This window comes from Typopeltis vanoorti, chromosome 24, assembly GCF_054136105.1.
Source record: "Typopeltis vanoorti isolate ZY-2024b chromosome 24, IOZ_Tvanoo_1.0, whole genome shotgun sequence".
Classification (NCBI taxonomy): domain Eukaryota; kingdom Metazoa; phylum Arthropoda; class Arachnida; order Uropygi; family Thelyphonidae; genus Typopeltis; species Typopeltis vanoorti.
Window position 1 is genome coordinate 87,227,604 of NC_143572.1, and position 135,991 is coordinate 87,363,594.

At 36.4% G+C, this 135,991-nt stretch overlaps 1 protein-coding gene across 1 annotated transcript; it reads left to right on the forward strand.

Annotated features, from left to right (window-relative positions):
• Nucleotides 1-3,217: 3,217 nt before the first annotated feature.
• Nucleotides 3,218-77,216, forward strand: LOC150093524 (translationally-controlled tumor protein homolog). The gene is made up of 6 exons (XM_090413288.1): nt 3,218-3,363; nt 3,454-3,524; nt 36,635-36,816; nt 47,369-47,490; nt 70,267-70,385; nt 76,930-77,216. Exons 1-6 carry the CDS (start codon nt 3,336-3,338, stop codon nt 76,930-76,932), a joined length of 525 nt encoding a protein of 174 aa, XP_090269414.1. The 5' UTR covers nt 3,218-3,335; the 3' UTR covers nt 76,933-77,216.
• Nucleotides 77,217-135,991: the final 58,775 nt, after the last annotated feature.

The window sequence follows — 135,991 nt, forward strand, 5'->3', positions numbered from 1 at the left end:
ATCTACCCTATTCATTTTCTTAAAAAAAAAAAATCAGCTAACGCCTTTTTTTAATCCCGTATGCGGGAGTAGGCGAGGCCATTTAGCCCTATCTAAATTTTGGAGACTGAGTGGGCAGTTCAATCTCCACTGGTACCAATCAGAGATAGATGGTCTAAGGCTATCACTAATTAAGCGGTACAGAGTGAAGAGAGACGGCTCAAATGTGCCGCCATCTCGTGGTCCCTAACCCTTACATAATATATTTAATGTCTGAAATAATGTGGGTTCTACGGTCGATTTTCTTGAGTTTACGGGACAAAAAAACCGAGTTTCCGGGAGGAAAAACCGGGTTGCCCGTGCCAGAGATCGACTAACTCAGGAACCGGTCGAAAAAAGGCTTAGAAAAATTTCCTCTAGTCGCCGACTAGACTCGAAACGAAGTCTTCCTTCGTGCGGCCAAGCGCCGTGGTGTGGAAACGCCACATCCATTGAGCTACACAGGCTCAGTTTTTTCATTTTCTTAACGCTTGAATGTTTTATTACACAACCGTGATTGAGTAGCCAATGCACCAATATTGCTATTTTTAAACTTCTCGTTTCGTGTTCTAGCTCTGGGCTGTATCCTGGATTTTTCTTAGTCAACGTCCAACTGAAAGTCCATCGTCCAAACCGAAAGCCAACTGAATAATGTATATAGATTAAGAATGGAAGGAAACCATCTTAAAAGACACAAGTTCTAGATGTAGCCTTTTCTCCCAGCTCACTTTTGCGAACTGGAAGGAGATTTACAATATACCCAAGATCCTAAAATCTGACATGGCCTTAGTTACATACTGCTTAAATCAGTTGTAAATGAATCTGCAAAGACCGAAAGAGGATTCACTTAAAGTAATTGTTCTTCAAGTAATCGGGGGGAAATATTTAATTTTCCTATACATCCATCTTCTTATTCCAGTCGATATTTAGAAAAATCCCCGAATGGCATTTATTCCCTTAAAGGAGTGGGCAAAGCCATTTAATCCCTAGCTATCTTTTGGAGACTGAGTGTGCTGTTCAATCTCCACCAGTACCTAATCAGAGATAGCTGGCCTAATATATTATAAATTTTAGGTGGCATCCATGAAGAGATGATAAGCAAGTACCAACATGTCATGGTACTTAATCATAACAAATTATGTTATTGTCTAATATTTAATTTCTTGAATTTACTGAACAAAAAAAACTTAGTTTCAGGAAATAGAAATCCACTTGCACCTGCCAGAGGTCGACTAACTCGTGAACCGATTTCGTTCCTCTAGTTGACGACTGGCCTGGATAACCGAGTGGTTAGCGTGTCCGCTTCCAACCAAGAGGCTATGGGTTCGAATTCCGTCATTGGCATGGATGTTTGTGATTTTCCTACAAACTCTGTGTGGAAAGTGAATCTGCAACCCTTCCACTTATTCCAGCAGAGGACATACGGCGGCTACGGACGTTAAGTGCGAAAAAAAAAAGTTGACGACTGGAATTGAACTTAAGTCTTTTTTCGAGTGGCCTGCTGCTCTGGATGCAAACAACACTCATAATAATGTTCGCCTATTTCATGCTGGGACAATATATCCATAGAGATCCCTTTTACCAAAACATATACCAACATGCTATTAAATATTCGAACGTTTCGACTTCCATACTAATGCCAGGCTGCCTCAGAACCAATATCAATATTTTTCCCGCATGGTTCTTCAACCTGTTCGGGCATAATCCCTGTGCTATCGAGACCATCCTTCCTTTCATATTCATCTATTTAGATTCTTTTTTTTTATGTGGGAGGAAGGAAAATTAAATAATGAAATGCATATGATTTCTTTCATCCTTAATCCATGTAATTTATTCGGTCGAAAGCTAACCGAATAATATATATCAATTACCGTATTTACTCGAATATAACTCGCACTCCTGATTTTGCTTTACGAAAAAATAAATTAAAAAGTTTCGCATATACCTCGCAGACGAAAAAAGTTTAACGGGGCGATGGTAACTAGCTCGCCGCAGTACACAACACACTCTTCCCAACAGCCACTGTTCTGCAGATGGAAGAAAATCAAGTAGTTTTATTGTATCGCTGAATAAAGTACAAAGACATTTGCAGTCTGTGTATTATATTTCTCAAGAAATAGTGCAATTAGAGACACTTGGGATAAAAACGGCACTAATTAATGAATCACATGTCCCTTCCCACAGAAACTATGCTGTATAGACTCAAGTAAAACCGTATGTTGTACCGCGAAGCACAGTATCTAACTAAAAATTGTTGTTCAAATTTCCAATTACATGAAATAAGTGTTTGTTCGATTACATTTGAAATTTTCCATTTCATTAAGACAGATGACAAAGGCTAACTTCAAATAAAATTATACTAGCGAATTGAAACTATCATGCCGTATAATGTTCATATCGGTCTGCCAGACACGGAAGCGGCATGCAAACAAGCAGGATTAAAATTCAACCGAAGGAATTTCGGATATTTTGGAGTTCGGTTGAAGAGAATCAGCATATCAACTCAATATTTATCGGCTTGCCTTTGTGGTTGAATCGCATGATATTTTGTTAATACTGCACCAATTGGATTTTAAGAGTTAACTTGGGTGACAATTTCGCAAGAAATAATATCTAAGAAGTTTTTTTAATTAAAAAAACTAGCATCTTTTATAGCCTGGATTGGAGAGATGACTGATACACACAAGGAAACCGCTCTCGAAGCCGGAAGTAGCGACGATAGCAAATATGAAATTCTTGGTATGTCATACCCATTTTCAGTTTTTTCCTGATAACTTTAATTTCCGAAAATCCCCACATATATCTCGCACCACGATTTTTTAACTTTAATTTTGAGGGAGAAAGTATGAGTTAGATTCGAGTAAATACGGTAAGTATGGAACAAATCATCTAAAAAGACATTGCTAGCTTGCTGTACTAAGTGCCAAGAGCTATCATAACAGGGATATGAGGCTCATGCTCATTTCATTATTTACACTAATTATTAAACTAATGGCTTTAGCGGATTTTATTTTATTTTTTTTTTCTGTCAGCGTAATAGCTTCTAAACTGCAGCCAATTATGACCTTTAAATCGCTTGTTTTCTTTTTAGCTATTGCTTTCAAAAATCCATATTTATCTGTTATTGTCTATTGTTGTAACAAAAGAGACAGACGTCGAAATTGAATGTTTATCCAATTTGAATTAGCGTTACGTATGTCTATTATGCAGGAGCGCCCTCGCGCTTTCCAGGTACCTCCTCTCTTTTTTTCGTCAGCGATTGACGAACGTAGTCGGTCTTTTCCTGTTGATTATAATCTGATTTAATCTTTGCAAAAATGATTATTTTCAAGGATCTTTTGACTGGTGAGTATTTTCCATAAAAATCTCATTTTGTTACATTTTTTATTTTGCTTCGTTCCTTCGAAGTTGATAATGATATGATTAATTTTTCAGGCGATGAAATGTTTACCGACTCATCGAAGATCAAATTAGTCGACGACTGTCTGTTTGAAGTTGAATGTAATGTAAGTTTATTAGTTGCACGTTTTAATTTCAAATGAGGACATTATCAGTATAATTAAAATTGCTATAATCTGTTACCTTTATTTTTGAAAGTAAATACAGAGTAAGCTTGAACATATTAGTAGTAATAACCTTTGAACTTAGTAGACATTTTGAATTGGTCGCCGTAAGGTTTTGTAGCATTGCAGACCCAGAATAATTTTTTGAACTGAAATACTTTGTGTTCGGAGATTATTTAAATATGCGTAAAGTGCACTCCGAAAATAAATATCGTTCTTTATATAAATACTTAGTAATTCATTTTTGCCTTTACATATTTTGCCTAAATGAATGCTTGCGTTTTCATTTTAGTACATCCAGACATGTACTAAAAAAAGATTGAGCCTTACCGTCACAACGTAGTGACTCATTTATTACTGCATTCGTAGCCTAATTGACAAAGGCAGTTACAACTAGAAGCCTAAAGTGCAAAAGTTTTTCAGTTTAGTAAATTGAGCCGGTTTGTTGAATTTTGATTTGTCATTTTCATAGTATTTTACTTTATCTGATAATAAAGTTTTCGAAACTTTATGCTGTATTGATCAAGGATCTCAAACTGTTCCATTTCCACTTATTAGCTTTATTTTTGAAATTAGAAATAAGAAAAACGAATATTCTTGGCAGTGCGACTGAGCTCTTCATTTTTTCTTTGTTTTATTTTTTAAAATCATTTTTTTAAATTGCGCATGTATTTGTCGAATTGTTTGTTAACAATTACTAAAACTTCTCTATGGGTAGGGATTTCTAACTGCAGTTTACTCCTCCCCAGTTGGAGGTAGTCAGAAAGGATTTTGAACTCTGAAAAGAGGAAGGGGGGGGGATATATCATTGCAACACATTGATTAAATTTTAAGAATTATCTTGAAGTATTTTGGATGGATGGATTACTTTTTTTCTGTTTATATGAATTTTATATATATATTGCATTTTTAAGACCAAACATGGAATTTTCAAGCCACTTTAGGCCTCCATTAAGCAGAATAATGGTCTTGCACCAGGCAAGGAAATTCATCTCCCACTGAAGTAGAAGTATGTACAGAAAATTGGAAAATACAGATGAATGCCATGAAAAACAAAATTATCAAGCTAATTTAGCAACTCCTGAGGATTCCTTTTTTTTTTTTTAAATGAGCCCAGGGTGCTATTTGTTTTTCAATTTCATCTAATTCCTGCCATGTATCCTCAAGGGGTGTACAGGATATGATAGTACTACATGAAAAATTGATATCATTACTAACTTTCTATCTACAATTTTCCTCCAAATCAGTCTGTTAATTGTCAAGACTCCAACATTAAGGCAGTGTTTCTCAACCTGTGGTCTGGGGACGACAGTTGGTCTGCGACGATGGGACAGGTGGTCTGCAGGCAGACTTAAATTAATTGAATAAATATATATTCTTTAATTATCCAAACAAAACAAATTAAATTCCTTGCCTCTTCTCCATGTGAATTTGTGCACATTTTTATGTTGGAACATGGTGTTAGTAATAACCAGTCCATGTCCTGAGCAGAAATGCAACAGATATTTGCTATTATTATTAGCTTTGCTCTTTTATCCAAATTTTCCCAAAATATTTTTGTATGTCTCACAATCATTTCCTACTCTGCTATTTAGATCCCCAACAAGGACCAACTTTTCCTTTTTCATTGCTTTTTCTAAAGATCAAAAAAATTCCTCCACTTCTACCTTAATAGAACCTTCTGTGGGACCATAGGCACAAATAAGTCTCATTGTCCAGTTCCCCATTCTCATATTTGCTCACATTACTCTACTTGAGACTGACTGCCATTCAAGAAGATTAGCCTCGTATTTTGTGTTGAATACTATTGCTACTCCTTCTTTTCCTTGATTGTCATTGCCTGAATATAACATTTTGTATTTATTGCTCAGAAAGATCTCACCAGTTTTTGTCTTTTTTGTTTCAGTCACCCCTATTATGTCGATCTGGTACTCATCTAATTCCTCAGCTAGCTCCATTTCTTTGCCATTCATGGATACTATCAACATAAGGCTTCTTATGTTGATAGTACCGATCTTTTACTCTGGTGATGTTGAGTTGGGGTTTGTTTTCAGATTTGTTCCAGCTGACTTTTTGCTGTTCACCCTGGTTCCCTTGTGAAAACAGTGGGGGCCTTGTTTAACTGGGTGATGCCCCAGCTGACATGAAATTTTGTCATGTCGTACCATCATTTTTTATTTTGGTTTAACCAATAAGAATAAAATTTGGTCGGCTAAATCCCAAATTGCCAGCCCATCCTTGTTCGTTCAGTATCCAAGTAGATACCCAACAGGGTGCACCACGAGAAGGTGAGGATTGGACATTAGGTCAGAAGCCTTGGTCAGGTCTCTGCATTCCTTTAAAGCCTATGTGGAGGTCTCCTCTCAGTTATACAGCTTTGACACTTAAACAAAGACACTTTGGCCTCGTTATTACTTTCATGTGCTGCTTGAGAAAGGATCTTGCAACAGCTCAATAAATTCTCCTCTATTCTGATCATGACTTCTTTAATCAGTGTTCAGATAATTTAAGTCATACATAATTGTGTAATTTGGCAATGCATTTCTTCCTTTCCAGCAACTTGAACTGCCAGGTCCGTCACAACATCCCATCGTATATTTCATCTTCTTAGCCTCCATTTCACACCATATAGCTCTAAACTTATTGCTACATGTGACATTATTACATATTGGCTAACTCACTTTCAATTGGAAAAAACTCATATAAAGATTCTTATTTTCACGACAAGAATCAAACTTAGGCCTTTTCCAATCAAGGGGCACAAATTGTTTTTGCATACTTAGATATATAGTCTGCTTAACTCATTTAGGCAGCTCTTTCTTTTCCATTCCCAGACACTCAAAATGCTCAAACCCAAAGCAGTTCATCCCTTCAGCAGATTGATTACCATGCTCATTGTCATTTGTATCAATATTAAATATGCCTACCCTAGCTGAACTTACAATCACATTCTCGTTATTCCTCCCAAGATAATCCAGTTTCCTTAACAAGTTGCCAACTCCTTTTAATCATATATCATCATATTCCTGACACTCATCCTTAAGGGGGTGTATTGGATGTTATGATAGTACTATATGAAAGTTACATCATTACGGACTTCTGATCAACAAAATTTTCCTCCAAATTAATCATTTATCTATCAAGACTAATATTATGAGATCTCGCATTTCTCTCCTCTAAGGCCTAGACTATTAATCCACCTAGATCTTAGTCTTCCTCTCATCATTTTCTTACCATCCTGACAAAGAACACTTGGTTTATTATTATTATTATTATTGTTCCGGGAAACTCCAAGGAGTCGGCAGACTCATCGAGGGAGGCCCTAACATCATGTCTGGAACAACTATTCAACATTCACACAGTATCTATCATATCTTGCCTTGAACTCATTCACGGTCGTAGCACCCACAACAGACTCTGGAAGCTTATTCCACTCATTCACCACTCTCCAAGTAAAAAACCTAGCTCTAACACCCTTGTCAACCATGCTCTTGCCCAGCTTCCATGCATGGCCCCTAGTCCTCCCACCACCAGTCATATTTTCAAAAATATCTTCTGGATCAATCTTATAAAAACCCTTCAGTAATTTGAATGTCTCAATCATATCACCCCTCCTTCGCCTATCATCCAATTTCTGCAACCCACAAATCTTCAACCTATTCTCATAAGGTTCATTTCACAGACCTGTTATCATCTTGGTCACTCGTCTCTGGACCCTCTCCACTTCCTCCCCATCACGAAGAAACCCTGGCACCCATAACTGGGCACAGGAGTCCAGATGGGGTCTTATCAAGGCTCGATACAGAGGAACAACAACTTGTTTGTCTCTGCATGTTAAAGTATTTTTCATAAGCCAAGTGATTTGGTGAGCTGTTTTAGTTACTTTTGCAGTGTGCCCCCTAAACTTCAACTCCCTATTCACCAGCACTCCCAAATCCCTGGCCTCATCAATCTCCTTGTGTATGGTTCCACCAATGCGATATACTGCTGCTATTCTTTTCACCCCAAAGTGCATAACCTTACACTTTGCCACATTAAACTGACATCCATTTTTCCTAGCCCAGTCCTCCAAACTATCCAAATCATCCTGTAAAATTTTGACATCCTGTGCACTCACAATTGCTCTACCCAACTTTGCATCATCAGCAAACAAGTGAACACTTCCTCTCAAATCCTTTCCAATATCATTGATGAACAAATTGAAAAGCAGTGGTCCAAGAACAGAGCCCTGCGGCACTACACTAGTCACAAGACGTCTTTTTGACTCCACTCCTGAATAAACCACTCTTTGATATCTCTCCTTCAACCACCCTCCTATCCATCTTACCAACCCTATATCTATCCCCATCTGCTCCAGTTTACTGATTAGGGTTCCATGTGGTATCCTGTCAAAGGCCTTGGCAAGATCCAGTAGTATCACTGTAAACCCATTACCCCTATCCAGTTCAGCCATCACTGTGTTATAAAACATGAGCAAGTTACTGAGGCATGATCTGTCCTCCACAAAACCATGTTGTCCATACAATATCCCATTTTCATCTATCCAATCCTGTATTCTTTTCTTGACTAATTTCTCTAAGACCTTGACAATGATTCCTGATATGCTAATCGGTCGGTAATTTACAACAGCAGTCTTGGAACCACCTTTATGCAGTGGAACTATTTTCCCCTCCTTCCACCCGCTTGGGACTAACCCAGACCCGAGACTCAAATTAAACAAAATGGTCAAGGGTACTGACAATTCTTTAGCTGCTTCTCGTACTACACGAGCTGGTATACCATCCAACCCCCACAGATGTATTGACATTGAGGTTATGCAATAGACTACTCACCTCCACTTCATTCACCACAATTCCCGTATAATCTACTGGTTTATTCGTTTCTGCAATGTCACCACCTGGATGCTATATTCTTGCAAAGTGCTCACTCAGTAACTCAGCTATCTCAACTGATTCAGTTACCTCCCTATCATCGGCATTCTTTAAAATCATTCTGCCATGTACATTTTTCCTTTTACTTGCTACATATCTAAAAAACTGTTTAGGAATCTCTTTAGCCTGCATGGCCAATGTTCTTTCGTAATCCTTTTTTGCTTTTCTTACCACACTCGTCACCCTTCTGGCCTGCGCTTTATACCGTTCATGTGCCTGCCGGTCACCTTTCTCCTTAAATTCCCTCCATAGTTGTTTCTTTTTTTGCAGCTCAAGCTTAATGGTGTTATTCATCCATTTAACACCTAGTTGATTTATTATTCGGACTCTAGGTATACAGTCAACCATTGCTTCGTGCAAGCACTTCTTAACTACCTCCCATGCATTATCAACTTCTGTCCTTGCAGTTGTACATGCCATGGCACTGAGCCAATCAAACTCCTAAGCTTGTCATACTTTCCAGCCCGATAATTCCACATGTACCCTGTCTTAATTGAAAATTCTACACCTTTAGCCGCCTCCCAAGTCAAGACCCTATGATCACTCTCACCGATTGGTGGCAATGTGGTCATATTTGTTACAGCCAAATCCTCAGATGTAATTCTAGGTCAAGCACTCTCTGACCCCTAGTATTTTCCATTACATGCTGTCGCAGATAGTTATCCCTTAATAACCGCATAAAATCCAATTCCTTCCTCCCGTGTGTCCTCTCCTCATTCCAATCAATGCGACCATAGTTGAAATCTCCCATAATAATCACCCTCCTTCCACTCATTTCTTCTATTTGCTTATGCATATTGTCACCACCATCTTTTCCATCACCTGGTCTATAGCAGCACCCAATTGTATATTTAGTTCTGCTAGCCACAATCTCACACCAAATGGCCTCAGATGTGCTCTTTTCTCTATCCTGCAATTCAACTTCTATTCTCCTTGGCTGTAGCTCATCAGCTATCATCAACAATACTCCTCCCCCCCATTTTATTCTCTCTGTCATTCCTGAACACACTATACCCATCACATTCAATCCCACTAGCTATATCATCTACAGTCAGCCATGTTTCACTAATACCAATAACCTGTGGTCTGGAAGTGCCAACCATGGCCAAAAACTCTTCCTTCTTGTTCCTAATACTCCTAGTATTAGTGTACATGAATTTAAGACCCCCATTAGCCCCAACCCTACCTTGATGCCTTATATTAACTATCCCACTCAGATTTGTTGTCCTTATTTGCTCTGGCATATTATATTCATTCTTACATTCAACTGCCTCCATAAGGACTGTATCTCTACTCCCCCCCCCCCTTAACAAATCTAGTTTCCCTGAATTTGCACATCCACTACATTCAGCAACACTTTCTCAAGTCTTTTTACACCATAACCATTCAAATGCAAGCCATCCATCTTATATAGATACTTTCGCCCATCAAACTCACTCCACACGTCCACAAATTCCACACCACTCGTCATACATAACCCACGCATAAAGTCATTCGCAATTCACTGTCATACTGTGGCAAAAGACTAATCATTCTAACTCTCTCACTCTTTTCTTTTGCTACCTCAAACAATTCATTCAGGTCTTCTATCATTTCCATTTTATCTCCTTTCAAATCATTCGTACCTGCCACAACAATCATTTCTTTCACCCTTTCCTTTTGCTCTCTAATAGACTCAGTTACATCCTTTATGGTCGCACCAGGTTGGTACGATTTTGTCAAATCCTCTACTAACAGACCTCATACTAACGAGTCTCCGTACAGCACTCTATCCTTCATTTTGTTCATGTTCACATTCATACGCCTATTTTTCCTGTCATACCTTTTATTATTGGTTCGTTCATTCAGTTGACTTTTGTTCATGCACTCTAGCTGCTGTTTTGCCCTTTCTATCGCACCATTCAACAACGCGATCTCACTCAATGCATCTGTCTCATCTTTTTTATTCTTTGAGAAACCATTAATACTATCATTCACACTTTCATAATTCTCATGTACAACCTTGCCGTTTCTTGTCATATCGCTATTTTCTTCATTCTGAAGTTTGACAGAAATATCACATTCACGATCCGAAATACACTTGAATTCCTCATTCTCCCTACATTTTCTACACACATTCAATCCTTTATTATCATCTATCCACACTCCGACCGCACTCCGCAAAGCGTACATTTCACAGCTAGTACACTGACTCATTTCTTTTATACTACTGTTCTTTGATGACGATGGCGAACCATCATTACTAGCCGCCATTTTCCTTCGTACAGGTGCCATAATTATTGCAACGTGTTTTATCAAATAATAAGTTATACACACCAAAAACAGATGCACTAAAATACGCAAGGCAAACAAAACTACGCAATATTAAGTAATTTTATCAACGATAACTGAAAATAATACTTATCTTATCAGGAGCTTGCACGAACACTACACACTCAACTAAACACTACACTTGGTTTGCACACTTTTCCTCTCCCATTCTGTTTAAGCAACCATATCACCTGAGTTTAGCTCTGCTAACACATTCCTGAATGCTGACAAAGAAAAGATCTTTCCCAATATCCTCATTTTTGACATCTGTAGTTTCCAGATATTAGAGTTCTGAGAAAGATTTCTTTTATCCAGTTTTTATTCAAGAATTTTATTTCTAACCTAGCTCTCAGATCCATAAGTTAAAATTGATTGAACACAGTCTTGTATACATCTAGTCTGGTGTTTTGAATAATTTCTCTAATTCCATATAAATTTATGCATTATTAGCCTACCTTACCAGTGATAATTCTGTTTTTTTCCATATTTAATTTCTCTTCATTAAACATTTTACCTAAATAACAAATGTTTTACTTACTTATTCTAGGTGCTCCATTCAGAATGCAGTTGGTTTCTTGAGTATTTCTCTCTTTTTTATTTCTGATTTTCACACCAAATTTATCACAGCATTATTTAGAAGTATAACATCTACATAAAGCAAAAAGCTGAGATTAACATCAGTTTTGATGTCAGGTTTAACATCACTTTCCTTTACAATGTGATCCATATAGATGATGAATAACATTGCAGATAATGTACACCTTGTCTTGCATCTGATTGAACATTAGACTATCTTCCTTGTACCTCATTCAATTTTAACTGCTGACTTACAACTCAGATATGGACTGTTGCTGATATGTCCCATTTACACTATATAAATAGTGTTTTGAAGCGGACCCTTTATATTCCCATGATTTCTCTACTAGTTGTCTTAAAGTGAAAAATTGATTCTGACAATCTATTTGGTCTGAATTCAGCTTATTCTTCAAGCTTTTTTGCATAATTTTTCAGTCATTTCTCTAGTATACTTGCACAAATTTTATCAGGAACAGCAGGGAAATTACTCTAATTCTTGCATTTGGTTTCATTTTCTTTTTTATATATAATACTATGAGAGCTCTACTTGAATCGTAGAATTCGATATTCTGACCAGGCTTGTTGAATTATGCATTGCAGCCACTGTAAAACTTATACTTCCACATTTGAGCATTTCTGGTCAGATCATTTCCAACTGCTTTTCTACATTTCAGGTTTTTGATGGCATTTTGTACTTTACATATATATATATATATATATATATATAATGTGTGTTTATGTATTCCTGATGCTAGAAAACACTCAACATGCTGTCACTGCTTGTTTCATTTAGCAGTTTTTCAAAATAATTCCTCTAGACATCTAGAATGTCTTCAGTTTTCATATATACCATTATCATCTTTGATTCCTTTTACAATTCTCTTTCCTCCATTTCTTAAACTTTTCCAGTGACCTCCAGATTTTTGCTACTTTCCTGATATTTCTTGCCAAATTTCCCATTACTTGTTCAGCTACTACATTTTCCTTTGTATTCTCTAAGATCACACACTGACTTACCTGGAACTTTTGATATACTTCCTTCTTTTCCTTGATTGCCTCTTTAACTTCCTGAGGGAGTTCTGATTTTTCTATTCTTGCAAACAACCTCACTGTATGCCTCTAGCTGAATCAGCCAATATTTTCTTCTGGATTACAACCATCTATAAAGCTTGGTTCTTGTTTTCAATCTTTCACTTTTTTCTTGAATAATGTGTGTGTATATGAGTCTACAATTCCCCTCTGAAATCTGCTCAACTTTGAATCATTTTAAAATGCTTCTACACTCTTTAACAGTAAATGTTGAACACTTCCAGTTTCACAGCACCATTTCGCCAACACGGCAGATATCGCTAATTCAACTGCTCACGAGTGTATATATACACACCTTGAACTCAGAGGGGAGAGAGTTCGTCTGTGCAAAGTGGTGCAAAGGTTGTATTAAAGATATTTTTTCTGATATGCCTTGAAATAGATGGTGATAGCATTACTGAAATCTTTCTGAAGAGAAAGTCGTGGATTGGTGGAATGATTGATTATTATTATTATTTTGATATTGTGGGAACGTAGCCATTAGAAAGGTATTATGTATATGATTGAGTTCTGTTGCAAGAGAGGTCTCATTGGAATGAAGATTATATAAATACTGTGGGTTAGCATTTTTATGACACAATTTTATTTAGGAGGGGATGATAGGAAAGTTTGTGAATATATCTTCCTGTTTGAGTTCTTCCGAATAGGGTTCAACATTTCCTTCCAACCGCCATGACTCAGTATCTTCAGCTTGGGCACCTCAGGATTGCCAGTTCCTGTGCACACGTTTTTGCACCCCTGGGAGAAAAAACAGCTGTATATCACCAGTTAAACCTGTCCCAATATCATTAATATGTAGATAAAATAACCATGGTCCCAAAACTGACCCCTGCAGCAATTATTTCTTTGTGCTATTATTATTCCATTAAGTTGTATTATGAGTGTAAATCAGCACCTAAGTCTAAATACTAAATAAAGTGAATCTTTTGAACATTACTTACCTTTAACAAACACATGCTGACAATCAGGGCTGGCGGAAACGGGCATACGGGCGCTGCTACGAAGGGGGCACCACCGCCGGGACATGGTTCATAAGTTCATTTTTAAGAAACAAAATTTTTATCATAAAAACAAAAAATTCTTAGAATGATCAGTATTAAAATAAATAAGGCCGGATACACCAAATAAAAAAAAAAAAAAATTTATATTGCTGCCTCTTTGATCAGCCAGTTGTTTATAATTTTGCAGCGAGAGCAGGCTAAATGCTTGCTTGCAGAATGTTGTGTCTACTGCAGTCTATCTAAAGAGCAATGGTGAATGTTTTTTATGCGCAGAAACGAATTTTCGTACAAAACATTTGTTGCTAGTTAACCAGTCATAGGGTACACATCTCAGTAGGCTACTGACAGTAGTGCAGTGCAGACCATTATTTCGTCTCTGTGTCATGTTGTGTCATATAGTACTCATCTCAGTAGGCTACTGACAGTAGCGCAGTGCGGACTATTATTTCGTCTCTGTGTCGTGTAATAATTTCTTGTGGGTATGAAATAGAAATGGAATCAAAAATTAAAAAAAAAGTTATCTGGTGTAGCATCATGCTACGAAAGAAGCAGCTATTAAGAAACAAACTGGGGATCTTAATAAATTTGTTAAAATATTCTGATGCAGATTGTAACCAACTCGATACATCAGAAATCAGAGTTGAAGAACCATGCACATCATCCAGTTTGCATGAAACTACTATTGCAACTATTGAACAAGATAACAAGATGCATGATTTAAGTGAAAAACAGTTAGAAGATTTAATTGTAGTTGACCACGAAACTAACACATTGTTAGTTTCGTGGTGAACTTCTACTAACAACGTAGTAGAAGATCCAGGTGAATGGGGAAATATTGATGAAAAATTATGAGTTGTTTTAATTGAAATGGGGCCTGTTCAAAAGAAAAATATATATCCCTTTTGCTGTTTTTTGCTTTTGTTGCAAACGTTTTGCACCTACTGAATCAAGTAGTCGTGTAGAAGGTTATAACGATTGGAGAAATGTAAGTACAACTTTGCATAGACAGACTAGTTTAACTCACATGAAGAATTTCTTAAAATGGAAGGAACTTGATAATTTAAAAAACAAAACTACTATTGATTGCCATACTCAAAGCGTATATGAAATGCAAAAGAAACATTGGACAAGTGTTTTAAAATGCTTGATTGAAATTATAAAATTCCTTGGTAGCCAAAATTTAGCTTTTCGCGAATTATCTGATAAATTATATGAAAGGAATAATGGCAATTTTTTAAAATTAGTCGAATTGTTTGCAAAGTTTGATCTTGTTATGGAAAATCATGTTGAAAGAGCCCTACAAAAACAATAGAGTACACTATTTGAGTAAAGACAGTCAAAATGAAATATTGGAAACTTTAAGTAACGCAATCAGGGATACAATTTTATTATCAATTCGAAAATCTAAATATTCCATAATTTTAGACTGCACACTTGATGCAAGTAAAACAGAACAAATGACCATTATTATTCGTTTTGTTTCCTGTGACAATGGAATTGTCAAGAACAGGGAAAACGTTTTAGGTTTTGCAGATATATCAGATTCCACAGGACGTGGTTTATGTGCAACAATAATGGAACAACTGGAAAAATGCAACATTCCCATTGAAGACACGCAAGATCAAGGGTATGATAATGGGGCAAATATGAAAGGGGAAAAAAAATATGGGCTCCAAAATTTGCTTTTGAAAAACTCCTCGAGCTTTTTACGTGCCATGTGCTGCTCATACTCTAAATTTAATCATTAACAATGCAGCCAAAGTGAATGTAGATACAATTAGTTTCATTGCAATTATTCAAGAAATATACAATTTCTTTTCATTCAAGTGAATGTAGATACAATTAGTTTCATTGCAATTATTCAAGAAATATACAATTTCTTTTCATTCTCTTACAAATGTTGGGCAATCCTTTAAAAGTTCGTAAAAAAATTAACATTGAAACAGCCATCAGAAACGCGATGGTAAAGTAAAATTAATCCAATCCGCCCTCTATGATATCAATTAGCAGAAATTTATGATACACTTTTAGAAATTTTAAATAATGAAAATTTTAATAAAGAAACTCAGCATGAAGCACAAACATTATGCTAAAATAAAGGACTACATATTTATTTGCTCTCTTATAACTTGGCATGATTTGCTTGACAGAATAAACCTTGTGAGTAAAATGCTTCAAGACAAAAATATGAACATTTCACTTGCTTTACAATCTATCGAAAAGTTAAAGATATTCTTACAAGAATATCGATCAGATACAAATTTTAAATAAGTTCTAAAAACGGTAAAAGAACTGAGTGAAGAGGTGGATGGAGAACAAGAATTTAAAACTGGTACGAAAGCTTGACGATGAAAGAAGACACGACAATTTGACTGCAAGCATCATGACGAACCGCCACAATTGCCAGAAGATAAATTTAGAGTGAATGTATTTTATATACTTCTCGACATTGCAATGTGTTCGTTAATAGAACGTTTTAATAACGAAGATAATAAGTTTTAATAACAAAGATTTATGAAAAAATTGTGACAATTTAAAGATTCTCTTGAAGGACGGTGACAATAAAGACGTAAGTGCAATAGAACTATATGACGAGTTATGTGCTTTCCGGGATATTTTTCGGAAGGATAATTTAAATATTCAAAACCCTTTCGATATTCTTAATTTTATTGTGTCCAATAATTTATCTTTCCCTAACTTTTCAATTGCTTTAAGAATACTATTAACCTTACCTGTTTTTGTAGCGAGCGGTGAACGTTCCTTTTCCAAGTTGAAATCGATTAAAACCTACTTAAGAACAAGTATGCCAAAAAAAATCTTGTTAGTTTGTATTGAAAATGATATATGTGTGGAATTAGATGTTAAGACCATTATTTCTAATTTTGTAAATATGAAATCAAAAACCCTAAAATTTAAATAAAAAAATTTCAAGTATATTTATGTAATTTAATTTTATTATCTGTTATTCTGTAAAGATGTTATTTTTTGAGTACTTATATTAAATGTTCTAATTATTCTGAATTCTTTTCTTATTTTCTCATCTATCTTGAGTTACTTTTATTTTCCTAAAAGATAGTTCCACTTATAAAAATTATTAAAAAATTTTTACAAGTTACTAAGAATTTAGTAACTTGTAAAAATGCAAGAATTTTTTAAACTTTAGTTCAAATAAATTTTAACTTTAAATAAAATTCATTTTTATCGAGTTAAAAGTTTGTTAGCGATTCGGGTTGGTGAGAAGGCTATAATCCCTGTATCATTATATTCAACGATTAAAGTGAAGTGGCTTTATCAAAATTTGCTTTAACTTTTGAGAATCTTTTGAATATTCGGATTTTTAATGATTATCCTGCCTAGTCAACACCCGCGGTTCATTACATTTAGCGAACCAACGTGTGGCTGTTATGTCAAAATTTATTTAAGAAATTTCAAATAATTTAAATTTTTATTATCGTAAAAGAACCACAAACACCCGGATCATTACAGGGGCGCTTAGATAGAAATTGCATGTGGGCAGCAAAGACCCTAGCGCTGGCTCTGCTGACAATCGTATAATACCGTAGTCCCCTCCCACAATCCTGAAGTTTTCTATCTGTGGTTTCAATTATCTGCTGTCAACTCCAGTTCAAAAATATTAAATGGAAAATTCCACAAATAAACAATTTTAATTACATAGGCAAAGCAGATATAAGATCCAACATTATTTCAAAGTACTGGGTCAAGCATTTTTAGAGTTTTTAGGAGTCCCACTCCAAAAGTGAGCAATAGTCGATTGCAGGTGGATTTGTGATTTGTATAAGGTTAACAGTTGGTTTGAGGTGAAGTAACGTTTTGTCTTGAGCGAAAGAGAAAACCTAGTTTTTTTGGAAGCTGAGATGCAATGGTTGCGATGTGTTTATGCCAGAAGAGGCTTAATGTCAGGGTAATTCCAAGAAGAGAAATCTCACCTTGTCTGGGAATTTGAGTGTTATCAAAAATAATACTGGGGTAAAATGGTTCTTTTTTGTGAGAAATAAGACAGAACTGGGTTTTACTGGTATTGAAATTGAGATTATCTGAGCCCTATTGGAGGATGGCTTGGAGGTCAGAATTAAGGGCTGTGGCGGTTGATGCTCTCTGGGTTGAAATGAGTTGTGTAGAGTAGGGTTTGTGAAATGAAAGAGAGGAGTGCAATGTACTGTCATCTGCGAAACTGTATTGGGTTGGAGGTCAACTGAAGTAGGTCATTGATATACAGGAGGAAGAGGATCAGTTGAGAGAACTGAACCTTGTTGGAACCCCAGCATTAGTTGGATAGTGAGAGGATAGAGAACCATCTACCATCACACAGTGTGCAGGAAGCTGCAAGCCACCTATAGAAGTCCTGAGACAGTCCAAATGGGAATTTGCTTAGTAAGCCTTTGTATCGGACTCGGTCAAAGGCTTTAGAGATATCAAGTGCAACTACTTGCGATTCGTGAAGTGAGTAAATGAGATAGGGTGGTAGTTAGATGGCAGTGACTTGTCATCCTTTTTAGGAATGAGTTGAATATAGGCCAGTTTCCAGGCTTTGGGATATATATAACAGTAGAATAAGAGAGTACATCAAGTGCAACTACTTGCGATTCGTGAAGTGAGTAAATGAGATAGGGTGGTAGTTAGATGGCAGTGACTTGTCATCCTTTTTAGGAATGAGTTGAATATAGGCCAGTTTCCAGGCTTTGGGATATATATAACAGTAGAATAAGAGAGTACAGACAGCATAAGATAGGAGTCAGTTAATTTAGACAATAGGTTTATGATCTCTTTTTGGCAAAAGGATACAGGACACAATTGTATGTTGGGTAGTTGGAAAGACTGGAGGGCATTTGCCATTGTCAGTTATGTGTGAATAGGAGGCAAAGTGTGAGGGTTAGCTTTTTCTGTGGATGATGTTGCAATTAAGCCATCTGGCTATGATAGGGGTGGGAATAGTGTAGGGCAAACGTTACGACCAATTGCATTGGCGAGAGACCAAAAGTCATGGCTGCCAATTGGACAGGCTGCAAGCTTCCTGCTTTTTGCCCGAATTCTGTTTTAGCAGCATTGATAATTTTCTTGCATCTGTTTCGGGCTTCAGTATAGGCATTGAAGGAGGATGGGGTTCTTGATTTCAGCCAGTTGTGGCATGCTTGGATTTTCATTTGTACTGCCTTGGGACATTTTTTGGAGAACCAGGGTTTAGATAGGGAACAGCAGTTCAGGGTAGTTCGGGGAATGTATGTTTTCATGCTAGTGAGGATTACTTTGGTGATATGTTCAATGCAAATATTTGGACTGGACGACCAGAAACAGTAATCCAACCATGGGAATGAAGCATGGTAGTCTCGGAGACAGGCCCATTTGGCACTGTTATGATGCCAAACTACTCGTGTGGAAGTGACTGTGTAAGCATTGTTGCATGGAGAAGGACATGAGCACTAGGTTGTGGTCAGAATTACCCAGGGGGCTCGCTACATTCACTGCATATTTGGAGGGATCATTGGTAAGGAAGAGATTTGGGGAGCGGTTTGGGTTATCTGTTATTCTGGTCGGCTTTTGAACAATTTGTGTAAGGTTGTTAATGATGGCAAATGTTTCAGCATCTCTGCCTGCAGGATCTGTACAACTGAAGAGGAAAGCCAGTTGGTGTTATGGACATTAAAATCACCCAGGAGGATAATTTCATTGTTAGGAAAGTGAGACTGGAGAAAATCAACTTTTAAAGAGAGGAAAAGGAAATGAAAGATCTCAATGTGGTTGGTATTAGGAGAGCAATAGAGACAGCAGATGAATTTGACTGAGTGGGAGCGGGATATTTTCAGCCAAAGAAGGTCAAAGTTGGGCGATTGTAGGTTAGGTGCTGTCTGGCAGGATATTATTATTATTACCTCAAGACCTCATGGAGTCAGTCTCATCTGGGAGGTCATTTTATCACACACACACACAGTTCATCATACCATGCCTTGAACACATTCAAACTCCTTGCAGACACCACTATCTCAGGCAAGGCATTCCAATCATTTACAACTCTGCACGAAAAACCTGCCGCTCACTCCCCTACTCACACCCTCTTTATACAGTTTCCAGGGATGACCTGGTTCTCCCCCTATCTCCCACCATTTTATGCAGAACCTCTCCAGCATTAATCCTATGACAACCCCTTACCAACTTGTAGGTCTCTATCATATCTCCCCCCCCCTCTTCCTCCTGTCCACCAGACTCTGCAAATTACATCTTCTCAATCTTTCCTCATACTCAACATTCCAGAGGTCAGAAACTACCTTAGTCAGTCGCCTCTGGACCCTTTCTAACATCTCTTCATCCTTCTGAAAACCAAGTGAGCAAATCTGGGCACAATAGTCCATGTGTGGCCTAATCAAAGCTGTATACAATGGAAGAAGAATCTCCCTACTTCTACACGTCAATGTCCTCTGCATCGTTCCCAGAAGCATTTGTGTTGTCTTCACAATTTTGGCTGTGTCCCCTAAATTTCAGATCCTTATCCACTATCACCCCCAGATCTCTTATTTACTCCACCACCAACAGTATATCCTCACCAAGTATAAATTCTGCATCCCATCTTTGTTTTCCAAATTTTAAACCCTTGCATTTTGCAACACTGAACTCACATCCCCATTTGCTTGCACAATCACTCAATTTATTCAAGTCTTTTTGCAAGGCCACAACATCTTCACTACTCTTCATGGTTCATCCCAACTTTGCATCATCGGCAAACAACTGAATATCTCCATCCAAATCTTCACCTATATCGTTAATATACAAGTTAAACAGTAATGTCCCTAAAACAGACCCCTGAGGCGCTCCACTAGTGACTTTCCTTTTCCTGTATATATCTCCCCCATACACAACTTGTTGATACCTATCAGATAGCCAGTCTCCAATCTAATGTGCTAATCTAATATCCAACCCCATCTGCTCTAGTTTGACTATCAATTTTTCATGAGGTACTCTATCAAAAGCCTTTGCGAAATCTAAGTATATTACTATGTATCCTTCTCCTCTGTCCAAGGAAGCAGTCACTTTATTGTAATAAGTAAGTAGATTACTAAAACATGACCTCCCTTTAGCAAATCCATGCTGTCCATCAAAGATAATACCATTGTTGTCAACCTAACTCTGGATCCTAGTTCTCTAGCTTCTCCAACAACTTAACCACTTGACACGGATAGGCCTATAGTTTGATTCTTGAGTTTGATCACCTCCTTTATGAAGTGGCACAATGTTGTCCTCCTTCACTCCTTAGGGAATTGACTGAGTGCAAGATTCGTATTAAAAAAAATATGTCAAGACAGGTGTCGATTTGCTGGCACATTCCTTCAGAATACGTGGTGATATATTATCAAGTCCCACAGCCTTATTAACATCTAGTTTACTCAACTCCCCATACAGCTCTTGCTCACTTACAGTCAGTCTCTCTTCCCCATCATCTGCTGCTCTCAATCTCTCCATGAAGTCACATTCACAAGATTGAATGACCTTTATGAATTGCTCATTAAGTATTCCACCACACATTCTGCAACAGCTGTCTTTATACCATTTTCTCCTATCAATGTCATCCTTCCATAATCATTCTGTCTTTTGCTGGCTACATATCGAAAGAACTCCTTAGGATTTTTTTTGGCTTCATTAGCTAACTGCTGTTCATACCTCTCTTTAGCTACCCTCACCAACCAAGTCAACCCTCCTTGCCTGGTCTTTGTAGACCTCATGGAATTGGTTATATCCACTTCTCATACTCCACAATGCCCTCTTTCTCTGTATTGCATGTTTAATCTCTTTATTCATCCATCTCACACCTACCTTATTTAACCTCGGTGTGTTTTAGTATACTTTCACGAGACGGAAAGTTCATTTCATCCTTTCTTTTGTTTATGGGTCCGAAATGACGACATTTAACGATATTTCTGGGATCAAAGTTGCATTCTCCTGCTAGTTTGCCGATGTCTTCTTTTAACGAATTACTGTTTTCCGTGGGAAACTTCAGGATAACGGCATGGAGTCTCCTATTTTCGCGAAGTTAGTTAGCTGGGATGAGTGTGCTTGTGATTGTGCACTGGTCGTCGAGTATCTCGAGCTTAGTTTCCAGCATTCGGATTTTGGAGGAGAAGGTATCGATCATAGTATTAAGATGTTCGAAGTTAACTCATTGGCTAGGTTTAGTAGCTGTTTTATGGAAGGGAGGCACATTGTACAGAAGTAAAGCTGGTTGAGATCGGTAAAACGTTTGTGCGCCGATTCATCTATTTTCGCGCAGGAAGTACGTAGCCAGTTGCAGCAGAAATCGCACAATCGCTATGGTGACGGGACTTGAGCTAATCTTTCGTTGTTGGCCTTTGCTGCCTCCATCTTTACTTCACACGGTAGACATAGTGGGTGTTTTTAATTGTTAAAAATAACTGATTTGATGGACTATGGGTATTTACAAGTTGTGTGGAAGTAATCGGCTCCTTAGTACCCTCTGTTAGTTTTCTGTTTACTGCTTATTTTGCACAAAAAAAACATGCAATCATGATAAAATGCGGGAGCACAAGTTTAACATGAGATATGGAGGGAGACCTACATCTGAATGCATTTGTTATCAGGAATCATGATAAACTAATAATAATAATAATAACTAGTATGAGACCTAATTTAAACTAACATTGATTTTTAATTGACCAGTGGTTTTTAACAATTAACAGTGGTATGAGATCTAACAGTCAGGGAACTTAAATTATAATGTGAGAATATGAGTGTATGGGCGACAGTGTTATATAATTGTGCTAACTAGGAGAATGGGCATTATCACAGAAATGATTACAAGGAGAGAGTGATTTTGACTTTGTGTTCATCCATTTTGGACCCATCAAACATGTGCAAAGATGTCTATGTATATAAGGAACTAGAGAAGAAGAGAGACTGCAAGTTGTCCAACTGTCATGCAGACAGTTGTCATGCAGAGTAAACAAAAAGAAAAAAAAAAGAACATGCAGAGATTATTATCTATACAAATGCTAGGAGTATCAGAAACATCCATCCATCAACAGGATAGTTTGTTGTCTTGGTCAATATATTTGGGCTTCAGATTGTAGGCATTAGTGAGACCTGGCTGTCAGTATCAGACGTACTAACTGGTATCGAGTGTAAAGGGTACAGTATTTTTAGGAAGGATAGAGAGGAGGAGGCGTGCTGCTAATATCAGATTTGACATCATCTGGTGTGAGGTGGAATCTAACAAGATCAGTTACATAGTTGGGTGTTGTTATAGACCTTGTGGATCGTATTAGTGATGAAGAAATGCATCACCTAATAAACGATGGGTGCAAAAAGAGTAATCATAATGGCAGACTAATTATCCAAATATTGACTGGGTTAGCAGTAAAATCTCATGAGAAGAAATGAAACTTAATTTATTGAGCTGTTGTGAGGCAACTTCAAGCAGCATGTGATGGAAGGAACATGAGGTCAAAGTGTTAGATTTGATTATAGTGTCAGTGTGTTTCAGTTAAAAATTTGACTTCTGCCTCCAGTTGGTGACAGTGATCATGTGGTACTCACTTGGGAAGTGACTAAGTTTATGAATGTTCCATTCAAAAAAGGTGAACTCCGTATACTCCAGCTGAGGAGTATACGGAGTTCAGTGGAATGGGATCGGTTGATGGTTGGGAAGAATGTCGACAGTGCATCAGAAGTATTTAAACATTCTTAAATGATGCAATGTGTCCTGAGAGTTTGAATAATAAATAGGAGAGGAATGAAATGGATGTAATGTTATTAAGCAAGAGATTTGTAAGAAACGAGTGTGGAAGGAATACAATGTGTATAAGTATCATGTCTGTTATGAATATTATAAACAACAGGTTAGAATAGTCCCAGCTGTTGTACAGAAACCTAAGTTTGAGCATGAAAAGAAACTGACTTGGCCATCTAAACACAACTCACAAGAATCACTATTGGAAGTTTTTTTTCTTATACAAGAAGTTATATACTTAGTTAACCCTTTATCCAAGTGTAAGCAAACAAAGTTTGCATCAGAAGTATTATCAGGACATGGGCAACTCTTGGCAAAGGTGGTATAACTGCTCATCACTTGCCTTAGTATCCCATAATGCAAAAACATTTCATTGTAGACATGTATAATGCTATGCATTATGGGAAGGGTTAGTTACTACACAGACCGGTTTCGACCTTTGAGGTCTCTTCAGTGGGAACTAGACCCAAATGTGATACCAAGGTTGATGTAATGCAGAAGTCATTTACCTATATGAGTTGGCAAAAATGTCACACTTTATTACTAAAATACTCTGGATTAGAAAAGAGTTGAGGAAGTTTTTTTTTTTTTTTTTTTTTTTTTAGCATTATACATGTCCGCAAGGAGATGTGCTTTGCATTATGGGATGCTAAGGCAAGGACCACCTTTGCCACGAGTTGCCTGTGTCCTGATAATTCAGGTGCAACCTTTGTTTGCTTACACTTGGATAAAGGATTAAACCAAATATATAATTTCTTGGTATCTTTAATTTATAGTATAACCAAGTGAAAAACTTTCAACAATTATCCATCTCTAATCCAGAGTATTTTAATAATGAGGTGTGACACCTTTTGGCAACTCATGTTTAACTAATGAGTGTGTTTTGACTAAATGTTATAAACCTGAGTTCATTCAACCATTGAGTTCGCTTACCTTTTCACTAATGAAGAAACTCATGTGCATGTAGAGGAGGTATTAGAGCTATTTCCAAAACTGAATAACAATTCAGCAATAGGGACTGATGGTATATAAGCACAGCTGCTAAAAGTGTTCAGCTGAATTGGCTATTCCTTTGACCCAACTATATAATTTGAGTCTCAGAACATGGAAGATTCCACAGGAATGGAAACAATGTATGGTAATTCCATTTCACAAGGCTGGTGCAGAGACCTGTGCATCCAACTATCAAGGGTGGAGAAAGCACAAGAGAGCAGCACCCTTGGAAGCTGAGAATGAATGCTGCTAAGAAGTGGGTGAGGGCTATATTTTTCTCTTATAGGTGATGTGTGATTGGAATGGATTGCCTTTGAACTTTGTGAATTCAAGAACAAGTATAATAGCTGGTGTGTAGCATGTGCATCCCTTGATGAGTCCTTGACTCCCTGGTGGTCTCCCTTAATAATAATATGGACAATTGTAAAGAAATGGAAGTTAGTAAAAAGCAATAAAGAATTCTTCTTCTTCGCGTTATTCCCGCTTCCTATGCAGGGTCCGCGTGTTACTTAGATGCGACTACTTGTTAGTACTACTCCCAACCGACCCGTCGCCTGGTCTGCCGCTGGGGGGGATATATTTTTGACTGTAGAGGTGTATGTTCACGGGGCCGGTTTGCCTGTTTGCGGGATGAAAAACGCCAGATAAACTGGCGGAAAAAACCCTACTGACCACGCCCAAGACTGGCTAACTTGGCTATGCCTGAGGAAGATCCTCAAATTCCTCACGTCTACAACGGGAATCGAACTTGGGACACTCCTTCCCCAGTCATATGGTTGCAAAGCGCAAAGCCACTAGGCTAACCGTGCGGTCAAAAAGCAATAAAGAATTAGTTTGTAAAAAAAAAAAAAAAAATTATATTTGAACATGAATGCTCACAGTATGTGGAACTGCTTTTTAATCTACTGCAGTCTTTTATCTTTTCTGTTCCAGTTTGCTTCTGTGCTCCCTTTTTGCTTTTAGCAACCCTGTTCCTTTAGATATCTGTACTTGGCTGTTAACATCTGGCATCTTTTTCTTTCCATGGAGAAATAGTTGCCATCTTTTTCCCAGAATGGTGCTTCTGGGAAAAAGGCATCAAAGTGACTTAAGCAAAGTAAAGATTTTGTGTCTACTTTGCTCTGTAGCATACCATTCATAATTCTTACCTGTACCCTGAACTCATCACATATTTCCAGATATGATTTGCCATGAGTTCTCTTTATTTTAATAGTTAAATATGGGTGTTTTTCACCCATAGTGTTAGGCAAATTACCTTAAACTATCAAAAATGAGCTGTCCATGTGATTTTTTTGAACTTTCACCAGAAAATCTTGAGGCTTGTTTGATATCCCAGTCATTCTGATCCTGATAATTAGTCATACTGTATCATCTTTCCTACTTATTGACTATATATACAGGGGTGATTATAATTAAAGTTCACATTTTGATAGGCTGTAACTGGGTAACTACTCAGTGGTACAATTTAATATTTATCATGTGTGCCTCAATGGAATTTTATTTTGCCAAAAACTATTGGTTCTAAAAGTTGCCACTAGGGCAAAACACATTGCACTACAATGTTGTAGTGGGTAATTCAAAATATACAAAACATGTCTAACATTATGTCATTACACAACATGTTAAATATCCTGTCCTCCTTTGTCACGATGTGCTGAAAATCGCGCTCAATCACGGAACTTTGATTCACTCGAAATGTGGTAGATGTTTTTGAGATGCTCCCAAAAAGTCGCAGGGATTCAGATCTGTTGAGAAAATGGAGATGAGATTGCCCTAATTTCACATTCTCAAATAATGGAGATCATCATATCCAACTGTTTGCACTATCAATTAGTGATCAGTATGGATTCTACCATTCTTACTCCATACCATATCTCTGCTATGGAGTAAGAACCTGCAAGGTCTTTCTGTAATGTTACCCATCTTTGAGCACATACCATAGACATTTTGAGAAATTAGTGCAGTTGCTTTATTTGGTACAGAGAGAGAGAGATGTGAACATTAAACATCTCTTGGTTGGTTTTCTTCCCTTTGCTTTTAAGTAGTTAAATTTCCTCTGTTGTGCTGGATGATTTTTTTTTTTTTTTTTTTTTTTCTCTTCAAAGTTTTCCATCAGTGCTGGAGTTTCCAAAGATTGCTTCACCCATGCTTTTTCTCTTAAAGACCTTTCATCAACCTGAAAATACTATTTAATTTTGCAGATAAGTCCTTCCTCATTTTCATTCTACAAACCTGGGTAGTGCTCAAATATTCTGAGCCTAATGATCCTTCCATAAGCAATATCTTAAATTTTAATCTTTGTCATTCTCTTTTAGTTTGAAGACAAAAGCATAGTTAATCTCAAGGAAGCTGAAATGTCACTCCTATCTAATTTATCATTAGAAAGATCTCACTTTTTTTTGATAATATCCATTCTCCAAGTAAATTAATTCTTCTTTGTGCTGGCTTATATCTATACTTTCAAAGTGCAAATCTGGTTTTGGTTATAGGTCTTCTCCATTTGTCTCCCTTTCTCTGTTGAAACCTTTTATAACTATCTGTGCAGTATGTCCTGTTCATTTCCATTTTAATTTATTTAGAAATCTCTTCCCCACACTCAACACCTTTCTTCTTATATCCGCTTGGATAACACATTCATTAATAAGTCCATAGCATGAGTAACCTTTAGGGTTTTTTCACCCAGAAACTCGCGTTTTTCGTCCCCCAGAACAGGCAAACTGGCCAGTAGAACACACATAATTTACAGACAAGAATACTTAGAGGCATAAGGTTACCCCACCTTATCCTCATATTACCATTGAGAAGTCCAAGGATACTTGGAAGGCTATGGATGCTTAAGTGCTTGTTAAAAGCCACTGATTTTACTACACATTTTTTACCAAAAGCTAACCAGCTTAGTTTAAATTTAAATGCTTTCTTCCCCTTAATGTGAAAGTTCTTTCAATATATATATATATATTACTGTACATGTATGTAATTGTCTATTTGTTCTTTTCTTTGGTTTTTTATTTTTTTTAAAAGTGCCTTTAGCAAATATGACTATATAAATACAGTCTTATATTTGCTAAAGGCACTTTCTTTTACACATCCTAACACTTATATCTACCCTAAATCTAAATTTAAATCTGTTAAAACTAGGTAGCATGAGATGCTGTTCATACATTTGGTTAATACATCAGATCTCTCCTAAAATACTTGATATTATCCAGAAGAGAGTGAAGTCCATTTAACATGTGATTAGTTTAGAGAGAACGGAGTTTAGATAGATTTTGAGGAAACTGAATTGACAGTAATTGGACAGTAGTTCATTGGCTGGCCCTCTTTGAAACAGGCTGGATGTTGACTTGTTTTCACATGGTAGGGTTATATGCCTTTTGAGAAGAAAGATTAAACAGACAATATAAAATATTGCATCGTCAGTTAGGTGTTAATTCTGCAGTATAATTATTAGTATAATAGGTGGTATGCCCCTCAGGAGCCTTGTTTGTGGCCAAGTTATTTTATTTATTTTTTTATTTTTTCAAGAAAGCTAGGTAGTATGGAGTGAATGGTTTTTGGTAGTAGTGGTGGGTAGGGGAGCATTACTTTACCATGGTCATGAATTTGGCAGTTGGAAGAGAAGAAGAATGCCTTTGGGTAATATCACAATAGTATATGGAAGTGTGGGTGGGACACAAGGTACACCTGATGGATGGTCTTGTCTAGAAAACCAATGTCAAAAAGTGGTATAGAGGGGATCTGAGTCTGCAAGGTTTAAGGTAACAAACCACAAGGATCAGTGCTTGGTCCACCGCTATTCAATCTGTACATTAATAATATTAGGAGGGATGTCATATTGGGAACAATGTTACCATTGAACTAGACAAGGGGAATGGATGATCTGATTGATGTTTTAAATCTTGCTTTAATTATCCTAGGTGAGATAGGATTGTAGGACAATAGAGAGTTTTGAGCCTTTGGGTTTTAATATAAGTGCTACTCCTTCTTGGTGTTTGTTGTCCTCCCTGCCTGAAGTTACTTTTGGATTTTGCTAAGACTTTTGACAGAATACAGCATGGCAGACTGCTGTATAAATTTAGTTCTTGTCTAGTTCAATGGTATCAATGTTACCTTTTGGATTTTGCTAAGGCTTTTCACAGAATACTGCATGGCAGACTGCTGCATAAATTGGAAAAAATGGGTTTGGGTTATACAATATTAGCATGGATAAGGAGGATGGCTGACTGACAGATATCAAAAAGTGGTATACAGGGGATCTGAGTCTGCAAGGTTTAAGGTAACAAGTGGTGTACCATAAGGATCTGTACTTGGTCCACTGTTATTCAGTCTATACATTAATTATATTGGGAAGGATTTGCTGATGATGCAAAGATAGGTAGGGTAATCAGGAATGCTGCTGATGTGCAGTCTTTACAGAATGATTTGAATAGGCTGGAATTATGGGCATGGGAAAATGAGTGTACTTAAGGGTCAAAGCTGTATAACTGAGAGGAGACCTCCACATAGCCTTTAATGGAATGCGGAGAACCGACCAGGGCTGCTGACCTAATGTCCAATCCTCACCTTCTCGTGGTGCACCCTGTTGGGTATCTACTTTGATACTGAACGAACGAGGATGGGCTGGCAATTTGGGATTTAGCCGACCAAATTGTATTCTTATTGGTTAAACCAAAATAAAAAATGATGGTACAACATGACAAAATTTCATGCCGGCTGGGGCGTCGCCCGGTTAAACAAGGCCCCCGTTGTTTTTGCCAGGGAACCAGGGCGAACAGCGAAAAGTCAGCTACTGGAACAAATCTGAAAACAAACCCCAACTCAACATCACCAGAGTTAAAGATCGGTACTATCAACGTAAGAAGCCTGAATGGCAAAGAAATGGAGCTAGCTGAGGAATTAGATAGGTACCAGATCGACATAATAGGGGTGACTGAAACAAAAAAGACCAAAACCAATTCAGGCAATGACAATCAAGGAAAAGAAGGAGTAGCCATAGTATTCAACACAAAATACGAGGCTAATCTTCTTGAATGGCAGTCAGTCTCAAGTGGAGTAATGTTGGCAAATATGAGAATGGGGAACTGGACAATGAGACTTATTTGTGCCTATGGTCCCACAGAAGGTTCTACTAAGGTAGAAGTGGAGGAATTTTTTGAGGCTTTAGAAAAAGCAACTGACACAATGAAAAAGGAAAAGTTGGTCCTTGTTAGGGATCTAAATAGCAGAGTAGGAAATGATTGTGAGACATACAAAAATATTTTGGGAAAATTTGGAGAAAAGAGCAAAGCTAATAATAATGGCAAATATCTGTTGGATTTCTGCTCAGGACATGGACTGGTTATTACTAACACCATGTTCCAACATAAAAATGTGCACAAATTCACAAGGAGAGAAGAGGCTAGGAATAAGAAAAGTCTCATTGACTATGTTATTGTTGATAGTGATGTTTTCTCCCAGGTGCAGGACACCAGAGTGTACAGAGGATTTGAAATTGGAAGTGATCACTATTTAGTCTTGAGCAGGATAAAATTGAATTTCATATTGAAAAGAATAACATGTAAGAAAGTTTTAAAGCGAATAAAAGTTGAGCAGCTCTCAGATGTGAACTGTAGACTAAAATACAGAAATATTATTGAAATGAAAATGAAAGAGTTTGAGAACAGGAATTAAACCTTGGAGATTCACTGGCAAACTCTGAAGGAAACATTGATTGATTCTGCCAGAGAGGCATGTGGTGAGGTTGTGTGCAAGGATAAAAAAATCAGAACTCCCTGGTGGACACAGGAAGTTAAAGAGGCAGTGAAGGAAAAGAAGAAAGCATATCAAAAGTTCCTGGCAAATAAGTCAGCTTTTACTCTTACAGAATACAGAGACAAATGTAAGAAAGCTAAACAGTGTGTAAAACTAGCTAAACAAAAGTCATGGGAGGACTTTGGCAAGAATATAGAAAATAAATATCAAGAAGGTGGCAAAATATTCTGGAGGTTGTTGAAGAAGCTTAGGAATGGAGGAAAGAGTGCTGTAAAAGGAATTAGAGATGATAAAGGTGAAATGAAAACAGTAGAAAAAGATATCCTTGAAGTATGGAGTAATTACTTTGAAAAACTGCTAAATGAAACAAGCAGTGATGACAGCACAGTGATAAAAAACACTGACCAGGCATGCAGTCAGGAATACATATCCATACTTGAAGTAGAAAAAGCCATCAAAGGCTTGAAATGTGGAAAGGCAGCAGGAGTAGATGATATTCGACCAGAAATGCTGAAGTATGGTGGTATAAGAGTCTTACAGTGGCTGCACTGCATAGTTCAGAAAGCCTGGACAGAGGGACGAATTCCAGATGATTGGAGTAGAGCTCTCATAGTACCCATATATAAAAAGGGAAATAAAACTGAATGTGAGAATTACAGAGGTATTTCTCTACTGAGTGTTCCTGGCAAGATCTATGCAAGTATACTTGAGAAACGGTTGAGAAGAATTGTGGAAGAAAAGTTTGGTGAAGAACAAGCTGGATTCAGGCCAAATAGAGGCTGTCAGGATCAGATCTTCATTTTACGACAAATAGTCGAGAAAGCATGGGAATATAACAAAGATCTGTATTTAAGTTTTGTTGATTTGGAAAAGGCATATGACAAGGTGCCAAGAGAGAAGCTATTCAATACGCTGCAGTTATATGGTGTCAATGGGGCATTATATCAACCAATACTTAGTCTTTATTTGAGTTGTGAGTCAGCAGTTAGAATTGAAGGAAGTACAGGAAGATGGTTTATTGTTAAATCTGGTGTGAGACAAGGATGTACATTATCCCCTCTGTTATTCATTATCTATATGGATCACATTATGAAGGAATGTGGTATTAAACCTGATATCAAAATTGGAGATGTTAATGTCAGCTCTTTGCTTTATGCGGATGATGTTATACTTCTAAATAAATCCGCTACAAGTCTGCAAGATTCTCTGACTAAATTGAATAGCTGTTGTAATAGATATGGTATGAAGGTCAGCAATAAAAAGACAAAGACAATGAAAATAGGCAGAATCATTGAAAATGTCAACTGTGTTGTTAATGGAGAACCTGTGGAACAAGTAAAACATTTCAGCTACTTAGGCACAATTTTTACTGAAGATGGTAAACTAAATATAGAAATAGACAACAGAATCAGGAAAGCTGGTATTGTGGGAAGTCAATTGAATAAATTCATATGGAATAAGAAAGAAATTAGTCGGAACACTAAATTAGCTGTATACAAGACTGTGTTCAAACCAATTTTAACTTATGGATATGAGAGCTGGGTCAGAAGTAAAACACTTGACCAAAGACTAGAGACCGCAGATATGAGAGTCCTGAGAAAGATTAGAGGCATGAACAGATAGCATCAATGGCAATATCATATTAAAAGTGAGGATATTAGGAAAGAACTTGACATTGTCAGCATCCAGGAATGCGTTAGCAGAGCTAATCTCAGGTGGTATGGTCATTTAAATAGAATGGGAGAGGAAAGATTAGCAAAACAAGTGTTCTCTGCCAGGTTGGCAGGAAAACGACCCAGAGGAAGACCAAGATATAGGTGGATTGATACGGTACAAAGTGTCTTAGACAATAGAAATATAAGATCTGATAATGTTGGAGTCTTGACAAGTAACAGACTGATTTGGAGGAAAATTGTAGATAGGAAGTTAGTAATGATGTAATTTTTTCATGTAGTACTGTCATATCCTGTACACCCCTTGAGGGTATATGGCAGGAATTTGATGATGATGAAAATGAGTGTCAGTAAATGTAGTCATTCACTTCGGCATGATTAGATATCCAATGTCGTATTATATTGGTGGGATTAAGCCAGAAGAAACTGATGAGGCTAGGGATCTTGGAGTGTTAATAGATAGGAAGTTGAAGTTTAGGGACCATGTGACAAGGATTGCGAATACAACTCAAAAGATAATTGCAATGCTGAAACAAATGTTCACATGTAAACATAAGGATGTTATTTTGCCTCTTTAGAAGGCCTTGATAAGACCTCACTTGAACTATTGTGCGCAGGTCTGGTTTCTGTTGTGATTCTGATATATTGGAGAGAGTACAAATTAGTGTTAAAAATGATATCAGGATTATGGAATACTGATTATGAAGGCAGATTGAGAATTTGTATACTGCAGACACTAGCAAACAGGAGAAAGAGGGGTGATATGATTGAGACTTACATACTTCTTGCAAGGTCATACAGGATTTCAATTTATGGAGGGTGCGGAAAGGACAAGAGGGCATCCTTGGAAGCTGAGAATGAAGGCCACCAAGAAGGGTGTGAGGGCTAGGTTTTTCTCTCAGAGGGTGGTGCGTGATTGGAATGGATTGCCATTGGATGTTGTGAGTGCAAGCAGTGTGAATGAATTCAAGAATAAGTATGAAAGCTTGTGTGTGGTATGTGGCCTCCCTTGATGTCTCTTAATAATAATAATATCGCAAACTCTGATGTCAGTATAGTATTGGTTTAGTTTGTTTTTTTTTTTATTTGTTTCTTTTTTCAATTATTTCTAGATTGTAACTGAAAATAAATAAACCATCATGTATTATATTTGTATTGTTTTTTTTTTTTTATCGCATTTCAGCACACTAGGTAACTTTTAATATTCCGATACTGAAATTAACCTCCCAACCTGCCAAGATGTATATATACGTCCAGCAAATCCTGGATACAAGTCAGACCACCTGTTGGAAAAACATGGATATCAAGTGCATTTGACTGTCATATCCATTAGAAGGTGCGATAATCCTTCATTCTGACAAGAACACAACCAGATTACCTTGCATACATTACTACGTTCAATTACCTATTGCCAGAAACGCAGTTGCTATTTTTGTCAAACAATTATTTTATAAATTCATAACAATCAGAATCTTAAAATAAAAAAAGCTTCCATCTGTTACAAATTGTTTTCTTTATTTTTTATTCATAATCTTAGTTATAAAATTAGTTCACATATTGCGCGAATGTTTGCTCTTTTACGATATTACCTTATAGATAATTATACATAAATCTTGAATCATATCACATAATGTTAATATTCATAACGTAATCTGTAGTTCCTTGCACTTCAACTTTCTTGGTTTCCTGGAATCGCTCATTACATATTGAAATGAATGGCTATTATGAAGTAAACTGTTATGTACATATTTTCTGCTAATTTTGAAGTATCATTCGAAACATGTATAGGTGCAGGCGTCAAAATGAAATTTTATTTCCAAAATGTTCATAATAGAATAAAAATTATATTTCACCTTTGGCTCCCTCCCCTCCCCCTCCCTTCCAAACTGCACACATAAATACTGCTAAGTAACTTGTATGCACCTTCTTTTTATTTGAATTCGTTATTTTTCCAAAAGTAATTGTACCAGGTAACTTAATATTCCGATACTGAAATTAAATTGTGATTATTACTTGCAAAGTTTGTATATTTTCTCATTTATATTATTTCCTGATAAATATAAATCATTAAATTATGTGATAGTAGGGAAATAATGTTTAAAAAAGTGTCATACAAAAGCAATATCAGAATAAAATTTTTTAAGAAATATTTTAAAAAAAAATTTGTTATACGGGAATTTTTTTTCTTTTCACATATATCAACGATGAATTTTCTCCACGATTAAATTTCCAGCAATGGAAATTTAAACTGTCCAGACACAGAATTCGTCTAATATCTTTTTACTAAGTCATTTGTTTGCATCAAATTTTAATCCCCACTTTCCTGGCCAACCATTCCATTCTTTTATGATCATCTTGTAATGAATATAGGTCATTGAACAGTTGACTGCTCCACTTAGTTTCATGTTATCAGCAAAGAGAAATTTAACCTTATTTGAACAGAAATCACTTATTAAATGTTAAAATTATATTCAACAAGTTAACACCAAATCCTGGGATACAAACCTTCTAGCCGTTTGAAGACTAGACTACAACTAGTTTTCTCTATTCAGTAAGTGATTATCAGTGCTGGTTTAGTGGATTTTTATTAGTGGGTTCTTATGTGAATGCTGTTAAAAGCTTTTGCTAAAATTTAAATAAGTGACAGCCATTGACTTGGTGCAATGAACTTTATACAGTTTTTACAAGCCAGCCTGGTTGGCCGAGTTGTTAGCATATCTGTTCTCAGACAAAAGGCTGTTTGAATCTTGCCGTGGGTATGGATATTTGTGATTGTCTGTGAAAATACTAGTGGTGGTGGGCAGTAGATGGTGTTAGTGTAGTTGCGGTTCACCGTAGTTAATGGATTGAGTGGTGACGATGGAGAGTTGTAGAGTAGGTGCCCTCTCTCAATGAGGCTTTGGATTCCTTAGTGGTGTCATGTAATAATAAAAATTAACCACCCTTATTATCATTTGGAATAACCTTTATAAATTTCCAATCAAAAGGTGCTCACCTGCTTTTACATATTCATTTGTCAAATTATTATTATTACATGATGCTCCATAGAATCCAATGACTTGACGTGGGAGGGCACGTTGCTCCACTCCACTGCATATAGCTACCATCAATACAGTAGTATCTATGTTTGCATGATGCCATCACCACCAACAGCATTTTTTTGTCTGTAAATTGAGTGTGTTCTGAAGGTTAATTTGCCTGTGGGTGGGATGAAAAATCTGAATGTCCAGGAGAAAAAACCCAGCTACCTCTGTATGAGATCGTCTAACTCGCATCTTGTAACAACGAGAATCAAACTTGGGTCTTTTCCAATGAAACGGTGAAATATACCTTCATTTTCCCAAATGCATTACAGAGACAATTCGAAGAATGAAGTTACAAAAGAACGAAAATACTTAGTAAATTATTCTGATCATTAAAAATTGTTCTAGATGCAGATCATTTGCTTTTCTTATCCCTTTGTTGAGGAAATTCTTTTGGATTAATGTTAGCATTCTTTAGCTACCTTTTTATTCAAATGTTGCTTTGTCTTTAACAATGTAATTAATGTTGTTTCTGCTATCATACTTAATATCTGAATTAGTAGATCACTACTCTTTCCCTAACTTTTGCAGTGTAATTGATGGAAAAATTGATTATTCATCCATCTAACTATAGATTCTTTCCCTAACTTTTGCAGTGTAATTCTTTAAAAATTGATTATTCATCCATCTAACTATAGATTTATTGCAAATATTACTTTTAAGATGAACTTGGACATTAAATTATGCAATATTCCTCAGTTTTTCCATTTTTGTAGCATCACTTCCATTGTGTTATTACTTATGTTAATACTTAATTCAAATGTTATTTAAAGGTCTGTTATTTAACAGTCTGAACAAGATTTAAGCATTGGAGATATGGTGGCACACCCCCAAAGAAATTTCTCATTGATTTAACCAAAGGCATGTGAAGTTATATGCTGGATAAAAAATTAAGAACTCTGTGGACTCAAAAAGTTAGAGCCAGTCCTTGAAAAGATGAGCGTATCAGAAGTTCCTTGCAAATAAAACATGAGAGAAATTACAGAGAAAATTAATTGCGTAAAGCGAGGGACATTTATTTGATAAAAGGCTAAGAAATTATTGATGAAAAACTTGGAGAAGAATAAGTAGTTCAGAAAATAGTTTGAATTTATCTCCCAAATACTGATAAAATGTTTTTGTCTACTTTTGAAAACTTATCCTTAAGTGCTAAATCACACTTCATATCTATCACTTCACATTGTACTTTAGCAACAGAAATTTTTTTATTGCAGATCAGTTTACCATCCAATAAAAAAATATATAAATTTGTCCATTTTTTGCACTATTATACATTCAGTATCAATTTTTCTTTGCTTTGGCATAATGGGCTTAGGTAGATATAAAATTTTTACATAAAATAATTTGTATATTTTATAATATGTATACACTTGCACTCTTATACTTTGTTTAACGCAGCTTTGTTAGTGCTTTCGTTCACACATTTCTGCAGTGGGAGGTTAAGCCTTAAAGAGTTTCTTTAACTGTTAAGGGTTAAAGATAAACTAGTTTATAACCTCTATAAGTATATATCAACAGAATAATTTAACATTTAAAAAAAAAAAATAATTTATTTTATAAAATGGAGCTGTGGGTTGGATTGAAGATGACTATGGGCTAGATCCAGCCTTTGGGCCGTATCCTTGACACTCCTGCCCTATGGAGTCAGTTGCCAGAAATTTTCTTTATCATTTCTGAATTTTAAAGATATTAATTTTATTGCCTTACTCTGAGTATGCAGTAAATAGATTGATACCATTGCCACTAAACCATTTCTAATTAACTTCGTAAATAAAGCCACAGATATGTGTGTTACTTGTATATTATGTTCAGTTGTGTGAATAATAAGTTGTTTCAGTTAAAGAAAAATTTTAATTTATCCAAGAAAATAATGGCTTTTTATATTTTCCATATAGCATGTTTCAAGAAGAGTAGGTGATGTTACTTTGGAAGGAGCTAATCCATCTCAGGAAGAGATTGATGAAGGTACAGATGAATCTGTTGTATCTGGACTGGATTTGATTCTGAACCAGCGACTTGTAGAAACAGGATTTTCTAAGGCTGATTATAAGACCTACCTGAAATCTTACACTAAGGCGTAAGTAGGTTAAAAATAGAAATTGTTGATATTCAGAACTATTTGGATGTAATGCAGATATTCTCTTGAATATTTCTGCTTATAGCTAACTATACTTAGTGTTTTTTTAAATGTTGTGAATCGCAGGGTCTCGTTGTTTTGTGAAGCTTTTATTGAAAGCTGGTGAGATCTTATCAGTATTTTGTTTTAGAAAAATGCTAGTATGGGTGTTTAAGGGTCAAAGCCAGTTAACTGGCATGAACGGTATCGTTGCAGTGGCTAGATGGGATTCTGACTTAGAGGCGTTCAGTCATAATCCCATAGATGGTAGCTTTGCACCACTGGTCACTAGACCAAGCATATTTACCAAGTGTCCAAACCTGTGGTTCCTCTCATACTGAGCAGGATTACTATCGCAATGACTAGCTATCAGTAGGGTAAAACTAACGTGTAATATTCCTTCACAGATTGGACTCTCTTGATACATGTTAATGGCACTTGCCACCACCTCTCTTAAGAACCTAAAGATGTTCAATTCATGCATTTACCACAGTATGACCATAAGCCATACTTGCCATTGATATTAAAGCTACAGACCTGTATTATTAAGATTATTGCCAGATTGTTTGTACTAATGCCAGGTTAGTGCCCACCATGGATTTGACCAGTCGAACATACACCTTTCTGCTATTGTTTGCCATGTTAATGATCGATATCCTTTGTCTAGCTTGTATACTAAATTACATTCTAACCTAAAACTAACCTAACCCTAGAAGCTATCACCCACCTACTCCTAATAAAGGATATTATTTTCCTCCTGATATATTATACAGTAATTCATTGGTGGTGAGTTCATGCTACTGAAACCACCAAATTGACCCAACAAGACATCCATCACTAAAGAGTTGTACAAGAAAGTTCCCAACAATTGCTGTGCTGGGGCAAGGTATTGAATTTACCTTCTCGAATTTAACGATGGTCACTAAGATAGCCAATATGATAAGCTCGTGCGCTGGTGGAGTGGCAAGTTCCCACATTAAGTATACCACTTAGGAATCTACCTTCAGGACTTCATCTGAGTCCAGCCGAACCTGGTTGGCATAAGCAGTTCACCAGAAATTTTGAAATGTGCTATTAGCACTCGATATCATCAGGCTTCCCCTGATGGCTTATACAAACAGATTTTGTATAAGCCATCAGGGTTATACAAAATATCTCCTTGAGGTAGATGATTGTCTGGAGCACACAGTGCTCCAGACAATCATCTACCTCAAGGAGAGTCATAGTTACTCCTGAGTTTACCCTTGCTTGATTGAACCTCTTCATTTTGACATATAGAGCACTCAGCAGAAATCACATTGCGTCAACACCTTTCAATGGCCATCGCAATGCTTTGTTTTAATTAGTCGGATTCCCCTGGTTTGTGCCAGTTCTGAGTCCACTGTTACTTGCTGGCCAAAACGGTTGTGCCAGGCGAGCCATCCGGCATGCTTCGCAGTTGAAGCATTTCACAAGAAGGCTCTAGTGCTGGTCTGGACTCAATGGTTACTTCACTGGACAGTTTCGCCCAGTCCTGGTGCAGTGTCATACCCACTTCGGATCCCAACCAGACCAGCCCAGTCCTCAGAGCCAATCCTTGTCCTGAAGTTAAGGCCGACTTCCCTTACCTACATTCCACAGACCTGATGTGGATATGGTCTGGCACAAATCACTCTCCCCCCCTCGAATTTTCAAGGGCCAACAGGAGCTCTCTGGACTGCAGGAGGCATGGTGCTTTACGGGGATAGCATCCTTATCTCTGGATGAACAGATTTCAGGGAGCAAACCCTTACAAAGAAAAGACAACTTTCCCTAGCATTCCCATCGACTTCGCAGAGTTCGGTTGCGTTACTGCACTTGGTCCCAGAGGGGATGATCTCCATGTCTGAGTTCAGGAATATTAACCCAATTCCCTTTCGGTCTACCAACGAGTCCTGCTTTTTTTCTTGCAACATCCACTTCAGAACTGATTTCTCCTATCCCCTAGGACCGACTGACCCATGTTCAACTGCTGTTCACATGGAACCTTTTCCACCATAGTCCTCAAGCTCAAATCAAAAACAGTTTCATGCCTGCTGGAGTGTTTAACTCCCCCCCCCCTCGCTGATGTTAGGTAACCAGGAAAAGTAAAAAAAGACACTGAAACATCAGAAAAATTGAAAATAGGAACCATCAACTTAATGAATATCAGTGAAAAGAAAATCGAATTTGCAGAACTGAAAAAATATCATGTGGATATAATTGGTATTAGCAAGACAAACTATTGAAGTCCTAAAATAAGTATACAATGTTCAGGCAATATTGGTCAAGGATAGAAATAGCAATAGCATTCAACACCAAGCACAAAGATAAATTTCTTGAAAGCAATTTCAAATACTGTGGAACAAACTTTAAAATGGAGAAATAGACAACTTATTTATGCATATGGTCCCACATAAGAATCTCTAAGGAAGAAGTGGAAGTGTTTAATCATTAAAGAAGGTAGTTGATATAAAGAAAACAGAAATGCCAGTCCTTGTAGATCTCAACTGAGAGATCAGAAAATGAATCCCACCAGATATGCCAATGAGTTTCTGGTAAACTGGGAGAAAAGATACCTAATTGACTGCATTATTGTTGATTGCAATATCAATGTGAAAGTAGAGAATACAAGATTATTCAGAAAATTTGATGGAGAGGATCATCACTTAGTTTTAAGTACGATAAAAATTAAGTTTCTTTGAAATGAACAATATGAAAGATAGTTTCACAAAGGATTAAAATTGAGCAGCTTTTACAGGTGAACTATTAAAGGAACGTTGAGTAATGTTCCTTTTCTTTCCGTTTTTGTCTTGAGTAAGAAAAAAACGAAATGGTTCGAAAACAAGATCACAGATGTTAGAATCTCAGAGGTAAACTAAAGAAACCAGTAATTGATTCAGCTAAAGATGCAAAGTCTCTGTAGGGTTAGAAAAATAAGAACATTATGTTGGATACAAAAAGTTGCATTCCTGGGATAACTCTGGTTCCTAGCAAATAAATTAGCAGATACCCTAAAAGAATGCAGAGAAAAAATGTAAGAGAACTAAGCTATATGTCAGATTATCATCAAAAAAAGCTTATGGGATGAGTTTGATAAGAATATAAAAGGTAAATATTCTGGAGGTTGTTAAAAATGTTTAGAAATGAAGGAAAGAATTCTGTGTGAACGTAATCAAATAGTAAACTTCCCTGAGAAATTATTTAATTTGTCAGGGAAATATTGTAAAAGTTGTAGTTTCTTGGAGTGGTATGTTTGTAAGCAGAGAAACCATTTCACTCTTGAAGTTCTTTCATTTTTTTTTTTTAAGTAAAAATTACCTCATATATCAATATAAGAGGTAATTTTGTTAGTGAACTTTCACAAAAGATTTGAGAGATTTTGCCAAATAATAAGTAGGAGAACCTTCTGAACAAATAGCAAGGAATTTTGTGCAAATATGTATACCACCTAACAAGCCCAGAATTTTTCTTTCCTGTCACATATCAAATACAAATTATTACCTCTGTCCTTGCCTAGTGTTAATCAAATACCATGTTCATGTCATATTTGTTACTTTGTATGGACTGGCCATTCTGCTGAGATCAGAATTCAAGAACATCAAGATTTTATATAAGATTTCTGGAATGAGAAGGTTCAGGCCTTGTTCCTCATGCCATTGACACTAGTTACAGTTCACTGGAATCAAAGATGTTTGCACTACAATAGGTTTGAATTTTATTGCCTGTTTCTTGAATCATGGGACACCCTACACCATTAATTGAACAGACTGTATGCCTATCGAGTTTTGGGAAATAATTGCAATTGTTTATATATTTTTTAATTTACATAAGTAAACCCATATCTCCTGTAACTTTAGTGTTTCCTCCTTGTGCTGCAGCTGAGACTTGGAAGTAGGCACATGTTGTATGACTCGTCTTGTGTCCATATTATAAATGGTTGTTATAAATTACAAATGTCTATATTATAACTAATTCTTATGCTTTCTGTCTGAATGGTTTTCATGTTACATTCAGCGAAATATGAGTATTTAATAAATTCTAGTGTCGTTTACATGTGTGAAGTCTTTTATTTAAAAATAGTGTTATGTCTATCATGCACGTTTCTATTAAACAATAGCTAAAAGTAAATATTTCACAATAATATTCTAGCTAAGCTCATTTGGAAGTAGGAAGACTAACCTACATAAATCTTTTTAATTGCTGGCCTGGTTGGCCAAGTGGTTAGCATATCTGCTCTCACCAAAAGACCATGTGTTTGAATCCTGCCATGGGCATGGATGTTTTTGATTGTCTATTTTCTATTAAACAATAGCTAAAAGTAAATATTTCACAATAATATTCTAGCTAAGCTTGTTTGGAAGTAAGAAGACTAACCTACATAAAACTTTTTAATTGCTGGCCTGGTTGGTCAAGTGGTTAGTATATCCGCTCTCACCAAAAGGCTGTGGGTTCAAATCCCACTGTGGGCATGGATGTTTTCGATTGTCTGTGAAAATACTAGTAGATGGTGTTTTGTGTAGATGAAGAGGTTGAGTGGTGGAGGCAGAGAGTTGTAGAGTGGATGCCCTCCTTCGATGAGTCTTTGGACTCCCTTGAGGTGTCAAATAATAATAATAATAAAATAAAATCATAAAAATTTTTTTTCCCACAGTTAAATTTAAACTACCTGATATTTTATTAGCTTGGTGAGATTGTTCTTCTGAATTTTCGCTGCTAAGTTATTCCTAGGTATTTAAGTTTTATTTCTTCCAATATTTTTCCATTTAGTTCCAGTTGACATCTGATTGGTTCTTTCACAATTATCATTGCTTTTTATTTCTTTGCTGCTATTTCCATATAAAACGGTGCATATTTGCCATCAGATTCTTAATAGGTACCCTCAGTGGGTGTACAGGATGTTATGATAGTACTACATGAAAAAGTTGCATGATTACTATCAACAGTTTTCCTCTGAATTAAGGCATTATCTGTCAACACTCCATTATTATTTCTGTCTTCTAAAGCATCTCTTACTTTGGCCATCTTCTGCATATTTGTTGGATTCAAATAATTGCTATTTCAAGTTCATCTTCATTTCTTGTAATACTTCATTATCTGCATATCCAGATTCAAGTTTTTCTATTTTTTCCATAAGGAAAGGGATTCTTTAAGGAACTTTTGTCCCTTTCTGTATAAGGATTTTCTCTGTATTTGTATTATTATTAATTACACATTCATTTTCTTTTGTGTGTATGTTTGATTGTATTGATAATTTGCTATGGTACATTTCTTGATACTAGTATTTTCAGAACAACTTGTAATCTGATATCTATCAAAAGCTTTCTCCAAGTCGCTAGAAATATTGGTTTGTGATATTCTGTTTACAGCATCATATACTGATTGTCTTGATTTCTAATTGCTAATTTTAGTGCAATGTTTATTGTGCAGTTTTGAGTTTACATTTTTATCATCATCAAATTCCTGCCACTCTCAAGTGGTGGTACAGGATATGATAGTACTACATGAAAAATTTACATCATTACTAACTTCCTATCTACAATTTTCCTCCAAATCAGTATGTTACTTGTCAACACTCCAACATTATCAGATCTTATATTTCTATCATCTAAGGCACTTTGTACCGTATCAATCCACCTATATCTTGATTTTCCTCTGGGTCGTTTTCCTGCCAACTTGGCAGAAAACAGTTGTTTTGCTAATCTTTCCTCGCCCATTCTGTTTAAGTGACCATACCACCTGAGATTAGCTCTGCTAATGCATTCCTGGATGCTGACAATGTCAAGTTCTTTTCTAATATTCTCATTTTTAATATGATATTGTCATCTGTTCACGCCTCTAATTTTTCTCACGACTCTCATATCTGCAGTCTCTAGTCTTTGGTCAAGTGTTTTACTTCTGACCCAGCTCTCAGATCCATAAGTTAAAACTGGTTTGAGCACTGTCTTGTATACAGCTAATTTAGTGTTCCAACTAATTTCTCTCTTATTCCATATGAATTTATTCAGTTGACTTCCTACCATACCAGCTTTGTTGATTCTGTTGTCTATTTCCATATTTAATTTACCATCTTCACTAAAAATCGTGCCTAAGTAGCTGAAATGTTTTGCTTGTTCCACAGGTTCTCCATTCACAACACAGTTGACATTTTCAATGATTCTACCTATTTTCATTGTCTTTGTCTTTTTATTGCTGACCTTCATCCATATCTATCACAACAGTTGTTCAATTTAGTCAGAGAATCTTGCAGATTTATTTAGAAGTATAACATCGTCTGCATAAAGCAAAGAGCTGACATTAACATCTCCAATTTTGATCTCATGTTTAATACCACTTTCCTTCATAATGTGATCCATATAGATAATGAACAACAGAGGGGATAATGTACATCCTTGTCTCACACCAGATTTCACATTAAACCATCTTCCTGTACTTCCTTCAATTCTAACTGCTGACTTACAACTCAAATGAAGACTAAGTATTGCTTGATATAATGTCCCATTGACACCATATAACTGTAGCGTATTGAATAGCTTCTCTCTTGGCACCTTGTCATATGCCTTTTCCAAATGGACAGAACTTAAAAATGCAGATCTTTATTATATTCCCATGATTTCTCCACTATTTGTCGTAAAGTGAAGATCTGGTCCTGACAGCCTCTATTCGACCTGAATCCAGCTTGTTCTTCACCAAGCTTTTCTTCCACAATTCTTCTCAACCGTTTCTCAAGTATACTTGCATATATCTTACCAGAACATTCAGTAGGATATACCTCTGTAATTCTCACATTCAGTTTTATTTCCTTTTTATATATGGGTACTATGAGAACTCTACTCCAATCGTCTGGAGTTCTGAACTATGCAGTGCAGCCACTGTAAGACTTTTATACCATTTTATACCAGCATACTTCAGCATTTCTGGTCGAATATCATCTACTCCTGCTGCCTTTCCACATTTCAAGCCTTTGATGGCTTTCTCTACTTCAAGTATGTATTCCTGACTGCATGCCTGGTCAGTGTTTTTTATCACTATGCTGTCATCACTGCTTGTTTCCTTTATCAAATTTTCAAAGTAATTACTCCATACTTCAAGGATATTTTTTTCTCCTGTTTTCATGTCACCTTTATCATCTCTAATTCCTTTTACAGCACTCTTTCCTCCATTCCTAAGCTTCTTCAACAACCTCCAGAATATTTTGCCACTTTCTTGATATTTATTTTCTATGTTCTTGCCAAAGTCCTCCCATGACTTTTATTTAGCTAGTTTTACACACTGTTTAGCTTTCTTACATTTTTCTCCGTATTCTCTAAGAGCACAAGCTGATGTATTTGCCAGGAACTTTTGATATGCTTTCTTCTTTTCCTTCACTACCTCTTTAACTTCCTGTGTCCACTATGGAGTTCTAATTTTTCTATCTTTGCAGAGAACTTCACCACATGCTTTAGCTGAATCAATCAGGGTTTTCTTCAAGGCTTGCCACCGAATCTCCAAGGTTTGGTTCCTGTTCTCAAACTCTTTCATTTTTCCCTTCAATAATCTTTGTGAATTTTAGTCTACAGTTCACATCTGAGAGCTGCTCAACTTTTATTCGCATTAAAACTTTCTTACCTGTTCTTCTTTTCAATATGAAATTCAATTTTATCCTGCTCAAGACTAAATAGTGATCACTTCCAATTTCAAATCCTCTGTACACTCTGGTGTCCTGCACCAGGGAGAAAACATCACTATCAACAATAACATAGTCAACGAGACTTTTCTTATTCCTTGCCTTTTCTCTCTTGTGAATTTGTGCACATTTTTATATTTGAACATGGTGTTAGTAATAACCAGTCCATGTCCTGAGCAGATATTTGCCATTATTATTAGCTTTGCTATTTTCTCCAAATTTTCCCAAAATATTTTTGTATGTCTGACAATCACTTCCTACTCTGTTATTTAGATCCCCAGCAAGGACCAACTTTTCCTTTTTCATTGTGTCAGTTGCTTTTTCTAATGCTTCAAAAAATTCCTCCACTTCTACCTTAGTAGAACCTTCTGTGGGACCATAGGCACAAATAAGTCTCATTGTCCAGTTCCCCATTCTGATATTGCCCAAATCACTCTACTTGACACTGCCTGCCATTCAAGAAGATTAGCCTCGTATTTTGTGTTGAATATTATGGCTACTCCTTTTCCTTGATTGTCATTGCCTGATTATAACATTTTGTATTTATTGCTCAGAAAGATCTCGCCAGTTTTTGTCTTTTTTGTTTCAGTCATCCCTATTATGTTGATCTGCTACTTATGTAATTCCTCTGCTAGCTCCATTTCTTTGCCATTCAGGCTTCTTATGTTGATAGTACCGATCTTTAACTCTGGTGATGTTGTGTTGGTGTGTGTGTTTTCAGATTTGTTCCAGTAGCTGACTTTTCAATGTTCGCCCTGGTTCCCTGGCAAAAACAACGGTGGCCTTGTTTAACCGGGCAACGCCCCATCCAGCATGAAATTTTGTCATGTTGTACCATCATTTTGTATTTTGGTTTAACCAATAGGAATACAATTTGGTCGGCTAAATCCCAAATTGCCAGCCCATCCTCATTCGTTCAGTATCCAAGTAGATACCCAACAGGGTGCACCACGAGAAGGTGAAGATTGGACATTAAGTCAGAAGCCCTGGTCAGTTCTCTGCATTCCTTTAAAGGCTATGTGGAGGTCTCCTCTCAGTTTTACAGCTTTGACCCTTAAGCACCCCTCGCATTTTTATTTCCCTTTTAGATACCAGTATTGTAATATTTATTCTCCATTTATTGGTTCTGTCTTTTCTTAAAGACATTTAAATTTCTCATGTGTTGAATCTTAACGTATTTTCAGTTTTGAGATGACTATTAGATTGTTTATTTCGGTATTATCTGTGTTTTCTGTAATATTTCTAGCATTTTTCTTATTTACCTTCATATGATTTGCTGCAATAATTTTCCAATTGTTGTCTTTTTGTGATTGTTTATTGTATGCATAGATTTCTTTTCACTGACTTTATATCATATTCCATATTTGTTCCCATTCTCCACAAAAGTAATATACCAGTAGTTTAGAGTAACCTTCCCATTTTTATTTTTTTAATTTTCATTTCTGTTATGTTCATATTTGGCTGTATTAGTATTGTAAATGTTTGTCAATGCGTCTGATTTATTTCATTATGCTGGAAGCAAGTCCATTTTATTTTGCATTTTCCAGTGCCCCAGTTCATATTCTGCTTGCTTAATGTTTTAATTTTTTTTTCCAATAAAAATAAGAAATAGTATTAGGCCACTCAAGTTTTACTCATTTTATCACACCATCTATGTACATACACACCTCACTGTGGACAAGGCATCTTGTTGACACAGGAAAGGGCCTTCACTGACCTCTTGTCATAAATTTGGAAGCACATAATTGTCTAGAATGTTATAGGCCAAAGCCCTAAGATTTCCCCATCATTAGAACAAGGGGAACCCAGCCTGAACCATGATACCTCCTCCCCTAAACTTTACATTCAGGCGGGTAGCATTCTTCTGGCATCAGCCTAACCCAGACTTATCTGTTGGACTGGCAGATGGTGAAATGTGATTCACCATGCCAGAGAACACATTTTTTGCAGCTCAAGAATCCAATGGCAGCAGCTTTGTGCCACTCCACCCAAACACTTGGCATTGCCCTTGCTGATATTAGGTTTGTGTGAAGTTGCTCAGCCATGGAAACTCATGTTCCTCAGCACAACTGATGAACAATTGCTGTATTGCTGTTGCTTGCTGAGTCATTTTGGAACTCAGTAGTGAGTGTTGCAACTGAGGATTATGCATTTTTTCATGCTGTGTGCTTCAGCACTTGCTGATCATAGTTCTAAAGATGGACTGACTTGGAAACCAACTGAAAATAGGTCTAGAAAAAATGCCTCTATTTGGCAACTAGAATTGAATCAGTCATTCCAGCTCTATGGAAGCACACCATTCCCAGAGGATTATGCAAGAACCTATTGCACAATATTAATTCACATCCAAAAAATAATTAATCTATTTTAGATTATCTATATGGAGTCACTCAAAGCAAAATCAGTATGCCCAGCACTTGCTGTAATGATGATATCCTTAAGAAGTAAAAAGTAATTGATCTAGAGGTGCAAAAGCATAGAATCTTAATTGCATCATCATGATTATGTTTAAATTTACCATTATTTTGAAGACTTCTTACACAGTGACAGGGTACATTCCAAATTCTAATTATTTTCTGAGCAAATCTTTTTGTACTTGAATCTTTTTACTGCATTTCAGTAATGATAATTGTTAGTTTTGCTGTTTATTCGCTTTGATAACATTATTGACAGTAAGTAAATTTAATAAAGCAAGATTCTTCATATTCAGGAATGTCTGAAATCTGTTTATTACAGCAAATTATATCCCTAGAGTTCATTTTGTTTCATTTTACCTTCTACATGTGTAATTACAGATCATATTGTGAGGTTGTTACTTTTTTTTTTTTTTTTTTTTTTTGTTCCTTGCAGATTACAAGATAAGTGGAAGGAGCTAGAGAAAAGTGCTTCAGAAATTGATGATGCAAAAGCAAAATTTACCGCTGCAGTCAAAAAAGTTATTCCAAAATTGGGTGATGTACAGTTTTTCATGGGTATGATTGGTCATAATATACTTAATAGTTTAATTTTTGTTTTAGGAAAAAAGTTAAATATCCAGCAGATAATTTACAAAATTATCTACTACTTTGCAAAATGTTTTTATTGGAATTACATAACAGTAATAATGTTCACTGTGCTGCTATACAAACAGGTGAATACTATTTTAGAGGAAGGTGTGATGTGGCTTGAAAATATTCCATGTATGGTTTTGGGAGCAGGATTTTCGGACTATGTAGAAATCATCATCATGCATATCAAGGATTTAGGCCTAGTGTGGCCTGTTGAAGTCAACGTTGAATCATTTAAGAGGACGCCCTGGTTTTCTTTTTCCTAATGACTTGTACTTTAAGGCTTGTTTTGGTAATCTTTCTATTTTCATTCTTTGAACGTGTTCCATCCATTTATGTTTATATTTTTTAATTTTTTCTATTACTGATTCTTGGTTTAATTCTTTCATAATTTCTTTGTTTCTTTTGTGATCAAATAGAGTACACTTTGCAGTTTTTCTCATAAACTTAATTTCTGCTGTTATTAATCTTTGTTTGTCTTTTTGTTTTATTGTCCAGATTTCATTTCCATACAATAAGACTGGTAGGGGCTAATGTATTGTGTACTTTTAGTGTGGTTTGGTTTAAATATAGAGTTAATTACACCTGTTATTTTTTAATATTTTGCAATTTTTACGTTTATATCTTTTTCATTTTCATATGTGATCATACGTCCTAGGTAGTTAAATGAATTCACCTCTTTAAGATCTTGTTATCTATTACTATCTCAATAATAGATAACAAGATCAAAAAATTGATATGATAATATCAACAGAAAAATTTTTGATTTTTCTGTTGATATTATAATACCATAATCTTTGGCTATCTCATTTAGATCTAAAATAGCTTTCTGTAAGTTATCTTCAGAATTTGTAATTATTATTTGGTCTTTGGCAAAAAAGGAGAGAGTTTAAGTTCACAGTAGGAGAAAGTTTAATACCTTGATGGAAATTCTTATTCCATTTCATTATTATTTCATTTGGGTAAATATTAAGAAGAGTTGCTGAGAGGGGACATCCCTGTCGGACCCCTTGGTTTATCTCTCTCGTATATGATAGCTCGTGTTTTAATCTTATTTGTATTTGATTATTTTCATATATACTTGTGATAGCTTTTAGGATATTATTTGGTATTTGTCTTTCTTTTAATATGTTAAATAATATGTTTCTTTTAACTTTGTCAAATGCTTTTTCAAAGTCAATAAATGCAATATTTGTTTCTAAATTGTATTCTCTTCTTTTCTCTGTTATTAATTTTAGGCAAAAGGCTGCGTCTATATGATCGTCCTTTTCTAAATCCATTCTGTTCTTATAAAATAAAGTTTTGGAATATTTCATTAGTTTGCTATTTAAGATTCTGCTATATATTTTATAACAGGAATTTAGTATACTGACACCTCTATAGTTTTTAGGGTCATCTCTACCCTTTTTAAAGATAGGAATCACAATTGCTTTTTTCCATTCTATTGGGGGAATACCAGTTGAATAAATTTTATTTAAAAATTTATTCAACTTATTTAAAAATAATAAGAGTCTTTCTTTGAATCTTGTTCCTGCATATTTATATAGTTCTGAACCTAGCTTATCTTCTCCAGGTGATTTTCCATTTCTTGTTTCCTTCAGGCTGATTTCTATTCTTCTTTAGTTATTTCCTTTTCATTTTCGTTAATTGTTTGCCAGTTGTCGTTTTTAAAATATTTGTCTGTTCACAATTCTGTGTAGTAATTTAGAAATTCTAATTTCAATTCAGTGTTTAATTTTGTTTTCTTTGGTATCTGCATTTAAGTGTTTCAAAATTTTATATACATTGGGTCTTTTTTTATATAAATCATGTTCTAAATTAGAAACAAATTTGTTCCATGATTTTCTGACTTCTCTTTTAGCTACGGCTTTTATTCTTTTATATTCTATTTCATCTTCTAATCTTTTACTGCTTAACCATTTGTGATAGGCTTCTTTTTTCTTTTTGATTATTTCTTTGATTGTATAATCCCAGATCTTCAGTTTTTTCTTTTATTGAATTTTTTGGTCTTTCATTTGCTGCTGCATTTAGTATCATTTTTATATTAAGCCATTCTATTTCTATTTCTTCATTTTGTTTTATTTTATCTTGATATTGGTTAATTCCTTGTTCATATAGCCATTGTATATTTGTCATTCAATAGTCAAGTTTTATAAACAAATGTTTCAATTTTTCTTTCTGTTCTTGTTACTTGTAGCTATTTAAGTGGTAATCTTAATTTTATTTTAACGAGGAAGTGGGCACTGCTTATTTCATATCCTCTGTGAACTCTAATATCTAGTGAAAATTTTTATGTCTTTTCATTTAGTATAAAGTAATATAATATTGATTTCCATCCTCATGCTGCCCAAGTATATTTATGTATGTCTTTATGTTTATAGAAGGAATTCATTATTTTTAGGTTATTATAAACTACAAAGTCAATCAATTTTTTTTCCATTCCTGTTTAGAGTATGTTCTCCATGTATTCCATTATTATTATTAATATAGGAATTTAATTTTTAAGTCTCATTTAAGTTTGCATTTAAATCTCCTACTAAAATTACGTAAGCATTTTTATTTATTTTAATATACATGTTTTGTAGCTGTTATAAAAATCAATATTATCCTCTTCTCTTCCCTCTTATGGGACATATAAGCCAATTATTATTAAATAGCCTATCTATTTTTATTTTAGCTTCTATTATTCTTTCATTCCATAATTTAAAATGTTTTAACTGTTTTGAAAGGGAGTTATGAATCCAAATCATGACTCCTGCTTGTGCTCTTTGGTCTCTGTCAACTCCACTATATATCACATTAAAATTTTCAGTTCTCATGGTTCCTTTTAATTTCTTTTTTGTTTCAGTGATTACTGCTATTTTAAAATTTCTTTCATTTAATAATTGGTCTAATTCTATTTCTTTATATGCTATTCCTCTTACATTCCAGTTTGCTATGTGCATTATATTTTGTCGTTTGCTATAGATTCAATCTGATTATTTTTTTTTCTGTCAGCTTACTAGTAGTAGGCTGAATTAGGGGGAAAGAGTAAATTATAGTAAGGTTTATAGAGAGGGCATAGTTGTAAGGCCAGAAATGAAAAGACCCCATGGACCTCGAATACTCTAAAAGCATAAGGGTCATAAAATAAGAAGAGTTGGCTGATAAGGCCTTATAGGAAAGATTAAAGTAAGTGGATCTTCCTCAAAGTAGCAGAAGGAGAGGATAGATCCAGCTAGGGTTCCATGGGAGTGCCACTTCCCTCACAATCAAGATGATGGCCCTGTTGGTCCACGAGTCTTTATTCAGTATATTCGGACCACCCCACCATATACAGACGCATGCACGCACACACGCATATGGGCTCCCCTATCTGCCATCCAGGAAACACACTCTAGGGGTTACAGGGTCGCCCGAGAGATATAGGGGGCTATCTTCTCTTTAAATATGGCTGTTTCACATCTCAAAAAAAAAAAAAAAAAATCACCATTCTAGCCTTTCATCACCATCCATTTCCTCATACTCATAGGGGGATATACAGAATACTGTGATGATATTACATGATTATAAGTGTGCATTATTACTAATCTCTTCTCATCACTCCAGTATTTACATTCTGGGACACTTCTGACAGTCAATCCAAAAACAGCTTGTCTTCCTCTCGGTTTTCTTCCTGTCATCCTGCTATGGAATACCTGTTTTGCAAACCTTTTTTCTGACATTGTTTTATACCATCTTAAATTAGCTCTGCTTGCACATTGTCAAATTACTTCCTAATAATGATTCTGCCATCGATTGCATGTTTCACTCCTTTAATTTTTCTCAAGTTAGCCGAGTGGCTATATGCCTGGGAAAGGAGTGTCCTGGGTTCGATTCCCATTGCTGATGTGAGGAGCTTAGGATCTTGCCAAGTTAGCTGTGGACTGCAGGGTTTTTCTCCTCAGTTTATGTGGGGGTTTTTCATCCCACAAGCAGGTAGAACTTGAGAACAGGCAGCGTTGAGAACTCGATGCTTACAGGCATAGGATACACCCGGAGCCATATGGCTAACCACCTTTGAATGTGCTTGCAGTTAAATGAATAGAAACACCACAAGGTAAAAGAGGGGAAAAGGAAGAAGAATTTTTCTTAAAGCTTATTCTATGGCATTCCAGTGTTTTATTTCTAAACTAACTCTTATATCCATACATTAAAATTGGTTTGAACACTTATATGCTGCTAGTTCAGCATTTTGGCTAATTTCTCTCTTATTCAATATATTCATTAATTGGACATCTTCACTAAAAACAAGTCTTAAACAGCTGAAATATTTTACTTCTATAGATTCTCAATTCAGAATGCAGTTTTTTCTAGTTTTTGTTTTTGTATTGCTAATTTTCATGTCAAAATTGTTACCCAGCTTTCTCAAGATTTGCACTAGATTTGTTTGAGACCCTACTATCCAACTCCATCGCAACCAGCCACATGTGAAAAGCCTTTTTTTTTTTTTTAAGGTGAATTAGCACTTCTAATGGTGCAACTGTGTTTTCTAAATATATATCAAAAATAAAAATTATTTTTTATCATCATCCTCAAGGGGATGTTCAGGCTGATATGATTACTTTTACATTATTATTAATCTCCTACCAATAATTTTCCTCCAAATTATTCTATTGTAAGCACTCCAACATTGTTGTCTTTAACATTTCTTCTAAGGCACTGCTGACTGAATTAATTGACCTAGACCCTGATCTTCCTCTAGGTCCTTTTTCCTGCCATCTTGGTATCAAACCTGTTTTGCTAACCTTTTTTCATCTAAGGTGGTATGGTCATTTAAACAATGCTGTTTAAATAACCATACCATCTTAGATTAGCCCTGTTCATGTATTTGCAAATGTGAACAATGTCAACTTCATTCCTAGTATCTTCATTTTTAATATAATCTGCCACTGCAATCTGTTCAGATCCATAATTTTTCTTAGAACTCATACCTGTGGTTTCTTTATCTTTTGATTAAATGCTTTATTTCTAGCTTACTTCTTATATCTATAACTTAAAATTAGTGTGAACACTTGTATGCTGCTAGTTTAATGCTTTGGCTAATTGCTACTTTCCATATAAATTTATTCAGTTGGTTCTCCACCATACTATCTTTGTTTATTCTGTTGGCTATTTCTAAATTTAATTTGCCATGTGACTTCTGCCATACATTTCACTAATAACTCTGCCTAAATAGCTGAAATATTTTACTTGCTGTATAGGTTCTCCATTGCAACTGGCAGAAGTTTTCTACATTTCTGTCTATTTTCATAGTTTTAGTATTTTTATTGCAAATTTTCATGCCAAATTTGTTATAGCTATCATTCAATTGAGGTAGATAATCCTGGAGATGTGGACTTGGATGTATTTTGGATTAAAATATCTGCATAAAGCAAAGAGCTAAGTTTGATATCGCTTTTCTAAATTCTAATAAAGTTTAATGCTACTTTCTTACATGATTTACATCCTTGTCTTATCCTTGATTTTACATGAATCCATCTTCCTCTACCTCCTCCTATTGTAACTGCTGACTTATATCTCAGATAGAGTAAGTATTGCTTAATAATATCCCATTTACACCATACCGAACAGCTTTTCTCATGGCATCATGTCATATTCCTATGATTTCTTAGCTATTTGTGTACGTAAGTCCCTAAACATTTCAAAGAGAATGTTTGTAGTAGAAAAACATTTCCACGTTTTCTCTTCCACAATTTTTCTTATCCTGTTTTCACATATGCTTGCATGAACATTTGGTAGAGAAATTTCCCTGTAATTCTTACATTCTGCTTTATTTCCTTTTTATAGATGGGAAATATGCGAATTCTAATCATTTGGAATTGGACTTTCTGACCAGAACCTCTGAATTATGCATGCAGTGTAGCCAGATGCAAACTGCACCTCTATATTTGGGCATTTCTGGTTGACTCATTTTCTGCATTGCCATATTTCAAGTTTTTGATAATTTTTTGTACTTAATTATTGATGTGTACTCCTATTTGGATTCCTTCTAAAAATTTTCTACTATTCTGTCACTGCTTGTTTTATTTAACAATAGTTCAAAGTAATTGCTCCAGGCATCTAATATCTCCTTATTTTTCAGTTTTCATGGCATCTTTGATTCCTTTTACAGTACTCTTTCTCCCATTTCCAAGCTTTTTCAATAACTTCCACAATATTTTGCCATCATATTTTCCTCATTTTTTTCATCATAAACAAAAACACATGGCAGAAAATTTTGTATTAAGAATATAATTTTATTATTAAAATTATGAATAAATAAGTTTCATTCTAACAATTATCTTTAATATACTAATGTAAAATTTATACCATTTGAAAGAAATTTGATATTTGATTGTACCGAGTGGAGATAGTACATGTTGATGCTTTAAGGCAGTCTTATCATTTTGCATCAAAGCATCTTGTATTTCCACTGGACAGCTTTATTCTTGACACCTTGTCATATGCTTTTTCCAGATATACAAAACTTCAGTGCAGATTCCTATTATGTTCCCACGATTTCTTAGTTATTTATCAGAAAGTAAAAATCTGATTGACAACCTCTATTTGTCCTGAGCCTAACTTGTTCTTAGAGTTTCCTCTTTTACAATTCTTAGCCTCTTCTCAAGTAAATTCTGAATTGTTTTGTCTGTTTTTAAACACAGGACTCTAATCCTTCTGAATTATGCTATGTAGCCAGCAGAAAACTGATCTAATTTGAAAAATTCAGATTGAATATGTATTTCAGCTGCCTTTTAATATTTGACCTTTTGATGGCTTTTTCTAACTGAAGTGTTGATATGTACTTCTGATTGATAAAAAAAAAATATATATATATTCAGGAGAAAGACTGTTCTCTCACTGTTTCATTTGTGTTTTAAAGTGATTTCTCCAGATATCTAGAATCTTTAGTGTTTCTTCATGCCATTATTATCATCTTTGATTACTTTTACACTGTTCTCCATTTCATTGTTTTTTGTTTTCTTTTTTGAGTAACCTTCAGAGTGCTTTACAACTTCCTATTTATCTTCTATATTTTTACCAATCTTCTCATGACTTAATCAATTACTTTTACGTATAACCTTAGCTCTTTTAGGACATCAGCCACCTTATTGCTGGGAAATTTTGACATACTTTTTTCTTTTCCAGAACCAGCTCTTTCACCCTTTCCATCAACTGCGTTCACATTTTTCTATCCTTGCATAAAACTTAATGAGCTTCTCTAGCTGAATCAGTTTTCTTGAGTATTTGACCTGTAAATAAATGGTGCTTAACTAAATTCCATTATCCAATTTCTTCAACATACAAAGCAATAAATACAAAATGTTATATTCAGGTAATGACAATTAAAGAAAAGGAGTAGCTATAGTATTCAACACTAAATATGAGGCTGTTTAAAAATATTTATGTAGCTATAACAAGTCTAAATAATTTTACATAAGGTTTACCAAGGTCGAGCCCAGTAAGACCTGTAACTTGTAAATAGTTGTATGTTATATGTAAATAATCCCAATGGGAATTTGTATGTGCTCTATGCCAAATAAGGGAATATTCTAGAAGGTATAGTATTAAGGCAATACCTTGCCAATAGTAAAGCAGTATATTCTAAGAGCTTTGTAAAGACGTCAAACTTTGTGTGTGTTCTACATGGGAAGCTCAAGGTCAGTGCTAGGTAGACCGACAAAAGCTTCAAATGAATGTCTGCTGCCAGAACAAATAGAATTTGGGGAGTGTAGGGGAAAAACAAAGGAAGGGTCAATCAAAGAAAAGGATCAAAGGATTTCGCCGAAATGTTCAGGGTTCACATATCTCTGCACAAGGATTCGGAAGTGACCGAATAAAAGGCATAGACGAAAAGATCGCAACATCGGTTCAAGAAATTTTCGTCAAGTGATCCAGAGGTCAGGATCAAGAAGTCGCCAACGGTTGTCTGGCAGATGTAAGCCATTGAGGACATGGCATCGGGAGAAATTATGCCAGTGATCTGAAAGAAAGATGACGATGAGCCGATCTGCAAGGCAAAACTGATAGTCGATGTCTTCGCCGGGAGCTGTTGTCAGAGGGAAGAAATTGCTCTGTTAATCCAACACGCATGCAAGCATTCCACGAGCCGATAATCTTCGCCCGAAGTGCAGCAGTACAGTGTCCCAAGGAAGCATCAGTGACCCATTGGCAGCGTAAAGAGGGATTGAAAAAAGACCTGGCATGGAACGGAAGTCCAGTTCGAAGCCAGGTACACAGAGGGTAGCAGCTATAAAGTGTGAGTTGACCCGTTTGTTAAATTTCCTTGAGATTTTAAGAGAACATAAGTAGAAGCTGATCTAAATAGACATATCTAACAGTTAAAGAATTATAAAGTGTTTATTTGTAGTTGAAATAAGTCATAGTGTAACTGTTTGAAACTTGCCTATAGAATATTCCCAGCATAGAAAGGAAAGAGCAATTGTGTATAAAAGATATCATTTATGTGTTCAATGAGTAAGATTTAATAATTCAGTATCAAGTACCATTGCTCAATATAAATGACTTATGTTGCATTAAGAAAATTAGTTAAATATGTGACATGAGATAATTTAGGAACTTAATCTATTTATGCAGATTTAAATTGTGATGTTTCCTTTTATTATTGAAGATGCAGTGTAAAAATGTGTCTTATGTGAATTAAATTTTTGTTGTTTAAATATTAATAGTGTTGCCTGATAATTTAATTCTTTGATGCACTGTTCTAAAAAAACAACCGAGCTTGTGAGTGGGGAAGATAGATAATTAATACGAGATTTAGATAAAGGGATAGCCATGACTGTATATAAGAGTAAGGAATGATATCTACCTAAAGTAGTAATATTTAATACCATAAAAGGGTTTCCTGAGGCGCAGTCACTAATTCAAATAAATATCTAGAGATCTTTGGTATAATAAAAATAGGAATACTGGAGGTAGAAATAAGGAACAGGAGGATATAAGTTTAAAGTTAATAGAGTTGTATAAGGGAAAGAGACATAAGTTAAAGAAGTGGGTATTGATGATAAGATATTTAAGATATAGAAGTAAGATATAAGAAAATAAATAAGAGAGATATAATAAATAATAAAGATAAAATAAAGGAATAATAAAATAGAATAGATTAAAAACACCTTTAGTTTACAGCTAATCTTGAATGGCAGTCAATATCAAGTAGAGTAATGTGGGCAAGTATCAGAATGGGGAACTGGACAATGAGACTTATTTGTGCCTATGGTCCCACAGAAGGTTCTACTAAGGTAGAAGTAGAGAAATTTTTCTAGGCTTTAGAGAAAGCAACTGGCACAATGAAAAATGAAAAGTTGGTCCTTGTTGGGGATCTAAATAGCAGAGTAGGAAATGATTGTGAAACATACAAAAATATTTTGGGAAAATTTAGAGAAAGCAAAGCTAATAATCATGGCAAATACTTGTTGGATATCTGCTCAGGACATGGACTAGTTATTACTAACACCATGTTCCAACATAAAAATGTGTGCAAATTCACATGGAGAGAAGTGGCAAGGAATAAGAAAAGTCTCATTGACTATGTTATTGTTGATAGTGATGTTTTCTCACTGGTACAGGACACCAGACTGTACAGAGGATTTAAAATTGAAAGTGATCACCATTTAGTCTTGAGCAGGATAAAATTGAATTTCATATTGAAAATAAGAACATGTAAGGAAGTTTAAGGAAATATAAGTTGAGCAGCTCTCAGATGTGAAGTGTCGACTAAAGTACACACATTGAAGAAAAAATGAGAGTTTCAGAACAGGAACCAAACCTTGGAAATTCAGTTGCAAACCCTGAAGAAAACATGACTTCAGCCATTAGAAGCATGTGGTGAGGTTATCTGCAAGGATAGAAAAATCAGAACTCCATGATGGACACAAGAATTTAAAGATGCAGTGAAGGAAAAGAAGAAAGCATATTAAAAGTTCCTGGCAAATCAGTCAGCTTTTGCTCTTAAAGAATATAGAGACAAATGTAAGAAAGCTAAAACAAGTCATGCGAAGACTTTCGTAAGAACATAGAAAATATCGAGAAGATGGTAAGATTCTTGTGATTGAAGCTCAGAAATGGAGGAAAGAGTGCTGTAAAAGGAATTAGAGATGATAAAGGTGAAATCAAACTGAAAAAAAGATATTGTTAGTTATTATACTATATACTTATGAGGTGAAATATTATATACATTTCTTTTACTAACAATTATTTTTATTTTGATTCCCAGTGTCCCTATATGTTATTATATTTGCACAAAGAGTTCACTCCAATTGATGCAATGACTTTAACTCACTCTTTCAGAATCCAACTAATCATTGACTCAATACCAAGTACAAAATAAACACATTTAATAAAACTAAAACAATATATATACATTTCTAGTAATAATACATAACTATAACTACAGATTATATGGATCCAAGGCCTTATTTAAAAATATAAACTTACTCTTAAGACTAAACACTTTTTTTTTCACAATCACAAAAAAATGTTCATAGTCTTTTTCTCTTTCTGTTAAGGCTCTTTTCCAGAAGTTACAAGGCTCTGTACTTCATTTTCAGGATCCTTTTCATCAATCAATGTAACACACATAAAGTCTTCTTGACTATATCCTGTTTTCCTTTTAGTAGTAATACTCATCAGATCAGGCACCTTTAATACCTAGAAATCTTCTTAATCAATATATTTTCTAAACTTTCACTTTCAGGCATTCTTAATACTTATAAAATTTCCTTATCAATATTTTCTCTAAGAAAAACATTCACTTTAGAATGTAAGCAACAAGTTCTCCTTTCATTCACAATACTAAATTGACAGTCTTAACTTATTTTACCATAAAAACTTACAGTTTCAAGATTTCCTTTTATTCATTACTTATTTCTCCTTGAAACCTATTATATCCACTATTCCTTTTTCGGAATACACTATAAAATTTCTTCTGACTGCCACACACAAAAAAATCAAGTTCCTTCCAACTTGAATATTTACCGGCCAGTTTATAAAACTTATAGTTTCAAGATTTCCTTTTTATTCTTTACTTATTCCTGCTTGAAACCTATTATTTTCACTATTCCTTTTTCGGAATACATAATGAAATTTCCTTTTGACTGTCGCACACAAAAAACCAAGTTCCACCCAACTTGAATATATCTCGGCCAGTGTTCTAAAAACTTTCCGAACGCTCTCTTGTTTACAACTGTAACTTGGATACGCAACGCTTTCCTTGTCAGCTGTCAATCACACATCAAGTTCTCTCCGGGAGCATGCGCACTTCACAAAAGTCAGAAACTACGCACTGCAATAAAATGGCTGACTCGCTGTATCCATCAGTGCTAAGAGAAAGTCTTTCACAAAACACAAAATTCAACATTTTTAAACAACAACAAACTTTCTTATAAGTAACACAAATATTCAGTTTAGTAAGTACATCAATATTTTTACTTCTTTACATGTTACTTCTAATAACATTTTCATAACGAGCACATCACAAGTGCAGACACTGCGTGTATGAAAACAAAAACTAACAAGCATAATTAATACGTAAAAATATTCAGAATTTTTAATATGATTATTTTTACAATATCTTTGATGTATGGAGTAATTACTTTGAAATATTGCTAAATGAAACAAGCACTGGTAAAAAAACACTCGACGGACATGCAATCAGGAATACGTATCCATATACTTGAAGTAGAAAAGCCATCAAAAACCTAAAATGTAGAAAGTCAGCTGGAGTAGATGATATTTGACCAGAAATACTCAAGTATAGAGGTACAGTGGCTGTACTGCATAATCTAGAAGGCCTCGACAGAGGAATAAATTCCAGATAAATGAAGCAGAGCTCTCATAGTACCCATGCACAAAAAAGGGAAATAAAACTGAATGTGAGATTTACAGATGTGTTTCCTACTGAGTGTCCCTGGTATGATTTATGTAAGTATACTTGAGAAACGGTTGAGAAGGATTGTGGAAGCGAAGCTTGGTGAAGAACAAGGTGTATTCAGGCCAAATAGAGGCTGTCAGGATCAGAATTTCACTTTACGACAAATGGATTGAGAAATCATGGGAATATAACAATGATCTGTATTTAAGTTTTGTAGACCCACAAAAGGCATGCAAAGTGTCAAAAGAAAAGCTATTCAAAATGCTACAGTTGTATGGTGTCAGTGGGGCATTATATCAAGCAATACTTATTAAATAAATAACTGAAATAAATACTTAGTCTTTATTTGAGTTGTTAGTCAGCAGTTGGAATTGAAGGTAGTACAGGAAGAAGGTTTAATGTTAAATCTTGTGTCAGACAAGGATGTTCATTAGCCCCTCTGTTATTCATTATCTATATGGATCACATTATGAAGAAAAGTGGTATTAAACCTAATATCAAAATGGAGATGTTAATATCAGCTCTTTACTTGATTCAGATGATGTTATACTTCTAAATAAATCTGGCACATATCTGCAAGATTCCTTGACTAAATTGAATAACTGTTGTAAAAGATAAGGTATGAAGGTCAGCAGTAACAAGACAAAGACGATGAAAATAGGCAGAAGGATTGAAAATATCAACTGCATTGTGAATGGAGAACCTATAGAACAACTGAACAGCTGAAAAAAAATTCAGCTACTTAGGCACGATATTTAGTGAAGATGATAAATTAAATAGACAAGAGAATCAAAAACGGTAGGAAGTCAACTGAATAAATTTACATGGAATAAGAGAGAAATTAGTCAAAATTAAATTAGCTGTATACAAGACATTGTTCAAACCAATTTTAACTTGTGGATCTGAGAGCTGGGCTAGAAATAAAACACTTGACCAAATGCCATAGACCACAGACATGAGAATCCTGAGAAAGATTATAGGCATGAACAGATGGCATCACTGTCAATATCATATTAAAAATGAGGATATTAGGAAAGAACTTGACATTGTTAGCATCCAGGAATGTGTTATTAGAGCTAATCTTAGTGGTATTGGTCACTTAAACAGAATGAGAGAGGAAAGATTAGTAAAACAAGTGTCAGGTTGGCAGGAAAAAGACTCAGAGAAAGACCAGGATGTAGATGGTTTGATACAGTAAAATGTGCATTACAAGACAAATATAAGATCTGGTGGTGGAGTTTTGGCAGAGATAACAGATTGATCAGGCAGAAAATTGTAGATAGGAAGTTTAATGATGTAATCCTGTACACCCCTTGCAGGTACATGTCAGGAATTTAATGATGGTGATGAATTTCATCATTTTGAAATTTGCCCCTAACTTCTTGAAAGTTGAGCAGGTTTTAGAGGTAAAAGTTAGACTCAGCTATACAAACATTTAAGAAAAAAAAAAAAAAATGAAACGTTTGAAAGTAAGAACCTAACCTTGGAATGTTACTGACAAACTGAAGAAAACATTGATTTGATTCAGCTAGGGAGGCATATGAAGTTTGTATAAAGATAGACACAGGAAGTTAGGCATCCCAGAAAAGTAGAAAAACATTGAAAGTTCTTAGCAAAAATAAGTCAGCAGACACTTTAAAGAATACAGAGATAAATATAAGGTAACTAAACTGTACAATAATAACCAAACAAAAGTTCTGGAAGATACAAGATAAATATCTGGAAGTTTGCAAAATATTCTGGAGATTATTTGAAAAGCTCAAATGGAGGAGTCTAATCAAATATGGTAAACGTGAAATAAACTGAAGATAAGTGTGGTGGAAGCCACATTAAAAAAAATACTTTGAAAGACAGTTAAATTTAGAAATTACAGAAAGTAATAGAAAATATACGAGAGTAATGCAAACCAAGTGGTTAGTGTAGCTGCTGTCCAACCAATAGACTGTCAGTTCAACTTCTGTTATGGGCATGAATGCTTTGATCCTTGGGGTAGGAAATGAATTTCATGTTTGCTGTGAAACCACTGCACAGCATATTTGGTGGCTTGAAAAAGTTTCCACCACATACATCTTTCTGAGATAAGTTTTTTTTTTTTGTCAAAAGATAGCAATGATAGTGGTGAAAGCAAAAGTTATGACAATGATGAAGAAACACGTTGAATTGCATATTGATAATCTAGGATATTCATTATCCGATGTTTCCTCTTCAATATCCAGTATAAGAAAAAATTTTAATTTAATTTTGCAAAAAAAGAAAGTGTGCATGAACATAGTCGTTTTGCACACCGCAAGTGTTAGAAAGTATGATTGACAGATTTTTAAGGGAAGTTCTTATTTATGGAAGGATGAATATTAAACAATATAATGTTTAAAACTTGTAAGACTTGCAGTTGAAGCACTAAGCAATATTGATGCATTTTGCTAACTAGTGATGAAATTTTTTAGATTCCTCTTGTAATTTTGTTTAGTAATTTCCTCTTTTGTAATTTCTTTGTTCAAAACAATGTGAACAAAAAAATGGAAAATTATATGTGCATGTTAATGAGAGAGGTATTCATTTTGAATAAAAAATCAATTCAAAGTATTTTCATCATTAAAAAGTTAAATGAGAATGAAGCTGAATGTATACTGCCATTGAACCAAAAAATTCTGTTAGATGCACTACTAACAATTTGACCTATGTCAATCCAAATTGAAATAAATTTTGAAAGAAACTAAACATCTGTGAATAGGGAAAGTCTTATCACTTATCGTTTAAACAAGGGTAATGATTTTTGTATTATGGCGGATGAAAATGAAATTATATAAAATGAGTTGCATCAAAAATTATCTGTGAAATCAATAACGGAATTTAAATAAAAAAGGGTATATATAGATTGACAGTTACAGTAACCAATTGATGGCACTATCTGAGAGTGAATGCAACTTCTTGAGGCCTCCAGGTAAGGAGTGTGTAGGATATGCATAGTGAGCATAGCAGCCAAGTCTGGTTCTAAATCTGAAACAACAATGTGAACAAAGAAATGGAAAATTATATGTGCATTAAAAAAATAGCTAACGAGAGATATTCATTTTGAATGAAAAATCAATTCAAAGTATTTCATCATTAAAAAGTTAAATGAGAATGAAGCTGAATGTATACTGGCATTGAACCAAAAAATTCTGTTAGATGCACTACTAACAATTTGACCTACGTCAATCCAAATTGAAGTTAATTTTTCTACATCAGATTTATTTGTAACTGAATAAAGATCCAGGCTTTTTTTTTTTTTTTTTTAAACAATGAATGTACGTAAGCATTAGTACATACTTAGAATCGTTTTTATCTCAGGATTCAGTGTTTTCAACAAATACATAATGTTACCTATCTGCATGTTGTTCTAGTGTGTCTTTTTGTGGTTGTCATCAAACTTTGGATATTATTTTTTCATCATCATCAAAGTACCCTCAAGGGTTGTACAGGATATGACAGTACTACATGAAAAAATTACATCATTACTAACTTCCTATCTACAATTTTCCTCCAAATCAGTCTGTTACTTGTCAAGACTCCAACATTATCAGATCTTATATTTCTGTCGTCTGAGGCACTTTGTACCGTATCAATCCACCTATATCTTGGTCTTCCTCTGGGTTGTTTTCCTGCCAGGCTGGCAGAGAACACTTGTTTTGCTAATCTTTCCTCGTCCATTCTGTTCAAGTGACCATATCACCTGAGATTAGCTCTGCTAACGCATTCCTGGATGCTGACAACGTCAAGTACTTTCCTAATATCCTCGTTTTTAATATGATATTGTAATATTAGCTGTTTGTTGCTATTATTTAAAATGTCTTTTACTCTATACTTTATATACCATTATTCTATATTACTAATTAGCTGTGCGCGCTTTCTTTCTGTCGTAACCTTTCTCACTTACTCTACTGCTTATTATGTTTATCCACCTTCTGTATTTATTAGTCATATGCCTATGAACGCTGAAATATTTGTCAGATTGCGCCATCAGTATATCAAATATTCGGCATAAGACTCGATAAAACTTCCGGTAGATCTCTCTCTCTCTTAGTAACGTAACTTCCTATAAACAGTCGTGGTTCTTAAGTAATAAAACTGCACTTTTAATGCCTTAGTTGTTTCCCACTCACAAGTCAGATTTATTTAGGAACAGTGCATTTGTAAACAGGCAGCACTCTTTTAACAAATAATTAAAACACATTTATTTACATTAATATGAAATATACATGAATCAAACGACAGGGAGATTGCTTTCTCTACCCATCTAAAAAATCTTTAGCATAAAATTAGAACCCTTTCACTTCAACACTAAATAATCTCTTTAACTCTACAACTTATTTACTCTGCTTATGAATTCAACTTATTAAACTTCTAGTTTACTCGCAAAGAGGTTATATTTACAAATTAGATATTAATTTCTAACATGTCAATTGACTCTCTAATGGACACTTCTTATTACTATTAAACTAATTCTTAACAGTCCATATACAACATATCTCCTAGATTATAAGAGAAAATATACATGTACAAAGGGAAGTAACTTACAGAGGCTCTGTATCGCACATTCAGTCAAGAGTCTTTTACTAAAGTCTTTATAGCCTTTTTTTCATCTCGAGTATTAGGCTTCCTTCAGGAGTATCTTGCTACACCTGTATCACTTTGGCATATTAGCTAACTTTTTGACTGCAATCTGTGGTACAAGAGGTTTCAGCACACTGGCAAATTCTCCTCTGGATCCTTACTTCGGGAACTTGTGCTTCTAATTGCAGCCACTTCTGCTACTAATTGCCAATGACTGATCTGGCTCTCTTTGGTAACATTGCTTCGCCTTTTGCTCTCTCTTGGCACCTGGATCTCTGCTCTCCTGTTTAGTAACTGGGGTCTTGCCTCTCCTCGTGCTCTGCCACCCTTGCTCTGGTTCCAACTTCTGATGACTCTCTGCTGACGACTGGTAGCCCTCATGCTCATCTCAGTCCAGTCCCCTTTTATTTTCTGATCTTGGGTCCTTGCACTAAGGGTAGTAAACCCCAAAGAATTTGGCATGACTCTTTCATCTTCCTTTAAGTTTGACCTGCTCTTTGTTCTCCTCCATGCATTCTTTTGATCGTATTTTGCCGGGCGCAGAACTTGTCTAAAACTAGCAGACCTCTTTGATACCTCTCTTGTCCTTTCGGGCTGTGGAAACTTCTCTAAACCTAGCGGCACTCTTAGATACTAACTTTTAAAGTGTTAGCGCAGAGCTTGTAAGCACTTCTGTCATACACAAAACTAGTAAACAACTTTCCTGTGCTCTTGCACATATGTAAAAAATGGATGTAAAGCGCTTTGGTATTTTAAAGCTACATTGAGATTTTACAATATTGCCATTGATGCCATCTGTTCACGCCTCCAATCTTTCTCAGCACTCTCATATCTGCGATCTCTAGTCTTTGGTCAAGTATTTTACTTCTGACCCAGCTCTCAGATCCATAAATTAAAAATGGTTTGAACACTGTTTTGTATAGAGCTAATTTAGTGTTCTGACTAATTTCTCTCTTATTCCATATGAATTTATTCAATTGACTTCCTACATACCAGCTTTGTTGATTCTGTTGTCTAATTCCCTATTTAATTTACCATCTGCACTAATCGTGCCTAAGTAGCTGAAATGTTTTACTTGTTCCACAGGTTCTCTGTTCACAACGAAGTTGACATTTTCAACGACTCTGCCTATTTTCATTGTCTTTGTCTATTACAACAGTTATTCAATTTAGTCAGGGAATCTTGCAGACTTGTAGCGGATTTATTTAGAAGTATAACATCATCCGAATAAAGCAAAGAGCTGACATTAACATCTCCAATTTTGATCTCCTGTTTAATACCACTTTCCTTCATAATGTGATCCATATAGATAATGAATAACAAAGGGGATAATGTACGTCCTTGTCTCACACCAGATTTAACATTAAACCATCTTCTTGTACTTCCCTTCAATTCTAACTGCTGAGTTACAACTCAAATAAAGACTTAAGTATTGCTTGATATAATGCCCCATTAACACCATATAACTGTAGTATATTGAATAGCTTCTCTCTTGGTTGCACCTTGTCATATGCCTTTTCCAGATCGACAAAACTTAAATATAGATCTTTGTTATATTCCCATGCTTTCTCGACTATTTGTCGTAAAGTGAAGATGTGATCCTGACAGCCTCTATTTGGCCTGAATCCAGCTTGTTCTTCACCAAGCTTTTCTTCCACAATGCTTCTCAACCGTTTCTCAAGTATACTTGCATAAATCTTGCCAGGAACACTGGGTAGGGAAATACCTCTGTAATTCTCACATTCAGTTTTATTTCCCTTTTTATATATGGGTACTATGAGAGCTCTACTCCAATCATCAGAATTCGTCCCTCTGTCCAGGCTTTCTGAACTATGCAGTGCAGCCACTGTAAGACTTTTATACCACCATACTTCAGCATTTCTGGTCGGAATATCTTACTCCTGCTGCCTTTCCACATTTCAAGCCTTTGATGGCTTTTTCTGCTTCAAGTAATGGTATGTATTCCTGACTGTAGGTCTGTTGAGAGTTTTTTATCACTGTGCTCTCACTGCTTGTTTCATTTAGCAATTTTTTGAAGTAATTACTCCATATTTCAAGGGTATCTTTTTTTCCTGTTTTCATGTCACCTTTATCATCTCTAACTCCTTTTACAGCACCCTTTCCTCCATTTCTAAGCTTCTTCAACAACCTCCAGAATATCTTACCACCTAAACTTATAGCTAAACACTGTGCAAAACTAGCTAAACAAAAGTCATGGGAGGACTTTGGCAAGAACATAGAAAATACCCCAAAGTCCTCCCATGACTTTTGTTTAGCACAGTTTAGCTAGTTTTGCACAGTGTTTAGCTTTCTTACATTTGTCTCTGTATTCTCTAAGAGCACAAGCTGACTTATTAGCCGGGAACTTTTGATATGCTTTCTTCTTTTCCTTCACTGCCTCTAACTTCCTGTGTCCACCATAGAGTTCTGATTTTTCTATCCTTGCAGATAATCTCACCACATTCTTCTCTGGCTGAATCAATCATGGTTTTCTTCAAGGCTTGCCACTGAATCTCCAAGTTTGGTTGCTGTTCTCAAACTCTTTTCATTTTTTTTTCCAATAATCTTTGTGTATTTTAGTCTACAGTTCACATCTGAGAGCTGCTCAACTTTTATTCGCTTTAAAACTTTCTTACATGTTCTTCTTTTCAATATGAAATTCAGTTTTATCCTGCTCAAGACTAAATAGTGATCACTTCCAATTTCAAATCCTCTGTACACTCTGGTGTCCTGCACCAGGGAGAAAACATCACTATCAACAATAACATAGTCAATGAGACTTTTCTTATTCCTTGCCTTTTCTCTCCTTGTGAATTTGTGCAAATTTTTATGTTGGAACATGGTGTTAGTAATAACCAGTCCATCTCTTGAGCAGAAATCCAACAGGTGTTTGCCATTATTCTTAGCCTTGCTCTTTTCTCCAAATTTTCCCAAAATATTTTTGTATGTCTGACATTCATTTCCTACTCTGCTATTTAGATCCCCAACAAGGACCAACTTTTCCTTTTTCATTGTGTCAGTTGCTTTCTCTAAAGCATCAAAAAATTCCTCCACTTCTACCTTAGTAGAACCTTCTGGGACCATGGGCACAAATAAGTCTCATTGTCCAGTTCCCCATTCTCATATTGCCCACATCACTCTACTTGAGACTGCCTGCCATTCAAGAAGATTAGCCTCGTATTTAGTGTTGAATACTATGGCTACTCCTCCTTTTCCTTGATTGTTATTGCCTGAATATAACATTTTGTATTTATTGCTCAGAAAGATTCACCAGTTTTTGTCTTTTTTGTTTCATTCACCCCAATTATGTCGATCTGGTACTTATCTACTTCCTCAGCTAGCTCCATTTTTTTACCATTCAGGCTTCTTATGTTGATAGTATCGATCTCTAATTCTGGTGATATTAGCTGACTTTTTGCTGTTCGCCCTGGTTTCCTGGCGAAAACAACTGGGGCCTTGTTTAACCGGGCGACTCCCCAGCTGACATGAAAATTTGTCATGTTGTACCATCATTTTGTATTTTGGTTTAACCAATAAGAATACAATTTGGTTGGTAACTCTTATATATAGTGTATCTAGTGTGCAATATATATCTTACCAGACGTATGACGATCATATTATATGTAATATAGCTATTTTTGGTTTTGTATATTTAATTATTTAAATTTAAATAAATTTAAATAATAAAATTTTATTTACATGCACATATGAGTAAATCAGCAAAGGGGCGAATTGAAATAGACTCGCGGGCGAAGGTTTGTCCGTGGGGGCGAGGGGTTTCCCTACCCCTGCTTTAGAGGCTGTGTGGAGGTCTCCTCTCAGTTATATAGCTTAAGCACTGCATATTATTTTTTTAATATCAGAAATTAAATTTTACTTTTACAGTTAATTATACTGAAAAGCTGTTTGAAACTTGAGTTTCAAACAGTCTTCCTCTTGGCAACTTGTCATATGCCTTTTCCAGATCTATGAAACTTGAATATAGATCCTCATTATATTCCCATGATTTCTCGACTATTTGTCTTAAAGTAAAAATCTGATCCTGACAACCTCTGTTTGGCCTGAACCCAGCTTGTTTTCCAAGCTTCTCTTCCACAAGTTTTCTTAGCCTTTTTCTCAAGAATACTTGCATAAATCATATCAGGAACACTCAGTAGAGAAATTCCCCACTATAATTCTCACACTCACCTTTATTCCATATTTTATAGATGGGTACTATGGGAACTACTCCACTCATCTTTAATTAGATTCTCTGACAGGCTTTCTGATTTATGCAGTATAGCCACTGAGTGAAAATTTTATACCTCCATATTTTAGCATTTCTGGTCAATTATCATTATCTCCAGTTGCCTTTCCACATTTCAGGTTTGTGATAGCTTTTTCTTCAAATATAGATATATATTCCAGATGGCATTCCTGTTGAATGTTTTCTACCACCATGCTGTCACTGTTTTATTTAGTGATATGTTTATCCTTTAGATTTCTTATTATGCAGCCTAAATAATGAAACTGTCATCTGTTCTATTTTATTTTCTATAACTATTTTTTTTTTCTTTTTGTGAAATTTTTGAATTATATTGTTAACTTATTTTAATTCAGAAACTGGTTTTTTTTGAAGGTCATCTTCATTCTCTTGTAATCTTGCAGACAACCTCACCACATGCTTCTCTGGCTGAATCAATATTTTCTTCAGGACTTGCCACTGAATCTCCAAGGTTTGGTTCCTGTTCTCACACTCTTTCATTTTTTCTTGAATGATGATTGTGTATTTTAGTCTACAGTTCGCATCTCATAGCCGTTCAACTTTGATTCATTTCAAAACTTTCTTACACCCCCTCTTTTCGATATGAATTTCAGTTTTATCCTGCTCAACACTAAATGGTGATTGCATCCTATTTCAAGTTCTCTAAGTTTCATATATACCTCGCACACGAAAAAAAATTTAAACCTTTAAGAAATAGATAGTGAATCTCTGTTATGGCAGTTTCAGATATTTTGGAATTCGGTTAAGAGAATCATCATTTCAATTCAACAATCATCTGCTGTATCATTTCAAGGATAAAGTGACGAAGAGTAATAACTATATGTTATCACGAATAACCAATGCCGATCTTACACCCCTCAATTTCGAAATGCCACACCAAACAACAACAGGAAATGGTGAAAAAAGTACAATAATTGCACAACTGGAAGTGAAAAATTGAGATGCACAATCATGTTCACAATTACTGCAGATGGAAGAAAGTTGCCTCGTTACGTAATATTCAAAAGGAAAATAATGCTGGAGGGGAAATATCCCCCTTGAATTCATATAAGAGTTCAAGAAAAAGGATAGATGGACACTACAGTGGGTTCAAGATTGGATTAGAACAGTTTGGGACAAATGGCTAGTGGCTTATTTTGATGCCTGGCTTTCCTCATGTTGGTTAGTTTCTATGGACTCCTGACCTGAATTGGTAAAACAACTTTCGGATGTGAAGACCGATGTGGCCATTATTCCTGGTGGTCTTACACCTTGAATGTATCTGTCAACAAACCATTCAAGGACTATGCATGAAAATTCTACCTCGAGTGGATGGCAGCTGACAGCAATGACCTGAGTCCAGTAGGGAAGATTAAGAGACCAACATTAGAACTTTTCTGCAACGGGATTTTGAAAGTTTGGGAGTTGATTTTGCCAGAAATAATTGCAAAGAGTTTTTAAAAACTGGCAACAATTAAATAATGAAAATCAAAATTTAAATGCATTCATCTTTTAAATAATGTGAACAATTATAAATTACAATTAATACTGAGGATTTAATTATAAACGTTTAGTTTCCGAAAATCCCTGCATATATCTCGCACCATGATTTTTTTTCACTTTAATTTGAAACAGAATATGAAATGTCTAGTAATCATTTCATATTCTGTTGTTTCTTTCTATATTGTGTTGTGACAGCAGTTTTATTCAGAGCCTTAAACATTGTTTTATTTAATGGTTTGAGTAAAACTGTTGAATATTTTTATGCCATAAGTTATTGGACTTTTTTCACATTACTGAAGCTTGAATGTGGATCAAAATCTGATAGTGATTATAATTCACCCTTATTTTTGCTCATTTTTGTATGGTTCATTATATAAATAATTCGGATAAACTTATGAGTTTGGTATTGGTGAGATAATGATTTGAAACTAATAACAGTTGAAGCACATATTTTTCCATTTGTTTTTAATAGGCGAGAGTTCCAATCCTGATGGCATGATTGGTTTATTAGAATATCGTGAAAAGCCAGATGGATCTGGAGAACAACCTATCATGCTTTTCTTTAAACATGGTCTTGAAGAAGAAAAAGTGGTATGTTTTTTTTTTAACAATAATCAGGATAGCCATTGTTAATATTGCCAAAAAAAAAGTGTAATATTGGTTCATGTTAGCTCTAGATTTGATTCAAATACATACATACACTTATATTTGGGCCAGAAGAAATGAACTAGGCTTTATTTCTTTTGTATAGAAAAGTATACCTAGAATAGGTATATTTTTATTATCATAACTTTTTTATTATTCTTTTTTTAATATATGAATTCCACCTACAGTGTTTTACATGGACAAACTGAACATTACTAACATCTTTGCCTGCAGGAACCTGGGACCTATTGGTTTGTGCAAGTGCAGTCCACTTTGTGAGCAAGGCCAGTTCACTGTTACAATGTCACCATACACTTGCCATTCGCTATTGTTTTGATTGTATTGTAGATTGCATTTTTACTAGAAACGTGACTTACCTATGAGAATGTAGGAAGTCCATTTAAAGCCCATCTGCCACAGGTAGGGACTGGTAATATCTCCTGTCCCTGCCTCTCCATCTTCCAGCCACCATCCTGCTGGTGAAGAAGATGTTTTGATTCTCAGACCGACAACATCATCTCTAGATGATCCTCCTCTTCTGGAATATAACCATCAAATTCTTAAATCTCTCATCCAGACTCGCCTTCTGGGAATGGATATCACAGATCAGTTGAATGCCTACCTTCATGCTGAATTCTCCGAATAATTCATGCCTCATCAACATCAGCCTATGTCTCATTCTACAATGACTTTGTCAAATAGAAGCAGAGGAAGAGGCCTTATGCAGCTATGCAGGCCCTCTATAAAAAGAATAGAGGTCAATATGCCAAAACCATCCTTGACAGTGCTTCCCCTCCACCTCTAGCAGACTTACATGATGATTTTGTTAAATTCTGGAGTACAGTCTTTTCTGTTCCACCTCCACACTTCTCTGATTATGATGACCAACCTACGATATCGATGTCCATTCCTGCCTTTCAAATATACCAGCCTGTCTCCATCCAAGAGATTAAAGCAGCTCTTCCATCCAATTTCTCTGCCTCCGGACCTGATGGCTTTCCTGCGTCTAGGCTTCGGAAGGTGCCGTTGAAGATTCTTCAAGACTTTATGGACATTCTCCTTTCCAGTAAAGCAATACTACCATACCTACATGCTTCAAGAAAGTATCTCCATTCCAAAGAAAAAAACTTCAAGCTGACTTTAGACCTATTACCATCTCCAATGTGATGCTTAGACTCTTATCATAAAATCTTAGTTAAACGACTTCAGCAACATATACAGCATGATTATAGACAGAGAGCTCTTGTCCTTTCAGACGGCTGTGCCGAGAATGTCTTTCTTCTCTTCTCTCTGATTCCCGATGCCACCTTAAGCCTTTATATATGGTGTCGCTTGACCTCTCTAAAAGTCCTTTGATAGCATCTCCCTTCCTGCTCTCCTTCGAGCTCTATTTCTGGATGCCCAGAACCCTTTCTTTCCTATGTTATGGAGCTATACTTGGGTAACTCCATCATTACAGGGTCCCGTGCAACTTCTATTCCCGCAGTGCAGGGTGTTTGCCTGGGTGATCCTCTATCTCCCCTTTTCTTTAACTGCGTCATAGATGAGTTTCTTCACTCTCTTCCTAGCCATAAAGGCTACTCTCTAGGCGCTTCTTCCTTTAATGCTATGGCCTTTGCAGACGATCTTATTCTCATAGTCTCTACTAAGATAGGCTTGCAGGAACTCATTGACCGGGCAGTTGACTTCTCTATTTGAGGCCTTTCTATTAATGTAGAGAAGTCATGCTCTTTAGTTCTTGTCCCCTCTGGTCGTGACAAAAAGCTTAAGGTCAAGACTATAGAGTTTTCCCTGCACGTGAGGCCGTTGCATGATTTGACCATCCTTGAAGAGTGGAGATATCTCGGTATCGTGTTCACCCCAAAGGGAAGGTCTTCTGTCCCTTCTATCCTAGAAGCTGGTATCGCTTGTTTGAGGAAAGCTCCTCTTAATCCCCAGCAAAGACTGTTTCTCCTTTCCCATTTCTCCTACCTCGCTTTTACCACAAGTTGGTGCTTGGCACGACATATATCTCAGTACTGTCCCTAATGGACAGGGCTTTCAGCCGTGAGATCATGGCTCTGGCTGCTGCCTGACACCCCTACTGCATATTTCCACGTGAGGGTGAAGGATGGTGAGCTTGGGTTCCATCACTTAGATGGCTGATCCCACGCCTGCGTGCAGCTGTCAAGAATTATGACGTTAGAACTAACTTCTTCCCCTATCTGTAGAGAGGCTTACTATAGCCCATTAATACAAAGACTTTGGCAGGCTGAAGGCTGTTCCAATTATCAGGGTACCTTAATTGAGTCAGCACCTGCAGAACACAAGAGGTGGGCATCTCTGTTGCACTGTTCTGTAGATGGTGTTCCTTTAAAAGAGTCATATCTGGTGCCTCTCTAGCATGATTGGGCGAGGGATGGCACCAGACTTCTCCCTGGGTTCGAGTATATTGACCTTATCAGGATGAGGATCAATGCCCCACCTACTTGAGCCTGCACAGCTCGATGGGGTAGTGACGACTCAAACTGTAGGGCTGGTTGCCACTACAGTGAGACACTGTCTCATATAGCCCAGTGTTGCTTCCACATCCATGGGGGGGTGTGCGGAGGCATGATGTCGATGTCTCCATTCTGAACAACCACTTTAAGAACAAAAGTTGGGAGACCACTGTGGAACCACATTATAGGACCTGCGGGTTTGCATAATCCAGACTTGGTGATTAAAAGAGATGGTGACGTTTGGGTAGTTGATGCCCAGGTGGTAGGAACAGGTGCCCACTCGCCTATAGCCATGATAATAAAGTGAACTACTATAAAAATAACCAAGATCTAGTTAGTAAGATACGGGAGGAGCATGGGACAACTGAGTTTTACCAGCGCCACCATCTCTCTACATGGCATATGAAGTGCAGATAGTTATAAGGACTTAAAACAGCTTGGGCAGAAGGATATAAAAGTTCTTTCCTTGAGGCCCTCCAGGGTGCACTGATGGCATGGCGTTGCCACCAGAGAATGACTACAATGATAACTAGAACAGGCATAGGGTAAAGCACTTGCAAAGGCTTAGGCCTATATCAAGACTGGATGTGATATAAGGGTAGTACTGCCCATAAACAGTACAAAGATAATAAAAAAAAAGTGTTGCACCACAAGGATCAGTGCTTGGTCCACCATTATCTGCAAGTACTGCATATCAGCAGCATTCTTGATTATCCTACCTATCTTTGCATCACCAGCAAATAGCTATATTGGGAAGGATCTACCAAGCAACATAGCTATTTGCTGGTGATGCAAAGATAGGTAGGATAATCAAGAATGCTGCTGATATGCAGTACTTGCAGAATGATTTGAATAGGCTGGAATTGTGGGCATGGAAAAATGGGTGTCAGTTCAGTGTGAGTAAATGTAAAGTCGATCACTTCGGCATGATTAGATATCCAGTGTCGTATTATTAGTGGGGTGAGGCTAGGGATTTTGGAATGTTAGTAGATAAAAAGCTGAAGCTCAGGGGTCATGTGACAAAGATTGCAAATACAACTCAAAAGATAATTGCAATGCTGAAACCAATGTCCACATGTAAAGATAAGGATGTTGTGAAAATGATCATAATTTAAAATTCTGAATATTTTTACGTATTGTTTGTGTTAGAATGTTTATTAGTTTTAGTTTCATAACGCGCATTGTCGTGTTATGAAATTTGTTAAAAATTTATGTACTTACCGGATTTAAATAGTTGTGTTACTTTAAACAAATTTATTGTACTTTAAAGTATTAAGTTTTGTGTTTTATAAAGACATTCTCTTGTCGCTAAAGGAAACAGCCGTGTCAGCCACTATACAGTATTTAGTTTATCGCTTGCGATTTTCAAGGAGTGCGCATGCTCGACGAGAAGTTTGATGTGTGATTGACAGCTGACAAGGAAAGCGTTCGGTATCTGAGTAACAGAAATAAACAAGAGAGCGTTCAGAAAGAAATTAGAACACAGGCCGGCAGGTATTTAGGTTTGGAGGAACTTAAGTTTTTTTATATGACAGTCGGAGGAAAATCAATAGTATATTCCGAAAAAAGGAATCGTGGAACTATGAAGTTTTAATGTGGAATAAGTATTGATAAATAAAAGGGAAATATTGCTATAGATTGTTTTAAAAAGATTATTGGAGGAAACGGTAATTGGAAGATTTATAGTAGATTCTGAAAAGGGAATCGTAGAACTGTAAGTTTTTTTAAAATAAAAGAGTTAAGACTGTCAATAAGCATTAGTAGTGAATAAAAGAAGAAATTGCTATTTACGTTCTAAAGGAATGTTCGAGAAAACTCTGATTAGGAAGTTTCATCTGTATTAAGGACGCCGGATCTAACTATTATTTCTACTGGAAAGGAGACAGAATTGAGTCAGGAAGAATTAAGTCTTCGGAGAAGGGCATTCACAGAGAGAGAGAAACTGACTGAACATTTTATCATTGTGTAAACAAAGTGTTTAGTCTAGTCTTAAGTGTAAGTTTATTTTTAAAAGGCCTTGGATCCAATTAATTTGTAGTTATGTAATATTTGTTTGAAGTGTATATAGATTATTTTTGTTATATTAAATGTATTTGTTTTGTATTTTGGTCTTGAGTCAGTGATTTATTTGGATTCTGAAAGAAATAGTAAAAAGGAGGTCATTGCACCAATCGGAGTGAACCCTTGTGCATAGGTACACTCGGAATTTAAAAAAAATAATTATTACAAAAAAGAGATCAAATAAAAATCTTATATTTAAACAATGGCACAGCTGGTAGGATTAATATTATGATAATATCCTTTCTATATAAACATCTTTAAATTAACAATGTTATTTTGTCTCTTTACAAGGCCTTGATAAGACATCATTGGACTATTCTACGCAGGTCTAGTTTCCGTTGTGATTTTGATATATTGGAGAGAGTACAAAGGAGAGTGTTAAAAATGATATCAGGATTATGAAGACAGATTGAGAATTTGTAGACTGCAGACACTAGCAAACAGGAGAAAGAAGGGTGATGTGATTGAGACTTACAAACTTCTGAAAGGATCATACAGGATTTCAATTTATGGAGGGTGGGGAAAGAACAAGAGGGCATGCTTGGAAGCTGAGAATGAATGCTGCCAAGAAGATGCTGAGGGCTAGATTTTTCTCTCAGAGGGTAGTGCGTGCTTGGAATGGATTGCCATTGGATGTTGTGAGTGCAAGCGGTGTGAATGAATTCAAGAATAAGTATGATAGCTGGTGTGTGTGTGTGTGTGTGTGTGTGTGTGTGTGTGTGTGTGTGTGTAATATGTGGCCTTCCTTGATGACTCTCTGACTCCCTGGAGGTGTCTCTTAATAATATAAAGTTGCTAAGGAATAATTACATGAAACAGCATGTTATGAAGGGTGCCAGGGTTTTGAGAGTGCTAAAGGTATATAGATAAATGGGGAAATACTTCTCACATTTCAGATATGCAGATGATATCTTGATAATAGATGAAACAGTTGAAGAACTGCAAGGCTTAATACAAAAAAATCTGAAAAAAAGGTTTAAAATAGATATTGGTTAAACGAAAGTAATGTTCTACCAGTCAGCAATAAAATTATAAAATCATTTAAATATTGTAGATCAGTTTGTCTATCTAGGACAGCCCTTTGATTTAGATAAAGACATTGGATCAGAAATCAATAGGTGAATACAACTGGCATGGACAGCTTTTTGAAAACTAAGTTCCATCCTCAAGAGTGGCATCCCATTGTGCATAAAGAGGAAAGTAATTGATCAATGCTTATCAGTCATGGAACCTAACAAAAACACTGGAAAACAAATTGAAGAATGCTCAAAGAAAATTTGAAAGAAACAGCCTAGGGATCTTTGTAAAAGATAAAATAAGATCCTCTTGGATTAGAGAGCAAACCAACATAAATGACATTCTGACTCGCATTAAGACCAGAAAATGGAAGTGGGCTGGTCATGTAATGAGAAGAGAGGATGGATGCTGGACCAAGGAGCTTACAAACTGGAAATCAACTAGAAATGGCCAAAAAAAAAAGAGATTGCTTTCATCCAGCAGTGGACCGACCAAGACTGAGAAAGAAGTTTTATGAACTTGGCAAGAACAAACTCATTTAATCTTAATAGAAGCAACCATTAACGGTATTTATAAATGCAAACTTATGTAAATTGCTTAAATTCTAATTCTATTCATGTGAAAAGAATTAGGACACTTTGTTTTTCCCAAATATGTGTATATTCATAAGTCTAAAACTTCTGAACAAAATCACATTGTAACATAATTGTTGTCTTTTGAATTCAAGTGAATAAAAAGATATTTAAAATTACAAACACAAGAAAACAGTTATGTTACAATGTGATTTTGTTCAGAAGTTTTGGACTTACGAATATACACATTCGTAATTCACTGAGTGTCGTTTATAGTGTAAAGCCAAATGCAATCAAAAAGTCCCAAAATGTTTTTGACATTCAAGTTTTACTCATTTAACTTTTTTTATTATATTTCAGTGACCAAGGATACTCTTAAATCATTCTGAAGCGATGTTTAAAATTGGCTTTCTAATCTGCATCTTTTGAATGACAGCTCTCCTAAATCTAATGTGATTGAGTTTGTAAATATACGAAGCTCTGCAGTTTGTCTTGCTCTGTGCCTTCAGTTGTAATAAAGGATTCAAAAATTTGTTTCAATATACTTATTTAACAGAATAAAAATGCTGGTTGACTACATCAAACAATACACTGGTGCCATCTGTCATGAATTTTCCATAGTTTGTATGAATAAAGAGAAAAACTTATTGTTTGTTTCAAATTCTTTACAATAAAGCGAAAATGAATATAATGTGGGAAACATTTTATTTTCTAGCAGTTATTTACATCTTCCATAATTTAATGTCCATTATATAATATCCAATTAAAAACAAAAGTGAACTTCAAGAACTGTTGTCAGAAATTAAAATGGTGTTTAAATATTTGGAGGCAAATAACACATGCACTATTTTCTGTGCAAGGTGTAATTATCCCATGAAAGCTTAGTTAAATTCTCTGTGAACATAAAATGATCACATATGTGTACATGGTTTGTATTTGTCTATTGTGTTGTGATTCAAACTGGATTGTCATCACTTGAGTGCAAGTGCAATAGATTAAACATTTGGCACGTTCTGATATTGCATAGTGTTGTTGAAACTATTGTTATACTGTTTTCCAGTCTACAGCCTGAATTATATTTGTATGGAACCACTTACTTGCATGATGTACAGTTAAATCTTGCTATAGCAAATGTGGGGACTTTGGAATAGTTAGTGACAGTGAATTCCTTTTAGCATAGCACTGTATTTATGGGACTTTTTGGTAGGTTATTATGTTATCAACTGTGTACCACTTAATACTGTATAATACTGTACATCCATATCTCAGTAGGATCCACCTGATGGCAATAATGGCCAACTGCAACATAGAGAAAAAAGCCAAGGATTAATTGCCATATTTATAATGGGAAACAGTGCTGATAATAGACTTGAATGTCCTGTTTTCTGCCAGAGCTTTTGCAGATTGTATGATTGTAGTCGAAGGAGGTGAGCCTTGCCCTCCTTCCAAATTACTCCTAGTAATTCAAATATATCATTCTCCTTCATTATTGTTTTCTAATATAATATCTTAAACAATGTCCCCCACTCTATACAGATTTGGTTGCAATTGGTAAATTAAAGTATTCAGTTATCCTACAGTTAATTGCATTGGGCCAATGAAGATGAGTGCTGATGTGCTATACACCCTTAAAACTTTCATACATCGATAAAAATGCAATGATACAGTAAAATTGACATGAATTTTGTAGCAAGGTTTGCAGAAACCACATGATAGCACACCCAACCAAAATGGGCACACGACACCAGTTACAGGGCTGACCTTTTGCATTCTAACTGCACAACAGCTACTTCAACGTAGACTGGCACTCAAAAAAAATTGCTACACTCCAATGATCATATCTCATAGTAGAAATTGTAGGTGACAAGAGCCATCTTCTATTGCCTCAGTCTTATGACTGGTAGCTCAGCAGCATTTCCTTCCATTTTTCTCTTCTGTTTGCTTTCCTCTTTATTTCGTAGTATGTTTTTCGTCCAGTGCTTTGTTTTATTTGATCAAAGTATCTTTCCTTTGATTTTGCCTTCCATTATTCTTCTTGTCAGACTTTCATGTCGTAAGATATGTCCAATCCATCTCTCTTGTTATTAATGTCTTTATCAATGTGTTCTGGGTTCATTTACTTCATTAGATTTTTTTGCGTTCGTCTCCAACATCACATTTCAAATGCCTCCAGTTTTCTAATATCTCCTGTTCCCATTGTCCATGTTTCACTGCCATTAAGTGTTATACTCCATACATAAGTTTTTTCCTTAGTTGTAGACTTAAGTTTCAATTTTATTGAATTTTTTTTTTTGCTCTTCCTTCCTCGTTTATTGTACTCCTAGGTATTTGTAATTCTTCACTTGTTTTGTCTCTTTCCCATTTAATTTAATTTTTACGATTTTTGGTTTCTTGCTTGCCTGTGGAATTTTGGTTTTTTCAACATTTATTTTCATGTGGTATTTATTAAATATTCCATTTGTTGTTTTGATTAACTTTTTTAGTCTTCTGCTGTTTACTATGAATGCAATATCATCTGCAAAATATTTCCTCTCCACCAATCTTTATGCCACTGCTTGTTTTTTCTTTTAACTTCTCTGATGGCATTTTCAATATATGTTTGAAGAGCAAGGGTCTTCATTCAAACCCTTGTCTTACTCCACATCTAACATGTACTGTTTGTTCTTATGTATCCCATTTGTCTTTCATATATGTTTGATCACTCACAAAAGTCACATTGACTATAATGATAGAATCATTATAGTCAATGCGACTTTTCTTCATAATATTCCACATCTCCCAATTAACTTTGTCAAATGCTTTTTCTAGATTCATGATGCATATGTTTTTTGGTTCAGCTCCATTCTTATTTAGATTATAGTTCTCAGACTTATTGCTTCTCTTGTTCCCTTTCCTTCCCTGAATCCATATTGGTCTTCTAGTTTTGAATCTATTCTTTCATATATTCAGTTTTGTATTATTTTTAATAGTACATATTTTGTATTATTTTTGCTAATGTGTGTAATTAGGGCTACTGTTCTGTGTTGGTTACATTGGAGAGTGTTTGCTTTCTTGGGAATTGGTGTTATCAGGGATTTTGTGAAGTCTTCTGGGAGATCTCCATTTTCATATACATATATATATTTCAGCTATTAGTTCAAATATCATTTTTTTGTTTCCTCATCCAGATTTTGAAGTGCTTCACTTGGGATGTTATTGACTCCTGGGCTTTTCTTCTGGCTTAAGTCTTGAAGTGCTTTTTCAAACTATTGATGGTCCACTGTTCTTCTCTTTGATGTATGTGTTCAAGATATTTTTTCCATTATAATATAATATTTCTTCAGAATAAATAATTAGTTTACCATTCTCATCTATTAAGGCATTACTGTGTGGCCTTTTTCAGTTTGTTGCTGATTTTTGTTATTTGGTTATAAGCTGTTTCTATTTCTAGATTTCTTTTATTAAACAGTTCTGTCTTGCATTTTCTTATCAAATTTTTTTAATTTAATTTCTTTGTGTATCAAAATATAAGAAAAGAAAACCATGGAATGCTGAAATATTAGATTTAATGAAGGCTACACAAGAATACTTTTTATGTATTCTTGTGTAACCTTCATTAAATCTGATATTTCTTCAGCTTTCCATGGTTTTCTTATCTTATATTTTGTTACTAGCGTTTAGGATATATTTTATTTGATTCCACTTATTGTTTGTATTTCCTTGTTAGTTTTTTGGTAGATTACTGAAATTGGCTTTTGATTTGATGTTTTCATTTTTTAGTTTCAATATGTTGATTTTTTTAAAGTTATTTTCATTAATACAAGGTTGTGTTCACTATCGACATATGCTCCTGGGAAGGCTTTACTAAATACTAAATTTGGACTTGGTTTTTAAATCTTGCTTTAACTATTATATAATCAATTTGGTCTCCAGGTGTATCTTATTTTGTGTTTGTGATTATTAGTTCTTTCTGTTTACAGAAATCTAGATGTCCTAAGGCAAATTTTCCTACAGTATTATCCTCCTTTGCTTCTACGATTGCATTCCAATCTCCCATTATTATTGTTTTGTCTCTTTGAATGCTCCATATATATATATATATATATTAATTTGCTCATACATTTCAGCTATTTCTTCATCTTTTGTGTCCAGTTGTAGGCACATAGACCATAATAAGGTTCAGGTTTACTGGTTCAGATTGAATGCTAATTGCCATGATTCTGTCACTGTTTGTGGTTACTTTTTTTGCCTAAGTGTTTCTTGAGTATTATTGCTACCCCTGCTTTTCCTGATATTATCCTGTAGTCGTCACTCCAGAAATCACATTGATCTTGTTTCACATATTCCCAGTATGTCTAAGCCTCCATTTCCTTCTTAATTTAATGCTTTCAAGTTTTCCGATTTCTAATAGGGTTTTCACATTCCATGTTCTTATGTATAAAATATAATTTTGCTGTTTGTATCAGGGTTTTGCTGGTTTACTCCCCGAGAAGCCTGATTTCTTCCCCTGCTGGGCATGACTCCTCATGGAGGCTTTATTGTCGATCTCGTTTTGTTTCTAGTTTCCATGCTAGTTTTTCTAGGTATATTAATAATGTGGTAGTTTCCCCTTGCTTGCCACATCGTAGTGTTACAACCCCTAGTCCTATAAATTGGCCTGGCTTGTAAGTCTGGTCAGGAGCCTTTCTAACATCAGTTGTCTTAAGCCTCAGTAATGGTAGTTGCTGCTGCTGCCCACTACCAGGGTTTGTATCGGAGTTGCCCTCTAATAGGTATCTCTTGCTCTTACCCCACAAAAACCTGTCCAGCTTGGGTAAGAGCCATAATGTTGAGGTATGTAAACGGACAAGGCGTTTACTGCCTGTTCTTCAAGGTTCAATCACATTTTTCGCCTGCCACGGTTGGGACATTTTGCAAGAAGAATGGTCCCAATTCTGTATCTTATGTACAGCTTATTAATTGGAAAAAAAAAAAAATTGTAGGTGTTTCCATTATTTCGGAAACTGCTCATTCTACTGGAGGAGGAACAGCAGTTCTCACACCCCATTCTAGCATATCCCACATGTTCAATAGAATAAGTCGGGATACGTTTATGGGGCCAGAGCAATGTGGAGAAGAGAATTGTGTTCCTGGAACCACTCAGATGATAAGGTGCGTTGTCCTGTTGAGAGATGGTCGACTAACAGGTCTAGCGTTCACCATTCAATGTTTGCATGATAACCAACGGGCCTAAGGCGTGCCGGGAAAAAGCTCCCAGAGCGTACCACCTCCACCATAGTTGAACCCCAACTGTGCAACGAGGGGATTAGGGCTTATAAATATATATATTGTGTTTACACCAAATACAAACCCGTGCACCATGCTTCAGGAAACGGGACTTCAGTCCACCTCTCCAAGGCCTATTGATCACGTTTCTTGAACCAAGCAAAGCGTTTGCTATGTCAGGCCGCCATTATGGTTAACCTTGTTAGTCTCTTGCTGTGGAGCTCCAGGCGAAGCAAGGTACGGCGCGTGTTATGTTATGTGCAAATGGGTCGAACTGCTCCACTTGTACTGGCGGATCAGAGATGAGATATCAGTCGTGACACCCAACGTTCGCCTCTAGGATCAACCACGTGTTGCTGACAGATGTGAGCCGTTCTGCTATATTCTGATATGTCTATTTAATTTAATCCAGTCCTGGTACACTCTTGATGATTGATGATAGAGTGGTACCAGAGCAACCAATAAATGCGGCTGTTGCCGAAATAATCTTCACGCGGTCAAATTGGCTTACCTGGCCACGTTATCCCATCACACTAACGTTTACCGATTACGTACAGAGGATAGGTGTGGCCAATTTATAGCAGATGCACTGATGTTGATATGATATGACATGGTACTCGTGATATCAACGATCGGCGCAATAATGCTGAATATGGAAGGGGGAGGGCCCTTCCTAACGCAAAGCTTAATAATATCAGCATTGATAACAAAGGGGAATGTAAGAGGCCATTCCATGGCACATAACTATTTAAATATTTATATACACTGTATATAAATATTTATTTGACACGAGTACCATGTCATATCATATCAACATCAGTGCGTCTGCTATATATAAATTGGCCACACCTATTTATATACAGAAATAGAATATTTATTTCTGTATATAAATGGAGGTCTGTGTATACAAACCCAAAGAGCTGCTAAATTTAGATACAAGTCATTGTTATAACCTCCAATGAATTTGTTTCTGCCACACTATCCTCTGGTAAAATTATAACACATACAGCAGTAGAAAAATAAGCAAAAGTGGATTATTATATTATACAATATGCATGGATGAAAATTAAATTTACCAATGCAGTATATAAACAATTACTAGAAGGTACACAAATAGACACTACAGCAATATATGATTAGTCAAAAAATAAACTAGTAAATAAAATCCATATACAAAATTTAAGTTAAACAGTGCGGTATCTACATAAAATTATTGCAGAGGTTTCAGCAGTACATAAATAGATAACTATAGTTTAACATAACATATGTATATACAAGTCAAGGAAAGCAGTATCTACATATGGTAAGATTACAACAGATGTTATACTAATAGAGTCAGGAATTATTAAACAGCACATATGCATAAAAATTAAGTTTAGCATTGTGGTATTTACATATTAACAAAATTACAACAGGGTGACACAAATATACAAGATCAAGGCCTACAGTATTGCATAATTGTCAAAATTTAAAGTAATGAATAATGTATGCATATATATATGTATAAAAGTTAAGCAATACAGGATTTACATGTAAACAAATGTAGTCAAATGTGTTCTTACAAATTAATTCTTTCTAAAAAATTAAAAACATGCGCTCTGCTAACATTTCGCTTAGTGTATATGGCTTGGTTAGATAAGTGAAAATATCATTCCTCTGTCGTGTAAATTCTTGACACTACCAGAACATGATGGATGTGTATTGCATTTTTCACATATGGGTCATCAGCTCTCAGTAAATATGTAAGATGACTGTGACCTATGCAGAGCCTGGCAAGTACAATGTCCTCCCTTCTCTTTGTATGTTGACTAGAATGCCAGTGCTTAATTTCAGATTTAATGTCATAATTTGTCAATGTTGACTCCAACTGAGCAATTAGCTTTGATCGTATAAGCTGTCTGTAGTTTGTATATGGACCTTTCAAACAGCATGAGCTGATTTAGCATCTGCAGCCTCATTTCCCTTAAATCCGATGTGGCCGGGAATCCAGCAGAACTGAACATCAAAATTAAGAATTTTCATTTCGTGAAACAGGTGTAGCACCTCATGAAGTACTGGGTGTGGATTATACATAGGAGATGAGATCTGTGTAAATTATACACTTTGGTAGTAGTTTTATATGCATAAGTGCAAACTGAATGGCATGTAATTCTGCTATATAATTACTGCAGTCTGGTGGGATCTGATTTGAGATAATGTCAGGAAGCACAGCCAACACCAGTATTCTTTAGGTAAGAAATCAGCGTGTGCTGCTAACAATTGCAGGTAGATGGATGATGAAGTATAAGATTTCTGTAACTGACAAAGTGAGAGGTTGCAGGATGGTGTGCAAACCTGTCATGGAGGAATGCCGTTATGTTTGGTGTAGCTAATGTTAACATTTATACCAGGGGGTGGGGAACCTTTTTAGTAACATGGGCGAAAATTGCAAATTTGAAAACGTCCGCGGGCGACTGGCAAATTTTAACTCATATGTAGTGTGCTGATGTAAATACGACTACATCAGCAAAGGGATGGAATTGAAATTTGCACCGTTTCTTTAACACGCATATCAAAAGGATGTATAGCAATTTGACATGTGTGATATTGAGCTTCCCAATGCAGAGAAGATACTAGTCCATGTAGGATCTGGGAGAGATTTTATTTTTAGGGCATAAATAAGAGATAACTCTTTCCGTCGAAGTGATACAGCCGGTTCATTTGCTTCAACATAAAGATTTTGAGTGGGTGATGTGCGAAAGGCACCAGCAGCTATCCGTATACCCTGATGATGGATGGAATCCAACCATCGTAGGTTACTCTGTCTTGAAGAACCATAGACTTGGGACCCATAATCCAGCTTTGAACGTACAAGTGCATGATAAAGATGGAGCAATGAAGCTCGATCAGCACCCCACCCAGTAGAGGATAGAGTGCGAAGGAGATTCAAAGTTCTTTTGCACTTTTCTCTTAGTTGACGAATGTGTGCTAGAAATGTGAGTTTTTCTGTCAAAACTGAGTCCCAAGAACTTGGTTTCTGTAGTTACTGGAATAATAGTAGGTCCCATTCTTAGTTCAGGATCTGGGTGATGAGTGTGTTTTCGACAAAAGTGTACACAGACACTTTTTTGTTGAAAACCTAAACCCATTATTAAGAGCACACAGAGAGACATGATCAATTGCTTGCTGAAGTTGTCTTTCAATTACCCTCATGTTATGTGAGTGACAGTAAATTGTGAAGTCATCAACGTATAGAGCATTGTCTACAGTGGGAGCGAGCTGTTCAATGATTGAGTTAATTTTAATAGCAAAAAGGGTCACACTTAAAAGTCTTAGGGAACACCCTGTTCTTGATATTGTCGAGATAGCGTATTTCTCACTCTGACTTGGAAAGTTCGCCTGGACAGAAAGTTTTTAATAAATATGCAGGGAGGTGTTCTTTGAGACCTAGGTTATAGAGGTCTTTTAATATGCCATATCTCTAGTTCTGTGTCATAAACTATTTCCATGTCAAAACGAAACGAGATGTTCTCGCTTCAGAAATGCATCTCTTATACAAGTTTCTAAACGAACCAAATGGTCTAAAGTTGAACGATGTCTACGGAAACCACACTGTGTACTGGAGAAGTCTGACATTAACCTCTTACAAAGACAGCTGGTCAGAGCAATGGGTCAATAATTATTTGCTTGTGTTGGATCTTTTCCTGGTTTTGGGATAGCAATGACAATTGACTTGTCAAGAATTTGGAAACCCTTCCTCTGCAAGTACTCTTGTATAATAAGAGAAGAAGAAGATCCATAGAAGATGATGGTAGATGTTTTATCATTTCATAATGGATGTTATCAGGCCCTACTGCACTAGGGTGAGATTGTAGGAGAGCTCTTTTTAATTCCTCCTTAACAAATGACTGATTATGACTGACGAATGTTGGTAGAAAAATTAAGTCTTTGTTTCTCTTGCTGCTCTTTCAGTATTAAAAATTCAGAGAATATGAAGCTGTTGCTGAGATTCTTGCAGATGTTTCTCCCAAAGTGTCAACAATAGCTTTTGGATCAGCAATAACATTTCCATTATGGTCTAAGGTAGACAATGTGCATTATATCTGCCTCTCATTTTCCGGATTTTATCCCATAAAATTGATGGATCCATGATTGTTTTTGACTCTGACGTCTCACATAACGTGCTTTGGCTCGAGCACGCTTGAAAGCTATTAAGTTTGATGTGGTGGGGTATCTACGAAACATGCCCCATGCTCTGTGTTGATCTTTTTTTGCTGTCTGACATTCTGGGTTCTACCAAGGCTTTGGATAGAATGGAAACCGAGATGATGTTTTCGGGATGCAGGCTGCTGCTGCCTGGACAATGCACTCTGCTGTATACTTTACCACTTCATTGATAGGTGTTTGACTGATAGTATCAGCATTAAATTTTGCAAGATGAGAAAACCTATTCCAATCAGCCTGGTCCATTTTCTATATAGGTATTTGTGTGGGTGAACATGGTACTTATGAGAACATTTTTCATAGAACAGGGAAGTGATCGCTTCCGTATATGTTCTCTTCAACGTCCCACGTAAGCAGTGGAGGAATGGAAGGGGAAACAGATCGTAAGATCAACTGCAGAATATGAACGGGTAGGCATATGAAAAAGTATTAACTTTAATAAATAAAAGGGAGCGGTTATTATTCTCAAGGATTCTTTCAATGATTCGACCTCGTCTGTTAGTGTTGGCAGTACCCCACATATATTGTGACCATTAGTCACCCATCAAAAGTATGCGTTTAGGCAGTTGCAAGATAAGATTGTCAAGATCAATTTCATTTAACTCAGCACTTGGTGGTAAATAAATTGAATATACTGTAACTAGAAATCCCACAGAGGGCCGAATCGCTACTGCTTCCTGAGTGGTATTAAGCTGGACATGGTGGAAAGGGACATGACTGCCCACTAAGATAGCTACTCCTCCATGAGCAGGAGAACCTCCAGTTCTGTCCTTACATACAACAGTGAATTCCTAAAAGTATGGCCCTAAATCGGTTTTAAGTACGTTTCCTGTAGACAGAAACAGAAAGGTTTGTGTTTCTGCAACAACATCCTGATATCATCGATATTCTGGCGAATCCCAGGACAGTTCCATTGTAAAAATGTTCCTGTTATCTTGATTTTATTGTTACTTGTCTGGTTTTCGGGGGGCTGAGGACTTACCTTTGTCAGATTTATATTTATCCATTGTTTTAAGGAAGTATGGACGGCCAGTATCCATCTCTTCCTCTGGTAGAGTGTTCAAAACATCAAATGTGTTAGGGTCAGTTGGTAAGTTTAGTTTACTTTCAGTGGGTACCGAGGTATTCATTTTTTCTGTGCGCGAATATGATGGTTTATCTTTGAGTAATATCTCTGCCATAATTTTTTTGACAGGTGAGTTTTCATCGACTGGGACCAGTTTTGAAGTTGTCTCTGGAGTAAGGCCATAGTTCTTGTGATTAATGCGCTCAACAGACAAGCACTTGCTATCATAAAGTTCAGATATGGTGAAATTATCAGATGGTTGAACAGACGTACATGTTTGAGTTGCTGTTGGCACTTTTTTAATTGTTACTTTTTCACCATAAGAGGATCTCAGAACAGATGTAATAGTAGCCAGCTTTCTTTTTGAATCCTAATATGTTATGTTTTGTTCTGTTTTAATTTTTTGTATCTCTTTTTCATCTTTCCATTTCTGACATGCACAAGCGTAAGCTGTATGATCTCCCTGACAGTTGACACATTTAGCTTTTTTGAAGAGCAAGATTTATTATCATGCTCTTTACTACCACATCAGGCACAGGTAGTGTAACTATGACAGGCACTCTGGACACTTCATCTTAGAACAATTTAAAAGAAATTAGCGCTCTAAAGGCTTCAAAAGCCCAGAACACAAATAAAATTAATCTCATCAGAAAATTTGATGCTCTAAAATGTATGCAGGATCGTTCCTCATTCAACATAATTCTACCTATTTAAAAAAAAGTTGTCATAAATAATTCTTCCCATTCCCTTCATCCGCAGAAGAAACTGTACTTGCTAAAGGTCTCAATTTTGTTATCGCTCCTACTTCCACACCTAAAGAACTATTCCTAACTAAGATAGAAAAAGCAGCATCCTCACTACCAAACCAAGAAGCAAACCTTCTACGTATGGAAGCTATATTCACCATAAATCATGCAAGACCCCCTAACTGACAACATTTCTCATTCTGAAAGATAAGCAATTAAAAACTTAACGAAAAATAATGATATCATAATTCTTTCTGCAGACAAAGGGAATGCTACTGTCATCTTAGACAAAACTGATTACCATAACAAATTTTGGAACTACTGGAAACTGACACTTACTCTGAACTAAATAGTGACCCTACAAGAGAACTGCACAATAGGACCAACAATTTACTGAAAACCACCTCAGAGTTACCAAGAAACATCCGTCTTTCCCTCAGATCGATTCATCCGCTAATCCGACGATTACATGAACTCCCAAAGATCCATGAATTGAACTCTCCACTTAGACCAATTGCTGAAGGTATAAACTCGCCTACTTACAACCTATCTGAATACCTCGCATCTTTCTTGAAAAACCTATCTGGTAATTCCTTCCCTCATATAAAAAATTCAACTGATTTCATGTCCAAAATCAAAGACGTCAAACTGAACAATTCAGATTTAATGGCAAGTTTCGATATAGTTTCTCTCTTCACGAATGTACCTACTCAAAAGGTCCTCCATCTTCTCCAGAACAAATTATCCAATAAATTCTTTTCCTTACTCTCTCACTGTGTAAATTCAGGATACTTCAAATTCGAAAATAAGATTTACAAACAGAACTCAGGATTGGCTATGAGCAGTCTACTTTCTCTCCGATTCTTGCTGATATATTTCTTAAGGACTTCGAATAAAAGGCGATTAATTCCTGAACATTAAAACTCAAAATCTGCTACCGTTATATAGATAATGTATTCCTCATTTGGGAGCATGGTTTAAACAACCTCAATATTTTTCTAGACCATTTCAACAAGTTTCATGAAAACATCAATTTCACCTAATGGAATCCAACAACTGTCTTCCCTTTTTGGACAAATTTACCAGATGCACTGAAAATATCAAAATCTGTATTTTTAGAAAACCCACACACACAGGCGGATACATTCCTGCTTCTTCCCATCACTACCCTCTGCAAAAATTTGGTATTATTTCAACCCTGGCAAATCGAGTCAGATCTTTCTTAACAGATAAAACAGAGATTGAAAATGAACTTAATTTACTAAAAAGGACTTCTGTTAACAATGGTTTCTCTCTTAAGAAGATTGATAAATATATCTCTCACCGTCGTTCACCTACTATTGAAGATTTCTTCAATAGTAGGTGAACTTCCTGAAGGGCATTTATAATTTTGCCATACATCAGCTCTCTCTCCCCAAAACTGGCAAAAATTCTTAAGAAATTCAACATTAGAACTTGTTTCACTACGTTTCAAAAACTTCGATCAATACTAAGTAGACCTAAAATAAAACATCTCCCTCTTCAGTAGCCAGGAGTCTTCAAGATCATGTGTGAATGTGACAAACCATATTACGGTCAGACGGCTAAATCTATCCTTTTATGTATTGAGGAACACAGAAGAGACATATCCTAAAATAGGACCAGGGCCAGCGCTCTCTCAAGCCACGTTCTCTTCTCTATTAACTCGAATGAAGGGCACCAACACCTCGTAGACTGGCCGCAAACTTCTAATATACATATGTGTTATGATGAGATCGAAAGAAAGATAATCGAATCTAAAGAATTATTCCTCATTCATCCCATATAAACAACAGCCTTAGCTACAATCTTTCTGACGCACACATTGCCACTGTCCAGTATTGGCGTTCTCGTGATAACTCACGCACAGCGTCAATTTCAATTGGAACTCCAGCACGCATTCCTGTTTAAACTATACCACGGTCTGTTATATTAGATCTGTTGATGTAATTTTATGTCTGTGTTATTTTTTATATAATTCTTTGTCTTTGAGACCTGAAGAAGTTGATTTTTTCAACGAAACTAGTTGTATCTCAGTATTAAACTTTATTCTTTTTTATTATCGATATTATAGTCATTCAAACTAATTTATTTTTCTGTATATATATATATATATATATATATGAAACGTACTATTAACTCGGGGTTGGGATATGTTCATTTTTTAAATTAACTGACTTAAACCCGAGAATTATAACACAATGACATTTATTTGAAAAAAACGCAACATGTTTCGTCAAAAATGACTTCTTCAGGCGATAAGAACATAGAAAAGATAATAAAAGACACTTAAATTAATATTGACACACTCCAAAGCTATACAATTACAAAGTCATAATATTCGACTGTAAATTACAGTTATGAGCTTGAACTACAGTCCGAGTTAATGTTCTATTGTTGTGCACCTGTGCGTGTGTGGAATCACGCGATCTCCAGTATCTAATAATAGAGTTGAAAGAGTCAGCCAAATTATAGCTAAGATTATTATTCAAATGCAAAGGGTCTAAGGTGATTTCCCTTGACTCGACAATGCGGCGCTCTATTTCATCATGGCAGACGTGTAGGTTTGAAGTCAATGTCCAATTTATTTCATGTTGGTGGCCTTCGTTGTTCGTGTTTATTGAAAGCCGGACATGGCCCGACAGAGCAGTTGCTCTGGTTCTCTTATAAGCAATGACTCTCTGATGCTCTTAGAGACGTAGTAAGATAGATTTTTCTGTCTGCCCATAGTAAGGCTTTCCGCATTCACAAATGACCTTGTATACACCTGGGAATTGTAGAAGGTTGTGAGGTTGTTTATAGTTCTTGAAGCGTGATATTATTTTTGGCAGAGTCGAGAAGCACGTTTTTATGTTAAACTTCTTTAGAATTCTGCTCAGCTTTTTGGATAGTGTGCTGATATATGGCAAGACGATATGACCTTTGGAGTCGTCCTGTGTCTCTACGTTGTTACGTTGACGTCGGAATAATTGGTTGTTAATACTTTTTAGAGAGTAGCCATTGTTTTTAAAGGTCCATTTAAGATGTTGTAGTTCCTTTTTCAGTTCTTCTTCATCTGACAGTACAGATCTTGCACGATTCGCTAGAGTTGATATAATACCCAACTTTTGCGCTGGATGGTGATGGGAGGATGCATGCAAATATCTGTCTGTGTGTGTTGGCTTTCTAAAAATAGAGACTTTAATTGATTCAGGCGTCTTGGTGAGTTTAACTTCTAGGAAGCAGATGGAACTATTTTCTTCAATCTCCATAGTCAATTTTATATCTTGATGGCGGTTGTTTAAGTGGTCGAGAAACTTGTGAAGATTCTCAGTACCATGCTCCCATATGAGGAATATATCGTCCACATATCGAAGCCAAATTTTTGGTTTTAAATTAAAAGAGGAGATCGCCTTTTCTTCAAAGTCCTCGAAAAAAATGTTGGCTAACACAGGAGAGGACTTTGACGTCAACGTAACAACGTAGAGACACAGGACGACTCCAAAGGTCATATCGTCTTGCCATATATCAGCACACTATCCAAAAAGCTGAGCAGAATTCTAAAGAAGTTTAACATAAAAACGTGCTTCTCAACTCTGCCAAAAATAATATCACGCTTCTAGAACTATAAACAACCTCACAACCTTCTACAATTCCCAGGTGTATACAAGGTCACTTGTGAATGCGGAAAGCCTTACTATGGGCAGACAGAAAAATCTATCTTACTACGTCTCTAAGAGCATCAGAGAGTCATTGCTTATAAGAGAACCAGAGCAACTGCTCTGTCGGGCCATGTCCTGCTTTCAATAAACACGAACAACGAAGGCCACCAACATGAAATAAATTGGACATTGACTTCAAACCTACACGTCTGCCATGATGAAATAGAGCGCCGCATTGTCGAGTCAAGGGAAATCACCTTAGACCCTTTGCATTTGAATAATAATCTTAGCTATAATTTGGCTGACTCTTTCAACTCTATTATTAGATACTGGAGATCGCGTGATTCCACACACGCACAGGTGCACAACAATAGAACATTAACTCGGACTGTAGTTCAAGCTCATAACTGTAATTTACAGTCGAATATTATGACTTTGTAATTGTATAGCTTTGGAGTGTGTCAATATTAATTTCAGTGTCTTTTATTATCTTTTCTATGTTCTTATCGCCTGAAGAAGTCATTTTTGACGAAACATGTTGCGTTTTTTTCAAATAAATGTCATTGTGTTATAATTCTCGGGTTTAAGTCAGTTAATTTAAAAAATGAATATATATATATATATATATATATATATATATATATATATATATATATATATATATATATATATATATATATATATATATATATACATACACGACACAGCTGAAGTGCCACAGATTCTACCAGAAGAAGTTATGTGGAGCATCCAAAGCTTCCGAAATTGGAAAGCTGCAGGTGAGGATGGAGTTATAACTGAATATCTAAAAACAGGTGGAGAATAATCTACAAACTCTTAGCAAAAAATTATGTTTTGTCTGATAGGTGAGATAGAAGACCTGTCGAACTACTGACCCATCAGTGGTCTACAAAGTGTTTACAAATGTCTTAGATCATAAGCTTTGTGCCAGACTTTCGAAGGGTTTTAATACAATGGACCATATTCAAATGGTATAGCAGATTATTGAACGGTGTAACGAATATCAATTACCACTATGGCTTGGTTTTATTGACTACGAGAAGGCCTTTGATTCACTTAAAGGCCAGAAATAATAAAAATCGATAATGATGAAATTAAACAAGTAGATCATTACATATACTTAAGACAACAGATATCAATGGAACAAAATATCGTGGACGAAATTAAAAGGCGTAAGATGCTTGTGTGGAAAGCATTTGGAAAATTACATTCAATATTCAAAAGCCAACTACCATTATGCCTGAAGAGAAAAATGTTGAACCAGTGTGTTCTTCCTATACTGACATATGGCTGTGAAACATGGACACTGAATGCAAAGGAAATTCAAATATTAAGAATAACACAATTTAATATGCTTGGTATCACAAGATTGAATCACAAAAGGAATACGTGGATAAGAAATCAAACCAAAGTCTCTGACATCATAGGAAGAGTGAAACATCTGAAGTGGCAATGGGCGAGGAATATTGCTCGAAGACATGATCAAAAATGGGCAAAAGAGGTACTGGATTCCACGAGAGGAAAAAACGACCAGGACGCGGACCGAAATCACGGTGGATTGAATATATCATCAGATTTGCAGGGTGACATGAGAAAGGAGAGCCATGGACAGGCAGTTCTGGAGTAATCTTGGGAAAGCCTTCTTCCATCAGTGGTTCGACAATGGCTGATGCTGATATATTCAGGGCGGTTATCGAATCCAATAATAAACCTAGAAATATTCGAAACTTTACAAATTAGCCCTTAACCCAATTCAATTTTGATCATGTCCTTTGGTTGGAAAGACGCGAAACCTTTATCGGGGATTTTCCAGTGAAGGTGAGTTAGCTTGTCGCATATGGAAGTGAAGGCTTTCCCTTCTAGAAATTCGGGCTTTTAATCCCACAAACTTGCCAGAAGAGCACACATTTATGTACATACACAGCCGGCAATGAAGATGGGAATAACCGCCCTATACATAGGGCGGTTCATATCACTTGAATATCAAGTGATATGAAGTCATTAGCCTCTATATACAAGTAGTTCAGACCTGAATATATTTCACACACAAAACTTCGTTTTGCGTACTTGAGAAAAGGATTAAAACCAAGTACAGGTAACCCTCTTATAACGTGGTACTTATACAACGTGGGCTACAAATTGTAGTAACTCTTGTTGAGCGCGGTACTTATACAATGCGGTTTCGATATAAGACGGTTTACAAATTGCAGTAATCCATTATCGTTTCATATATTTTTCAATGCGCGACATAAAAATCAAATTTTATCTTCGTTAAATTTGTGCTGCCTGTATCGTGCATGTAGTTATAAGCAGCGAATTTATATTAGGGGAAATACCCTCCAGCACGCATGTTGAACATTGTCTTCGTTTTCTGCCAGGAAAGCGCATTAAAAATCATAAGTGTGTTAATCGCAAGCTGAGCACTTTATTTTCTGGTGAGTTACATACAATATGTGATGCTTTTTTTTATGTAAAATATTTATTTTTATAGTAATGGCCACTTAGAGGCTTTTGCAATGTGGTTGAAAACGAAATTCGTGAATTAATTGATGGGGAAATAGATTTAAATTTGGAGGAACTGGTACAATTAATAGATGACGTCAAACCAAATGACGGGGAAAGTTCTGCTGAAGGTTCTGGTTGTGATGAATCCGTTAAAGAATTCAGTTTAAAGAAATTAGCAGAAGGATTGGACTTGGCAAGAAAGTTATTTTATCAATAATGATCTCTGAATGGAGCGCTCCGGAAAATTCACGAAACAGTTAGATATTTGTTTAGCTCCGTATTATGAACTTAATAAAAAATTGCAGCATAGCGGTAAGCAAGATCTTATTGCTGATTTCTTGATAACTAAACCAACCGAAGTGTGCAGTGAGAATTATACAAATGATGTCCAAGAGATTTCAAGTGATGACGACGTCCGGCCACTCGTAAATAAAGAGCATCTACAAAATATCCGTTTTGAAGACAGTGATGACGATTAAAATATGCACTTTATTTTATTTTGCCTACGTAGTGACACTACGTAGGCAAAATTGATCTTGATCTTGTCACTAGTGCCAGGCACTAGTGACAAGATCAAGATCAAGATAAGATAAGGAATCGTGACGTCATTGGTTTATAAGATCATTGACGTCATTGTGTGTGATGCGGTGCGTGACATCATGAGTGTGGAATGTTTGGAATATCCCTGGGGAAGCATGTGTGTCAGTGACCACATGTTGTGTGTTTTTGTTCGCGTATAGAATTGTGGATGGTGGTTAGATATAAGGAATCGTATCGTAATTGGCGGGACACTATGAGCCAAATAGGGGTAGGATAAACTGGGGAAGCAATGTCAGTATCATAGGTGTGTGTTGTTATCAGATGTAGATAAGTAACGCAATTTGTTAGTTGAAATAAGTGATGTCATTGATTTGAAGTGGAAAAGAAAGTTATAGTAGTGGATAAGGATTCGTGCCGTGATTGGTGGGACACTATAAACCAAATAGGGGAAGCGACATCAGTGATATGAGTGTGTGTTGTTATGAGATGTAGATAAGTGAATGGTTTGTGCATGGAATTGTGGGGGATGGTTAGAGATAAGATACAGTATGGAATGTTTGGAATTTCTCTAGGGTCTCATCTGTGATTGACGTCATGTTGTGTGTTTTTGTTCTCGTATGGCATTGTGGGTGATGGTTAGAGATAAGATAGAGTATGGAATCCTTGAAATTTCCCTGGGGGAAATATGTATCAGTGACATCACGTTTTGTCTTTAGTTCGAGTGATGTTTAGAGCATGGAAGTGTGGGGATATTTGTTCACGAGTTGGGATCTTTGTTTCGTTTGTAGAAGTGTTGGTAAATATTTGTCTATAGCTGACAGCACAAATTTTCCAATATAAGTGTGTGGGATTTTATTCCTGTTATTGAGTATGGGAATTTTTAGTTTAGAGTCAAGAGATGGCAGCAGCTTGTAGATCTTTTCTGAATAATTAATTACAGGTTATCATTGCTGTCTCCTAAACACACACACACACACACACACACACACACACACACACACACACACACACACACACACACACACACACACACACACACACACACACACACACACACACACACACACACACACACACACACACACACACACACACACACACACACACACACACACACACACACACACACACACACACACACACACACACACACACACACACACACACACACACACACACACACACACACACACACACACACACATTTTTCCTCTTCATGTTTACATTTCTAAAATAATTAATTACTGGCTATCACCGGTGTTCCCTCACCCCTCACACACACACGTTTTTTCCCATATACATAACTCATCCGAATATTTTGATTTGTCTAAAAGTTTAAGATCTTAAAGTTCATTACTTTTTTCTAATCAATGATATTTTTAATAAAAAGTTTTTGGCTATTGGAATTTTTAGTTTAGAGTCAAGAGATGGCGGTAGCATTTAGAGATAAAAATGAGTTCTTTTTTGAATGAAAAGCAAATAGCATTTAAAAAAAAATAAACGGGAGATAAAAATGGATTACAAAAACTTTTGTATGTAGTCTAGAAAAATTGTAATGATAATTTAGATTAACTTACTTTCTCTCCAGAATGGCTCTTCATGGAACTAACGAACTTCTGAATGCATATAGATATTCCAAAATAGTTGAATTATAACCATATATTCACAGCACAACACACGCACACAAGCCCTGAAAGAACGAAATTGCTGGAAATAACCTGAAAATGAAGTTGACTCTCGTTCCTTATAGCTTTCTGTCCGTTTCGTTGTTATCATTCTCACTGTGGTTCATGGCTGTGTTTTTTGCCACAGTTGTGGATGTTCTCTAGTTAATGACATCTTGGAAAGTAAAGTCACCGCTTGTTGCCGCTATCCTCTTCTATTAATTTTCACAATGTAGTGTGACAGTTGCCCTAAGACATGGTATTTTGAACGCGTAATTTTTTTCACATTTTTAAAACAATTAACTATTTCTTTTGGTTTTTCTATTCTAGTCTGTTAGACACATCTAATATAGTAACAAAAGTGTCACTATTTAATTCATTTTGTACTTTATCCATTAAAAACCCACAATTACGGTATTTGCTAGGTTCCTTCTAGGTTCTGTCCAAAGTGACATCATTGACTTCAAGTGGGAACGCATTTTTGTTGCAGGTATGTGCGACCTATTTTTGGAATTTTGAGTGATGATTAAAGTATGGAATTCTGACAAGTGAAATGTTTTTTTTTTTTTAATTTACAGGAAACACAAACCAGTACAGTACCACACGCACACACATTTTTTTTTATTATTTCTTTCTTTCATGTTGACATTTTTTAAAATATTTAACTACTGGAATCTCAGTTTTACGGCTTTTTTTTTCTTTCACGATTTTCTTGTCTATAGGTTGTAGTGAGACATTTTCTAAATAATTAACTATTGGAATCTCAGTTAGAACTTCTAAGCAGAATAAATATTCTTAAATATGGAGAACACATCAAAGACACCTTAATTGTTCATTCACGTTTTACAAATACACATTTATTTGACTGAAATATTATTTACAAATATATTCACAACAAAAAAAAAATCAGCTAACGCCTTTTTTGTTCCCTTATATAGGGAGTAGATGAGGCCATTTAGCCCTATCTAACTTTTGGAGACTGAGTGGGCAGTTCAATCTCCACTGGTAGCCAATCAGAGATCGCTTGCCCAAGGCTATCACTAATTAAGCGGTACACAGTGAAGAAAGATGGCTCAAATGTACCGCCATCTAGTGGTCCCTAACCCTAACACAATATATTTAATGTCTGAAAATAGCGTGGGTTCGAAGGCCAATTTTCAGACATTAAATATATTCTGGCACGGGCTAGCGAAAAACCCGCTAGCCCGTGCCAGAGATCGACTAACTCGGGAACCAGTCGAGAAAAGGCTTAGAGAAAGTTCCTCTAGTCGGCGACTAGATTCGAACGCCTTTTGTCGTGCGGTCAAGCGCCCTAGTGTGCAAACGCCACTTCTACTGAGCTACGCAGGCTCTATAATGAAAATAAGAACCTATAATTACCTAGAAATATTTCACAAGGTTTCTCTCTCTCTTGCTATATCCTTGAAGAAAGAAAAATTTCAAAGGGTTTTGGGTTCGCTCATTTTTTTTTTTTTTACTTTACGGGATATAAAAAACAGCACAACACATTTGAAAATCTATTTAATCACAGAGTGAAATTAACACAACCTCGCAAACAAGTTTAACTATGATTTTACATGAGAGTCAGCAGTGACGGGCTTTTGAAATGCATATATATATATATATTTTTTTTTATATATTTTTTTTAAATCTTCATATTCATCATATATATATATATATATAATATTCATCAAGCTTTGATGAATATTATATATATATATATATAATATTCATCAAAGCTTGATTTGCTTCCTCAGTCTTACGAAAAGGCTGGTTATATTCCACTAATTCGAGCCCTACCCAAGGGCCTATGAGTATATTTAAACTAATTTATGTTAGGTATTTCTTTCAACACAAATAAATAATTATTTATTCTTATTTCAACTGAGTGTGTTATTTTTATTACAATTCTAAGCAGAATAACAGCCAAAAATAAATAAATATTTAAGTTAAGGGGATATTTAATCCGACATTATTTCAGAGCTGAATAAGAAACTAAGATAGAAATCAAAGAGTTTCATGCCTAATATAGCAAACTATAAAAGTTCGGCGAGTCCAAGCATAAGCAAATACCTGGGTGGTACAATACCAGGAAACTCGTAGTAAAGGTGGATAAAGCTAGGATCGCTATTCTTAGTATTTGCCCTAATGTAAAACTCATCCCCTAGGAGATGTATGTTGTTTTACGTTAAGGGAGAATGGTCAGTACCCAGACCGGTTTCAACCTTTATTGAGGTCTCATCAGTGAGTAGGTAGACCAAATAATACCAAGATTGTGTGATAATATAAATGATAATATAATATAAATAGTTATTTATTATTATTATTGTTATTTCACTGAATATTAGCTCTGGTAGTAAACTTTATGTTAACTTTCTGTTACAAAGTTCCAAACATTTAGAAATGTTTGGAACTTTGGGTTATCTTTAATGATAGCTCATATTGGGTCTTTGGTAGTGGGCGGCCATATGTGGTTGTAATGACACATGCATAATAAAGAGGTTATAATCAGTTCTTGTTTTCGAGTTGATGGCCGATTTGATTAAACTCAGATAGGTAGCAAGGTTTGGAATTTGACTTCATGTGGGTGGTGAGAGCTATGGTCATCGGATGTCACGTGGACTGTTTAAAGTAGGGTATGTAACATGGACAACCAACATCGTCTTTTCAAGAACAGGATTGCCTATTTAATTTTGATTTTTACCTTTACTCCTATTTGGTTCGTAGTGACAGACTTGCATTAAGGGAGCAGAGTAACTGAGTAAAAATCTTAAATATTGTTTTTTTTTTGCATTCATAATTAAGCAGAAATCTATGTTTCCAATAATCTTTTTACATATAACTCAAACAATGTCAATATGTTGCAGTAGACATTTCCTAAAATAATTAATTAATTACAGGACCGATTTTTACACATATGGTGTCATTCTAGATCTTAAAAGTTCATTACATTTTCCTAAAGAAAGGTTAGCTTTTTTTTACAATAATTAATCAGAATCGCATTAAGGCAGTGTTTCTCAACCTGTGGTCCACGGACAACAGGTGGTCCGCAGGAAGACTTAAATTAATTAAATAAATATATATTTTTTAATTATCCAAACAAAAGAGCCTGTGTAGCTCAGTAGAAGTGGCGTTTGCACTCTACAGCGCTTGACCGCACGACGAAAGGAGTTCGAATCTAGTCGCCGACTAGAGGAACTATTTCTAAGCCTTTTCTAGACCGGTTCAAAAGTTAGTCGATCTCTGGCACAGGCTAGCGGGTTTTCCCTCCCGGAAACTCGGGGTTTTCGTCCCGTAAACTCAAGAAAATCGGCCGTCGAACCCACACTACTTTCAGACATTAAATATACTGTGTTAGGGTTAGGGACCATCAGATGGCGGCACTTACTTCTTCACTGCGAGCCGATTAATTAGTGATAGCCTTGGGCCTGCTATCTCTGATTGGCTATCAGTGGATATTGAACTGCTCATTCTCCAAAAGTATGCTAGAGCTTAAAAACGGCCACGCTTACTCCCTATACGGGAACAAAAAGGCGTTAGCTGATTTTTTGATTTTTTTTGATTATCCAAACAAAACAAATTAAAATTGAATAAGTAAGTAAAAATTACTGAAATAAAACGGATACTTAATAAATCAACAGATAGCAGTAGAATGACAAGTAATAAAAGAGGGGTGAAGTGAATAACAATATAGTTTTATTGCTTCTGCCTTCCCTTGCTGTTTTGTCAGATTTGAAGTGAACATGTGTTATCCACATTTCAACCAATTGTTTGTTGTTTATTGACTTTTATTATTGAAGGTTTTTCCTCCTTCAACCAAGGCTCAGTATATCTTCAGAAGTTCTAAGTGATACGTGGACAAAGTGTGTCATGAGTTAATCCCAGTATTTATATATTTTTCGGAAACGTTTTTTAATAATGGTAAAGCGCTTATGACTAAGACTTTGAAAAAGAAGAGCAAATGAAACAGGCGATGCTAACCATAACTGATACACGTGTTGTAACGACGAGTAAATCTGATACTATTAAAGTAGAAGAAACAAGCAGTTCAAAGAAAAAATACAGTTGGAAATTTAACAGTTCATGTGTAGCATTCGGGTTTTCTTGGTGTGGAGATGAAAGTGAACAGAAACCTCGATGTGTTTTGTGTTGTGAAGTGTTGTTGAACGAGCACATGAAACCTGTGAAACTCCGACGACATTTAGAAACTAAACATTGTGATATGAAAAATAAGCCAATTGAATTTTTCCAGTGATGCTTAGATACATTAAATCATGAGAAAGATGTGGTTACGGTCACGGGTTCGATTTATAGCATGGCACTAGAAGCATTTGTGTCTTAAGTTTGCGCATAGTGGAAACAGGGAAACCTCATTCTATCAGCGAATATTTGCTACTTTCAGCTATAAAAGATGTGGTAAAAACGATGTTTGGCAACAAGTTACTGAAAGATGTTGATTTGATTCCGCTTTCATATGATACTGTCGGTTGCAGAATTAATAATATGGCAGGTGATCTAGAATCTCAGTTCATCGAAGGAGTTAAGAAGAGCCCTCATTATGAGTTACAGATGATGCGCAGTTAATATGCTACATAAGATATGCACATGATAACAACATTCATGATGATATACTGTTTTGTAGAACTTTGCCATCCCGAACAACTGGAGGAGAAATATTTCACACCCTTAATAATTACATAATACACAAAGGGATCCAGTTGGAAAAATGTATAGGCTTCTGTTCGGATGGAGCTCACGCCCCTACAGGCAGGCATAGTGGAGTTGTTCCTAAGGTCAAGAAAGTAGCTCCAGATATGAATTGGGTGCATTGTTTCATACATATGGAAGCGTTAGCCTCCAAAGAAATGCCACTAGAATTTAAAACTGTGCTATACAACGCTGTTGTTGGATCGTTCTTCCTCTCTTTTGATCCGCCATCTTGTTTTAACGTTGTTCTTATCAAAGTTAATTAATTGTATGTTGATTACTAAACCGAATATAGGGAAATTTCTATTATACTGCGCCACCCTATACTCAGATTAGTCTATGCAAAATAGTGTAATCAAATATTAATTAATTTTAGCAGTCTAATGTTTACATGTAGGCCGAATTTTACATTTAACATTTAAGGTTCCCGCTAGGTTCGATAATTTTATGAATGGTGCAGTGGAAAAGAATCAGGCTAACAACAAATTGAAATCAATAAAACAAAACATTTAATTCAAGGTTATATAATATATACATAAGCATACTTTGGATACAAGATGATGCAAAATTAACTCTTCAACTACACATAACATTCACTTAACTTTTGGTATTAAACACTGAGCTTCAAAATCTAATTTCTCCTTAATAGGCAAAGATAGTTCTAAAGTTCTTTACCACTGAAATTCACAGCAAATATTTTAACAATCGTATTCTTTATCTATCCCTTAGTGAGAAATCACATAGCTCAGTCAAGAGATAGCTATCACTTTAAGGGGGGGGGAAGACTATTAATCTTCTAGCTTCGGCTAATTTCAGCATAAACACCACAGTAAATGTTAGAATTTAACAGATGGAGATAATTCTTGTAACTTCACTGTAAAATGCTATAAAGTACAACTATTCTTATCGGAATAAATCTTTGCAGATATTATTCACTGAGGCATGCACAATACTTTAGATAATTATCACACTGGAGCTACACATTTCAAAAGTAATCTTGTTTAAATGAACTTAATCTTTAACTTCAGCACACCACAAATGCAGACACACTTGCACTAGATAATTCACTTATTTCCCATATACTACTTTGCAATAGAATCAGCGTTCCACTAATCTTACTTGAAAGCTCTGGAATACAACATTAACTTCAGAATTCCATATCAATATTGTGAGTTGTCAATTCACATAACGATCCTTTGTAATCTGATCACAGCACTTAAATCTTTGTACTACAGCCTCTTATTTAACTCCGTGCTGCCAATAAATTATTTCCTCATCTTTATTGTACTGTTCTCAGTGCCATTACTGTGCTGAGTGCTCCAATTGTACTCAATCCCTAGTTCTAGTGCCAACTCTGCTGACCAACTCCTGACCCACTGCTCTTGTGATAACTGATAACTTCTGTGGTTTGATGGATATCAGTCCCGTGGACTCTGATCCCTTTATCGCTTATCTCTATGAATAATTCCCGGTTTAATGGAAGAGATTTTTGAGCACTTGGCTCGCCCTAATTTGGGCTGTGTTGAAAGATTTCAATCTGTGATCAGGGCCGCTTTGGAGCGTTTATGTTTCCATCTGTCTTTTTCATCGTAATCTGATGACTCACCAATGAGTAGGTTGGGATGGCGTGATGCCTGAGCAAAGTTCTTGGTTGCTATCTGGAGGAGAAATGTAGGTATGTCTTGCAGGTTTCCATCTTGATGGAGAATAGTGTTCCTTACAAACCACGGGGCATCAAAGATCATTTGGAGGCATTTGGTTTGGATTAATTGTAATCGTTTGATGTTGCTAGGAGAGGTGTGGCTCCACGCTGGCGAACCATATGTCAGAATAGGTCTGATGATTGCTTTGTACATTCTTAATTTTTTTTCTGGACTGACTTTGCTTCTACAGTTGAGTAGAGGGTACAGCTGAGCTATTGCTGAGTTTGCTTGCTTTGTTGCAAGCATGAGAGATGTGGGAGTTGAAGCTGAGATGATTATCTAGTTTGATTCCCAGGTATTTCACTTCTTTTTGCCATGGGATATCAGTATTGAACATCTTGATTGTCCATGATGGTCTGCTTTCTTCCTTGTAAATAGTATGGCCGTGCTTTTATCTGCATTAACATCAAATCTCCATAACCGAAACCATTTTTCAAGATTCTTTGCTGCATTTTGTAGTCTTTGTGTGGCCAGGTATGGTCTGAACGATCTGGTCAGTATCGCCATGTCATCCACATAAAATGCCATGGTGGTTGATGTCGTGCTTGGGACGTCTGAGATAAAAATGTTAAAGAGCAACGGTGATAATAGGGTGCCTTGTGGGACATCTGCTGTGATACTTCTTGTAGTTGATCTTAGCCCTCGAAGTTTCACTTGAAATTTTCGGTCTTTTAGGTAAGAGTCTATGATTTGGATGAGGTTTAGTGAGTATTTTGCAATAATTAGTTTATGGATGAGGCCTTTGTGCCACACTTTATCGAAGGCCTTCGCCACATCCAGGAAGACTGCACCTGTATGCTGTCTCCAGTTAAATCCGATAGTTATGTATTCTATAAGTCTGTGGATTTGTTGAGTTGTGCAGTGTCCAGTTCGAAAACCAAATTGTTCTTTTGGGATTAGACCTAGATTGTCATTTTTTCGCTTTGTAGGCGTTTAGAATTACTTTTTCAGCTATCTTCCCCAGGCCCGACAAGAGGCTGATAAGGTCTGTAATTCTGGGGGAAATGAGGTGCTTTCCCTGGTTTGTGGATAAGGATTACATCTGCCTGCTTCAAGCGAGTGGGGAAGTAGTTGAGTGTTAGCATCACATTGATGATAGCCACTAGATGCCTTATTGTTTTGTGAGGGAATGCTTTTTTAATTTTGTTTGAAATCTGATCAGGACCTCGTGCTTTTCTGTTATTCAGGTTCTTGATGATTTGGTATATTTCATTTGGCGTGGTATACTTTGAGTTGTCAAGGGTGGTGGAACGATGAAGTGCATAGCGTACTTGTTTGTGGATTTTTTCAATGAAGCACAAGTCCGCATGAGTGTAGTTTGGTTGAAATTGCAGCTCCAGAGAGTCTGCAAAAGCTTCTGCTTTTTCATCATCTCGGTACACTATACCTTTTTATCCATGTATAGGTTTTATGTTGGGGTGATCGCTGCGAAGGGCTTTAGTCATTTTCCATAGTGAGTTATCTTCAGTTTTTAAGGAGCTTAGTTTCCTCTCCCATTGCTGATTCTTATGGTCTTTGGTTGCGTATCGGACTAGGTTTGTTGCCCTGTTAAGCTCTTGTTTATCCTGAGGTGATAGTGTTGCATGGTACTGACGTCTAATCCTGTTTTTGTTGCGGATAAGCTTTAGAATCTCTTCTGGGAGCAGGTTAGTTTGAGCTGGAACGGTAACAGTGGAGGCTGTTGCAAGGCCAGTTTGGATTGTGCTTTCCAGTTTATTGATCGCTATGTCTACTTCTTTGGGTGAGGAGATAGTTGGGACAGGGCCTGTGATGTTACTGAGAGTTGAGTTGAGCTTCTTGAGATTTATGTGGGATTGTCCGGGGATGGTTTCTGCTTCTCCGCCTAGGCTAAGCAGAACTGGATTATGGTCGGAGCTACGATCATTAATAACCTGTAACTGGAATTGGTGTGGGGTGTTCCTGAAAATGGCGATATCCAGCACGTCAGGTTTGCCCAGTGGTCTGTAGTGTGTGTTGGTTCAACAGGACCTGCTATGGTGATGTTTCTTGTCATAGCGAATTTGTGTAGGCTCTTCCCATTATTATTGGTGTTTCTACTGTTCCATGCAGGGAGTTTTATGTTTAGATCTCCCGCCACTATTGTTGCTTCGTTTGTGTCAAGGAGCTGGGAGAGGTCTGAGGCTAGAAGTGATTTGCCTGGAGCGTTGTAGACTGAATATAGTTTTAGACTGCCTGTGTTTTTGCATGTATTTCAATTCCAGCTTCTTCCAGGTTTGTGGTCGCTGATTTCTTGATCTCATTGCATCTTATGCTTTTTTTTAACAAATATAGCAGTTCTGCTCCCTCTGGCGTTGAGTCTATCTGATCTTAGCAGTGTGTAGTACCTTATTTTGGGGTTGTCGCAAGGCTGAAGATGCGTCTCGTTGACTAAAAGGATGCCTATCTTCGGCCTTGCGACAACCTTGGGGTTGTCGCAAGGGTGAACTGTGGCGGCCCACACCCAGCAAATTGCAATGGATGCTCACTCCACTCATTCAACCTGCAGAAGGTTAGAGAGGCATACCCCTGTCCAATCAGAAGCGAATTACACCAGAAATCAAAACGCGGATCGTTACTCCCGAAAAGTCATAGGTCTCTACTAATAGCAAATTTGAGTATTGTCAACACAATATGATAGCTGCATGGGATGAATGATTGCAGTAACTGAAATGGCACTGGACTCAATTGTTTTTTCTTATAGTACTGTTTACCCTGACCATTACTTCAAAAATGAAACTTTTGTGCAGATGACTCAAGGGCATGTTTTCGCATGCTGGTGGATATGATGGTGATGTGATTTTATCTTACTTTGTGTGGGAAAAGCCAAAATTTGCATTTTTGTTTTGCTAACTAAAATTTTTATTAACCTTTTTAATAAAATTTTATTAAAATGCTAATTAAAATTTTTATTAACCTTTTTAATAAAATTTTATTAAAATGCTAATTAAAATTTTTATTTTTGTAGAGCCTGTGTAGCTCAGTGGATGTGACGTTTGCATACCACGGTGCTTCGCTGCACGAAGGAAGACTTGGTTTCGAGTCTAGTCGGCGACTAGAGGAAATTTTTCTAAGCCTTTTTTCGACCGGTTCCTGAGTTAGTCGATCTCTGGCACGGACAAGTGGGTTTTCCTCCTGGAAACTCGGGTTTTTCGTCCCATAAACTCAAGAAAATCGACCGTAGAACCCACATTATTTCAAACATTAAATATATTGTGTTATGGTTAGGGACCACGAGATGGCGGCACATTTAAGCCGTCTCTCTTCACTGTGTACCGCTTAATTAGTGATAGCCTTGGGCCATCTATCTTTGATTGGTACCAGTGGAGATTGAACTGCCCACTCAGTCTCCAAAAGTTAGATAGGGCTAAATGGCCTCGCCTACTCCCGGTATACAGGAATAAAAAGGCGTTAGCTGATTTTTTTTTTATTTTTGTAAACTAAAAATTCCTATACTCAATAACAGGAATGAAATCCCACATAAGTATATTAGAAAATTCGTGCTGTCACCTACATACAAATATTTACCAACACTGCCACAAACGAACCAAAGACCCCAACACATGAACAAATATCCCCAGAATTCCATACTCTAAACAACACTCGAACTAAAGACAAAACGTGATGTCACTGATACATATGTCCCCCAGGGAAATTTCAAGGATTCCATACTCTATCTTATCTCTAACCATCAGCCACAATGCCATACGAGAACAAAAACACACAACATGATGTCAGTCACTGATGATACCCCTGAGATATTCTAAACATTCCATACTGTATCTTATCTCTAACCATCACCCACAATTCCATGCACAAACCATTCACTTATCTACATCTCATAATAACACACACCCATGACACTGACATCGCTTCCCCCATTCAATTTACCCATACTAGAATAGACACCAGACTAGAATAGAGGTAGTTCATAGTGTTCAACCAATCACGATAAGATTCCTTATCTCTAACCATCACCCACAATTCCATACGTGAACACAAACACATAACATGATGTCACTGACACACATGTTCCCCCAGGTAAATTCAAAAGATTCCACACTCATGTCATCATGTACTGCATCATACACAATGACGTTAATGATATTATCAGCCAATGACGTCATGATACGTTATCTTATCTTGATCTTTATCTTATCACTAGTGCCTGGTATACTATTAATTGCCTAAACCATTTATATGTTATGTGCAATGAAGTTTACATACAATGTATAATTTTTTCTTTTTTTAAAATAATTTTATACCATGTGTTTTTAAAGGCTTGTGTAGCTCAGTGGAAGGGGTGCTTGTGTCCTCTGCACTTGGTCGCTCGAAGTCAGACTTAAGTTCAAGTCTATTCGCCGACTGGAGGAACCTTTTTCTAAGCCTTCCTTCGACCGAATCCCGAGTTAGTCAATCTCTAGCATGGGCAAGCAGGTTTTTCCTCCCAGAAACTCGGGTTTTTTATCCCGTAAATGCAAGAAAATCGACCGTAGTACCCACATTATTTCAGACAATAACATGTCTTGTTGGGGTTAGGTACCAAGAGATAGCAGCACTTGTTTGTCAGCATCTTCATCGGTGGCTACTATAATCAGTGATAGACTTGGGCCAGCTATCTCTGATTGGCTACCAGTGGAGATTGAACTGCACATTCAGTCTCTAAAAGCTAGATAGGATATAAAAGCCTTTCCTACTCCCTATAAGGGAACAAAAGGTGTTAGCTGATTTATTTATTTATTTATTTTACTATGTATTTGGATCATAGTTTATTTCTTTTCTTAACTTATGTGAATTACTGGAATTAAATAAAACAATATTTTTGTTGGATATGTCATTGTTTAAAAAAAAAAATCAGCTAACGCCTTTTTTTCCCCCCATATATGGAGTAGGGGAGGTAGGCGTTTATAAGCTAACTTTTCTATCTTAAGCTAACCTATCTAACTTTTCAAGACTGAGTAGGCAGTTCAATCTCCACTGGTAGCCAATCAGAGATAACTAGCCCAAGGCTATCACTAATTAATGAGCAGGCAGTGAAGAAGCTGGCTAGTAAGTGCCGCCATCTGGTGGTCCCTAACCCTATCACAATATATTTAATGTCTGAAAAAAATGTGGATTCGACGGCCGATTTTCTTGAGTTTACAGGACGAAAAACCCGAGTTTCCAGGAGGAAACACCTGCTAGCCTGTGCCAGAGATCGACTAACTCTGGAACCGGTCGAGAAAAGGCTTAGAAAAGGTTTCTCTAGTCGGCGAGTAGATTCGAACGCCTTTCGTCGTGTGTTTATATAATCTAAAAAAAATATATAAAAAAACGATTTCGGAACCTAACGCTACTTTTTCTATGTGACCTGAGTCTCACATAACGCGATTTATATGGCGTGGTATTTTTGTGGAACCTAACATCCGCGTTATACGAGGGTTACCTGTATATAAAATTTCTTGGGAACCAAAGTATATAAAATTTCTTGGTATCTTGAACATTATATATATTATCTGATACTGAGAGATAAAGAGATGACATGGTTTATTTAAAAAGATACTACTAGTTTACTAGTTTCGTTGAATGTATCAACTTCTTCAGGTATCACAATCAAAGAAATATACAAAAAATAACAGACTTAAAAATTGCATTAACAGTACTAGTCCATAAAAAAACAGTAATACGTTTTGAAAACAGTAATGCGAGCTTGAGTTCCAAATAAAAGTTGATTACGTGCTGTCACGAGTGTGCCAGTATTGAACAGAGGCAATGTGTGTATCAGGAAGATTGAAACTTAGGGAGTTATTTATATAGGAACAAATAACCTATTTCCTGCGTGTTGTATATTCACGTCTGAGCTACTTGTATATAGAGGCTAATGACTTCATATCATTTGATATTCAAGTGATATGAATCGCCCTATATATAGGCCGGTTATTCCCATCTGCATTGCCCGCTGTGTATGTACATAAATGTGTGCTCTTCTGGAAAGTTTGTGGAATGAAAAACCCGAGTTTCTAGAAGGCAAAGCCTTCACTTCCACATACGACAGGCTAACTCACATTCACTGGAAAAGGCCTGGTTAAGGTTGTTCGCATCTTTCCAACCAAAGGACATGATCAAAACTGACTTGAGTTAGAGGATAATTTGTAACGTTTCGAATATTTCTAGGTTTATTATTGGATTCGATGTAATCGCGAAAATTCGATGAAGGTATCCGTCTATCTTCAAGGCCCACCTTTGCTAATTGGGTTGTGGGGCAGCAGCTGCAAGAGGAACTACCAATGGTCACGATCCTCCGCCACCAAGCTCAGGTGTTCTGGTGTCCACCCAAGGTTTTGGATATAATCTAACCATTGAGTCCTTGGCCTCCCACCCTCTGGCTTGGCAAAGAGAGCTTGCTGGAGGAGCCTCTCTTGTGGCATTCTGACCAGGTGCTCGTACCATCGTAACTGTGATCTCTCAACACGGAGATGCAGCGGTTGCGTATTGAGGGTTTCATGAATTCCAGTGCTTCTGAATCTGGCGAGACTTGTCAGCCCCGCAACCCCTCGAAAGACAGCCAGCTTTGCCTTCTGGCTGTCTTTTGAGGGGTTGCGGGGTTAGAGCTTGCTTAACTCCTGCTTCAATAATACTGAACAGCCAAGCTCTGGCAATATTATGCTTGCTGAGTCAATTTGAGTATCTAGCTCTAACTCCCACATTCTATCACTCGTAAATATGGATCCAAGGTATTTAAACTTCTCCACCTGCCTCAGTGGAACTCCACTCACGTGTAGAGTGCACCGGGATGGTTCTCTTGAGACCACAAATGTTTCCGTTTTGGCCACACTGATCTTCATCCTGGCTTCTGCACAAAAAGCTACAAACCTATCCAGGGTCTGGTGGAGGCATCTTTGGAAGAGGTAAGGATAACTAGGTCATCTGCAAAAAAGCAGACGTGTAATGCTATATCTTCAATTCTGACACACTCACTGCCTCGGCTGTGCCTATCAATCCAGTCCATAAATATTATGAAAAGGAGGATCGACACAACACATCTTTGGTGGAGACAATGTAGACTGTGAAAGGTTCAGACTTTGTACTGTTTACACTGACATAAAACTCCGGGCATTCACAGGGACTTGATGGCAGCTAATAGTTGGTCATCCACTCTATACTCGTGTACTACTTGCCAAAGCTTATCCCGACGAACCCGGTCATATGCATTCTCCAAGTCCACAAAACATGTGTAGACATTTTTGGCATATTCCCAAGACTTCTCAAAAACTTGCTTGCCTTAAAGTGAAGATTTGGTCAGTTGTGCTTCTACCAGGACGAAAGCCACATAGTTCTTCTAACTTTGACTCAACTATGCCCCTGCACCTTCTTTCCAAGCACCTAGCATATATTTTCCCAGGCAGGCTGAGTAGAGAGAGATGCTATGATAGTTTCTACAATCTCTCGGGTATTCCTTCTTGATGAGTAGTATTATTATGCCTGTCTGCCACTGCTTTGGTACTCACTCAGATATCCAATCAGCCAGAGAACATCGTCTCGATTTAAGACTTTTAGCATTTTGGGCTGAATTTCACATCACCAACAGCCCTGCCCGATTTTAGCGATTTTATTGCTAAATGGACCTCTTCCGCTGTGAGACTTGTCATTTCCCCGATCTGCACCTCTTGGTTGTCCACAGCTGCCAGGCCACCTGGGTTAAGAAAGCTCTCAAAATATTCCCTCCATCTGTGGAGGATACCCTTCCGGTTGGTGCACCATCACAGGCCTTAAATGCCCTTTCTGTGCACGATTTCCTCCCTCGAATGCGGCGGATGGTCTGCCAGAATACCTTGTTTGCATTTGTATAGGATGAGTCTAATCTTTCTCCAGAGGATTCCCAAACTTTCTGCTTTGAGAATGCTTTGCTTTTCGTGCCTCGGTGTACAGAAACGCATCTCAGGTGACCTGACCCTAAGCCTTGTTAGGTAGGCCTTCTTTTTTTGCCCGGACAGCTTTTTGGACCTCTTGATTCCACCATGGTGTCCTTTTCTCACTGCCCGTCGCCAAGCCGAGACGTTTTCTGCCACGGCATGAGAGTGCAGAGGCAGTGACAGCTGTTCTGAACAGTTCCCACTCCTCCTCATCATCCTACACGAACTTCCAGCACTGAGGAAAATAGGTCTACTGAGACGTAGTGTATATTTTATTTTAAAAAGCGAGAGTTCCTGTTGAATTCATTTGAAGAGTCACAATGAATTCGCCAAATTGTGAGGATAATCAAAACGATAAAACTGATCGAGAAGCAATGGCTAACTCCATGTAGCTACAAAGGAAGTGCAATTAAATCACCGATCAGGTAACTTTTTTGGATTTGCTTTTTCTTATTAGTAAATTTGATCCAATATTGAAATCGCATATTGGTCACCTAGGACAGAAAAGAAACACCATGACAGAAATAAAAATATGAAGGAGTAAGGAAATCCGAGTCCAAAACATTACATATTCGGTATCTGATTCCATCCCAGTCGGCTTTAAAAAAATGCTGGGTGATGAAATAAGTGCAGCAGAAATGTTCAGCAGACAAAGAGATACGACGCAGATCATTAACGTTGACGATCAATGTTCGATTGTTGTTAGATACATAACAAACAGTATATAGCCCATGAACGAGTAGTGGTAAGAGCCAATTACACATCAAAAACTAAAAATGCATTATGCAATATGGTTCACAGTGATTTTTTAAAAACCCAATTCAAATACCGGTGTTTAAAAATGCATTGGTAACTCTAATTAGATTACACAGGTCTGCAAATGTTGTCTAAGAAGTAAGAATTGATTCCTATAGATTTTTAGGTGCCGAGTTCAGAAAAAATAGTAAAAAAATTCCATCACCCACCAATTTTCTAATTTCATCGTTTTTATTAGTAGTATTTGGATTTAAATTCAGCGCATTGGTATTTATTTCATTCTCCTTTATTTACAGCTAATTAGTTGTAGAAGTGCTTTTTTGAAGTGCCTTTTTATGGGAAATAAAGAAATTTCCATGAAACTTCTCATTCTTAACATAGGAGAGAAAGGAAAGAATGCAGATAAAAGTGAAGGTGGCTACTTTGAATCTCATTCGCCGAGATGACAGATGACTTTCCTGCTGTCACAGACATGATCTTGTGTGATTCTTTAGTTGAACTTTAGTCGTTGACTACTAAGGTTATCATATTTCTGAAAGGTGGCATGTTTTCTAAGCTAGTGTGACGATTTGGGTCCTCCTAAGGAATCAGCAGAACTGCTGGGCTCGAGACTAAACAAAAAGAATTTGTTAGCCCCTGGCACCTCTTTCTCATGGTTTAGAAATAGAGAAAGAGATTTTCTTCCTTACTTTTCAGAGGAAGGTGATTTAGCTTATTGTAGCGATATTCCCGAACTGATAAGCAAATTTAACGTAAAATATGAAGTCATCGATTGGAGGTTATTTATCGATTCCTCAAGGCTGTGCTTCTCCTTAATTACAATAAGTATGCTAGAGTTTCACATTCCGTGCATTTGAATGAACAATACTAAAATTTAGCCATCATTCTCAGAAAACTTAAGTACAATTATCATGAATGAACAGTTTATGGTGATCTTAAAGTCATATCTATGATTTTGGAACAACAAAGAGGATACACCAAATACCCGCCGTGATTTTTGTGCGACTAGGACAGCAGAGATCGAGTGCAACATTGGATCAAGAAGGAATGGCCAGAAAGAGTCACATTAGAACTTGGAAATAAAAATGTGTTACACGAAACCATGGTTGTTCGGGAAAAAATCCTTTTACCTTCCCTTCACATGAAGCTGGGATTGATGAAGCAACTTGTCGAAATATGGAAAGTGTTTTAAATACATCTATGCAAAATTTCCGGGATTACCTACAGCAAAATTGAAAGAAGGTATTTTTATCGGTCCGGATAGCAAGAAACTTATGAAGGATAAACTGTTCGAAAGAAGCGTGGAAAGCTTTGAAAGAGGTGGTGACCAAATTTTTAGGAAATCACAAGGACCTCTACTATAAAATGATTGTGGAACATATGCCACAGAAATTCAAGGATTTGGGATGCTCCATGAGCTTAAAAGTGCACTTTCTCAACTCTCATTTAGACTACTTTCCTCAGAATCTGGGAACTGTCAGCGAAGAGCAAGGAGAGCGATTCCAGCAAGACATCAAGGAGATGGAAAGAAGGTATCAGGGCAGCTGGAATGTCAACATGATGGCAGACTATTGCTAGATGTTGCACAGAAACGACCCTGGAAAAGAATTTCACAGAAAAGTTTCAAAAAGAAGCTTTGAAGGAAAAAGAAAAAAACACCACAACGAAATAGAAAGTATGTACCAAAGATTAATCTTTAATTACTTTAATTAAATTTTTTCCAATACTTTCATTCCAAAAATGTTTAGGATCCATTTTGTGAAAAGTCCTTACGCGATAGAGAAAAATGAAAAAGATATTTGAAATCAGCGGTCAAAAATAAATAAGAAACAGTTAATAGTTTCCAGACAACTTTTCATGACTCAAATTTTGCAGGTCTGTGTTATTATTAGAGGTAATATGAAAAGCAGTATTGAATACTGAATACAGATTTTTCTGTGTGGCTTGACAATAAACCACTGCAAAAGATTCTTATTTTTTAAATTATTTTTAAAATTTATTTTCACTGTGTAGCTCAGAAGAAGTGGCGTTTGCAATCTATGATGCTTGACTGCACATAGAAAGAATGCTAAGTTCAAGTCTAGTCGCAGACTGGAGGAACTTTTTCGAAGTCTTTTTTCGACTGGTTCCCGAGTTATTCGATCTATGGCACGGGCAATCGGGTTTTTTTCTCCTGGAAACTCGAGTTTTTCGTCCCATAAACTGAAGAAAATCGGCCGGCGAACTCATACTATTTTTAGACATTAAAAATATTGTGTTAGGGTTAGGACCACGAGATGGTGGCAATTGTTAGCCGCCTTCTTCACTGCGGGCTGCTTAATTAGTGATAGCCTTGGCCCAGCTATCTCTGATTGGCTACTAGTGGAGATTGAACTGCCCACTCAGTCTCCAAAAGTTAGTTAGGGCTAAAACGGCCTCTCCTATTCCTTATACGGGAACAAAAAGGCGTTAGATGATTATTATTATTTTTACACTAGCGGTAGAAGGACCTGCAGTATATCCGTGCATAATGTGGAGTGCAGGTGAGAATTAAGAAAGAAGAAATCTATTGATATTTATCTTGAAGAGCTAGAGGTTGCAGCTGTCAGAAAACACGAGAAAGACTGTTCCAGAAGACAAGGGTGCAGTAAATTATGAGAAGGAGAAGAAAGTTCGATTTTATTGTAGTTGTAGTGGAAAGGGACGTTGGACAGCTACTACTCTTGTTTTAAAAGGCCTAAAAATGCTGGTTACAAGTGCACTGGAGCAGTGACTATAAAGCTATCTATAGAAGATGTACAAAGCTGAAAGAGCATGTTTGAGATAGAGGCTGAAGTGAGTCTGTGAGAATGGGATAACTTATGAGTCCAAATAGCTCTCCTCTAGATAGTATCGAGAATTTTGAGGGAGGTTTTAAGACCACAACACCAAATACGTGAACAGTATTCTCAGGATGGTCAGATTTGGGATTTGTATGGAGTTAATAGCTAGGTGTGAATAACATTTTCAGTGGAAAAGGCTTAGTTTTTATACACAGTTGTTAATGTAATGTAATGTGCTTCTATTATCAATGAAAATGAGGTTAAATGTCACTCATAGGAGAGAGATATGATCAGGTCTTTGGATCTCTATATTACTGAGATTATGCGATGGTGAGCTGGCATACCTTTTGTAAAAAGCAAGACTGCTTTTCGGTGGCATAATAGGTGACCAAGATAGCAAGCTCTCTGCATTGAAGTACAGTATGAAGATCAGAGTTTAATCAATCAAACGTCCATATGGATAAAACATATCAAGAATAAAGGCTTCATATCTATGTTATTTCAGTAGTATCCAAATATTATACAACCTCTTAATGAAACAAATCATGAAGTGGGCAATTTAAACATTGAAGGTGGATGGAATGTAACTGACTAGCTGCAGTTTCGGTTGTCAAAAGTAGTTCTTATTTAGAGGTTTGATGATGGATGTCATTTATTATGATTACTGAAAGACCTCCAGTAAATCAGGACCTCACAGAAGCAGGCCATATACATTACAGCTGCACCAGCTGTAATACATTTTCTTGAATTCATTCACACTAACTCTACTTACAACCTCCAAAGGCAATCTATTCCAATCATGTATCACTCTATGAGAGAAAAATCTAGCTCTCATATAGCCTTCTTAACTGCATCCATTCTCAATTTCTGAGGATGCCTGACCCTTTGATAGGGTCATACAGGATACCACTCACGATATCATATCATATAGAATATCATCCCTCTTTCTCTTATTTGATAGTGCCTGCAGTCTGGGAATTCTCATTCTGTCTTCATAATCTGTATTCCATAGTCCAAATGATGTTTGGATAGTGGAATAAAAAAACATTTAAAAAAGTTCCGTATCCTTAGATGTTAGGGTTCTTTTCAACATTGCAGTTTTCCTCTGAGTTGTATCTGCAATCTTTGCTATATGCCCCTTGAATTTCCTTCCTATGTATTAAGAATCCAAGATACCAAAACTGATGAGTTTCTTCTAACAAACTCCCACCAATATAGTATGAATTTGGGTATCTCATCACACCAAAGTGCATGACTCTACATTTATTAACATTGGACTGTTTACACATGCTCACAATTCCAATCAATTCAAATAATTTTTCAAGTGCTGCATATAAGCCATATTCCATTCCTGTTTACTATGCTTATCTTTGCATCATCAGCAAATAGCGGTATGTCACCCGTTAGATTCTTCTCAATGCCATTAATGTCACTGAATAACAAATAATCCTGTGGCACACCGGTATTCACTTTAAATCTTGCAGACTAAAATCGCCTATATACTACTTTTTGACACCTCATCCTCCCTCTTATCCGCGCTAATATTTTACTGTCCAATCATTATTCGCAAATTTCTGCAACAATCTCCTATGGTGTGCTTTGTCCAAAGCCTTAGGAAAGTTTAAAAGTGTCACAATGTATCCATTCCCTTTCCCAACTCAATGATAACATTATTATAAAAACATGAGCAGGTTGCAGATACACGACTTCCTTTTAATCAACCTATTCTCTAAATTACAACTTATATATTCTCTGTAAATTCATTTCTTTTTATAAGATTTCACTAAGTTTTGCAAAATCATCACTTCAATTTTGCTCTTAAAACCCATATTAGCGATGTAGGATTTTAGTTTTCTCTAAAAGTATATGGTGGCAATAAGCTGCATTTACACAAAAACAGCAAAATTATTGGTCTTCACAGTGCTGCCAGCACTTGTAAGTTTCACTTATTAACTGGATATAAAGGACTATGGATATCTTTTCCTGTGGAGTGGATTTCCTCTACCATAGCACAGGAAATATTATTTCGAAAAATTAAAGGATCTTGAAATCCGTACAAGATTCTCCATGCTAGTTATAAACCACCATATGAACTTCTTCAAGGCGTGTTTTGATGTGATATTTATGAAAGATGTAACCAATTCTTTTGCTGTCTACCAAACTTTATTTGAATTCCAGTATTCAAATGCTCACGTCATAGTGATGGAAATGTATAGGAGTTTAGACAAATTATAATTTCCTTTATATGAGTTAAAATGTAGCGCCGTGTAGCTCAGGGTAATTGGCGTTTGCATCTTCTGCGCTAGGCTGCCCAAAGATACATTTCGACTAGTGGCCAACCGAAGGAACTTTTTCTAAGCTTTCCTTCGACCGATTCCCAAGTTAGTAGATTACTAGCCTGGGTAAGTGGGTTTTTTGGTCCCGTAAACTCAAGAAAATCGACTGCAGCCAGTGCCATAAGGAGGGCGTGGAGAAAGAGGCGGCCACCACGGGCACAACTAGATTGGGGATGCAAAACATAAAAAATGTAAAAAATAAAAAATAAATAAATAGATATAAGTTTGCTATTTTATGTTGTATTTTTAAATTTCGGCAATACGCCGCTTTAGACAGACAAATTCTGCAACTCATTTTGATGAGGTTAATAGTAAATATTTAACATATTGCATTTAGCAAAATCTAACTTGCTGCATTTAAATAGTTCAAACATTTTTGTCATTTTTGGGTTACGGGGCACAGGTTAGACACTTGCCACAGGCGCTTCATACCCTCGTTACTGTACTAACCATAGCACTCACTATTTCAATCAATAATATATCATGTTAAGGTATGATACCAAGAGATGGCAACGCTGATGGAAATACTTGTTTGCCAGTTTCTTCATTAGTTGCTCCTTATAATTAGTGATAGTCTTTGGCAAGCTAACTCTGATTGGTTACAGGTGGAGACTGACTGCCCACTCAGTTTCCAAAAGCTAGATAGGGTTATAAGGCCCCGACCACTCCCTATAAGGAAAAGCAAGTTAACTGATAGCTGTTAAACAAAGAGCCCCCCATAGCTCAGTGGGTATAGACAAAGCCCTTTGGTTGAAAAGACTAGAGTTCGATTCCCATCCAAGACGTGAGGAACCTTTTTCTGGTCTCTTTCGACTAAACGTAAGTTAGCTAGTCTCATACGGAGGTGGGTGGTTTTTTCTTCTGCAAACTCAGGTTTTTTCTCTCTCAGAACAGGCAAACTGGCCCTGTACTATAATAATAATAATTACTTGTTCACCACCATTAAGAGCTGTTCAACACCAAGTGTTCCTTTGTCTTTGATCTAGGCTATTATCGGTTAAGAAAAATAAAAGCAATTAGTCAATTCTCACAGTGGTGATCTTTTTCATCTTATTTGTGGAAAGACAGTCAAATTACACTTTGGCCAAGTGAAGAATGTTTCACATACTACACTCTACAGGCAAGGCAGGTATGGCTGAACGATTTGCTCTACCACCAATTCAGCATGGAAATGCAGTAGGTAGCAATTTCAGACGGGCCGTCTCTTTGAAGTGCACTTCTTAAACTAGTGGCTCGATTTGTCTGTTGTCAAGCCTTAAAAGCAGCGCAGGAGATGAGAATTTTATTGGTAGCAGAACCTGTACATCTTCCCTTTAAAAGCGGAGCATCATCAGACTGCGTGAGAACAAATGCTGAATAAGCTCAGAATCGATTACTTCGCTAAAGAGAGATCAAGGAATAAAAAAAAAGATAAAAACGCATAAGACAGATGACATCTTTAGCTGAGGATATGTCAGAGTTTGCTTTACAACCTATGTCTTGAAAGGGTAATACGAAATGTAATTATAAACAGAGGTGGAACTATTATGAATAGAAGTCTACAGCTTTTGGCTTTTGCGGATGATGTGGACTATTGCAAGGACTGAGAGAAGCCTTAGAGAAGGTTATAGACAAATGAGAGAGGAGATAAGGAAAATGGGGCTACAAACAAACTAAACTAAAACAAAATACTTAATTTTTGCCAGAGATAAACAAAAATTGAGAAACAGCCAAAGTTTCACAGTAGAAACTTTTGAACGAGTCCAGCATTTCCAATATTTGGGTTCAGTAATAACAGAAAATAATGATATGTCAGTTGAAATTACCTATTGAATGGCTGCTGCAAATTGAACTTATTATAGTATTCAACCACTTTAAAATCGAATTTGATTTCGATAAAAAGTAAAATCCAGCTATATAAAGTAATCCTCAAACTTGTGCATTTGTACGGATGCGAAACATGGACAATGATCCAGAGAGATCAAAACCAATTACAAATAATGGGGACGAAAAGTACTAAGAAAGATCTTTGGCCCAATTAATGAGAATGGACTTTGGAGAGTGAGGAATAACAAAGAAATAATGGAGAAATTCAATGAAGTAGATATTATTACTGAAATAAAGGTGAGAAGACTGAGATGGCTAGGACATGTTCAGCGAATGGGGGATGATAGAGCCGTAAAAAAGGTCTTCATGTCTGGACCAGGTGTATCTAGGTCAAGAGGACGACCGAAAAGGAGATGGCTTGACGATGTGGAGGATGATTTAAAGAAAATGAGAGTAAAGAACTGGAGGAGCAAGACACAGAATCGTGAAGAATGGAAGGCTATCCTGAGACAGGCCCAGGTCCTAAATGGACTGTAATGCCAAGGAGTAGTAGTATGTCAGAGTTACATTTTACCCACCTTTCCACTACTTGTATGTGGAAAGAATGTGTCTGAAATATACCTGAATTTGGGAAAATCAGAGGTGTATGTATACGCATCACTGATAATGACAGTGAATATACTGATGATTCTTCTGCTAGTGTCGTTAACAATTTTCTCCATTCCCTGTTCAGTTAAACTGATTTATTCCTCCAAGTAAGCTAGTGAATGTGCCATTAAACTTGTATCCTTATGGTTCATATATTGAAAAAAGAATAAATTAAGGCAGAGATGCTAGTCACTCAACTCACCAATGAAATGTTTGTTACAGATGACATTGCTAATGTTAGAAATATGCTTAGGAAAAAGTGAATGTGAGATGCGGCAACGATAAGCCCGAATTTCTAACCCCAAATGTGGAGATGTTTAGTCAAACACACACACATTATTCATCAAACCACTACGTGATCAAGAATGATTTAGATCATCTTGTTCACAGTTCTCCCAAATTTTGTTTAATGGCTGCCAGAGCAGATGCGCAGGATAAAGAACATGTTCAAGAGGCTACACTGCTTATCCACTAAGTGAAAAAGAAACACCAATATTCAACTGGGTGAGCTCTCTGCATTATTGGAAAGTGTAATAACGTATCCTATCAATCAGTGTCTGACTTTTTGATCCCCACAATCAGATGCTGCATAAGACAACCTGTAACTAGTCGAAATTAGATTGGTGGCTAGTGATGGATTTAAAGCTTTTAACAAAAATCCGATTAATTTTGATCACTTTAGTTTGAATTATAATATATATATATATATATATATATATATTATACTTTAGGGACCACGAGAGGGCGGCACTTGTTGAGTCGTCACTCTTCAGTGCGTGTTAGTGATAGCCTTGGGCCAGCTACCTCTGATTGGGTACCAGTGGAGATTGAACTGTCCACTCAGTCTCCAAAAGTTAGATAGGGCTAAAAACGGCCTCGCCTACTCCCTATATATACGGGAATAAAAAGGCGTTAGCTAATTTTTTTTTTAAATATAGAAAGAGGCACTATCCAGACCTGCTTGACCTTTATTCATGTCTCATCAGTGGAAGCAAGACTTGGAGAGATACAGAGATACCAAGGTTGAAGTAATGCAGAAATCATGTATATCCTATATACAAGTAGCCAAAAGGTGCTCGACATTAGAAAGCTAAACACTGTGTTCAACTTCCTTGGGAAAATGATTAAAAGCAAGTATATAATTTCTTGGTATCTTTAACGTATAATAAACCAAAGGTTAAAAAACTTTCTATATCTTTCTCTCATCCAGAGATTTTTATTAATAAAGTCGAGCACTTTTTGGCTACTTGTATATGAGATATATGACTTCTGCATTACTTCACCTTGGTATCTCTCCCGGGTCTGTCTCCCACTGATGAGACCTCAATAAAAGTCGAAATCGATCTGAGTAGTTGCCCTTCCCATTATGCATAGCATCATACACGTCAGAAAGGGGTGTGCTTTGCAATAAGGGATGCATACTAAGGCATGTGATATGAATTCATTAGTCTCTATACGCAAGTAGCTCAGACGTGAATATATTTCACGTGCTAAACATTGTTTTGCTTCCTTGAGAAAAAGGATTAAACCCAAGTATATAATTTCTTGGTATCTTCAAGGTATAATAAACCCAAAGTAAAAAAAAAATTATATATATATATATATAGTATCGGAGCTTCCACTGGCTACCGAGCATGTCCCCTAGGTGGCGGATAAGGGGAAACCTTTGATCACCATCCGTTGCATATCAGGGCAGCTCTGAATATATTGAATAAAGAGCCATGGGTCAGTGGTTTTGGGACTAGCGATCCCATGTGAAAATATTGCCATTCACCAACCTGCAGCAGGCCAGCGTGGTGAATTTATGGCCCAATCTTCCAAGATGAATCAAAAAGAAATAAAATGGCCCTCATTCCTTGGAGGACAGATTGTTACTACCCTCAGCACCAAGCTGTTAAACATGAAGTCAGAGGGTGCTAAGAATCTCCAGGTAACCAGATCATGCTGCCATTGAAAACTAAACCTTGGAACTTTTAACCGTAAGACTCTGTGCAGTGAAGGAGGGCTAAACGAACTAACTGAAGAACTAAAGCGACAAAAATGGGGCAACCTCAGACTGTGTGAAGTTAGATTTAATGGTGAAGAAATTCTTCAATTAAAAACGGAGACATGGTGTATTATAGAGACCAAGATAAGGAAAGAATCAGTAGATTTGGATTCATGATCAATAAAAAAATGAAGAACGACATACTAGAATTTGACAGTATATCTGATTGGATAGCAAGTATTGTTGTTCAAATCTCAAAAAGATACACTCTTAAGATCTTCTAAGTCTATGCACCAACAATGTCATAGTGACGAAGAAACTGAAGCCTTCTATCATGAAGAATTACAATTTTACACTGAAGGAAAACATCATTTCAGAATTATAATGGGAGACGTGAATGTTAGAATTGGTATACAACAACAGATGAAAGCTTAATGGGAAATTTTGGATATGGCATGAGAGACAATAGAGGAGCAAGGTTAATAGAATTTGCAGAAAAAGAAAACCTGTACATCATGAATTCTTTTTTTCAAGAAAAAAAAAAACACACATAAGAAGTTGACATGGAAAACTCCAAATGGAAAAACTAATGAAATTGACCTTATCCACCAGCAATAAGAAAAACATCTTTCTAGACTGCTCTGTTATACAAACCTTCAACATTAGAAGTGACCATCGTATGGTACGCAGTAAAATCCAAATAAACTGCCAAAAAGAAAGAAGTAAAATGTTTCGGAGATCAAAGCAAAACATAGATATACACACAAACCAACATTAAAAAATTCGAACACGAACTAAACAATAGATTTAAACATCTTATTATAGATGACAATGCTGATCTATCAGAAAGTAATGACATTATTACCCAAAACCTTTTACAATGCTCACTTGAAATAGCTGGTAGCGCAGAACAGAAACAAGGCAAAATCTTTGAAAAAACAAAACGGCTTATGAAGAAACGAAGAGAAATTAAACAATCAAATAACCTACAGAATAAAACCGAATACAGTGAATTGTGCAAAACAATCACAAATCGTATCACGGAAGAAATAAGAAAATTCAATTGTAAATTCATACAACAAATAATTGCAAACAGACGTAGTATCAAAAAGCCAAACAGCAGTTCATGAACAGTAGTAAACAGGTGGTTGCAGTCAAACTAGAAAATGGGACCATAGCCAGAGAAGAAAGATATGCTATAGCAAAAAGAATTGAAATATCTTATGCATTATTATTATTAAGGGTAACTACAATACAAGGAGTCGATAGACTCATCGAGGGAGGCGCCCTAACTTCATGTCAAGAACAACTATTCGACCTTCACACAGTATCTATCATGCTTCGCCTTGAACTCATTTACAGTCATGGCATCCACAACAGACTGGCAGCGCTTATTCCACTCATTCACCACTCTCCAAGTAAAAAAACCTAACTCTAACACCCTTGCTAACCACACTCTTGGCCAGCTTCCATGGATGGCCCCGAGTCCTCCCACCACCAGTCCTATTCTCAAAATATCTTCTGGATGAATCTTATAGAAACCCTTCAGTAATTTGAATGTCTCAATCATATCACCCCTTTTCCGCCTATCGACCAATTTTTGCAACCCACAAACTTCAACCTGTTCTCATAAGGTTCATTCCATAGACCTACTATCATATTGGTCACTCGTCTCTGGATCCTGTCCACCTCCTCCCTATCCAGAAGAAACCTACTACTACTACTCCTTGGCATTACAGTCCATTTAGGACCTGGGCCTGTCTCAGGATAGCCTTCCATTCTTTACGATTCTGTGCCTTGCTCCTCCTGTTCTTTACTCTCATTTTCTTTAAATCATCCTCCATATCATCAAGCCATCTCCTTTTCGGTCGTCCTCTGGACCTAGATCCACCTGGTCCAGACATGAAGACCTTTTTTACGGCTCTATCATCCCCCATTCGCTGAACATGTCCTAGCCATCTGAGTCTTCTCACCTTTATTTCAGTAATAATATCCACTTCATTGAATTTCTCCATTATTTCTTTGTTATTCCTCACTCTCCAAAGTCCATTCTCATTAATGGGGCCAAAGATCTTTCTTAGTACTTTTCGTTCCCATTATTTGTAATTGGTTTTGATCTCTCTGGATCATTGTCCATGTTTCGCATCCGTACAAAAGCACAAGTTTGAGGATTACTTTATATTGCTGGATTTTACTTTTTATCGAAATCAAATTAGATTTTAATAATGGCTGAATACTATAATAAGTTCTATTTGCAGCAGCTATTCAATAGGTAATTTCAACTGACATATCATTACTTTCTGTTATTACTGAACCCAAATATTTGAACTGCTGGACTCGTTCAAAGAGTTCTTCATCTACTGTGAAACTTTGGCTGTTTCCCAATTTTTGTTTATCTCTGGCAACAATTAAGTATTTTGTTTTAGTTTCGTTTGTTTGTAGTCCCATTTTCCTTGCCTCCTCTCTCATTTGTCTATAACCTTCTCTAAGGCTTCTCTCAGTCCTTGCGATACAGTCCACATCATCCGCAAAAGCCAAAAGCTGTAGACTTCTGTTCATAATAGTTCCACCTCTGTTTATGATTACATTTCGTATTACCCTTTCAAGGCACAGGTTGAAAAGCATTGTTGATAGTTGATCTCTTTTTCGTATTCCTTTGGTAATCCTGAACTCAGGTGTGAGTTCGCCCTGTATTTGCACTCACCCATGGTATTTCTGAGTGTCATTTTAACTAATCTTATCAGTTTAGGTGGAATTTGGAATTCCTTCATGACTTTAAATAGCTTATCTCTGTTGATGTTATCATTGGCTTGTTTAAAGTCCACAAACAAATCGTGCAGATTGATGTTGAACTCGTAGCATTTCTCCATTATTGTTCGTACTGTAAAGATCTGGTCTGTTGTTGATCTATCATACCTAAAGCCACATTTGTAGTCACCCAGTGTTTTTTCTAAAAAGGGTTCCAATCTAGAGCCTGTGTAGCTCAGCGGATGTGGCGTTTGCACACCGCCGCACGAAGGAAGACTTGGTTTCGAGTCTAGTCAGCGACTAGAGGAAATTTTTTTAAGCCTTTTTTCGACCAGTTCCCGAGTTAGTCGATCTCTGGCACGGGCAAGCAGGTTTTTCCTCCCGGAAACTCGGGTTTTTCGTCCTGTAAACTCAAGAAAATCGACCGTAGTACGCACATTATTTCAGACATTAAATATATTGTGTTAGGGTTAGGGACCACGTGATGGCGGCACATTTGAGCCGTCTCTCTTCACTGCGGACCACTTAATTAGTGATAGCCTTGGGCCATCTGTCTCTGATTGGGTATCAGTGGAGATTGAACTGCCCACTCAGTCTCCAAAAGTTAGATAGGGCTAAATGGCCTCGCCTACTCCCGTATACGGGAATAAAAAGGCGTTAGCTGATTTTGGTTCCAATCTAGTTGCAAGTACCCTTGCAAATATTTTGCAAATAACTGCTAACAGTGATATTCCTCTATAATTTTGGCACGGAGACTTGTCATTTTTCTTATGTATAAGAACGATAATAGCAGTGTCCCATTCAGTAGGCATAGATTCAGTTTCCCATGCCCACCGTATTTTAATAGCTCGAGTGGTATTCCATCTTTACCAGGGGCTTTATTATTTTTCATTGTCTTTAGGGCTAATTCCACCTCGTTTAATTCTGGTGCTTCCTTTGTCTCAGCTTTTCCCATACTTGCCAGGGGTTCGTTAAACTCGTCTTCTTCTGCAACGTTATTTTTCAAGCTTCTTTTGTCCTGAAGGCGATCTTCAAAATATTCTGCCACCTTTTCAAAATGTCCTCCTTTCCACTGAGCAAGTCTCCCCCATGGTGTCTGCAGAAAGTTGTTCTGGGTTGAAATCCGCCTTTAATTTCCTTTATCTTATTATACATTTTCTTAATTTGTCCTGTATTCTTCAAAATCTCAATTTCATTTAGCCTTGCCTTATCTCATTCACGTTTCTTTCTTCTACACATCTTTTTGGCTTGTTTTCGATTTTCTCTATATTCATTCTCATTTGTTCGAGTTTTTTCGTCCAAGCATCTTTAGACGAGCTGTATTTCTGTCTTCAACACATTTTCTACATTCCAAATCATACCATTCATTTCTTTTATCATTATTTCTGAATCCCAGGACTTCTTCAGCCACTTTAGTAATTTTATTCTTGATCCCTTCCCATTTTTTTATGTATTGTCATATTATTTATTTGTTCATCCACATTTTCTTCATTTATTTCTTCTCTCAATCTTTCAATATATTTTTGTCTGATTTTTCCATCTTATAATTTTTGGACATCATATCTTGGTGTTCTCTTTCCTCTACCTACTTTATTAATTTTTATCCTTTGTTTATATTTAATTCTTAACAAGTAACGATCCGTATCACAATCCGCTCCTCTAAAACTTCTTACATCAATGATATCTGTCGCATGTCGTCTATCGATCAGCACATGATCGATCTGATTTTCCGTTATTCCATCTGCCGATCTCCAGGTAACTTTATGTACTTTGTTATGTGGAAAACAGGTTGTACATATGATCATATTTTCGCTACTTGCAAAATCGATTAGTCTCATGCCATTTTCATTACTTTCTTCGTGTGCACTATCTCTTCCAATTGTTGGTCGGAAGGTCTCTTCCTTTCCTATTTTGGCATTCATGTCTCCTAGAACCATTTTTGCATCATGTTTCGGTACCTGATAATGTATCCTCCAATAATTCATAGAAATTTATCTTGTCAGCACATGATCGATCTGATTTTCCGTTATTCCATCTGCCGATCTCCAGGTAACTTTATGTACTTTGTTATGTGGAAAACAGGTTGTACATATGATCATATTTTCGCTACTTGCAAAATCGATTAGTCTCATGCCATTTTCATTACTTTCTTCGTGTGCACTATCTCTTCCAATTGTTGGTCGGAAGGTCTCTTCCTTTCCTATTTTGGCATTCATGTCTCCTAGAACCATTTTTGCATCATGTTTCGGTACCTGATAATGTATCCTCCAATAATTCATAGAAATTTATCTTGTCTTCTTCACAAGAGTCCTCCGTTGGTGCGTGTGCACATATAAGTGAGATATTGAATAACTTAAACTTTATTCTCAGTACACAAAGTCGTTCATTTACTGGTCTAAAATCAAGAACCAAGTGTTTCCATTTTTTATTAACCAAAAATGCGGTGCCAAAGGCTTTTTGATCTCCTCCACTGTAAAAAATAGTATGTGTTCTGGTATCAAATATGCCACTTCCTTTCCATCTCACCTCCTGCAATGCTGTTATCCGCACTCTATATCTCTGTAGTTCCTCACACACTCTCTTCAATGTTCCTGGTCTGTTCAGGCTCAAGACATTCCAGCTTCCAAACCAATATTCATAATCCTTTTTCTGTTGTCCCGCAAAGTCCGTCTGGCTAATTTTCCTTTTAACTTTATTAACAAATGAGTTTTTACAGGACAGGGTTGTCAGCCCTGCACTCAACCTTACAAGAAGGAACCAGGCTATACCCCCGGGTACTGGGTACCCATTTTAGTCGTCTTTTACGACATGCATGGGCTACATTGGGATTATTCTTTAACCCTGGTCACCACACGGGGTATCCAGAAGAAACCCTGGCGCCCATATCTGGGCACAGTAGTCAAGATGGGGTCTTATCAAGGCTCCATAAAGAGGAACAATAACTTGCTTGTCTCTGCTCATCAAAGTATTCTTCAGTAACCAAGTGATTTGATGAGCTGATTTAGCCACTTTTACGATGTACCACGTAAACTTCAACTCCCTATCTACCAACACTCCCAAATCCCTGGCATCGTCAATCTCCTGGAGTACAGTTCCACCATACTGATATACTGCTGCTAATCTTTTCACCCCAAAATGCATACCTTACATTTTGCTACATTAAATTGACATCTATTCTCCTTAGTCCAGTCCTCCAAACTATCTAAATCATCCTGCCAAATTTTGATATCCTGTGCACTTACTATTGCTCTACCCAACTTTCCGTCATCAGCAAACAAACGAACAATTCTTCTCAGATCCTTTCCTATACCGTTAATGAAAAAAATTGAACAGTAGTGATCCAAGAACAGAACCCTGCAGCATACCACTAGTCACAGGTTTTGGACTCTACTCCTGAATAAACCACTCTCTGATATCTTTCCATCAACCACCCTCCTATCCATCTCACCAACCCCATATCCATCCCCATATGCTGCAGTTTACTGATTAGAATTTAATGTGGTATCCTGTCAAAGGCCTTAGCAAGGTCTAGTAGAATCACTGTAAACCCATTACCCTTACCTAGTTCAGTCTTCACCGTATTATAAAACGCGAGCAAGTTACTGAGGCATGATCTACCCTTAAAAAACCATGCTGTCCCCCATACAGTATCCCATTTTCATCAATACAATCCTGTATTTTCCTCTTGACTATTTTCCCCAAGACCTTGACAACGATTCCTGATATGCTGATCGGTCCGTAATTTACAACAGTAGTCTTGGAACCTCCCTTATGCAGTGGAACTATTTTAGCCTCGTTCCACCCCATTGGGACTAACTCAGACCCGAGACTCAAATTAAACAAAATGGTCAAGGGCACTGACAATTCTTTAGCCGCTTCATGTACGACACGAGCTGGTATACCATCCAATCCCACAGATGTATTGACGTTCATTCATCACAATTCCCATATAAGCTGTTGGTTCTTTCATTCCTGCAATGTCACCACCTGGATGATATACTCTTGCAAAGTGCTCACTCAGTAATTCCACTATATCAACTGATTCGGTTACCTCCCAACCATGGGCATTCTTTAAAATCATTCTGCCGTATACATTTTTTTCTTTTACTTGCAGCATATCTAAAAAACTCTTTGGGATTCTCTTTAGCCTGCATGGCTAATGTTCTTCCATAATCCGCTTTTGCTTTTCTTTCCAAACTCGTTACCCTTCTGGCCTGCGCTTTATACCGTTCATGTGCCTGCCGGTCACCTTTCTCCTTAAATTCCCTCCACAGTTGTTTCTTTTTTTTTTTTTTTTGCAGCTGAAGCTTAATGGTGTTATTCATCCATTTAACCCCTACTTGATTTATTATCCGGACTCTAGGTATACAGTCAGCCATTGCCTCCTGCAAATACTTCTTAACCACCTCCCATGCACTATCAACTATCAACATCCAGCCCTTGCAGTTTTACATGCCATGGCACTGAACCAATCAAACTCCTAAGCTTGTCATAATCACCATCCCGATAATTCCACATGTACCCTGTCATTATATCTATTATATCAGGATGATGAATTAAATGAAGAAGAAGACAAATATAAAATGGCAGATTCTACTAGAAGTGTCGTTGAGTATCCAAACCTTGAAAAATGCAAAATCGGCAGGTGAGGATGGAGTTATAGCTGAACTTCTAAAAGCAGGTGGAGAAATGATGTGCAACATCTTAGCAAAATTATTTATGTTATGTCTCAAGAAAAATGATGAACCAAGAAAATGGAAGAAGGCTACTCTAATTTATGTCATGTCTGAAGAAAAATTATGAGCCAAGAACATGGAAGAAAGCTACTCTAATTCTGATAAATATAAAGATGAGGTGAAAGACTGGAGTAGAAGCCCATCAGTCTACTACCGGTGGTTTACAAAATGTTTACAAAAGTATTAGTTCATAGGCTTTGTGTACCTCTAGACCTAACACAACCAAAAGAATAACCAGTCTTTCGAAGTGACTTCAGTACAATGGACCATACTCAAGTTGTACAATAGATTATTGAACGGTGTGATGAATAACAGTTACTTATGTCTATCTTTTATTGATTATGAGAAAGCCTTTGATTCAGTAAAATCTTGTGCAATACTTAAGGCATTATGAAACCAACAAGTGGAGGAGCATGCATCTGAACCATCAAATCAGCATACACCAATGCCACAGCAGCAGCAATTCATTTCAATGGAAACATCCCTACTGTGGAAATACAGAGAGGTATAAGACAGAGTGTCGTAATATCTCCAAAATTATTCACAGCGTGCCTAGAAGAAATTTTCAAACTTCTTGATTGGGAAGGGAAAGGTCTTAAGATAAATGGAAGATATTTAAGTCATTTACGCTTTGCAGATGACATAGTTATCTTTACTTCAACTGATCATGAATTACAGACTCGTATCATCGAACTCCAAACTACTAGCAAAACAGCAGGCCTAAAGATAAACCTAAAGAAGACCCAAGTTATGTTCAATGGCTAGGTCCAATCAGAAATAATAAAAATCGATAATGATGAAATTAAACAAGTAGATCACTACATATACTTAAGACAACAGATATTAATGGAACAAAATATCGTGGACGAAATTAAAAGGCGTAAGATGCTTGTGTGGAAAGCATTTGGAAAATTACATTCAATATTCCAAAGCCAACTACCATTATGCCTGAAGAGAAAAATGTTGAACCAGTGTATTCTTCCTACACTGACATATGGCTGTGAAACATGGACACTGAATGCAAAGGAAATTCAAATTCAAGAACAACACAAATTAGTATGGAAAGAAGTATGCTTGGTATCTCAAGAGACTAGATCATAAAAGGAATACGCGGATAAGAAATCAAACTGAAGTGTCTGACATCATAGGAAGAGTGGAACATCTGCAGTGGCAATGGGCTGGGCATATTGCTTGAAGACAAGATCAGCGATGGACAAAAGTACTCGACTAGATTCCAATAGAGGAAAAACGACCACTACGCCGCCTAAATCATGGTGGATTGATGATGTAATCAGATTTGCAGGAGTGACATGGGAAAGGAGAGCCAAGGACAGACAGTTTTTGAGTAATCTTGGAAAAGCCTTCATTCAGCAGTGGATCGACAATGGCTGATGATGATATTCAATATCTCCCGCAGCCACACACACACACACACACACACAACCCCAAACTACAAAAAACGGCATTATAATAGATGCTCTAGGTTCACAGCACTTGACAAGTGAATCATAGACTGTGGTAATGACCTTTCGTATCTGGAATCATCATCATTATTCAGTCTCTTTACAGGGCCAAAGGTATATCTCCGCAGATTCTCTTCCTCCGATTTCCTCTGTCTCTTGATATCCTCTTGTTCTCATTATATCATCAAGCATCATTAGTCGTCTCCTTCCTCTTGGTCGCTTTCCTTCAATTTTCCCTTCTATCATTCTTTTCAGTAGACCGTCTCATCTTAACACATGTCTTATCCAGTTATGCTTTTTTATGGTCTTGAGTAAATTCCTTTCTTCTTCAACTCTGTGTAATTCTTCTTCATTGGTGATTTTTTCAGTCCACTTTATTTTCTCCATAACCACATTTCAAATGCCTCCAACATTTTAACTTCTTTCTTACCAGTTGTCCATGTGTCTGACCCACATAAGGTCATACTCCAAATATAAAATTTAATAAGCCTTTTCTTTAAATTTTTATTCATTTTATAAATAAACAAATTTTCTATAAAATGCATATTTTCTTTTGTTAATTCTTTCTTTCATTTCCATGTCACATTTTCTATTTTCTTGTATTATACTATCAAGGTATTTGTATTGTCTCACTTGCTCTACACTTTCTCCATTCATCATCACCTTGACAGTTCCTGGTTTCCTGTAGACAATCATCACTGTTTTCTTTATGTTAATTTTCATATCATATTTCTTGGATATACTTTCAAATTTTTGCATTAGGTGCTGTAGTTCATCTTCAGTATTAGCTACAGCGCCTAATGCAAAAATCTGAAAGTATATGCAAGAAATATGATATGAAAATTAACACAAAGAAAACAGTGATGATTGTCTACAGGAAACCAGGAACTGTCAAGGTGATGATCATCTGCGAATCGAATATTTTGTATTGTTCTTCCTCCAATAATGATTCCTCTTTTTTCTTCAACAAACGCTTCTTTTATCATTTCTTTTGCAAATATATTGAAGAGCGTCGGTGACAGGCAGCATCCCTGTCTTACACCTCTGCCAATCACACATTTTTCCAGATACACATTTGTGTATATGGAATATGTTAATAGAAATATATTGTTTGGGTTTGATCATTATCTTGATCAAAACATCATTGCACCAGATGTTAGTACTTGAAGAAGTGTGTGCCGTTAAGTATTATTTGCTCAACCTATTCCTGAAAAAAACACCACTATGGTTCTCTATATAGAATTTGAATGTGCATAATCCATTACAACGGACCATTCTGTGATATGGAGTACGAACATTGAACACTAGTAAGCTCAGAGCTCAGCAGGAGAAAAGCATCTATACAACTTTGTGCTCATGACGAGTTGCCTCTTCATCTGCTGAGACTACAACAATCACTGGTTATTGTAAACACAGATCCTACCTGGACGCCTATAGAGCATTGGAAGGCTGCCAATATCAAAGACAAATGCGGTGAGTTTTTTGATAGTTTTCGTCACCCAAAAGAGACATGGTAAGCTTTCTTAATTTCCATATTAATCAATGGGATTATAATAGTGTACTTGTGCAAGTTAAGAAATCTGTGGCTTGTGACTTGCAGTGCATGTATTGTATAATATTGAAATAATTTTTCTATGTAACATCTTATCAGAAAATATTACTCTAATCGATGATGGCTGAATGATGTAGTCACCTCTGCTGTAACAGACGACTTACTGAAAAAAAAATTAACGTTTTCATTTATCATGTTTCCACACCAGTTTCTTTTTCCCACACAGTATACGAGAACATAACAAGAGAAATTTGCCACTGATTCTCCAACCTGTCCTGCAGGTGGGGGATGGAATGGAAATATCTTTCTCACTGGCTTTAAGTAGTTCTGCTACTGTTGCCACAGAAGCTAGTTGGGGATGCACCAGACTTCTCTTCTCTGAGTGAGAGTCAGTTGGTTTTTCAGACCAAAATAGTCCCTCATGACATTTAAGTATGCATTGATTTTTCCCTCTGGATCTAATTCCCTCATTAGATCTTTTTAAAATGGACTCATTTCATCAACTAAATTATATAAATCTAGTGATTATAGAGGAGTGTACTCAATAAAGGAACAATGATAATGCCTAATACTGGAAAGTGCTCCAAAATCAATTTTTTTAAAACTACTGATGATACAGATTTAGTGCTTAGTAATCTTAATTTTTTTCTCCGTTGCTGGATAGGTCTTCTGGCAATTTGCAGAATATTACATCATGTATTTTTTAAATTTCACAAATTCGTGATTTGGCTGGAGGTCAAAAGCTTTAGAGTGGCCTTAGACGGCTCAGAAGAATGGGATGGATACTTGATGAGGTAGGCATATTGTGTGATTCGATGAATCGTCGTTGCAATAAGACAATATCAGGTTGCTCTTCAGGCAAGATACGGGAATGAAAGCGTAAATATTTATCAGAACTTCAAATCTTCTTGGAAACACTTGAGCAGAAAGATGAGAATAATTATTGTTATTATGTGACACCTTGAAGGAGTCCAAGAACTCAGTGTGGAAAGGCATTATTCCACTACAACCTCATCGTCTCCTTTATTTAATCCTCCAATCCAACTACAGAACACTATCATCAACAGACAGTGCCACTACAACTTTTCGAATGGAGGTGGCTCAACACCACCATTAGTACATATTTGGAATTTTGAGTGTCATCATGGCCAATTTGCTTGTATATGAGATGAAAAACCTCAACTTTCTGGGAGAAAATTCCTGCTATCACTGTATGGGATCGGCTAGCTCACTTTCAATTGAAAACGTTTATATAAAGATCCCTCGCGTCACCACGAGAATCGAATTCCGTTCTTTTTCCAATGGAAGGGTGCAATGTGCTGTAACTCTTCCAGTTGTGCTTAAAATGGGAGTAGTGGGGATTATAAATGCAATAACATGTTTATTGAGAGAAAATGAAAATGAGTTCCCAACAGATAAATTTTGTCAATTTGTATTTCAAGTAAATTTGTGTTTAAATAAATTTGTATTTCAAGCTTTCTGGTGAATCAAACCATGAATAATGTTTCTTATGCTGCAATCAAACTTAGGTTGTAACTACTCAGGAATTCAGTATTGGTATTTTTTTAATTTATCTTGATTTTCACTGTTACAGTGTAATTCAGTGGAAATGGCATTTACAGCCAGAGCACTGAGCTGCCTGAAGAAAGAACATTCTAAGTTCGATTCTAGTTGCTCACTAGAAGTTTTTTTTTTTTTTGGTCTTTCTTCGACTGGTCACCGAGTTAGTCGATCTCTAGCACGGAAAAACTAGTTTTCCATTCAGTAAACTCAAAAAAATCGATCCACACTATTTCAAACAATAAATATATTGTTAGGATAATGGGCCAGATGGCGGCACGTATCAGCCTCTCCTCTTCTCCGGATGCCGCGTATAGTTAGCGATATTCCTAGACCAGCTAATCTCTGATTATCTGCTAGTGGAGATTGAACTATCCCTTCAGTCTCCAAAAGTAGGATAGGACAAAAACGGCCTTGCCAACTCCCTATAGAGGAATAAAAGGTGTCAGCAAATTTGTTATTTATTTTATGCAATCAGTACATGATCCTTTGAGGTGACAATGGTGTGATTAGGTGTTTGTTCTGAGATCCAAGATGAATGTTGTTTACTACAAGTATATGAATGACGCGAATGATAAAATAATTTGATTTCTATACTATTACAAGCTATTTAATAGTCAATAAATAATTGTTATTTCACATGACTGAGATCTTTTTAAAAGATGCTCTCTTCTACCATTTTGTATCAGTTTCAGTATGCGACATATTAAAGTGATATTTTTTGAACTCTTTTAATTCTAAAAATATAATAGGTGTTGCAGAATTCGTTGTAACAATAACGGTCATGCGTATTGCAAAGAGAAGTCAAGCTATCTATTAGTATATATGGGAAACAACCATGGATATTTTAACTACCATGTAGAATGATGTTCTAGTGTTCTGACCCAAATGAATATTTTGCTTATGGATTGTACGTGCGTAAGGAATTATCATTTAAAGTACCCACAGGGAAAAGTGCATGTGTCAGTTGACGCAATGTGTTGCACAAAAGTATCGAATGTTTTTATTACAGAGGCTGTTTCAGATGAAAGCACGATTTCTCACCTTTGAAACAGGAATCTGATTATTTTGCAGCTAATTATGATAGATGCAGCAACTGCATCTATCATAGTTTCCAGATTAATATTTGTGGCGGCATTAGAATTTGATGGAATTCCTTTAAATCTGGTTATCTTACCCTGTCCCCCATTCTGGAGGAATAAGATATTGAACCAGGTGTGCCAAGTTTAATGATAACATCACCATTAGTTTGTCACTTAGTTCCACAAGGAAATGACTAGTGACTGCGAAAGTTCACCAGGTTTTTTGGTAAATACAACACTATCTGTATTTTCATATAGAGAAGTCGAATCTATCAAGGTTCCATAACCTCATAACTTTATCCTGCCATAGAGTGCTGAAGAAGCGATAATGGCATTCCCCCTTGCTATTTTCGCGCTTGGTATCTTGAATTGGATAGCAGGCAACCATAATCTGCTTTTCAGAATCTAACCTAGCATCTTGAATAAATTTACTGGAAAAATGCTATGAGGCCATCATAACCTGAAACTTGTGTTTGCATATACATGATTCTCATTCCTAGGCAATCCCATAATGAAATTAAGAAGTCTAGCAAGTGGCTTTACAGGTTATTACTAATGTGTTTGCCATCTAATTCTGTTAGCTAAAACTCATCCAGATAGGTTCCTGGTTTTTTTCTTCAGGCCATCCAGATGATCTATGTTTATGCTCCAGAAAAATATGTACATAATGAACAAACAAGTTAATTTTTAGAAAAATGCCACAGCAATGTAAATTTCTAAATCTTTATATTCGTGACTACGGGTGTCATCTAGTTCTGGAGTGCACCTGAAAACGACCGGCCTGCATGTAAACAGTGGAGGACCATTGCAGAAGCATGACCACCACATATTGGGTTTAATTTTTCTTTGATTGTGATGGATAAAAGGAGTTCACGTTCTTTCATTTTGACATGGCAAATACTAAAATATGTAACAGCACTACAGTCGAAATTATTGAGAATAAATTTGGGATAGCGAATATTTCCAGAGAAAATACTCGCCATCCCATAGGTAATGTAACAGAGAGTATTTCCTATGGCAAAACTCAATTGAAGTCCAAATAGCGAATAGTTTCCCCTTTTGATTGAATTTCACGATACAACTTGTACTAGTCCTCTACCAGAATGCAAAGTACTAGAAGGCAAAATGGGGACCTGTCAGGTTATAAAGCAGGAATAACGTTTTTTATGGCTGTGTGTGTTTCTAAGTGACTGCAAATTCACATTAGCAAACTGAGATCACATTGAATCCTTTCCTATGAAAATAGCACTTACGATCCTTGATTTCCTCAAAGTTATAATGCTTATAACTTTTGGTGAGGTTGCACTAACCCATGCCAAAAACTCATCCCTCTTGTTCTGATACTTCTAGCAGTTATATGGAAACTGAATCCCTTTAGGTCCCAACCACCTTTACTTCATAAATTTACTGGAAAAATGCTATGAGGCCATCATAACCTGAAACTTGTGTTTGCATATACATGATTCTCATTCCTAGGCAATCCCATAATGAAATTAAGAAGTCTAGCAAGTGGCTTTACAGGTTATTACTAATGTGTTTGCATCTAATTCTGTTAGCTAAAACTCATCCAGATAGATTCTTGGTCTTTTTCTTCAGGCCATCCAGATGATCTCGCTGTTGATAGAGAGAGAGAGGGAGTAGATTCTGCACTGAGTCATTTTCACACTCACTCGCTTCACACACATTCACCTGCATCCACACTAATTGCTTGTTTTCTTGAATTTGTGAACAATGCTGTTTCTAGACAACACCAAAACTATTTATATGCAGTCAATCAAAATTATAGAAATCCTTCTTTCCTTCAAACTCAGGCCATACATCCAAAAACTCTACATCATTCCTTCTGAACAGTCTGTGTATTACTTTATTTTCTATTAACGCCTTCTTCCCAATTTGCCTCTATCAACAGCGAGACAGGAGACTTACAATCTTCACCTTCTTGCTCTTTAAGAATTTCCTCTAGCTGCTGACCAGAATCAATCCTCATTCTTCAGGCAGCT

What these genes read in the sequence shown, in the direction of transcription:
- LOC150093524 (XM_090413288.1), top strand. Translation starts at nt 3,336, where the DNA reads ATGATTATTTTCAAGGATCTTTTGACTG. An exon ending in TTTCAAGGATCTTTTGACTG is followed by an intron (nt 3,364 to 3,453) that starts GTGAGTATTTTC and finishes TTAATTTTTCAG; the next exon opens with GCGATGAAATGTTTACCGAC. An exon ending in TGATGTACAGTTTTTCATGG is followed by an intron (nt 47,491 to 70,266) that starts GTATGATTGGTC and finishes TGTTTTTAATAG; the next exon opens with GCGAGAGTTCCAATCCTGAT.